Raw genomic sequence first — 144,179 nt, 5'->3', positions numbered from 1 at the left:
TCTCCACTTCATTTAGTTGTTTTTCTGGGGTTTTATCTTGTTCCTTCATCTGGTACATAGCCCTCTGCCTTTTCATCTTGTCTATCTTTCTGTGAATGTGGTTGTTTTTCCACAGGCTGCAGGATTGTAGTTCTTCTTGCTTCTGCTGTCTGCCCTCTGGTGGATGAGGCTATCTAAGAGGCTTGATGGGAGGGACTGGTCTCTATCTACTTCTTAACCACAGCTGGGAAACTGACTCCTTGTAGGTATCTGAAGCATATTACTGGTTAATATATATGCCTTTCTCTTGTTGTCATAAAGTTGAATCATATAAAAATATTTTTGCCAACACAAAGGGATCAAATTTTGGGAGTTTCATGTGGGTCAACCTATTATATTTGTTTTTAGTTCCTCGTCTTGTTTTGTGAAAGACATGGTCCTTCCTGACAGTACAAAGGGTTTTAGACAGTATCTGTATGTGTAATCAGTATCCTAATATCTATGAGAATTTTAAAATTATTTTTACCTGGTTTCCAGAAAAGTTTACTATATAAAGAGGGGTTTATGTCAATGATATGGGGAGAGATTGTATTTCTGCTACCTTCTAGTGCTTTGAATATATGAAATATTCTGGGTTGAATATATCTGAAGCACTTTCTATTTCCAAGACACAATATAATACTCAATAATTAACATTAGTGAAACCTTTGTTTTAGGATTTTATGTAATACACTGTTCAATGTACAGCCTATTTATTGTGCACATACCATTTGATTCTATTTGCTTTTTTGACTGAAAGACTATCAAATACAGGAAAACTACTTCTCTAGCAGTTTTTTAAGAGAAATATAAATTTATGTGCAACAGTGACTACCCAATTAAATACTGACTTTAATAAGCTCTAAGTACATTTTCCTAATATTCTCCCTAAGGAATGTTTCATTACAAGGTTTGATTCTTTTATATGTCCATTTTGGCCACAGGTCATTAATTGCTGATAGTTATTATTGTATTTTACAATTTTGTGGTAACGTTTCATTTCCTAAGAATACTCTTCTTTCTAAAACAATGTGATATCCTTGACAAACTGAAGTATTTCTGTGTATATCATGAAAAAATATATAAATGCTGAAGTATGCTTTAATGCAGCTGCATGTAATGAAAACTGAAATTAAACTTTAACTTAATAAAGTAGATGGTTTTTTAATTGAATGTCTTTCCCCCTCAATTGGGAGTATTCCAATTTTAATTTTATTTCATTAAAAAGAAAGAAAATAAAAATCTATTTTCTGACAGCTAATAGAAAACAATATTTCCCACAAAATGTTTATAGAATTTTCTGATAAAATCAATTAGAATAATTTGAAATTGACCAATTTTAATTTAAAGTTTATAATTTATAAATTGACTTCTGTGCCAGACCATGAGACATAAACATAATTTTAGTATGACTAAAAGTTTGTTGAGAAGCTCTTAGGATATTTGGATTGAATATGGATGGGGAAAAAAAGGGGAAAATGTAAATGTTTTCTGAATTGATATTGCTTTATATTTTTACAACACATTAACTTATTGAATGAAAAAAATAGTATATCAAATTTTAAAATGAATTTTATAAGTAATATTTACTATTGCTAATGAGTTTCAGAGAAGATAAAAGATGAAGGAAATAAAATCAGACAAGTGTAACTGATGGTCTGGTTCAGGAATAATATTTTTCTGGCTTTGCATCAGCAAATTTAGGATACTACATACCTAATCTAAGACATGTTGTGCTTGAGGTAGGTAGGCTTCTAGACATCCAAGTGGAGATCTAGAATAAGCAGTTGGCTATAGTAACATAATGTCATAATAATAGTAATGACAACAATAACAACCACCACATTTATTTAGTACTCCCCCTCAACTGTGTGTCTTAAAGTTTTATTTGCATTATCTCAACTGTACCTATGAGGTAGGTACTATTATTATCCCCGTTTTACAGATGAAAAGACTGAGACACAGATAAGCAGTTTTCTTCATGGTCACACTGAGCTGAGATTTGAACCAAGTCAATTGGACTCCACAGCCTACACTTTTACACGATATGCAGCTAATTCTTGTAGGGGGAGGAGATTTCAGTGGAGATATTTTTGAATAGACATTGATTGATTTACTATTGTACCCATGTACCTTCCTTTTTTTCCTGTTGAAATTAGTGAAACTCTCTGTGTGCCCGTGGAAGAAAATTTTTTCCACTTGATCAACTTGGTCATTAGATTCTTTGCTTGTGACCTACTCAAGGATTTTGCTTCTGTAGTTATAGCTTATTTCTTTTCACAATCAATTTAATCTCTTTTATCTGAAAATTCCCATCAAAATAAAAAATCATAGTATCTCCCTCTTAAAAAATTCTAGTCCTCACAATATTCCTCTAACTCCTACCCCATTTCTCTGCTCTTTTTCACACACATATTCTAGACACACTATTTCTACTATTCTCTTTCCTCCTTCGCTTTTCAATCCACTTCAGTTAAACTTTTTGCCCATGATCTACTGAAATTGCTTTTGTCAAAGTCACCAATGTCTTCCATCTTGATAAGTCCAGTGGTCAATCCTTATTTCTCAATTTAGAAATTCTCAGCAGTATTTTCATGTCCACACCCTCTCCTTATACAATCTGATGTAGTCCTGTGATTTTTAATACTGTCTTATGTTCATGACTATCAAGTTTATATATCCAGCCCCAATCTCTGAGCTTAAGAATGATATACCTATTTTACCTTTTCAAAAGCTCCACATAGATGTATAGTAGGTATTCTAAATTTCATTTGTTTCGAAGAGAACTGTCACTTTTGGCTCCATCCCTTACTTCCCGTCATCCTGGTCCTGTTTCAGCCTTCTACATCTCAGTTAGTGATGCTGCCTATATATAAAAGGTATATATAGGAGTGGCAATTGTCTTCCTTTTTCTGTATATCTAATACATCAGCAATTCCTGTCAACCTTACTTTCAATATATTTCCCAAGCATCACTACTTTTCACCTTTTTCATGATTACTACTTCCATCATTATTAGCCTTCTAAATGATCTGTTTGTCTCTAATCTTACCTATTAATTATTTTGAAATATGTAGCTCTACTGCTTAAAATCTTCTAAGTGTTTTCCATCATGCTAAAAGATATCCAAATTACCTCCGATAGCCTATGCACTCATAAATTATCTGGCCCTTGCCTATTCTCATACCTCTTCTCATACTGTGCTCTATCCTGTTTCCTCTTCCTTGTCCACTTTAGTTTTCTCATTTTCCACCAACAATATAAGCTTATTATCAGCTTAGACATTTACATTTGTTCTTATCTCTCGACCTCTGTTTTCATTGGATCCCAAGGCTGGATTAGTTTCATCTTTCAACTTCCAGTTGAAATGATACTTCCTTCATAGGGCCTACATTGACTAAAGTAACCTACCCAGCCTAAGTAACTTTCTGTTTCCTACATCTTCCTGTTTATTTCTTTTTTGGCCTGTAATAATTGTCCTGTGTTTTTATTGACTGATCAATTCATTCATTCAATTATCACTTGTTTTCTTGCAACTAGACTTCCTGCTAACTTTCCTGCTTGTTTTCCTGCAATTCTTAGCTCTAAGAATATAGGTGCTTGGTCAGGGACATAGAATATGCTCAATAAACATTTGCAGAAGGAATTAATTATACTTTAGAATTGACAGAGGATTTTATGTATAGAAACTCGTTATCTGATTAACTATTATCAGCAAGGAATGCAGTATATTTCCTCCCATCTTAGAGGTCTGACATAAACATGGCTTAAAAGATCACCTATTCCGATTCTGTTCCTCTGCTACCATGATGAAAACCTCTTTTTAGAGAGATTTAATTGACTTGTATAAATTATAAGAAAGGATTGAGATGGTTTACCCCTAAACAACCTAATGTCAAATTATTCAATGCCTGCCTTATACCCCTCTTTTGACAGTTTAGTGTTTGACATATTTTAGAAAATAGACTGATAGCATCTACAAATTAACCTTTTTAAGTAAATCTAAATATACTCTATATTAAACTTGACAAGATTAACATCTGAAGAAGTCACCTTCTTGAAGAAATAATAGATAAATGTATGACTTTTTAGAATAGGGTGTTTCTCAGTCTCTATCTCTGAGATTTAAAAAAAGGTAAACAAATTAATCCAGTGGTACCAGTATATCTTCCACCAGTTATCAAGGTGATGAGAATGTATCTATATTCAGATTTAACCAATAAGTACTGAATAAATATTATGCATTAGGTATTGTGCTGATTACTTTTGCCTGTGTTATCTCATTTAATTCGCACAATCATTTGGTAATTATTTTCATAATTTTTTTTTAAAGAATTCCTTTTTTATTTTTATTTTATTTTTATTTATTTATTTATTTTTGGCTGTGTTGGGTCTTCGTTTCTGTGTGAGGGCTTTCTCTAGTTGCAGCAAGTGAGGGCCACTCTTCATCGCGATGCGCGGGCCTCTCACTGTCGCGGCCTCTCCCGTTGCGGAGCACAGGCTCTAGACGCGCAGGCTTAGTAATTGTGGCTCACGGGCCTAGTTGCTCCAGGGCATGTGGGGTCTTCCCAGACCAGGGCTCGAACCCGTGTCCCCTGCATTGGCAGGCAGATTCTCAACCACTGTGCCACCAGGAAGCCCTTTCATAATTTTTAGTTTGAGAGAAAGCCTTGTACAGCAAGTAAGCTACCAAAGTCCTCTGACTCATAATTAATTGCTCCTTACATTGTATTTTACTGTCTCTACACTGTTAGAAAAATATCTGTGCAATATAATTAGTGGGAAAAATTTGGCATCTTGACAACGGTATTGTAATGTACCACGTTATACCAGTGCTCATCTTCTCAAGCCCCAAACCCTGGATTTTCCTTTATTTCTCCCTTTCCTTCATGCCCATCCCTATTTAATTCATCAATGGATCATGATTGTTCTGTCTCTAATTTGTGTCTTGAATTGGTTCACTTCTTTCCATCTCCACTGCCATTGTGCTGGTCCAAATCTATGTCATCTTTAAACTGTAATAACTGATATTTCTATTCCTGTTGTTGTTGCTTACAAACCATTCTTCATAGGCTACAACTAAAATTGTCTTTTAAAAACTGAAATCAGGTCATTGCTTTCTGTTAAACAAAACATAAATATCAGCCAAAAATAAAACAACAACAACAGCAACAATAACAACTCTGTAATGGCTTATTATCGTATTTATGATCAAAACCAAACTCTTACCTTGGTCTACAAGATCACATGCTCAGAGTCACATGGTCTGACTCTCACCTACTCCATCTTCTACTAGTCACTTCTTCTTTTTCTAGGTTCCAGCTACAGGGGCTTTCTTTCTCTTACTCAAACATGCCAAGGTCTTTTTTGTCTTGTGGCCTTCGCATTTGTTATACCCTTTTCCTTCAATGATTCACAATCATTTTTTTCATAGCTGGTTCATTTTCATAATTTTGGTCTTGCAAATATTTTTTAAGGAGAACTTTGGTGATCATTTCATTTTATACAGTGTGCCCCTTCCCCCTTGTACCTACTTAGTCACACTTAACTATACCACATTGTTATTTAAAAAAAATTACTGATCACATTTTAGTATTGTCTTTATTTCTTTACTTGTCTATTTTTCGAGTTTCCTCACAGAAGAACATAAGCTCTTTGAATCAGGATCTTCCCTGAATTATTTACCATTGTGTTGTCATGCTCCAGGATAGTGCTGAATACCTGTTTCTGGAATGAATTAATGAAGATGAGAAGGATACAAGTAGAATTAAGAAAAAATGACAGAATCTTTAATCTTCACTTCATTTCAACTCAATGCATAAGACTGAGTCTTTATTATACGATAGACAATGAAGAGAAAACCAAAATGATTCCTAAGGAGTAATTTTGGTATTTACAAGAGAACTATGCGTTAATTGGAAAATAGCAATCATCCACTTAGCAATGCTTGTAGAAACGTTTCTAAAGACTTTCTTTGTATTAATTCAATAATAATGTGATTGATCTTCCATATAATAATGGGGTAAATTCCATTATTGTGAAAATGACTCATATTGGTAATCTAGCCAGATATATCTCTCACGGTATATAACTAAATTGACAATCTAATTTCAAATCACTTTAAATCCAATTGTATGGAATTTAAAATATATAATTTTTTTCATGAAGATATAGTAGCAAAGATAAGCTAAAACCAGAGCTGATGATTTGAAAATATTATTAAACTACCCTCTTGTAAGAATGATTAAAAAGAAAGAATAATCAAGATTTCAAAAAGTATCTGCACCCTCGTGTGCATTGCAACATTACCTACAATAGCCAAGATATGGAAACAACCCAGATGTCCATCAACAGATGAATGGATAAAGAAAATGTGATATACATATACAATGGAATATTATTCAGCCTTAAAAAGCAGAAGGGAATCCTACATTTGTGACAACATGGATGAACCTGGAGGATATTATGCTAAGTAAAATAAGCCAGTCACAGAAGGACAAATACTGTATGATTCCACTTACAAAAGGTATCTAAAATAACCAGACTTATAGAAGCAGAGAATAGAATGATGATTTTCTGGGAAAAGGGAAGGGGAGATATAGGAAGTTATTGCTTAATGGATATATGTTTCAGTTATACAAGATGAATAAATTCTAGAGATATGCTGTATAACATAGTGCCTATAGTTAATAATACAGTATTGTGTGCTTCAGAATTTGTTAAGAGAATACATCTCATGTTAAGTGTCCTTAACACACACACACACACAATCACACAAGGAAATTTTTGGAGGTGATGGATATGTTTAGCATCTTGATTGTAGTGATATGCATATGTCCAATCTCATCACAATGTTAAATCTGTGCAATGTTTTTGGATATCAGTTATATCTCAATAGAGCTTAAAAAAAGAAAGAAGATGCAAAAGGCAGTATTAGTTATAAAAATTGGATACAGATTATATTACATTATACAACAATACATATCAACAAAATGAACATATTAATAAAGTTGAAAAATTAGATGAAATAGATAATTTTCTGAAAAACACTTAAAGTATTAAAATGGCCTCAAGAAGTAAAAATCTTAAGAGACCTATAACTACTAAAGAAATTGAAACAGTGTTCTGTTTTCTGCTCCCCCCTCTCAAAGTCCTAAATTTAGAAGAATTTACAGGGTCATTTCACAAAACCTTAAAGAAAAGATAATGTCATTGTAGTATACTACTGTAAAGACTACAGAGCAATAGGTCTTCCAAATCATTCTGAAAAACTATCTCAAAACCACACAAGAACAGTAAGAAAAAGAAAAATTATAGATCAATATTTACGAACATAGAGGCAAAATTCTAAAAACAAGTAGCAAAATATATAAAGTAACACATAGATAAAATACAGCAGAGTCAAGTAGAATTTAATCCCCAAATGCAAGGCTTGTTGAATAGTTGAAAAAATATTTTAATGGTACAAATGCCCAAACAAATGATAATTAAGACATAAGTACTAGAAACATTCAATTTAAGGTGAAGAATAATCAAGGATTCCAGCTATAATGGCTTCTATCTAATGGCTTCACTTATGGGGCTCAATAAGGTAAGATTTTTTTTTTTTAAAGGGAAAATTATAGCAAAGGAAAAATAAAACTTCACTGTTTGCTGATAAAATGATTGCTGATGTGAAAAAATTTAAAAACATCAGCATAAAAAGTAGTACAAAGAACAATTTTCTATGCACCAACTCGTTAAAAATATTTTTCACAATAGCAACTAACCCCATAAGGCATTTAGAAATAGAGGCTATACACCAAGTGTAAGATCTGTATAGGAAAAGAAATGTGTGTGTTTCTATATATATATATATGTACATATGTATATAATCACTAAAGGACATAAAGAAATGTAAAATAAGTGAAAACGTATCTCATCCTTGTGTATGGGGGATGAAATATTGCAAAAATGCCATTTTTCTAATAATAATTTATATATTCAAAGCAATTTCGTCAAAAATTTCAACAGGATCACTTCTGGTAATTTATAATCGGAAGACTAAAGTGGTTTAAAAGAGCCAAGAAAAAAATTTTAAATAGTTTTTAAAAATCAAAATATAATATAGAAATATGTACAGATTATTAAATCTTAATGCATTGTCACTAAATGAACTAACTCATGAAATTACTACACAGATTAAGAGACAAAACATAATTTGCACATCATTAGCCATCTTCACATTCTCCTCCTCCATTAGCGACATCTCCCAAAGGTAACCACTTTCTAACTTCTAACACCACATTTTAGTTTTGACTGCTTTTTTTGAACTATATTTAAAAGGTATAATAAACAATGTATTATTCTATATTTGGCTTCTTTTCCTCAACATTGTGCCTGTGAAATTCATCCATTTCTTTAGGTATGACAGTATTTCATTTATTTTCAATGCTATAGAGTATATAGTTTCCTCTCATTTGTCTACTATTTTGTTAGTATGCCACAATTTATCCATTTTACTACTAATGGATGTAAGTCTTGTTTCATGTTTGGGGTTATTACAGACAACATTACTAAATGATTTTGTGCTTGTCTTTGGCACACACACGCACATATGCATATCCCACACCCTTCTTTTGTGTACATATCCAAGGATGGGATGGGGTTTTAGCGTCATAAGATGTGTGTACGTTCAGCTTCAGTAGGTACTGCCAAACACATAGCCAAAGTAGTTACCCAAATTATATTCCCAGTTGCAGCATTTCCATTGTTCACAACCTCCTCAACACTTGATATTGTCAATCCCTTTAATGATAGCCATTCTGGAGGGGCTGTAATGGTAGATCATTATGGTTTACTTTGCATTTCCTGATGACTAGTAGAGTTGCTAACTTTTTATTTATTGACTACTTAGATATGCTATTTTATGGAGTTCCTCTCCAAGTCTTTTTGTCCATTTTCTATTAGGTTGCCTGTTTTTATATCTTAGTGATTTATATATTTTTTCCTGGACACAAATCTTTCTACGTGTTGTAAATATCTTCTTTAATTCCTAGCCTTCTTTTGCATTTTTCTTAATGTCTTTTGATGAATATACATTCTTAATTTTAATAAAGTCTAGGGCTTCCCTGGTGGCGCAGTGGTTGAGAATCTGCCTGCCAATGCAGGGGACACGGGTTCGAGGCCTGGTCTGGGAAGATCCCACATGTCACGGAGCAACTAGGCCCGTGAGCCACAATTGCTGAGCCTGTGCGTCTGGAGCCTGTGCTCCGCAGCCAGAGAGGCGCGATAGTGAGAGGCCTGCGCACCGCGATGAGGAGTGGCCCCCACTTGCCGCAACTAGAGAAAGCCCTCGCACAGAAACAAAGACCCAACACAGCCATAAATAAATAAATAAAATTAAAAAAATAAATAAATAAATAAAGTCTAATTTATCAAATTTTCCTTTATGATTAGTACTTTTTTTCATGACCAGTTTGGGCAATCTTTGTCTGTCCTATGCGTATTTACTTCCTGTAGCTGTTGTAACAAATTGCCAACAACTTGGTGGCTTAAAAGAACAATTTATTCTCTCATAGTTGTGGAACCAGAAGTCCAAAATTAGTATCACTGGGCTGAAATCAAGGTGTTGGTACGGCTGTGATCCCTCTGGAGGCATTATGAGAAAATCCCTTTTATGCCTCTTCCAGCTTTTGGTGGCTGCCGACAATCTTTGGTTTGTGGCTGAATGACTGCAGCCTCTGCTTCCTTACATTGCCTTCGCCTCTTCTGTATGGTCACATCTCCCTCTGCCTTCCTTTTAGAAGGATACATGTGATTGTATTTCAGGTATCCTGGATAATTTCCCCAACTAAAGATTCTTAATCACACCTGAAAAGTTGCTTTTTCCAAATAAGATGACATTTACAGGATTCAGAGATTAGGAGGCCATTAACTCAGCCTAGTACACCAAGCTAAGGAAGATCTTCTCCTATTATACTTTCCAGATGCTTTGTTCTTCACATTTCCATTTGCAGCCTATCTGGAATTGATGTGTATGTGTGTGAGGGTGGAAGGTGCAGGAAGGATACAAGGTTTTTCCACATTAATACTTTTTGAAATATAATATCAGTACCATCTCTGTCATAAGTTAAATGGTCATACATGTATGGTTCTGTTTCTGAAATTTCCATGGCTTCCATTGGCTTTTTGTTTTCCTTTACATCAATAGAATTCTGTCTTAATAATTGTAAGGCTAACATAAGCCTTTATATCTGGTATACGTCCTCTATGTTATTCCTCCTCAACACTGTCTTTTGTCTTTGATATTTTTGGCACAATCAGTTTATCAGTATCCCTCCCTGGAACTTCCCCCTCCCCCCAAAACACCTTGCTGAGCTTTAGATTGGGATTGTATTGTACTGAATCTGAAGAAGAATTTTGGGAGGAATTTTCCATTTTATGATACCAAATCTTCAAATTCTTGAATGTCATTTCTTCCATTTATTTTGCCCTTTGATTTCTTTCAATATTTCATAGTTTCTGTGAAGAGGACTTAAAAATCTTTTATTAGATTTTACCAGAGCACTTAATGTTTTTTTATATATCATAAAAGGTATGAATGAATTTTATATTTCATTTTCTAATTTTCAGGTTTTTTTATATTTAAATACAATTGATTTTTACATGTTGATCTTGTGTCTATAGACCTTGTTAAATAATAGTAAGTTGTAGATATTTTTGATTTTCTATGAACACAAACATGTCATTTGTGAATAATAATATATTTAGTTCTTCCTTGGAACTTTCTTAAACTGTTCCCATGTATTGTTCTGGATAGGAACTCTAGTATAGAATTAAAAGAAGTTAGACATGCACTGCTGTCATAGGTGGTCTATCTTGTTTCAAATCTGCATGCACCTGAGTCAAATAGGCCCCATGGGTCCTCACCACAAGCTCACAAGCAGGAGCATTATGATCAGCTTCAGAATGTCATCTCCATAAAAAGCACTGACATTATCACTTTTAAGAGCCATGAGCATGTATATTCAAAGCAAAAATGCAGTGTACCATCAACTACTTATTAAAGTCCTTGTGCATTCCAGTAAAATTAAATTATGGCTAGTTTCTGACAAAAGGCTTTTAAACCTGACTGGTTTAAAAATATTTCACCTGAAATCTGATTTTATTGCCCATTACTCTGCCTTGTAATTTAACTGCACATTCATGCCCTTTTCCAATTTTTCTATTCATGTATTTTTTTTTTTCATTTTGGAATTTAAGCACTAAATTTGCACTATTTTAAACCTTTACATTATGAAAAATTTTAAACATAGAATACAGAACAGTATAAAAACCCATATGCCCATCAACCAACTTAAATATGACCCATCTTGTATCATCTATATCTCCCTACACATACACCCATCAAAACTACTCTCTCCACCCCCTTAGAGTTAATTTAAAGCAAATCAAAGGAATCATATTACTTTATTTACAAACACTTCAGAACATATATCTAAAAAGCTACTTTTAATACAACCACAGTGTTATCATCTTCAAAAATGAGTTGAATTTGTTCTTCTTTTTCTAACTTCTTGAGATGGGTTTTATCAGACTTCTTGAGAAGTTTTATCAGACTTCTTTTCTGATATTTACATTTAACACTGAACATTTACCAACAAGAATGGTTTTAGCTGCATCTTTCTAGCTGGGAAATGTCATATTTTCACTATATTCAGTTCAAAATGTGATTAATTTCCACTTTATATCTAACCCATTCTTTGACACTTGAGTTATTTAGATGTATATGCTTAATAGCCTAACATATGGGGATTTTTTTTTGTGGTTATAGTTTTGTTTTTAATTTCTAGCTTATTCCACTGTGGTCAGAGAACATATTCTATAAGTTTGGTCCTTTGAACTTTGTAGAAATGTGCTTCATTGTGTGCAAGTATTTAAATGATAGAGTTAAATCAATATGGGTAAATGTTCTGAAAGCCCTTAAAAAAAATGTTCTGCAGTCGTTAGGTGCAGTGATCTACTAATACCAATTAAAAGTCAATAGTGTTACTACTATACATAAAATAAACAACAAGGACCTACTGTATAGCACAGGGAACTGTAATAACTGAATCACTTTGCTGTACACCCGAAACTAACACAACTTTGTAAATCAACTATACTCCTATAAAAAAATGTCAATAGTGTTAATCATGTTGTTCCAGTCATTTATGTACTACTGATTTTGGTTTTTGCTGGTTTCATCCGTCTTTGAGATATATATATATGTTAAAATCTTCCATTGTGGTAGATGCTGTAATATGCCACTCAAATTTTCCTCAGAAATGAGGATTTAGTACCACATCTGCAGAGAGGGCTATAGGCAGACAGCTTTTACCAGACAGCACCCTTCAGAGACCTTTCTGGAGTTTCCTATACCCAATAACTGATCCATGCAGGGATATAAAAGCCTGGCTTCCTTATCCCAATTTGGAAAAAATTCAAAGGATCATCTCATCTTCAGAAATCCCCTAAGGGTAGGCTAAAACTTTCACAGAGACAGCATTAGATCTCAACATTTCTTTCTGACCAGTTTTGCCTTTTTCTCTTTCTTCTATAGCTGCTGATCCCAGGAGTACTCCTCAACAAATCTGCAACATGGTAATCTCCAGCTCCATATCTGCTTCCAGAGAACCCAACCTGTAACAGTTGATGGAAGGAATGGCCCAAGAAATTAGCCATGGGGATGGAATTTTGGAGCTGGATCATTTGCCACCCAGCTAACAGTGAGGACTGCCATCCTTGGTGTAGGAGGTAGGTGAAGACCAGATACTTCTACAAGGTAGGTGTCCAACTGTTAGACTTCCACAGGTATTAGACTGCAATGATATTCTTGTATAAGGGAATGATTTTGCTGACAACATAGATCGGACCTCTGAGAAATATGGAGAAAAATTTAACTATAAGGGCAATGAAATTGGGAAGTAACTGTTCAACTCAGTTGATATTTAGAAAAAATTATTTTTCTAGGAAGCTGGGAGTAATTCATCATTTATAAGCTAAGTTGAGAAAGCAAAGAGGACTCCTTGGTTGCATACCGAGAGCGCTCATCTCCTGCAGTTTGGAGAGCAGAGAAAGCTGAGGATGAGGCTCAGGACTTAATTGTAAAAGTAGCCACGATCTAAATATTAAATTCACAGCCAAGACAAGTCTTCTATGTCAAGGTTGGGAGCCTGACTGGAAAAGAATAGGAAGCCCCAAATCATGAATCCTTGGATTGCCTCAAACTTTCTGAGCCTTCACAAGTAGAAAATTCAGAGGCATGTCCACTCAGGATCTGCCTGCACTGCCCCTCTGGTCTACTAGGATAGTAACTAGGCTTAAGTCATAACTCAGCTGGGGACACCTGGGTCTGATAAAAGAGGAAAGGGCCTATGCTCAAAAGAGTGTACAGCAAGAGTTAGCCTGTGTGTTCTGGCAGGAGCTGAGAGATTAAGCATGGGAGTAGATTTCTGAGAATTCTTGATCAAGGGGCTGAAACACAAAATTGGATAAGGGAGAGATTATTCATTTGGGAGTACTCTCATAGGACCCAGGATTCAACACCTTGACAAGGACCCCAGAAGATGTTACAAACATGCTACTAAGATGACTTCTAGAAGCATGGAAAAAGCAATCACTAACATTTAGTGTGGTAGAATTGCCAGAATGCCATGACAGATAGTGAAGGAAGGGATTAAAAGGCTTGGATAAGTAGGGATGCTGGAGTGAATATACAGTGTAAGGCAAAAACCTCCATCAAATGATTATGTTCCATGAACAGCCCAGAGGATACATTATTTACTAATGCAAAAATGAGTGCGTTAGTGAGAAGGTGGTTAGGGTCACTAAGAAATTCAGTGGTGGGTCTCTTTTGTATGCAAAGGCTTATGATGGGAGATGACATTGCAGATATGGGCTCACTGATGGCAACTGGGCAGGTAGGAGAGATTATTAATCATCAGAAGCTAGATGGACAAAATTACCACAATGAGTGGCAAGGTCAAAGGATTCTTTCTCTGCTCTTTTCTGGGACACCAATTACATGTAAATTAGTCTTGTCACTGTGTCACCTTTCTTACATTAGTTTTTAAAATTTCCATTCTTTTTAAAACACTGTATTTCCTTCTGTATATTTTTTTCTGACCTATATTCTGGTTAGCAATTCACTGATTAACATTGCCTAATATGCTATTAAACCCATCTTCAGAGATCTTAATTTGGTTATTTTATTTTTTTCTATTCATTTATATATTCTACTTTTAAAGTTCTAGGTTTTGTCTTTTATATTCTTTAACTTATTTAACAGTTATTTTAAAGCCTGCATCTGATAATTCTATTATCCAGTTCCTCTGTGCATCTATTTCTATTGTGTATTTTTCAATTTGTTGTATTTATGTTCTTTTATTTCCTCATTGTCCTGATATTTTTTATTGGGTGATATTTGCTGCTTATTATTTTTTTTTTTTTTTTTTTTAAAAGTATGTGATTTTTTTTTTTTTTTTTTTTTTAATTTTATAGCTACTTTATTTATTTATTTATTTATTTTTGGCTGTGTTGGGTCTTCGGTTCGTGCGAGGGCTTTCTCCAGTTGCGGCAAGCGGGGGCCACTCTTCATCGTGGTGCGGGGACCGCACTTCATCGCGGTGCGCGGGCCTTTCACTATCGCGGCCCCTCCCGTTGCGGGGCACAGGCTCCAGACGCGCAGGCTCAGTAGTTGTGGCTCACGGGCCCAGCTACTCCGTGGCATGTGGGATCTTCCCAGACCAGGGCTCGAACCCGTGTCCCCTGCACTAGCAGGCAGATTCTCAACCACTGCGCCACCAGGGAAGCCCCTGCTTATTATTTTTTAATCATATGATGCCTAGGATAATATTATGTTCATTCAGAGAGGATTTGCATATGCTTCTGGCAGAACACTAGGACACTAGCAATCTTGGATTACTTGTAAACAATTCTAAGGAACTAATAGTATTTGAACCTTAACTTCAGTCCCCTTGAGAATGAGACTATTCCCTGGGCACACTTACTCCTTGGATGTGGTCCCTAAAGCACGAAGGATTTATCAGGACTTGGCTTGTTAGCAGGTCTGAACTGCAACTTTCATTCCTCTAGTAACGTGACACTTGTCATGAAGTCTAACACTGACATTACATTATCATCAAGGCACAGTTTCTCAGGCTAAGTGACCTTTTCCAGAATCTGCAATAGTCCCCAGAGAAATAGCTGCTCCATGAGTGAGGCTCATGTCTCTGAGTTTCCTTCTTCTGAATTTGGTTTTGCAGATATTCACTACCTTGATAGCTGCCTTATATCAAGTGTGTGTGTGTGTATGTGTGTGTACAGGTTTTCTACTTTTCTTTAGTGGGAGTGTAGTTAACATTATCTAGTTTGTGACATTTAATATTCTAGGAATGTTTCCTTTATTATTTCTTCGTATTTTTTGTGTCAAGGCATGTTTTATTATTTCAGATAAACATTAAAGTCAATTAGGAAAGCTACCCAAAAAAGTTGCAGTGGGATTTTTTTTATTGAGGTATAACTGACATATAACATTATATTAGTTTTAAGTATACAACATAATGATCTGATATTTGTATATATTATGAAATGATCACCACAATAAATCTAGTTAACATCCATTGATATATAACGTTACTACATGATGAGAACTTTTAAGATCTACTATTTAACAACTTTCAAATATATAATAAATATACAATACAGTTTTATTAACTATAGTCACCATGCTGTACATTATATCCCCATGACTTATTTATTTTATAACTGGAAATTTGTATCTTTTGATACCATTCATTCATTTTCCTCACCTCTTACCCTCCCTCTGCCAGCTACCAATCTGTTCTCTGTATCTATGAACATTTAAAAAATTCCACCTATAAGTGAGATCATCCAGTATTTGTCTTTCTCTGTCTGACTTCTTTTACTTAGCATAATGACCTCAAGGTAAATCCATGTTGTCCCAAATGGCAAGATTTCCATCTTATTTATGGCTGAATAATGTTCCATTGTGTGTATGTATCACATATTATTTATCCACTGATCCATCAATGGACACTTAGGTTATTTCCAATCCTGGCTAGTGTAAACAATGCTGCAATGAATATGGGGGTGCAGATATCTTTTCAAGTTATTGATTTCGGTTTCTTCAGATAAATACCCAGAAGTGGAACTGCTGGATCATGTGGTAGTTCTGTTCTTAATTTTTTTGAGAAAACTCCCTACTGTTTTCCATAGTGACTATAGCAGTTTATATTCCCAACAACAGTGCAAAAGTGTTTTCTTTTCTCTACATTCTCATCAACACTTGTTATTTCTTATCTTTGATTATACCCCATTCTAACAGGTGTGAGGTGATATTTCTTTCTAGTTTTGATTTGCATTTCCCTGATGATTAGTGATGATTGAGTGCCTTTTCTTATACCTGTTGGTCATCTGTATGTCTTCTTTGGAAAATGCCTATTCAGATCCTCTGCCCAATTTTAATCAAATTGTTTATTTATTAATTTACTTTTTGTTGTTGAGTTGAATTAGTTCTTTATATATTTTGATATTAACCCTTTATCAGATATATGATTTGCAAATAATTTTTCCCATCTGGTAGGTTGCCTTTTTATTTTATAGATGGTTTCCTATGCTGTGCAGAAGCTTTTTAGTTTGAAGTAGTGTCACTAGTTTATTTTTGATTTTGTTACCTTTGCTTTTGGTGTCTAGTCCAAAAAAATCATCATCAAAACCAATATCCAGGTTACACTGGTTACAACCTATGTTTTCTTCTAGGAGTTTTATGATTACAGGTTTTATATTGAAGTCTGTGATCCATTTTGAGTTAATTTGTATATGGTGTAAGAAACAGGTGTAGTTTCATTCTTTTGCATGTGGCTGTCCATTTTTCCCAGCAACAGTTATTGAACAGACTGCTCTTGTATTTTCTTGGCTTCTTTGTCATAAATTAATTGACCATATATGTGTGGGTTTACTTATTGCCTCTGTTCTATTCCATTGATCTATGTGTCTGTTTTTATGCCTATAATACCATATTGTTTTGATTACTATGGCTTTGTAATATAGTTTGAAATCGGGGAGTGTGATGCCTCCAGCTTTGCTCTTCTCTCTCAAGATTGCTTTGGCTATTAAGGGTCGTTTGTGGTTCTAACTAATTTTAGGATTGTTTGTTCTCTTTCTGTGAAAAATGCCATTGGAATTTTGATAGTGATTGCATTGAATCTATAGATTGCTTTGGGTAGGATGGACATTTTAAAAATATTAATCCAGAAAATGATCATGGAATATCTTTTCACTTATTTGTATCTTCTTCAATTTCTTTCATTGATATCTTAAAGTTTTCAGTGTACAGGTCTTTCACCTCATTGGTTAAATTTATTCCTAGGTATTTTATTCTTTTTGATGAAAATAAAAATGGGATTGTTTTCTTAATTTCTTTTTCTGATAGTTTATTATGAATACATAGAAATGTGACTGATTTTTGTATACAGATTTTGTATTCTGCAACTTAACTGATTTTGTTTATTGGTTCTACAAGTTTTTTGGTGGAGTATTTAGAGTTTTTCGGTGTAATATCATGTCATCTGCAAATGGCTACTCTTGTACTACTTCTTCTCTGATTTGGATGCCTTTTATTTCTTTTCCTTGCCTAACTGCTCTGGCTGGGACTTCCAGTACAATGTTAAATAAATATTCAACAAGGCAAGAGTAAGCATCCTTGTCTTGTTCCTGATCTTTAGAGGAAAAACTTTCAGCTTTACACCATGAGTATCATGTCAGCTGTGAGCTTTTCATATATGGCCTTTATTATTTTGAGGTATGTTCCTTATATACACACTTTGTTGAGAGTTGTTAATCATAAATTGATGTTAAATTTTGTCAGATATTTTCCTGCATCTATTAGATGATCACGATTTTTATCCTTCATTTTGTTAACATGGTGTATCCCATTGATTGATTTGCAGATACTGAACCATCCTTACATCCTGGGAATAAATACCACTTGATCGTGGTGTATGATCCTTTTAATGTATTCTTGAATGTTGTTTGTTACCATTTTGCTAGGGATTTTTTCACCTATGTCCTTCAGGGATATTGGCTGTAATTTTCTTTTCTTGTGGTGGTCCTTGTCTGGTTTTGGGTATCAGGGTAATGCTAGCCTCATAAAATGAGTTTGAAAGTATTCCCTCCTCTTCAAATTTTTGGAAGAATTTCGGAAGGATTGGTATTCATTCTTCTTTAAGTGTTTGATAGAATTCATCAGTGAAGCCATCTGGTTCTGGACTTTTTTTGTTGGCAAATTTTTGATTACTGATTCAGTCTCTTAACTAGTAATAGTTCTGTCCATATTTTATTTCTTCATGATTTAGTCTTGGTAGGTTGTATTTGCCTGGAAATTTATCCATTTCTCCTAGGTTGTCCAAATTGTTGGTGTATATTTATTCATAGTAGCCTTTTACAATCCTTTGTATATCTCTGATATGTATTGAATACTTTATCAAGTAAATCACTTATCTCTATTTTGTTAAGATATGTTTTTAAGGTTTTATCTTGTTCTTTTGTTTGGAACATATTTCTCTGTTACTTCATTTTCCTTGACTCTCTGTGTTGGTTTCTATGCTTTAAATAAACAGCTACCTCTCCCATTCTTGAAAAAGTAGACTTGTGTAAGAGATGAACCTTATCATTAATCCTTGCACTAGCTCTTGTTTGTCTCTCAAACCTTTGTGATTATACAAGCAGCCTACTTTTAGTGGATCCTAGTGGTTGACCATGTGCCAAGACTTGTCAGTGTCCCAAAAGAGAGGATCTCAGTCAGCATCTAGATTCAGGTTGATTGAAAGCCAGACACTCAGGAAGTAGCTTTGAAAAAAAAAATACACACACACACACATATATATACAGTCCTATGGGCCCATAAGGATAAGTCTCCCTGGCTATCAAAGACAGGCGATCAACTGGCATCCCTGGGTGGCAGCCACAAGAACTGGGGCAGCAGATACAAAATCCCATCCAGGTGATACTGATACCCTGGAAGGAGGCGGTGGGAAAGTACAGAGTTAGCACCCACCCTCTGAGGTCTCTGGAGAAGATTATAGGTGGCCCTAAGAAGTATGTTTAATTAGAAGCCTGCCTCTCAGGCCATAGCTATGAAGATGAACTAATAGACCTCTTTTACAGAAAGACTAGGCACCTCATTCTGTTGCTTCTTGATGTGCCCTAGGAATGGTAGCTGGTTAAGAATGTCTCCATTGATTACAGTCCCCCTGGACCCATAAGTGTAAGTCCCACTGGCCACCAGAGCCAGGTGAGCTAGAGGTGTCCCTTGGGAGGCAGCTGAAAAAATCAGGTGCCAGACAGGGGTATAAGCTCTTTTCCAAGAGATGCTAGTGACTTCCAGTGAGGCAGAGGGAGAATGCATAGATACCATTTACTGACCTCCATCCCTGGAGTCCCTAGAGAGCATCTCAGTAGGATCCTACATGTGTGCCAGACCAGAAGCTGGTCCCTCAGGCTCCAGAACAAGCAAATAGACCTCTTTCACAGAAAGACTGAGGATGTGCTTTAGTCTATTGTCTGTGCTGTGTCCTGGGAGTGGTAATTGGCCAAGGACTGTTCCATGGGACACAGGAATGCAAGCCCTGCTGGCCACCAGAACCAGGTGGTCAAGGGACATCCTCTGGGTGGCAGCCACAAAAACTGGGGTGCTAGATGAGGATACAAACTCCTTTCTGGGAGATACTGGTGAGCTGGAGCAAGGCAGAGGGAGGGAACAAAGATGGCAGCCACCAGTCTCCATCCCTGGAGAGTATTTCAGGAGACCCATAGATGTGTGTTAAATTATATGCCTGCCCCTTTAAAGGTCATTGCTTTAAAATAAGCAAATAAGACTCTTTCATGGAAAGTCTGGGCTCTTTGCAGTTGGTTGATGCTGTGCTGGGCTCTGGGGTGTGTGGGTTTATGTGCATGAGCCCTTTAAGAAATGTTTCTCAGTTTGCTGTAGCTTTGTTGGTATCCTGAACACATGTCCCATTGGCTTTCAACGCTAGATGTTTTGGGGGCTTGTGTCTCAGGTGCAGGTCTTAAAAGTTGGGTAGCTCAAGGAGAAACTTGGGGTTTTGAGTTTCCTCCAAGGTGTGGGTTCCTGTGCTGGAGTTAGGATTTATGGTGAAGTGGTATCTGATCCTTGTCTATGTACTTCAATATGGATTTTTTTCCCCACATTCACTTGATGTGTATGAGTCACTCAAATAATACTGGGTTTGCTTCAAAGGAAATTGTTCCATATGTAGCTGTAAATTGGGCGTGTCTGTGGCAGGAGAGGGGTTCAGGATTTTCCTCCATCACCATCTTTAACTGGAGGTGCAGTGGGATTTTGATTGGAATGTAATTAAATTGAAAATTTATTTTTCAGTAATAGACATCTTAATATTTCATATTGACAGAATACTTTATGTCAAAATATGATAAAACATCCCATGCATCCACAGTGTCTCTTTTATCCCTAAAGTAGATTTATATTTTTAACTGTAAAGGCCAGGAAGGTTTATTTTTTTCAATGGTATTTTTTTTTAACATCTTTATTGGAGTATAATTGATTTACAATGGTGTGTTAGTTTCTGCTTTATAACAAAGTGAATCAGCTATACATATACATAAATCCCAATATCTCCTCCCTCTTGCATATCCCTCCCAGCCTCTCTATCCCACCCCTCCAGATGGTCAAAAAGCACGGAGCTGATCTCCCTGTGCTATGTGGCTGCTTCCCACTAGCTATCTATTTTACATTTGGTAGTGTAAATATGTCCATGCCACTCTCACTTCGTCCCAGCTTACCCTTCCCCCTCCCCGTGACCTCAAGTCCATTCTCTACATCTGCATCTTTATATTCCTGTCCTGCACCTAGGTTCTTCAGAACATTTTTTTTTTTAGATTCCATATGTATGGGTTAGCATACGGTATTTGTTTTTTCCTTTCTGATTGACTTCACTCAGTATGACAGACTTTAGGTCCATCCACCTCACTACAAATAACTCAATTTCGTTTCTTTTTATGGCTGAGTAATATTCCATAGTATATATGTGCTACATCTTCTTCATCCATTCATCTGTTGATGGACACTTAGGTCGCTTCTATGTCCTGGCTATTGTAAATAGAGCTGCAATGAACATTGTGCTACATGGCTTTTTTTGAATTATGGTTTTCTCAGGGTATATGCCCAGTGGTGGGATTGCTGGGTCATATGGTAGTTCTATTTTTAGTTTTTTAAGGAACCTCCATATTGTTCTCCATAGTGGCTGTATCAATTTACATTCCCACCAACAGTGAAAGAGGGTTCCCTTTCCTCCACACCTTCTCCAGCATTTATTGTTTGTAGATTTTTTGATGATGGCCATTCTGACTCATGTGAGGTGATACCTCCTTGTAGTTTTGAGTTGCATTTCTCTAATGATTAGTGATGTTGAGCATTCTTTCATGTGTTTGTTGACAATCTGTATATCTTCTTTGGAGAAATGTCTATTTAGGTCTTCTGCCCATTTTTGGATTGGGTTGTTCGTTTTTTTGATATTGAGCTGCATGAGCTGCTTGTAAATTTTGAAGCTTAATCCTTTGTCAGTTGCTTCATTTGCAAATATTTTCTCTCATTCTGAGGGTTGTCTTTTCGTTTTGTTTATGGTTTCCTTTGCTGTGCAGAAGCTTTTAAGTTTCAGTAGGAACGTTTTGTTTTTGTTTTTATTTCCATTTCTCTAGGAGGTGGTTAAAAAGGATCTTGCTGTGATTTATGTCATAAAGAGTGGTCTGCCTATATTTTCCTCTAAGAGTTTTAAAGTGTCTGGCCTTACATTTAGGTCTTTGATCCATTTTGAGTTTATTTTTGTGTATGGAGTTAGGGAGTGTTCTAATTTCATTCTTTTACATGTAGCTGTCCAGTTTTCCCAGCACCATTTATTGAAGAGGCTGTCTTTGCTCCATTGTATATTCTTGCCCGCTTTATCAAAAATAAGGTGACCATATGCGCATGGGTTTATCTCTGGGCTTTCTATCCTGTTCCATTGATCTGTATTTCAGTTTTCATGCCAGTACCATACTGTCTTGATTACTGTAGCTTTGTAGTATAGTCTGAAGTCCAGAAGCCTGATTGCTCCAGCTCCATTTTTTTTCCTCTACATTGCTTTGGCTATTCGGGGTATTTTGTGTTTCTGTACAAACTGTGAAATTTTTTGTTCTAGTTCTTTGAAAAATGCCATTGGTAGTTTGATAGGGATTGCATTGAATCTGTAGATTGCTTTGGGTAGTATAGTCATTTTCACAATGTTGATTCTTCCAATCCAAGAACATGGTATATCTCTCCATCTGTGTGTACCATCTTTAATTTCTTTCATCAGTGTCTTACAGTTTTCTGCCTATAGGTCTTTTGTCTCCTTAGGTAGGTTTATTCCTAGGTATTTTATTCTTTCGGTTGCGATGGCAAATGGGAGTGTTTCCTTAATTTCTCCTTCTGATTTTTCATCATTAGTGTAAAGGAATGCAAGAGATTTCTGTGGTTTAATTTTGTATCCTGCTACTTTACCAAATTAATTGATTAGCTCTAGTAGGTTTCTGGTAACATCTCTAGGATTCTCTAAGTATAGTATCATGTCATCTGTAAACAGTGACAGCTTTACTTCTTCTTTTCTGATTTGGATTCCTTTTATTTCTTTTTCTTCTCTGATTGCTGTGGCTAAAACTTCCAAAACTATGTTGAATAATAGTGGTGAGAGTGGACAACATTGTCTTGCTCCTGATCTTAGTGGAAATGGTTTCAGCTTTTCACCATTGAGAACGATGTTGGCTATGGGTTTGTCATATGTGGGCTTTATTATGTTGAGGTAAGTTCCCTCTATGCCTACTTTCTGGAGGGTTTTTATCATAAATGGGTGTCAAGTTTTGTCAAAAGATTTTTCTGCATCTATTGAGATGATCATATGGTTTTTTCTCCTTCAATTTGTTAATATGGTGTATCACATTGATTGATTTGCATATATTGAAGAATCCTTGCATTCCTGGGGTAAACACCACTTGATCTTAGTGTGTGATCCTTTTAATGTGCTGTTGGATTCTGTTTGCTAGTATTTTGTTGAGGATTTTTGCATCTATGTTCATCAGTGATATTGGCCTGTAGTTTTCTTTCTTTGTGACATTTTTGTCTGGTTTTGGTATCAGGGTGATGGTGGCCTTGTAGAATGAGTTTGGGACTGTTCCTCCCTCTGGTATATTTTGGAAGAGTTTGAGAAGGATAGATGTTAGCTCTTCTCTAAAAATTTGATAGAATTCACTTGTGAAGCCATCTGGTCCTGGGTTTTTGTTTGTTGGAAGATTTTTAATCACAGTTTCAATTTCAGTGCTTGTGATTGGTCTGTTCATATTTTCTATTTCTTCCTGGTTCCGTCTCAGAAGTTTGTGCTTTTCTATGAATTTGTCCATTTCTTCTAGGTTGTCTATTTTATTGACATATAGTTGCTTGTAGTAATCGCTCATGGTCCTTTGATCAGTGTCAGTTGTTACTTCTCCTTTTTCATTTCTATTTATTTGAGTGTTCTCCCTTTTTTTCTTGATGAGTCTGGCTAATGGTTTATCAATTTTGTTTATTTTCTCAAAGAACCAGGTTTTAGTTTTATTAATCTTTGCTATTGTTTCCTTCATTTCTTTTTCATTATTTCTGATCTTTATGATTTCTTTCCTTTTGCTAACTTTGGGTTTTTTTGGTTCTTCTTTATCTAATTGCTTTATGTATAAGGTTAGGTTGCTTATTTGAGTTGTTTCTTGTTTCTTGAGGTAGGATTGTATTGCTATAAACTTCCCTCTTAGAACTGCTTTTGCTGCATCCCATACGTTTTGGGTTGTCATGTTTTCATTGTCATTTGTTTCTAGGTGTTTTTTTAAATTTCCTTTTTGATTTCTTCAGTGATCTCTTAGTTATTAAGTAGTGTATTGTTTAGCCTCCATGTGTTTGTATTTTTTACAGACTTTTTCCTGTAATTGATATCTAGTTTCATACTGTTGTGGTCTGAAAAGATACTTGATATGATTTCAGTTTCCTTAAATTTACAAAGGCTTGATTTATGACCAAAGATATGATCTATGCTGGAGAATGTTGCATGAGCACTTGCGAAGAAAGTGTATTCTGTTGTTTTTGGATGGAATGTCCTATAAATATCAATTAAGTCCGTCTTGTTTAATGTATCATCTAAAGCTTCTGTTTCCTTATTTATTTTCATTTCGGATGATCTGTCCATTGGTGAAAGTGGGGTGTTAAAGTCCCCTGCTATGATTGTGTTACTGTCAATTTCCCCTTTATGGCTGTTAGCATTTGCCTTATGTATTGAGGTGCTCCTATGTTGGGTGCATAAATATTTACAATTGTTATATCTTCTTGGATTGATCCCTTGATCATTATGTAGTGTCCTTCATTGTCTCTTATAATAGTCTTTATTTTGGAGTCTATTTTTTCTGATATGAGAATTGCTACTCCAGCTTTCTTCTGATTTCCATTTGCATGGAATATCTTTTTCCATCCCCTCACTTTCAGTCTGTATGTGTCCCTAGGTCGGAAGTGGGTCTCTTGTAGACAGCCTATATATGGGTCTGGTTTTTGTGTCCATTCAGGCAGTCTATGTCTTTTGGTTGGAGCATTTAATCCTTTGACATTTAAGGTAATTATCGATATGTATGTTCCTATTACCATTTTCTGAATTGTTTTGGGTGTGTTATTGTAGGTCTTTTCCTTCTCTTGTGTTTCCTGCCTAGAGAAGTTCCTTTAGCATTTGTTGTAAAGCGGGTTTGCTGGTGCTGAACTCTCTTAGATTTTGCTTGTCTGTAAGAGTTTTAATTTCTCCATTGAATCTGAATGAGATCCTTGCTGCGTAGTGTAATATTGGTTGTAGGTTTTTACCTTTCATCACTTTAAATATGTCCTGCCACTCCCTTCTGGCTTCAGAGTTTCTGCTGAAAGATTAGCTGTTAAGCTTATGAGGCTTCCCTTGTATGTTATTTGTTGTTTTTCCCTTGTTGCTTTTAATATTCTTTCTTTGTATTTAATTTTTGATAGTTTGATTAATATGTGTCTTGGCGTTTCTCCTTGGATTTATCCTGTATTGGACTATCTGTGCTTCCTGGACTTGGTTAACTATATCCTTTCCCATATTAATGAAGTTTTCAACTATAATCTCTTCAAATATTTTCTCATTCCCTTTCTTTTTTTCTTCTGGGACCCCTATAATTAGAATGTTGTGCTCTTAATGTTGTCCCAGAGGTGTCTGAGACTGTCCTCAATTCTTTTCATTCTTTTTTCTTTATTCTTCTCTGCAGTAGTTATTTCCACTGTTTTATCTTCCAGGTCACTTATCCGTTCTTCTGCCTCATTTATTCTGCTATTGATTCCTTCTAGAGAATTTTAAATTTCATTTTTTTGTGTTGTTCATCATTGTTTGTTTGCTCTTTAGTTCTTCTAGCTCCTTGTTAAACATTTCTTGTATGTTCTCCAATCTATTTCCAAGATTTTGGATCATCTTTACTATCATTATTCTGAATTCTTTTTCAGGTAGACTGTCTATTTCCTCTTCATTTGTTTGATCTGGTGGGGTTTTACCTTGCTCCTTCATCTGCTGTGTGTTTCTGTGTCTGCTTATTTTGCTTAACTTACTGTGTTTGGGGTCTCCTTTTCGCAGCTGCACGTTCGTAGTTCCCATTGTTTTTGGTGTCTGCCCCCAGTTGGTAAGGTTCGTTCAGTGGATTGTGTAAGCTTCCTGATGGAGGGGACCCATGCCTGTGTTCTGGTGGATGAGGCTGTATATTGTCTTTCTGGTGGGCAGGTTTGCATCCAATGGTGGGTTTTGTGGTGTCTGTGACCTTTTTATGATTTTACGCAGCCTCTCTGCTCATGGGTGGGGTTGTGTCCCTGTCTTGCTAGTTGTTTGGCATAGGGTGTCCATCACTGTAGCTTGCTGGTCGTTGAGTGAAGCTGGGTCTTGGCATCGAGATGGAGATCTCTGGGAGATTTTCGCAGTTTGACATTATGTGGCGATGGGAGTCCTCTGGTGGACCAATATCCTGAACTCATCTCTCCCACCTCAGAGGCACAGGCCTGTCGCCTGGCCAAAGCACCAAGACCCTGTCATCCACACGGCACAAAATTAAAGGGAGAAAAAAAGAAAAAAAAAAGAAAAAAGAAAATAAAATAAAGTTATTAAAATAAAAACTAAAAAATAAATATTAAAAAATTTTAAAGTAATAATAAAAAAAAAAGAAGAAAGACAGAAAGAAAGAAGAGCGCAACCAAACCAAAAATCAAATCCACCAATGATAACAAGCACTATAAACTATACTAAAAAAAACAAAAACAAAAAACAAAAAAATGGACAGACAGAACCCTAGGACAAATGGTAAAAGCAAAGCTATACAGACAATATCACACAACGAAGCATATACATACAAACTCACAAAAAGAGAAAAAGGAAAAAAATATATATATCATTGCTCCCAAAGTCCACCACCTCAATTTTGGGATGATTTGTTGTCTATTCGGGTATTTCACTGATGCAGGGTACATCAGGTTGATTGTGGAGATTTAATCCGTTGCTCCTGAGGCTGCTGGGAGACATTCCCCTTTCTCATCTTTGTTCGCACATCTCCTGTGTTTCAGCTTTGGATTTGGCCCTGCCTGTGCGTGTAGGTCGCCTGAGAGCGTCTGTTCCTGCCCAGACAGGACAGGGTTAAAGTAGCAGCTGATTAGGGGGCTCTGGCTCACTCAGGCCAGGGGGAGGGAGGGGCATGGATGCGGGGCGAGCCTGCAGCGGCAGAGGCTGGCATGAAGTTGCAACAGCCTGAGGCGCGCCCTGTGTTCTCCTGGGGAAGTTGTCCCTGAATCATGGGACCCTGGCAGTGGCGGGCTGCACAGGCTCCTGGGAGGGGAGGTGTGGAGAGTGACCTGTGCTTTCACACAGGCTTCTTGGTGACTGCAGCAGCAGTCTTAGCGTTTCATGCCTGTCTCTGGGGTCCACGCTGATAGCCGCGGCATGCGCCCGTCTCTGGAGCTCGTTTAGGCAGTGCTCTGAATCCCCTTTCCTCGCGCACCATGAAACAAGAGGCAAGAAAAAGTCTTTTGTCTCTTCGGCAGCTCCAGACATTTTCCCGGACTCCCTCCCAGCTAGCTGTGGTGCGCTAACCCCTTCAGGCTGTGTTCACACCGCCAACCCCAGTCCTCTCCCTGCAATCCGACCGAAGCCCGAGCCTCAGCTCCCAGCCCCCGCCCGCCCCGGCGGGTGAGCAGACAAGCCTCTCGGGCTGGTGAGTGCTGCTCGGCACCGATCCTCTGTGCGGGAATCTCTCCACTTTGCCCTCCACACCCCTGTTGCTGCGCTCTCCTCCGTGGCTCCGAAGCTTCCCCCCTCCTCCACCCACAGTCTCCGCCAGTGAAGGGGCTTCCTAGTGTGTGGAAACCTTTCCTCCTTCACAGCTCCCTCCCACTGGTGCAGGTCCCATCCCTATTCTTTTGTCTCTGTTTTTTATTTTTCTTTTGCCCTATCCAGGTACGTGGGGAGTTTCTTGCCTTTTGGGAGGTCTGAGGTCTTCTGCCAGCGTTCAGTACGTGTTCTGTAGCAGTTGTTCCACATGTAGATGTATTTCTGATGTATTTGTGGGGAGGAAGGTGATCTCCACTTCTTACTCTTCCACCATCTTGAAGCTCCTCTGAAAAGAGAAAATCTTAAAAGTATCCAGAGAAAAAGCACATGTTATAATACATTTAGAGAATAACAGTAAGAATAATGGCTGACCTTGAATAAAGACGAAACCAGAAAATAATAAAATGACATTTCTGAAGAGAAGCAAGTAAAAAATAACAGAACTAGAATTTTGTATCCTGCAAATGTATCTTCCAAAAACACTGACAAGTAAAGCTATTTTCAGACAAAAAAAAAAAAAGAAAGCAATTTGTCATGAGGAGATTCACACTACAAAATACTATAGAAAGTCAAAGATCCCTAAATAGCACTCTGAACTGTAGGAATGAACAAATAGTACTGAAAAGTATGACAGAAATATAAAAGACTGATTTTTAAATTTTTAAAAGAATACTGCCTTTATATAACAATATTTTGTTATCACCATCACTTGATATCCAGGTCCCAGATCATGATTCTCTCATGATGAGATTCTGCTTGTTCTTCTCAATGTCGCTCTTTATGTGGGGATGATGATAAACTACAGCTTCTTGGGAATAAGCAGGGGAACCATAAGAGAACTCATGAACTCAGGTTTCTTTGTGAACTCAATGATGTGGTCCACAAGGACAATAAACGGGGGAGCTCTCTACTGCTGCATGCTTGTAACTAATCTCACAGGCACCAACTTCTGCCAGAATGAACTACAGCTTCTTATGGAAACAGTTGTTGGTGTTCTTGATTTTGCCACTGCCCCCAGGCAGCATTTGGCTGGCCATGTGATTGTGGTACACATCTCTGGAGATGAGTGGCAAGAATGCGTCCAGGTATAAGGTGAAGATGCTCTCCTGGATGGATTGCCCTGATTCCCAGTTCACCTTTGTCTTTGATAAAGGTGCTGTATGCCTTGGCCCAGGAGTTGCAGTGATTAGAGGTGAGGAAGCTATGGGCTCTTTGTTCATTTGCAGTGATGAGTTACACATCTCTAGTTGCACAAAGATCTGATCTTAGGTGAGGGGTGTGATATACACCCAACTCAAAAAATTGGTAGTTGTGCACCATGGTGATATGTATGGGCAGCTTCTCCATTTTGCTGAGACTGATGACGATATATTATGAGGTTTATAACATATGGAGAAGCTAAATATCTGACAATAATAGTACAAAGGGCAGTGGGTGAAAAAATGGGAATATACAGTTGTATATTGGCTATAAACAATTTTAATTGGTAAAATATTAACTTAAGTTGGACTACAATAAATTAAGGATACATGATGAAATCTCTAGAGTAACCAGTTAATAATTATTTTTAAAGTAAGGCTATAAAGCCAATATAAAAGATAAAGTGGAATAATAGAAACGATAGAATGGATAATAAATAATACTTGAGAAAGGCAGACTAGAGGAAAAACAAGTGAAAACGAACAGAGGGCACAAATAGAAAACAAATAGCAAAGTGGTGAACTTTAAACCAACTATATCAGTAATTAATTAGAGAAGTAATTAATTTTCAACCACCTATTAATTCATAACCACCAAAATTAATAAAGTTAATCATTGAATTTAATTAATGTTTGAATCATAAGTTATGATGTGTTTACCCAGTGCAGTACTGAGATATTTCAATGTGTAGAAGGACAACATGATATAGTGATTCTATTCTCAGGCCTTCCTTATAGGAGAAAAAAAGACTTGAAATATTACTAAATATTAGATTATCCTCAAAGTTCTTGTATGTAAAGTAAAATATTAGCCTGAAGTAGTTCTACTAAAAATTTAAAAACTCTGAGGTCATAAACTTATACTATAAAAGTTATGCAACATTATAAATAAATATTTGTACTCTAATCATGCACTCTGTACATTATATTACAGAATCTGTTGGATGCAATAATGTTGTGTGAAAAATTTTTGCCCATTCAAACTTTGTTGAAAATTACAAATAATTAAATTTACACATGCAAATTCAGAACTAAGTGTTTTTTAAAGAAAAATCACACAAGACAAAAGTGACTTTTTATTTTTGAAATATATTTGACATAAAACATTGTGTAAATTTAAGGTGTACAACATGTTATTTGACACATTTATATATTGTAATATGCTTGCCATTGTAGAGATCATTAGCACCTCTATCACTTTATATAATTATCCTTTCATTTTAGTGGTTGGAATCATTATGATCTAGTCTCTTAGCAGGTTTGATGACTAAATACAATATTGTCTATATCCATTATACTCTGCATTAGATCTCTAGGTTTTGTTTAATTTTTTTTTTTTTTGGCTACTTTGGGTCTTCGTTGCTGCACATGGGCTTTCTCTAGTCGTGGAGAGCAGGGGCTACTCTTCATTGTGGTGTGCGGGCTTCTCATTGTGGTGGCTTCTCTTGTTGCAGAGCATGGGCTCTAGGGATGCGGGCTTCAGTAGTTGTGGCTCGCAGGCTCTAGAGTGCAGACTCAGTACCTGTGGCACACGGGCTTAGTTGCTCCACGGCATGTGGGATCTTCCTGGACCAAGGCTCGAATCCGTGTCCCCTGCGTTGGCAGGTGGATTCTTAACCATTGCGCCACCAGGGAAGCCCCTCTAGGTCTTATTTTACTACTCAGTGCAAGTTTGTACACTTAAACAACATGTGTCCTATCTTTCCACCCCTTTCCCGTGGTAACAATCATTTTACTTTGTTTTTATGAGTATGGCTTTTTTAGATTCCACATATAAGTGATGTCATATGGTTCCTTCCCTTCTGTGTCTATCTGTCTTAGCATAAAATGCTCAAGATCCATCAATGTTGTCACAAATGGAAGGATGTCCTTCTTTCTTGTGGCTGAATAATATTCCATGGTATAAATGTACCATATCTTCTTTATTCATTCATCCATTGATGAGCACTTAGGATGGTTCTGGATCTTGGCTATCGTGAATAATGCTGCAATAAACATGTGAGTGCATATATCTGTTTTCATTTCCTTTGGGTATATACCCAGAAATGGAATTGCTTGATCATATGGTAGATTGATTTTTAATTTTTTAAAGACTCTCCATGTTGTTTTCCATAGTAGTTAAACCAATTTACATTTCCACCAACAGTGTACAAGGGTGCCCTATTCTCCACATTCTCGCCAACACTTCTTAACTCTTGTCTTCTTGACAATAGCCATACTAATAGGTATGGGGTGATATCTCATTGTGGTTTTGATTTGCATTTTCCTGATGATTAGTGATGTTGAACATCTTTTCATGTACCTGTTGGCCATTTGGATGTCTTCTTTGGAATAATGTCTATTTAATTCCTCTGCCCATTTTTAAATTGGTTTGTTTGTGGTTATTTTTTTTTATTGAATTGTGTAAGTTCATAATGTATTTTGAATATTAACTCTTTATCTGATACATGGTTTGCAAAAATTTTTCCCATTCTGTAGGTTGACATTTCATTTTGTGAAGTGTTTCTTTTGCTGTGCAGAAGCTTTCAAATTTGATGTAGTCATATTTGTTTATTTTTGCTTTTGTTATTTGTGCTTTTGGCATCATATCCAGAAAAACATTGCCAAGATCAACGTCGAGGAGCTTCTTTCTTACATTTTCTTCTAGGACTTATAGTATTAGGTCTTATGTTTTAAGTCTTTGATCCATTCAACTTAGTTTTTGTGAGGGATGGAATATAGGGGTCCAATTTCATTTGTCTACATATGTTTATCTAGTTTTCCCAATACCATTTATTGAAGAGATGAAACTGTCCTTTCCACATCAGGTGTTCTTGGCTCCCTTGTTGAATGTTACTTGACTGTATATGCAGGGTTTATTTCTGGCCTCTCTATTCTGTTACATTATTCTATGTGTTTATTTTTATGCCAGTACTACACTATTTTTATTGCTATGGGTTTGTAGTATAGTTGAAATCAGGAATTGTGATACCTCCAGCTTTGTTCTTTTTCCTCAGGATTGGTTTGGCTATTTGGGGTCTTTTGTAATTTCATAAGAATTGTATGATTTTTTTTTCTATTTCTGTGAAGAATGTCCTTGGTATTTTGATGGGGATTGCATTGAATTTAAGAAGGCTTTGGGTAGAATGGACAGTTTAATAATATTGTTTTGATACATGAACATGGGATGTCTTTCCACTTGTTTGTTTTTTAATTTCAGCAAAGTCTCATAGTTCTCATTGTACAGATCTTTCATTTCATTGGTTCATTTTATTCCTAGATATTTTACTGGTTTTGATACTGTTGTAAATGGGATTGTTTTATTTATTTTTTTCAGATATTTCATTATTATTGTATACAAATTCAACTGATTTCTGTATATTGATTTTATATCTTGCAACTTCATTGAAATAGTTTCTTTGTCCAACAGTTTCTTGGTTAAGTCTTTGGATTTTCTATATGCAAAATCATATTATCTGCATATAGCGACAATTTTCTTCCTTTCTGATTTAGATGCATGTTTTTTCTTTGCCTTGCCTAACTGCCCTTGCTAGGACTTCCAATACTATGTTAAATAGAAATGATGAGAGTGGGCATCCTTGTCTTATTCCTGATTTTAGAGGAAAAGCTTTCAATTTTTCTCTATTGTGTATTATGTTAACTGTGGGTTTGTCATATATAGCCTTTATTATGTCGAGGCATGTCCCTTCTATACCCAATCTGTTGAGGGTTTTTATAATGAAATAATGTGGCATTTTGTCAAATGCTTTATCTGCATCTATTGAGATGACCATGTGATTTTAATCTTTCATTCTATGAATGGGATGTATTACATTTATTGATTTTCATATGTTAAGCTAGCATTGAAATCTAAGGATACATTCCATTTGGTCATTGTATAGAATGTGTCCTTGAATTTCATTTGGTTTGCTAATATCTTGTTGAGAATTTTTGCATCTATATTCATCAGGGTTATTGGTGTATAGTTTTCTGTTATGTCCTTACCTGGCTTTGGTATCAGGGTGATGCTGGCCTTGTAGAATGAGTTGAAAATGTTTCCTCCTCTTCTATTTTTTGGAGGAGTCTGTAAAGGATTGGCATTAATTATTCATTAAATGTTTACTAAAATTTGCCAATGAAGTTATCTGGTCCCAGGGTTTTCTGTGTTGGGGGGGTTTTTGATTACTGATTCAATCTCTTTATAGGTTTGGTATTCTCAGGTTTTCTATTTTTTTCCTGATTCAGTCTTGGTAAGTTGTGAGTTTTTGAAATTTATCCATTTCTTCTAGGTTATCTAATTTGTTGTCATATGATTGCTCATAGTAATCTCTTATGACGCTATGTATTTCTGCAGTGTTAGTTGTAATGTCATTTATTTTGAGTCTTCTCCCTTTATTCTTATTCTAGCTAAAGATCCATAAATTTTGTTTTGTTTTGTTTCTTTAAAAAACAGCTCTTAGTTTTGTTGATCTTATCTATTGTTTTTCTGGTCTCTATTTCATTTATTTCTGCTCAGATCATTACTTTTTTCTTCCTTTTGCTAAATTTGAACTTATTTTGTTCTTTTTCAAGTCTTTGAAGTGTAAAGTTAGTTTACTTGAGATCTTTCCACTTTCTTATATATACATTTATTGCTATAAACTTTCCTGTCAGAACTGCTTTTGATGCATGCCATAGGATTTGATGTGTTTATTTCCATTTTCATTTGTTGTTTTTTATGGAATTTTATTTAATTAATTTTTTAATATAGCAGGTTCTTATTAGTTATCCATTTTATACATATTAGTGTATACATGTCAATCCCAATTCATTACTCCACCACTGCCCCCCCCCCCACTTTCTCCCATTGGTGTCCATACATTTTTTCTTTACATCTGTGTCTCTATTTCTGCCATTTTCATTTGTTTTAAGATATTTATTTATTTCCCTTTTGATTTCTTCTTTGACCCATTGGTTGTTCAGAATTGTATTGTTTGGTGTACATATATTTGTAGATATTCCAGCTTTCCTCTTTTTGTTGATTTCTAGTTTCACACCACTGTGGCCAGAAAATATAGTTAGTATGATTTCAATCTTCTTAAGTTTGCTAAGATTTGTTTTGTGTCCTATCATATTATCTATCCTAGAGAATTTTCCATATGCACTTGAGTAAAATGTGTACTCTGCTGGTGTTAGATGACACGTCTTATATGTGTCTGCTAAGTTCATTTGGTCTGAAATATGGTTCACAGTCAGCATTTCTTTGTTAATTTACAATATTATATTAGTTTCAGGAGTATGACATAGTGACTCAGTATTTTTGTAGATTATATTCCATTTAAAGTTATTATAAAATATTGGCTATATTCCCTGTGCTGTACAATATTTCCTTGTAGTTTACTTATTTTATACAGAATAATTTGTACCTATTAACCCCCTATTCCTGTCTATCCCCTCCCACCTTCCCTCATTTTTATATATTGTTGAATTCAGTTTGATAATATTTTGTTGAGGATTTTTGCATCTATATTCATCATGGATGTTGATCTATAGTTTTCTGTTGTGTACTTCCTTACCTGACTTGTATCAGGGTAATGGTGGCCTTTTAGAATGAATTTGGGAACTTTCCCTCTTCTTTAATTGTTTGGAAGAGTTTGAAAAGGATTGATGTTAATTTTTTTTTTAACGTTTAGTAAAATTTGCCAGTGAAGCCACCTGGTCCTTGGGTTTTCTGTGTTCGGAGTTTTTTGATCACTGATTCAGTCTCTTTTCAGGTTTTCTATTTCTTCCTGATCCAGTCTTGGAAGACTGTTTCTAGAAATTTATCCATTTCTTCTAGGATGTCCAGTTTGTTGGCATATTACTGTTCAGAATAGTCTCTCATGGTGTTATGTATTTCTGTAGTGTTAGTTGTAGTTTCTCCTCTTTCACTTCTTATTTTATTTGGGTCCTCTCATGATTTTTTGATTAGCCTGGCTAAAGTCATATCAACTATATTTATCTTTTCAAAAAATCAACTCATGGTTTTACTGATCTTTTCTATTTTTTTTTTTTTTTGGTCTCTATTTCCTCTCTGAATGTTAGTATACTTGTTGTCTCAGAGGTCCCATAAACTGTTCTCATTTTCTTGTTTTTTTTTCTTTTTGCTGTTCTGATTGGGTGATTTCTGTTATTCTATCTTCCAGATCATTTATGCATTCTTCTGTAAGACCTAGTTTGATGTTAATTCCTCCTAGTGTGTTTTTCATTTCAATTATTGTATTCTTCTGTTATGACTGGTTCCTTTTTATATTTTCTATCTTAATTTTTTTATAATTCTCACTGCGTTCATCTATTCTTTTCCCCACTTTAATTAGTATTACTAATACTAATTTAATTCTTATTACTAATGCTTTGAACTCTTTATCTGGTAAATTATTTGTTCCATTAGTTGTTTTTTCAGGGGTGGCTTTTTTTTCTTCTTTCATTGAACAAATTCTTCTGTCTTCTCATTTTGCTTAACTTTCTCTGTCTCTATGAAATCAGGTGAAACAGTTGCCTATCCGTGTCTTGAAGGGGCATCATTATATGGGAGCATCCCTATTATAGTCTGCGTGTCCCCAGTGGCTTTAGTTGGGGAGCTGGACCTGAAGTGAGCATGAGTCATGTTTTTCTCTCAGAGTGTGCTGGCTACTATCACATTAGTGGGAGGTGTGGCTTGAGATGGAGGGGCTAGAGTCAGACCTAGGTGTGAACCATTGCTTCTCCTCTGCTCAATGGCCACCACCACCTTTGGGGGGGGGTAGAGTCACATCCTGAATTGCTGGAACAGAAGCCCTGAGGGTCTGGTCTAAGCTGGCTCCATTCCCTCTAAGTGTGTGCTATCCCCCCTCCTAGCAGTGGCATCTTGGTCCCAGAAGGAAGCAGTGCTAGAGCAAGAGGGGCCATGGTGGGTGCCTTGTGTGGTCTGGGGCACATGCTGGTGCAGTCCCAGCACACCAGAGCTCCAAACCACTCCCAGCTTGCCATCCCCATGATTGCCAGTAATGGCTGCCTTCATCCCATTCAGTTGCTAATACAGGGTCCAAGCTGGCTCCATTCCCCACAACCGCACACTCTCCTTGGCAGGGACCTTCACCCTAGTGTGGAGCTGTGCTGCAGAACAAGAGGGGCCAGAGCATGTGCTTAGTATGGGCCAGTACATGCACAAGAGCGGTCATAGGGACCCAGTCACAGGAACCCAGCCAGGCTCCTGGGCAGCTTCAGTCTGCTTCTTCTGCCTTGTTTTGGAAGTAAGCAAGCATGTGTGTGCTCTTCACAAGCAGAGTCAAGGTTTCTTACAGCCCTACTGTTAGTCTCACTGGTTTTCAAACCAGCAAAGGGGACTCAACTTCCTGGTGTCAGACCCTAAGGCTAGGGTGCCAAATTATGTGGTTCAAACCACTCACTCCCCAGGGAGGATCTCTGAGCATGTGTAATTCTCCTCCTCTTCTGTGCCCTGTCCTAGGGGTGCAGGTCTTGACCCTATCACTTCTCTTTCCTTTTTACCTGACTCAGTGTGGATCATTTTTACAGCCTTGGTTGTGTAAGAGTCTTTCTGCTAGTCTTCAGTTTGTTTTCAGTGAGAATTACTCCACTTGTAGATGTATTTTTGATGTGCTCATGGGGGAAGATGAGCTCTGAGTCTTCCACTCTGCCATCTTGATCTTCTCCCTCCTTGTTGATTTTCTGTCTGGATGATCTATCCATTGCTGACAGTAGGGTATGGAAGTTCCCTACCATTATTTTATTGTTTTCTATTTCTCCCTTCAGTTATGTTAGTATTTGCTTAATATATTTAGGTGCTCTGAGGCTGGGTGTGCATATATTTATGATTGTACTATCTTCTTGATGTATTGACCCCTTTATCATTATGTAAGTATATTCTCTGTCTCTTGTTACCATTTTTGTCTTGAAGACTAGTTTGTCTGTTATAAGTATGGCTACCTGCTTTCTTTTGGTTTCCACTTGCATGGACTATGTTCTTCCCCCTCTTAACTTTGAGCCTATGTGTGTCTATATGGCTGAAATGAGTTCCTTGTAGGTAGCATAGTTGGGTTTTGTTTTTGTTATCCAGACAGCCACACTGTCCCTTTAGATTGGTAAACTCAATCCATTTATATTTAGAGTGATTATTGATATGTAAGGACTTAACTGCTGCCATCTTATTTACCTTCTGTTTTGTATCTCCATTCTTTCTTTTTCCTTCTGTTTCTGTCTGTCTACCTTTGTTGGTTAGTGGTTTTCTATTGTGATATGCTCAGTCTCCCCTTTTTATATGTTTCTGAATCTACTCTAGATTTTTTTTTTTTTGCCTTGTGGTTAACATGAGGCTTACATAAAACATCTCATAGGTAAAAGTCCATTTTATGCTGATAGCAACTTATTTTCATTCTTCAATAAAGATTCCACCCCCTTACTCCTCCCCTTTTATATTTTTAATGTCACAATTCTTTTTACATTGTGAATTCATTTAAAAAATTATAGTAGCTGTAGTTATTTTTAATGCTCTTTTCCTTAAGCTTTATACTATAGTAAATGGGTTAATACCCTATTCTGAATGTTTATTTTTCACCTTTACCTTTGTTGTGTTCTTTTATATGTTTTTATGTCCCTGATTAGCTTCTTTTCAGTTCACCTTGCAGAACTCCTTTCAGCAGTTCTTGCAAGAAAGGTCTAGTAGTAGTGATTTCTCTCAGCTTTTGTTTATTTTTCCCTCATATCTGAAGGATAACTCTGCAGGATAAAGTATTTTTGGCTGGCACTCTGAATATGTCATTCCATTCTCTTTTGGCCTGTAGAGTTTCTGCTTGGAAATCTGATGCTAGCCTAATGGGGGTTTTTCTGTAGACGACTTTATTTCTTTTCCCCAACTACTTTTAAGATTCTTGATCATTGATTTTTGACAATTTCATTATAAGGTGTCTTGGAGAAGATCTTTTTGCATTGAGATAATAGTGTTCTATCAGCTTTATGAACTTGAATGTCCAATTCCTTCCCATGGTTTGGGAAGTTCTCAGCTATTATTTCTTTAAATACACTCTCTGTCCCTTTCTCCCTCTTTTCTTTTTCTGGTGTAGCAATTATTCTTATATTTGCCTTTGTGGTCAAATCTGATAGCTCTTATAGGGTTTGCTCACTTTAAAAAAAATCTAAGTTCACCTTTTGTAACTGAATTATTTCTATATTTCTGTCCTCCAAGTCATTATTCTTTCCTCCATCTGGTCTGCCCTGTTACCTATGGTCCCAGTGTACCCTTCATTTATTGAATTCCTTAGCTCCAGAATGTCTGTTTGCTTCTTTTTGATAATTTTAATCTCTTTGGTAAATAACTCCTTCTGCTCATTAATGTTATTCCTGAGTTTTCTTGTAGCTCACTGAATTTCTTCATAACAGCTATTTCAAATTTTTTTTTATCAATTAGATTACAATATTCCATGCCTTTGAGTTTGGTTACTGGAGAATTTTTTTCTCTGTGATACCATAGTTCCCTGATTTTTCAATGGTGTTTGACGGTATATGCTTCTGTTTTCTCACATAAAGTAGCAGACTACTTTCTTAGTTAAGATCTTATGTTTACTTTGTTTTGTTTCTTACAATTCAACAGGCTGGTAATTAGAATCTTTTCTTTTGTGTTCTAGAAGGTGGCGCTACAGCTCAAGTTTGTGTTTTCTCCTACCAGAGCTAGAGCTCTCTGAGCACACAGAACTGACAGCAGAGTGAGGGGAGGTATGGGCTCAGCACATGAGGCTTTGGGGATTGCCCATGAGTCTAGTAGAGGGATCTTCCAGCAGGACACTCCCAGAGGTCCATGGGCAGACCTCCTGCTGAAACCTCAAAGGAGAGAATGCATTCCTTCAGTGCCCTTTGACAGTCTTGTCTGACTCTCTCTATTTCTCACCAGCCCCCCCACCAGTCACTGAGTGCTCTCCTGGTGAAGAGAAATAGGTCCCTCCACCTGCATCCAGAACAACTGGGGCAGCTGGATGGTCTCTCAACACTTTCACTTTCTACCTCCACTGCCAAAGAGGTGGCCTCTAATGTCACCTGGGGGAGAGGTGCTGACTTAGTTCCTCTGTGTCCTCTGCCTCAAAACTTGTCTTTATTCTTCAACAGCATGCCAGAGTCCCCTATCAGGCAGGCTGGGCCTCCACCAATTGTCTGTCATCTGTGGATATCCACCCAGTTTTGCTCTCTCCCAGTTCCCTTTTTCCTGATGGACATGAGTGGAGCTAGGGCAGGCTCACTGACTCCCAGGATCCATCATCCCCACTGAGGTCTTATCTGCCCAGCTTTGGAGGCACAGGTGGGTAGAAAATCCTGGCTGTCCTGTTATAAAAGGCAGAGGCACTTGGGTTTGGTTATGTATGTCCAATTAGCTGCAAGTCAAGAAGAGAAAAAAAGGCAAATGATGCAGGCTGCCATCATGCTGCAGGAAAAAGTGACTTGTCTTTGAATTTTAAGACACAATATTTTCTTCACTTTGTATAATGGAAAAACATGAGAGAAAAAACTAAATTAATTTTCTTATTATATAAAACAAGAGGACTTCAAAGGTAAAGGCAGCAGGTGACAAGTTTGCTCTATAATATAAATGAATCTCCCTCAAGTTTTTTAACACTTGATGGAAAAGTATGTGCCAGCAAAATCCTTCTTTAAAACATCCCTTGCCTTGAGTGATCAGAAATTGGATTTGAATGAGATCCAGCCAGAATGAACTAGCTAAGTTCAGAATGGTAAGGAGACAGAGGTCGTGAGAGGTCTGAAAGCAAGGAAAGTAACACCTGGCTGCCACCGTGTAGAATGGAACAAGAGCAGCCCCACAGCAAGACAGCACCATGTTTACTGAATGGTGAACTCAATAACTTCTCCAAGAAAACCACTTCTGTGATCGGGAGTGACTCCTTTGTTAAGTACCCTGTGGGTTTCCCCCTTTGCTGCTGAGTTCAGATGCCCTGAATAGATTATAGGAAAATAAAAACTGTTTCTAAAACTAACATTGTCCCTATGCTGAGAATAGACAAGCTGATAGAGTTTTGGGGCTATATACGTATTTTTCTTATTAATTTATGAAAGTGGTGCTGAAATTAATAAAATAACTGGAGAACAAAAAATAAATTAACTTAGAGGACCCAACGTATTGCTAACAAGGCCACACTAGTCTATAGTGAAGTGAAATAAATGATAAACCTCTGAAGTCTCACAACTATTAAGACTTGCCACAGCCATTTTGATGGGATGTTTTCTCTAGATATTTATGTTTACCTGATATTTTATGTCATTTTCCAATAATGAAGTGCTCTATAAACTGGTAATGAATTATAAGCTTATGATAATTTTTTATAAATGGCACTTGACGTTAATACCAGAACAATGGTTGGAGCTCACCAGGCCTGTGTGACATGGACATGTTGCATTTGATGCTCAAGTGTTTCCAACAATAGTTCTCTTAATGACAAAGACATTTTCTAGTTCTTTCATTTGATAAATGTTTTTGAGCAGTTACCATGTCTGGGGTATGGTGTTACACTCTGTCTTCACTGCAGTTGGTTAATGGTCATGGCTAGAGGAAATGACTTTAAACTCCTCCTGTAAACCTTTCATTGCATAGTTGAATTCCAAAGGTAGTGAGTTGACAGCTTCGTATTGTCTTTCACTAGGATGAAGACTTTGAATATTTATTCTGACCGTTACTGACTAATTGCTCCTTAATACTTTTGTAAATTCCCACTTCTGGATTTGACAAGCGGCTTCTCTAAGAAGCTATGATACATGATTATTACAATTATGAAAAATCAATGTTGTTCTCATCCACTTGTAATCGTGATAATGTTCTAAACTACACCAAAGTGCTTTTCTCCTTTGGCATTTTATGTGATTAAACTTTTCTTTATTTGACCTAGAATTTTTATCTGCCTTGGGGTTGGTTGGTTGTTAAAGGTTGAGGTGAAAAATGCAGTTGTTATGGGAAAATGCAAAAATAAAGAGAAAATAAATATCAAGTTTTGTTATTTAAAGCAGGATTTTGCAGAATTTGTGAAGAAAGACAGGCTTTCCTAAATTCTCTTAGATTTCTTTTAATATCTCATGAATCGAGATTAAAAGAAACTGTACTTTGAATTCTTCAAAATGTTGAGAGGATATCTCTCTGTTCATGAAAACTAAATTTGTTGTACTAGATAAAATAAGGTAATAATGCTGAGGATGTAAGAAACCTGAAGCTTGACACTTCAGTTTCTAGTGGCTTGTAGGAAAAAGTAAACAGGAGAGGAAAGAGGAAGGAGATCAAATGGGTAAGGCACCAGTCTCTCTAGGAACTGAACCTCAAGTTGGTGGGGACACTTCAACGATATCCAGATTATCCAGATTAGTATGGGGATGAGGAGTGAGAATATCTGCCCTCTGGCATGCTTGAGTCTAGGAGATGCCCTATCCATAGGCCGATTGGCAGTATGGCCTGCAATAATAGCCAACACCTATCCAAAGGAGCCAGAATCACCATTTGTCCCTGGGGCCTCTACCCCATAGGTAAGCAAGCCACAGGTCTCCACATGCCCCATGTAGAGACTCAGAGTATCTGAGAGGGCTGGTGGCCTAGGTGGAGGTGAGGCAGAAAACTTGAGATTGTAGGAAATGACTGGAGACATGGACTTCAGTGATGAGCCCCAACCCGGCTATAGCTAACACTCAGGCGGGACCAGTTGCATCCCAGCGCTCAGATGAGACCAGTTGCATTTCAACATTTGCACATCTACCACTAACACTCAGGTGGAACCGAATACATCTCAGCAGTCACCAATCCAACTACTAATTCAAAATAGAGATGAGAGAAACTACAGGAGAGCAGTAAATAGATCCAAGTACATCTTCTCTCAAGCAATGAGGCTCCGTGAAACAAAATCCTATTCCAAATACTCAAGTCAATTTTGGAGAAGTGAAAGGAATTGGCCTAGAAATCTAAAGATTGAACATTTCTGCTAAAGAAACCCAATTAAGATTACAATTTTGGACTCTATTTTTGTCCTCTCTGTCTTCAACTCCATCCTGAAGATTGAAGACTCATACAATAGTTTAGAAGCAATACAGAACCAGATAATTATAATTTTGTTGCCCATTTGAGAAAATTTATAACTTTTCTATAAGCATTTATAAAAATCTCTGTGAAAAATATCCTATAATTAATTTATAGTGATATATTTTACATATAAACTACATATAGTATATATACATACTATAAATACATTTATATTTAATATATTTATATGTTATAAATACATTTATATTTTATATTTACATATTATAAATGCATTTATATTTTAATATTTACATAATTTACATTAATTTATATTTTATATATTTACCAAGATTTTATATATATTATATATATTATATAAATATATGAGTTCCAGAAAATGTCTAACATCAAACATTAAAATAATATCTGGAACATTTTTTAAAGTTCCTTTTGTTTCAAAGAATAGACTAAATGAAATTACTTTCCAAATGGAACTGAAGGTAGATTTCAAAATGAATGCCTAATATTGCCCAGTTTTGGTATGGATTATGGGGTCTGTGGGGTGGGGAGTTAGAAACAGTGATATATTTTTCTCTGTCACCAGGTGACATTGTATGAAGGTGGCAAAATGAGTCATGGAAGAAACTAGATGCATAATTGTTAAATCTTAAAGAACTACTGCATACAACTATAGGATGTCAAAGGAGCAAATGACTAAAAGTAATAGAAACATGAGTTGACAAAAGTGATAATAATATTTCATTTGTATTCCAATGAAAACCAGAAGTAACTATTCCTATTTAATTTATATTTTCTTCTAACTTGTGGCTTCCCTTATCAACGTTTTACTCACCAACTAAGCCATAACCTCAGGGAAATCTTCCCACTAACTTTTCAGTTATGGGGGAGAAATCAGAAATCTGTATCTTCTGCTTATCTAGGACAAGATGAAGTATCTCTTTAAGGAGAGTTTGTATGTTTCTAAAATAATGCTTATATAAAATAAGTCTGTGTACAGTAAATATACAAATCATTATGCTACAATTTCTTATACTAGGTTAGATATTCAATAAATATTTGTTGATAATAAGAAAATTCAAGGTTACTTGATTCTCAGCCACATAAATTTTATGGTATTTAATGTCTAGATAACACAGAATTCTGACTGTACTTGAGAATGAATAGTCACTGAATTTTCTTACATAGATGTTAGTAATCTATCTCTTATTATAGGATTTGCAAGGTTATCATTTTGTACATAAAGAGGCTTAAAAATAATGACAATGAAAATTTAAATTAAACGCCCAAAAGAGATGGCTTTTGGTAATCTGTGTGGGTGTAAAATCCACTATAAAAATATTCTCTATTTAATTTCATTTACAGAAGTGAGATTTCATTTTTCTCTTGTCTCTTGTGTTTTATAAGCAATTTGCATTGTTTTAAAGACAAAAAGAGAAGATTAGGAATTGTTTTTTTTTTTTTTGAGATTCAAGACAGGTATATAACTTATCTATAATGAAAACATTTAGCATTTACTGTAAGTTCATTCCACTTATAATATTTTAAACAAAACCTTTTGCTTTTTCATACATGAAACCAGCTTAAGTAGGAGGCAAATCAATGCAATATATTATATATTCTGAATGTACCAACATTCTAGAAATAACAGCTGCAATGAGAGATAGAAAGAAAAGATGCAGCATTCATATTTTGTGACAGGCATATCTCTGTTAGCTTATAAGGCCTAAAGTGAACAACTACTGCAAAAGAGATTTGGACTGATGAATCTAAATCTGCGAGTACTTGACATGCCTGGGGAAGGCAGCCATGTGAAAGATTAAAATAGCCCGCTCTGATTTCAGATCCATTGAAGAGTAGCAGAATCAGTCATGGAGGATCATCCAGAGGTGCATTTATTTCACTGCAATATTATTGCCACACAGGTTCCATTTATTTACTAATAAAATTATTCCTAAATTTATAATTTCACTCTTGTAATACTTGCATTATGCTTTTTTTATGATCTGTCTGTAAATAATGTAGTCTAATTGAGGTAAAGAGTTCTGTGCATTGGGTTCCACCCAGTGCTATGATGAAAAGGTTTATATTGGGGAATTCTTTTGAGTTTTTCTTAGTTTGGTTTTTACTTCCTATAAGTTTGGTTTACCCCTATCACTCAAACATGCGAGACTGGTGTTTACTGACCCTTCACGCTAAGAATGGATTGCCAGGCAAAACTTTTAACATACAGTACAATGTTCACAAAGGGAGAAAAAAATCATTAGCAAACTCAAAGAAGACACAGAATACAGGAAATGAGATACTGTCCAGGTGGAGGGTTGCAGGACAAAACAATGGGCATGTGTTTTGATTTTTAGGGTAGAAGATAATACATAATTGCTGGTAAAGTTGCTTTTAAATATTTCATTTATTAGATATCAAATTATGTTTTAGATATCTAATGGTTGAAAATACTTTGAATTCCTGTAGCGCTGTACCAGAGAAGTAAAAATTGAGACTATCCTAATAAAAATTTTCCTTTTATTTTCACTAACCAGATCAATATTTGAAAGCACAAATTTTGGTGCGACTGTAAGGAAACAAGCACTCTCTTACATTGCTGGTGAAGATTCAAATTTGTACAATCTCTAGGGAGGGAAATTTGGCAATATCTAACTTAACTATATATGTGTTTACCCTCTTTATACAGCAACCCCATTTCTAGAAATTTGCCTTAAGGATATGCCCAACAATATAAAAATTTATGCACATTTATTCATTGCAGCACTATTTGTAATTGTTTGCAATCTCCTATATTACCTCATATTGGAGAGAGGTTGAAAAGCTGGTTCAGCCACACAGTGGAGAACTACATTTCTGTTTAAGAAAAAGAAGAATGAGAAAGATTCTATAAACCAATATAGAGTGATGTCTAGGATATACTAAGTATTACGTGAAAAAGCAAAGTAAGAAAGAGTATCTTTAGTATTGTGTGCAGTTCTGACTTTTTTGTTGGTTCACCACCCCAGGAGCTTCCAGGGTGAAATCTGAAACAGTCTCCCATATGGGGAGGGCAGGGAGAGACCAAAGAAAGAGGCCAATCACTCCAGATTGGTAGGTGGAAGGTTTAATAAGCAAGGCGACTTATGAGGCTTGTCTTGGGCAGCTACAAAATGAATAGATCTCTGCATCCACCTGCCAGAATCTTAAAAGTTTACAGAGAGGCCTTAACTGGGTTCAGTCATGTGTACCGTCCAGATGGTCTCAACAACACCTTACTATCTCAAGGCTGTATCTTCCTTAGGCAGCTTCTAGCATGGGGAAGTCAAGCAGAATACACACTCCTAGGACAGGGGAAGGGGTGAGGAGCCTCCCATTGCCCAGGTCCATTTCAGGGTCAGCCAGTGGTCATGTCTTCTCATGACCTCCTCCAACACTTTTAGAATCATGTTAGTGTTTTCATACACTCAAAAATAATTTTTTAAAAATCAAATAGTTTGGGTAAATACCCTAAAAACACAAAAACAAATGAATTAAACATTAACTATGAATCCTCACTGAAGGGGAGAGAAAAAGAAACCAAGTTTTTTTGGTTTTTATTTTTAAATTTAATTATAGTTGATTACAATGTTTCAGGCATACAGCAAAGTGATTCAGTTATACAAATATATATATACTTTTTCCATTATAGGTTATTACAAGATATTGAATATAGTTCCCTGTGCTATAAGTAGGTCCTTGTTGTTTATCTATTTTATATATAGTGTCTATATCTCTTATCCCAAATTCCAAATTTACACCTACCCCCCCTTTCCCCTTTGGTAACCATGAGTTTGTTTTCTATGTCTGTGAGTATAATTCTGTTCTGTAAATAAGTTCATTTGTATCTTTTTTTTTAGATTCCATGTGTAAGTGATATCATATTATACTTGTCTTTCTCTGTCTGACCTGACTTAGTGTGATATCTCTAGGTCCATCCATGTTGCTGCAAATAGCATTATTTCAATTTTTTTATGGCTGAGTAATATTCCATTGTATATATGTACCACATCTTCTTTATCCATTCATTTGTCGATGGACACTTAGGTTGTTTCCATGTCTTGGCTATTATAAATAGTGCTGTTATGAACATTGGGGTACATGTATCTTTTCGAATTAGAGTTTTCATCTTTTCTGGATAGGATATATGCTCAGGAATGGGATTGCTGGATCATAGGGTAGTTCTATTTTTAGTTTTTTAAGGAACCTCCATACTATTCTCCCCAAGTGACTGTACCAATTTACATTCCCACCAGTAGTGTAGGAGGGTTCTCTTTTCTCCACACCCTCTCCAGCATTTATTATTTGTAGACTTGTTGATGATGAACATTCTGACTTGTGTGAGGTGATACTTCATTGTATTATAGTTTTTGATTTGCATTTCTCTAATAATTAGCTGTTGAGCATCTTTTCATGCGCCTGTTGGCCATTTGTATGTCTTCTTTGGAGAAATGTTTATTTCAGTCTGCTGCCCATTTTTGATTGGGTTGTTTGTTTCTTTGATATTAAGCTGTATGAGCTGTTTGTATATTTGGAAATTACGCCCTTGTCAGTTGCACCATTTGCAAATATTTTCTCCCATTCCGTAGGTTGTCTTTTCATTTTGTTTATGGTTTCCCTTGCTGTGCAAAAGCTTTTAAGTTTAATTAGGTCCCATTTGTTTATTTTTGTTTCCGTTACTCTAGGAGACAGATCCAAAAAATTATGTCTGCGATTTATGTCAAAGAGTGTCCTGCCTATGTTTTCCTCTAGGAGTTTTACAGTATCTAATCTTACATTTAGGTATTTAGTCCATCTGGAGTTGATTTTTGTATATGGCATTAGAATTAGATTAGAATGTTCTAATTTCATTCTTTTGCATGCAGCTATCCAGTTTTCCCAGCACCATATGTTGAAAAGACTGTCTTTTCTTGTATATCCTTGCCTCCTTTGTTGTAGATTCATTAACCATAAGTGCGTGATTTATTTATGGGCTTTCTATCCTGTTCCATTGATCTGTGTGTGTGTTTTTTGTACCAGTACCATATTGTTTGATTACTGTAGCTTTGTAGTATAGTCTGAAGGTAGGGAGCATTATTCCTCCAGCTCCATTTTTCTTAAGATTGATTTGGCTATTCAGGGCCATTTGTGTTTCAACACAAATGCAAAAATTTTTTGTTCCAGTTCTGAGAAAAATACTGTTGGTAATTTTATAGGGATTGCATTGAATCTGTAGATTGCCTTGAGTAGTATGGTCATTCTAATAATATTAATTCTTCTAATCCAAGAACATGGTATATCTTTCCATCTGTTGGTGTGGTCTTCAATTTCTTTCATCACAGTCTTATAGTTTTTGGAGCACAGATATTTTGTTTACTTAGGTAGGTTTATTCCTAAGTATATATATATATTTTTTGATGGATGGTAAATGGGATTGTTTCCTTAACTTCTCTTTCTGATAGTTTGTTCTTAGTGTAGAGAAATGCAACAGATTTGTGTGTATTAATTTTGTATCCTGCAACTTTACCAAATTCAATGATGAGCTCTAGTAGTTTTCTGGTAGCACCTTTAAGATTTACATGTATAGTATCATGTCATCTGCAACAGTGACAGTTTTTTACTTCTTCCTTTCCAATTTGGATTCCTTTTATCTCTTTTTCTTCTCTGATTGCTGTGGCTAGGACTTCCAAAGCTATGTTGAATAAAAGTGGTGAGAGTGGACATCCTTGTCTTGCTCCTGATCTTAGAGGAAATACTTTCAGCTTTTCACTGTTGAGTATGATAGCTGTGGGTTTGTCATATATGGCCTTTATTATGTTGAGGTATGTTGCCTCTTTGCCCACTTTCTGGAGAGTTTTATTTTTTTATCATAAATGGATATTGAATTTTATCAAAAGCTTTTTCTGCATCTATTGAAATTACACCATGGTTTTTGTTATTCAATTTGTTAATGTGGTGTATCACACTGATTGATTTGTGGATATTGAAAAATCTGTGCATCCTGGGATAAATCTCACTTGATCATGGTGTCTGATCCTTTTAATGTAGTGTTGGTATTTTGTTGAGGATTTTTACATCTATGTTCATCAGTGATATTGGCCTGTAATTTTCTTTTTTGTGGTATCTTTGTTTGCTTTTGGTACTAGGGGGATGGTGGCCTCATAGAATGGGTTTGGAAGTGTTCTTTCCTCTGCAACTTTTTGGAATCGTTTCAGAAACATAGGTGTTAACCTCGTCTCTAAATGTTTGGTAGAATTCAACTTTGAAGCATCTGGTCCTGGACTTTGTTGGAAGTTTTTAAATTACTGATTCAATTTCAGTACTGGTAATTGATATGTTCATATTTTTATTTCTTCCTGGTTCAGTCTTGGGAGATTGTACCTTTCTAAAAAATTGTCCATTTCTTCTAGGTTGTCCATTTTATTGGTGTATAGTTATTTGCAGGAATCTCTTATGATCTTTTGTATTTCTGTGGTGTCAATTGTAACTTCTCCTTTTTCATTTCTGATTTTATTGATTTGGACCCTTTTCCTTTTTTCTTAATGACTCTTGCTAAAGGTTTATCAATTTTATCTTTTCAAAGAACCAGCTTTTAGTTTCATTGATCTTTTCTATTGCTTTTTTAGTCTCTGTGTCATTTATTTCTGCCCTGATCTTTATGATTTATTTCCTTCTACTAACTTTGGGTTTTGTTAGTTCTTCTTTCTCTAGTTGCTTTATGTGTAAAGTTAGGTTGTTTATTTGAGATTTTTCTTGTTTCCTGAGGTTAGCTTGCATTGCTATAAACTTCCCCTTTAGAACTGCCTTTGCTGTGTCCCATAGGTTTTGGATAATTGTGCTTTCATTTTCATTTGTCTATAGGTATTTTTTGATTTCCTCATTGATTTCTTTAGTGATCCATTGGTTGTTTAGTATAGCCTATTTTTCCCCCTCCATGTGTTTGTGTTTTTTTGCAGTTTTTTCTTGTAGTTGATTTCTGTTCTCATAACATTGTGCTTGGAAAAGATGCTTGATATGATTTCAATTTTGTTAAATTTACCAAACCTTTTTTTGTGGCCTACCATGTGATATATCCTGGAGAATGGTCCATGTGCTCTTGAAAAGAATGTGTATTCTGCAGCTTTCAGATGGAATGTTCTATAAATATCAATAAAGTCCATTTGGTCTAATGTGTTGTTTAAGGCCTGTGTTTCCTTATTGATTTTCTGTCTGGATGATCTGTCCATTGATGTAAGTGGTGTGGCAAAGACTCCCACTATTATTGTTTTACTGTTAATTTCTCCTTTCATGGTTGTTAGCATTTGTCTTATATATTGAGTTGCTCCTATGTTGGGTGCATATATATTTACAATTGTTATATCTTCTTCTTGGATTGATCTCTTGATCATTATGTAGTGTCCTTCTTTGTCTCTTGTAACAGTCTTTATTTTAAAGTTTATTTTTTTCTGATATGAGTATTGCTATTCTGGCTTTCTTTTGGTTTCCATTTTGGTAGTATACTTTTTTCCATTCCCTCACTTTCAGTCTGTGTATATCTCTAGATCTGAAATAAATCTCTTGTAGGCAGCAAATATATGGGTCTTGTTTTTGTATCCATTCAGCCAGTCTGTGTCTTTTGGTTGGAGCATTTAGTCTGTTTACCTTTAAGGTAATTATTGATATGTATGTTCTTATTGTCATTTCATTAATTATTTTGGCTTTGTTTTTTTAGGTCTTTTTTTACCCTTTTGTCTTTGTTCTCCTATGTTTTGATGACTAATGATATTTTTGGATTCCTTTTTCCTTTTTGTGTGTATATCTATTCCAGATTTTTGGTGTGCAGTTACCTTGATGTTTTTGTGTAGCAGTCTATATATATATACATGATTATTCTAAGTTGCTGATCTCTTAATTTCAAATGCATTTTAAATACCCTGCATTTGTACTCTCCTCTCCTCATGATTACTGTTTTTGATATCATATTTTACATCTAATTGTTTTGTGTATCCCTTAACTGCTTATTGTGGCTACAGATGATTTTACTACTTTTGCCTTTTAATATCCCTACTAGCTTTGTGTGTGGACAATTTCCTACCTTTACTGTATGTTTGCCTTTACCAGTGAGCTTTTTCATTTCATATTTTTCTTGTTTCTAGTGTGGACTTTTCTTTTTCACCTAGAGAAGTTCCTTTAACATTTGTTTTAAAACTTATCTGATGGTGCTGAATTTTTAGCTTTTGCTTGTTTGTAAAGCTTTTGATTTCTCCATCAAATTTGAATGAGAGCCTTGCTGAGTAGAGTATTATTGGTTGTAGGTTTTTTCTCTTTCATCACTTTAAATATATCTTGCAACTCCCTCTGGCCTATAGAGTTTCTGCTGAAAAAATCAGGTGATAGTCTTATGGGAGTTGCCTTGTATATTATTTGTTGCTTTTTTTTTAACATCTTTATTGGAGTATAATTGCTTTACAATGGTGTGTTAGTTTCTGTTGTATAACAAAGTGAATCAGCTATACATATACATATATCCCCATATCTCCTCCCTCTTGCATCTCCCTCCCACCCTCCCTATCCTACCCTTCTAGGTGGTCACAAAGTGCTGAGCTGATCTCCCTGTGCTATGCAGCTGCTTTTTGTATTCTTTCTTTATCTTTAATTTTTGTCATTTTGATTACAATGTGTCTTGGTGTGTTCCTCTTTGGACTCTCTGCACTTCCTGGACTTAGGGGACTATTTTCTTTCCTCGGTTAGGGAAGTTTTCAGCTGTTATGTCTTCAAATATTTTCTCGGACCCTTTCTCTCTCTCTTGTTCTTCTAGGACCTGTATAATGCAAATACTAGTGTGCTTTATGTTGTTCCAGAAGTCTCTTAAACTGTCTTTATTTCTTTTCATTTTTTTCTGTTCAGTGGCAGTGATTGCCATTGCTCTGTCTTCCAGCTCACTGATCTGTTCTTCTGAATCATTTAGTCTACTATTGATTCCTTCCATTGTATTTTTCATTGCAGTCATTGTATTCTTCATCTGTGTTTGGTTGTTCTTTATATTTTCTAGCTATTTCTTAAAAACTTCTAACTTCTTGTTCTGTGCATCCATTCTTCTCTCGAGTTCTTTGATCATCTTTACTATCATTGCTCTGAACTCTTTCTCAGGTAGATTGCCTATCTCCACTTCCCTTAGTTCTTCTTCTTGGGTTTTATCTTGTTCCTTTTTCTGGAACATGTTCCTCTGCTGTATCATTTTGGCTAAATTGCTATTTGTATTTCTATGTATGTAGTAGGTTATTTATGTCTCCTGACCTTGGAGAAGTGGCCCTCTGTAGGAGGCATCCTATGCATCCCAAGAGTGCACTCCCTCTTGTCACCCAAGCTATATGCTTTAGGGTTTCACCCTAAGGGGGCTACGTTGGTCTTTTTGTGGTGGGATGGTCTAATAGGCCCCTAGTTGTTTAATTGCCAGGCCCTGCCTTGTGTGGCTGCTCCTGGCTGCTATTTAGTGGGGCCTGGTCACCAGGTTGCTGGTTGTGGAGCCCTAGGGGGCTCTCAGGTCTAGTGCTGGCTCTCTGGTGGGCAGATTCAGGGTCCCAAAGACTCTGGAGCTGTTGCCCACCCACTGGCAGGCAAAGCCAAATCCCGTGGTTAGTGCCAATCTACTGGCAGACAGAGCTGATTACTGGAGTCTGGCTGCAGGGCCCAGGGTTCCCAGAGCTTGTTTTAGATGCCCACCCACTGGCAGGCAAAGCCAAATCCCGTGGTTAGTGCCAATCTACTGGCAGACAGAGCTGATTACTGGAGTCTGGCTGCAGGGCCCAGGGTTCCCAGAGCTTGTTTTAGATCATTGGGGTGTGTGTGTCAGTTCCTGACACAGTTGGGTATGGGGTCTTGGGTGTCCCGAAGATTGTGTTGATCTGCTCTTGGGCCAGGCTAGGGCCCTGCTGGTCCCAAGGAAAGGTTTGGGCTGCACTGCGGGATCATAGTTTTCTTGCTACTGGTGTCTGCCCCTGGTGGATGAGGTTAGTCTAGAGGTTTGGTCTGGCTTCCTGGTGGGAGGGGCTGGTGCCTGTCTACTGGTGGGTGGAGCTGGGTCTTGGAGCAAGCCCAGAGGCAGCTGTGGGCTTTTTAGCCTTTAGGCAGCCTGTCTACTGATGGGTAGGGCTCTGTCCCCACCTAGTTAGTTGTTTGGCCTGAGGCATACCAGCATTGTCACCTGCAGACTGTTGGGTGGGGCCAGATCTTGGAGATACTGAGCCAAGATGTCAGCTGCCAACAATGTTCCCCAATATGTCTACCCCTGGTGTCTATGTCCCCAGGTGAGCTGCAGCCACACACAGCCCCCACCCGCCACCATCTTTCCAGTGGATTCTCCAAGAGCAGCAGCTCCTATCAAATTACTTCTCTTGCCCTGTGTCCTGGTGCACTTGAGATTTTTCTGGGCACCTTTTAAGAGTGATGTCTCTATTTTCCCCAGGCCTGTGGGGTTCCTGCAATTAGGCCCCACTGGCCTTCAAAGCCAAATGCTCTGAGAGTTCATCTTCCTGGGCTGGGGAGCCTGACTTGGAGGTCAGAACTCTTGCTCCTGTGGGAGAACCTCTGCAATATAATTGTTCTCAGTCTTGTTGTGTTTCCTTCTTTATGTCTTTAGCTGTAGAAGATCTTTTATTGTAGATTCCAGTCATTTTTATCGATGGTTGTTTTTCAGATAGTTGTAATTTTGGTGTGCTCATGAGAAGAGTTGAGCTCAGAGTCTTTTTACTCTGTCATCTTTTATAGATCAAGGAACATTTTTGTTTTAGAAATTAACCTTTGGATATAATATTTATACAATCATAAACAAATACTGAACTTTAGTTGTAGTAGGTATGCTTTTTCAGTGGTATAGTTTAGCAATTCTCAAACTACTTTCTATATATTCTAGGATTAAGCTAGTTAGTAACTATATTATAGATGTCTGAATTTACTATTAAAGGGTTCAAAATAAAGATTATAAGTGTACCTGTGTTTTAAGGGTAAATACAAATTAAAAATAAGAGATTTAAATTTCCCTGTGGAAAATAAGGGAAGAAACTTCCCTTCTCGCTTTTCTTAGAGCATGTCCTTTAGACAACTTGTATTATAAGCACATTCTCAATGTCTTTAAAATGTGTGTAAACCTTTTTAGAAGCTAAATAAGCCTCTTGTTAGCTTTAAGACCCAGGAACCATCTCTTTATAATGTGGTCACCTAGGAAGATAGTGCCCAGTTTCCAATTCTCTGTGCAAGGGTAGGAACCTAATTTGGGTGAGTCCCTCATTCCAGGTTGCAAATGGATTGTATCTGCTAGGTTATACAAAAGGGTGGTTTTTTTTTCCCCCTCTAGGCAGTCTCTTAGCAGATTGCCTGTAAAGAGCATCGAATTCTGGATTAATGCTTATTCAGTAATACAGCTTTCTTTCCCTTACACCTTTGTGAAGAGGTTTTCTGGGTTGAAAGAAGATTTTATTTGTAATTATATTTCCTCAACAGTAGAGAAAGGAAGAGAGCATAAGGAAGAGAGCGGGAAAGAGAAAGAGAAGGAAAAGCAAATGTGACAATGTTAATATTTGGGGAATTTGGATAAAGATTATAGGGAATTCTTTGTACTGTTCTTTCACCACTTCAATAAGTCTGAAATTATGTCAAAATAAAAAGGTAAAAGAAAAGAATGAATAAAACAGAGTAAATAGTAGGAGGGCACAGAAAAAATGCTGAGCATTAAACTCACCAACCTCTGGTTAGTTTTATTCAGGAAATCCAGGGCCTTGGCACCTCTTTCAGAATCTTGTTCCACTAGTCACCACTAATGAGATCTCAAGACTGACCTGTAGCAAATTTACGCACCTCACCAATTTATCACTTAGGAACTTTTCAGAACTATGTAACTCTTAGCTCCTAGCACTATAATAGGAAACATTTTCTCAATTTTGTGACAGATCAAGATGCAACTAAATTTCTAAAAATGACTGAGAAGTTATCATATTTTATTTGCAAATGTGGAAATGCATTATGCAATAAATATTTAGCAAATTCAACAAATCTGTTATTTCTAAAGGCAAAAAATATTTGTAAGTCACTCAATATAATAAACAACAAAAATTATAATATACACAAGGAGAAATCAACCATGCCTAAAAATTAGAGAAGCTCTTCATAGCTTATAATCAGCCTTTTGATGTTAAAAACAACTATAGTGAGCTTCAATGGAAGAGAAGCAGCTGTATTGTTTCTGTGAACTATCAGAAAGGGAAATGCCTCAGTAAATTATAAAAAAAATTAAAAGCAACTACTTATATCTACATTTATTTTCTACATTTAGAAATAAACTACATTTATTTTCATATCTTTCTATATGTCATTTCTGTAAATTCTCTATTCCAAGTTTATGTGCCCATTGGTATTATGGAATGGATAATCTCTTAAATGTTGTGTATTCCTCACCACTATAATGGTGTTACAGATTTCTTTTTGTCTAAATAGTTTATCTTGTAATTCAAAGTGTCTCTACTTACTAAAATGATAGGAAAAGCAAAATATTGAGTGTCAAAAAAACCAAAAGCTACAACTTGTACTATTTTCCATTTCTTATAATCCTATTATCCTTTTGCCAAATTTTCTTTCAGTACTGTAATACTAGCTTCATTAATTGCATTGGCCAAATTCTAAAAGTATACAAATAATAGTTATAAAATAGTAATAGCTAATGTGTCATAAGAACTTGCTACATATCATGCACCATGTTATGCACTTAGACATTTATTTCTTACAACAATTCCAAGAGTCTTATTATTTCCAGCTTATAAATGAGCTAACTGAAGCTCAGAAAGATTAAGTAACTTTTCCAAGGACACAAAGCTAGTAAATGTGTAGATCAGCTTAAATATAAGACTGTCTGATTTCAAAAGTCTAGAAAAAGCATCTGTAACAACAGTATTTCTCAACCTGGATTCATCATCTGAACTACAGAATACAAGAAAAAAATTATTTGAATGACGATTTCCTCAATTTTCCCAAGAGAAGTTAATTCACTAGCCTCTATTCATTAGTGATTGGTATGTTCTGGATAACGTGCCATGCACTGTACATTGATTCACTTAATACTCAAAGCCACCTGAGGGAAACATGGCATTATCTCAAGTTTCCATGCTGGGAACTTTATACTTAGAATGGAGAGTGAATTGACTGAGTTCATGTAGACATTAAGTGGTGATAAGAGAACAAATAACAAGCATGTTATTTTAGTTGATCCTGATGCACTACTTAGAACTTACTGACAAGTGGAACTCCAGTTAATGAATGGGTTATTTACATCATTTGTTTTCAGATTTGACTGTACAATGTGCCTGAATTCCACCCCAAGAAATTCTAATATGATTGAGCTGGGGTAGTCCCAGGGCATCAAGATTTTGAAAGCTCCTCAGATGACTCTAAGGTACAGTCAAGTTTTACACAGTCTCAAAAATCAAGTCCTCTTCCTCCTCTTCTTCTCCTTCTTGTCCTCCACCTCCTCCTTATTCTTTATCATCATTTCCCCTCTCAATAAACTGACCAATTTCCTTAGGTACTACAAAGATATACCAGGCTATATTTCAAAGAGAAGCAAAAAGGTTACCTGATTGATTTCACATGATGCTATCTCTAAATCAGCCAAGCCAGGAAAAAGTATAAACTTTTACCACAAAGAACTATTTCCTACCTACTTTTCATATAATAGCATATGATCTCCATCAGGAAGTCTGTCTTCAGAAGGAAATTCAGTTGTTGTAATGTAGGTTATCTAGTAATTTGCTGTATTGATCGTTATCATCATCATTACTTTATGAACAGAAGGCTTATCTGTGCTTTGCAAAATCTGAGAGGTAAGAGGCAGACCAAGCACCATATTGAAATTACCTGAAAAGTCCTGACACAGGGAACTGTGGGAAATAGTTTGGACTAAAAGAATCAAGAAACTGAAAGATCACTCATCTTACAGATAAACTACAGAAAAATGCAGTGAATGGGCCATGACTTCATAAATGAAGATTGATGTTCCGCCAGTAATGGAAGCACCACCACTATAGAAAAAAAACAGTTTTTGTTTGTGTGGCTCTCTATGGTTGGATCTATTTTTCACCTTTGTTCTTCTTGCCTCCCTCACCCAAAGCTCATACAGAAGAAAGCAGATGGACAAATAAGGCACTCTCAAAGAAAAATAACTTAAAAGGAGAAACGAGAAAGTCATTGGTATCAAGGATACCATACGTATTCTTACTCCTACACTTATTAGTTATGTGACATTTGGCAGGTAAACAATCTTGAGCAAGAACAAAGCTGGAGGTATCACACTTCCTGATTTCAAACTAAATCACAAAGCTACAGTGATCAAAACAGTGTGGTATTGACATAAAAACAAACACATAGATTAATGGAACAGAATAGAGTGTCCAGAAATAACCCACTCATAAATGGTCAGTTGATTTTTGTCAAAGGAGCCAAGAATATACAGTGGAGAAAGGATAGTCTTTCCCATAAATGGTGTTGGGAAAGCTGGACAGCCACATGCAAAAGAAAGAAATTGGACCCCTATCTTACACAATAGACAAAAATCAACTCACAATGGATTAAAGACTTGAATGTAAGACCTGAAATTGTAAAACTCCTAGAAGGAAACATAAGCGATAGGCTCCTTGACATTGATTTTGGCAATGATTTTTTAAATTTGGTAACAAAAGCAAAAATAAAGAAGCAGGACACCATCAAACTAAAAAGCTTATGCTCAGCAAAGGAAGTTATTAACTAAATGAGAAGGCAAACTATGGAATGAGAGGGAATATTTTCAAACCACATATCTGGTAAGGTGTTAATAGCTAAAATATATAAGGAACCCATACAACTTAATAGTAAAAAACCAAAATAACTTAATTGAAAAATGGGCTAAGGATCTGAATAGACATTTTTCCAAAGAAGACATACAAATGGCCAATAGGTACATGAAAATTGCTCAACATCATTAATCATCAGGGAAATGCAAATCAAAATCACAATCAGATAGCACCTTACACCTGTTGGGACAGTGCTTATCAAAAAGACGAGATAAATGCTGGTGAGGATATGGAGAAAAGGGAACCCTTGTGCACAGTTGACTGGAATGTAATCTGGTGCAGCCACTGTAGAAAACAGTATGTAGGTTCCTCAAGAAATTAAAAATAGAACTACCATATTATCCAGCAATCCCATTCTGGGTATATATCAAAGGAAACAAAACCATTATATCAAAGAGATATTTGTACTCCCATGTTGCTTGAAGCATTATTCACAGTAGCCACCATCTGAAAATAACCTAAGTGTCTATCAGTGGATGAATGTATTAAGAAACTGTGATACAACACACACACACACACACAAATGGAATATAATTTAACCTCAAAACAGAAGGAAATCCTGTCATTTGTGGTAAACATGGATACCCTGGAGGGCATTATGCTAAGTGCAATAACTTAGAAAGAAAAATATTGTATGGTATCACTTATACATGAAATATTTTTTAAAAAGTCAAATTTATAGAAGTTGAAAGTAGAAAAATAGGGAGAAGTTAGTAAAGGGTGCAAGGTTTGTTATGGGTTGAGTAAGGACCACTGTGCTGTAGAATTGAAATTTGCCTAAGAAGGTAGAACATAAATGTTCTCACCAAGTGAGGGGAAGTATATATGTGAGGTGATGATGTGTTAACATGATGGGGGAAACCTTTTCCACAAGGTGTACACATATCAAATCATCACTTTTTATTTCTTTAAATATATACAACTTTGTTAATTATACCTTGATTAAAGCTGGAAAAAAAGGTTGTATGAAGACGGGAATTCTGTTTTATTTGCTACTTTAGACCTACTTTTTATAATACGGCCTGGAACATGGTAGAAATTAGTATTCTTTTTCCATTTCTCCAGTTGTAGTTTGTCATCATCTCTAGGTGCCCTGCACTTAATTTGCTCTTACTCTGCTTTCATTTTTGACCAACTATCTTTCTTTTTGAGATTTCTGTTCTGTTTTGTTTACTACTTTCTGGCTTGGGGTAATTTGCTAAAATTAAATCCCTTCTGAGTTTTTATCTGCTTTATGTCTTCATTCACTGACATTGTCTTGCATTTTTAATTTGAATACTATGGGTTACTTCAGAATGTTCATTTTACATTACTTTTCCTAGTTAAAAAATATTAAGCAGCACATTTTCAATACTAAGTATATCCTTGTTGTTTTTATATACTGTAGAGGATACAAAAACATTTTAAGAAAAAGTAGCTTTCTTCATTGAGCTAAAAATATAGTTGGGCAGAAAAAATTCCAGAAAAAATACAAAAATATATACCTCAAAGTGGTAGTTCTGTTATTACACACAACATAGGTTGAGAAGAGAAAGCTTGGTGTAGGCTGATTTAGTTTCTCTGTGCCTTAGAGGTAAAGACATACTTTTCTCCTTACTCTGCCTTCTCTTTTATACAAAAGATAATTTTGCTGCCATTTTTTTTGTTTTAAATTATTATTATAGAAAATTGAAATATTTACAAAAGAAGAAAAATACTATAGTGAACCTCAAGGACCCATCACCTAATTTTTGGTTTTCTTTTTTAACATTTTTATTGGAGTAAATTGCTTTACAATGGTGTGTTAGTTTATGCTGTATAACAAAGTGAATCAGCTATACATATACATATATCCCCATATCTCCTCCCTCTTGCATCCCCCTCCCACCCTCCCTATCCCACCCCTCTAGGTGGACACAAAGCACTGAGTTGATATCCCTGTGCTATGCGGCTGCTTCCCACTAGCTATTTATTTTACATTTGGTAGTGTATATATGTCCATGCCACTCTCTCCCTTTGTCCCAGCTTACCCTTCCCCCTCCCCATGTCCTCAAGTCCATTCTCTAGTAGGTCTGCATCTTTATTCCTGTCAGGACCCTAGGTTCTTCAGAACCATTTTTTTTTTTTAGATTCCATATATATGTGTTAGCATACAGTATTTGTTTTTCTCTTTCTGACTTACTTCACTCTATTTGACAGTCTCTAGGTCCATCCACCTCACTACGAATAACTCAATTTTATTTCTTTTTATGGCTGAGTAATATTCCATTGTATATATATATGCCACATCTTCTTTATCCATTCATCTGTCAATGGACACTTAGGTTGCTTCCATGTCCTAGCTATTGTAAATAGAGCTACAATGAACATTGTGGTGCATGACTTTTTGAATTATGGTTTTCTCAGTGTATATACCCAGCAGTGGGATTGCTGGGTCATATGGTAGTTCTATTTTTAATGTTTTAAGGAACCTCCATACTGTTCTCCATAGTGGCTGTATCAATTTACATTCCCACCAACAGTGCAAGAGGGTTCCCTTTTCTCCCCACCCTCTCCAGCATTTATTGTTTGTAGATTTTTTTGATGATGGCCATTCTGACAGTGTGAGGTGATACCTCATTGTAGTTTTGATTTGCATTTCTCTAATGATTAATGATGCTGAGCATCCTTTCATGTGTTTGTTGGCAATCTGTATAACTTCTTTGAAGAAATGTCTATTTAGGTCTCTGGCCTATTTTTTGATTGTGTTGTTTGTTTTTTTTTGATATTGAGCTGCATGAGCTGCTTGTATATTTTGGAGATTAATCCTTGTCAGTTTCTTCGTTTGCAAATATTTTCTCCCATTCTGAGGGTTGTCTTTTTGTCTTGGTTATGGTTTCCTTTGCTGTGCAAAAGCTGTTAAGTTTCATTAATTCCATTTGTTATTTTTGTTTTTATTTCCATTACTCTCGGAGGTGGATCAAACAGGATCTTGCTGTGATTTATGTCACAGAGTGTTCTGCGTATGTTTTCCTCTAAGCGTTTACAGTGTCTGGCCTTACCTTTAGGTCTTTAATCCATTTTGAGTTTATTTTGTGTATGGTGTTAGGGAGTGTTCTAATTTCATTCTTTTACATGTAGCTGTCCAGTTTTCCCAGCACCACTTATTGAAGAGGCTGTCCTTTCTCCATTGTATATTCTTGCCTTCTTTGTCAAAGATAAGGTGACCATATGTGCATGGGTTTATCTCTGGGCTTCTATCTTGTTCCATTGATCTATATTTCTTTTTTCATGCCAGTACCATACTGTCTTGATTACTGTAGCTTTGTAGTATAGTCCGAAGTCAGGGAGCCTGATTCCTCCAGCTCCATTTCTCTTTCTCAAGATTGCTTTGGCTATTCAGGGTCTTTTGTTTTTCCATAGAAATTGTGAAATTTTTTGTTGTAGTTCTGTGAAAAATGCCATTGGTAGTTTGATAGGGATTGCATTGAATCTGTAGATTGCTTTGGGTAGTATAGTCATTTTCACAATGTTGATTCTTCCAGTCCAAGAACATGGTATATATCTCCATCTGTTTGTACCATCTTTAATTTCTTTCATCAGTGTCTTATAGTTTTCTCCCTACAGGTCTTTTGTCTCCTTAGGTTTATTCCTAGGTATTTTATTCTTTTTGTTGCAATGGTAAATGGGAGTGTTTCCTTAATTTCACTTTCAGATTTTTCATGATTAGTGTATAGGAATGCAAGAGATTTCTGTGCATTAATTTTGTATCCTGCTACTTTACCAAATTCATTGATTAGCTCTAGTAGGTTTCTGGCAGCATCTTTCAGATTCTCTATGTATAGTATCATGCCATCTGTAAACAGTGACAGTTTTTTTACTTCTCTTTTCCAATTTGGATTCCTTTTATTTCTTTTTCTTTTCTGATTGCTGTGGCTAAAAATTCCAAAACTATGTTGAATAATTAGTGGTGAGAGTGGGCAACCTTGTCTTGTTCCTGATCTTAGTGGAAATGGTTTCAGTTTTTCACCGTCCATCACCTAGTTTTAACAATTATTGCCTGACACACCAATCTTTTTTCATTTATATCTGCTCTTAACTCCTCCCATCCCTTACTTTACCATTATGAAGCCAATCCCAAATGATTTTATTTGTAAATATGTCAGTGTGAATCACTAAACAGATGGACCATTCTAAAACAACATTGCAACAGTGTTATTATCGCACTTACATAACAGAAACAATAATTTCTTATTATCATCAGAATTTACTCAGTATTCGTATTGTCCCAGTTGTCTTTTCTTTTTTTTTTAGTATTTTTTTACTTGAATCAATCAATCAAAATATAAAAAAGTTCCGTATATTTGCCAATAATATCTCTTTAAGAGTATTCTTTGTTGACACATGTTGAGTTTCTAAAGCTAGAAATTTATTCCTTTAATTGTAAAATCTTTTGTCTAAGCTTAGCTGGAGAAAATTTATTTGATGTCAGCTATAACACTAGGAAGGAAGTTGAGATATCAGAGGAGTAATTTCTATGAGAAATTATTCCTGCTTCACTGGCTTGAGGATGAGAGCTTGAACTAAGCAGCCTAGAACTTCCTACTAATCAATCACTGTCTCATACATTGTAGTGGTCACCCTGATTGTGTTACCTCTAAGCGCGCATAGCCCCCTACCTAAAGTAATAATGAGTGATTCTCATGTCATAGGAATTCTTGGGCCGCCTTTTTATCAGCATGGACTGTTTTTCAATAGGAAGTTATTCTATGTAAATGTTAATATTTATTCAATTTCTGTTGCCATAGCCTTATGTGATTTTTTTTCTGTAATGAAAAGAAGTGTAGCACACTGTAACAGCAATGATTGGAAATAACTCTTGAAATGTCAAGGACTTTTTCTTTAAACAATAATTAGCAGATTAAATGCCAACAAGTACATTTAATAACCATGATATTTTGCATTTGGACCACAGCCAACATCATCAGTAAACGTAGTCCCTTAAGGATCACATAGCATTCTGATCTTGAATTGAAATGTTATTTATTAAGGTATATTTTCATTATTCAACAGTAACCTTGACTATATAAGGTATGTATAGCGAGTCTGAAATGTTACACTGTACACAGTTTACTAAATTACAGGAAAGTATTTGAGAGTAAATTCCATGTCATTTTAGCTTTTCCCTTAAATTTTTTGATATAATTTTAAAGCCCTACCATAAATATTCAAGTTTTTTGAATTCATATACAATGGTTTAGAAAATATGAACACTAAATTAGTTAATCCAATGAATATTTATTTAATGCCTATTTATATGCCAGATACTATTCTAAGGAGTAGGTATAAAGCAGAGATTAAAACAAAAAAAATCCCTGCCTTCATGGAGCTTCCTTTAAATAACCCTCATAAAAGGAAATAGGAAGAGTTCTCATTGATATTTCTGGAAAACAAGTATGAGTGAGTGTATTTATTAAATATCCAACATGTTCCAGGCACTGTGCTAAGTAGCAGGGACAACAAAAGGAGTTGGAAACATTCCTTCCCTCCAGAGTGGTGTGAGAAGGTAATAGAGCATAGTCAGTCATAAGTAGCAGACTAGGCAAAATAAAATCACGTGAAGACTAAAAGCAACACTGGTAGATGAGAATATTAGTGGGAGATGATAATGAAAGAGAAGGAAATAGAACATGAGAGGATATGGAATTTTCCCACCTTATTTTGATGGTAGATTCTTGGACAAAGAGATAAAATTGATTTAGATTTTAGTTTGCCATAGATTGAACTATACGACAAGCTGTTAAGAGTAACAACTTCAGATTGCTGAGTGTGGGAGCTGAAATGCACTTTAATAACTAGGTAAGTCAAAGCAACAAAATATGTTGAAATAAAAAAAGTTTACTCACTCAAGTTGATTCATCATTTGAACTAAATCAGAATTTACAAGGCTTTTAGGGATGGATATCTGATCCTATAATTGAAAGTTTATGAAAATAAACAAGCTTCTTCCTCTCATAATTTTTTTTCTATTAAAAAAATTGGTATTGAAATCAGAAAAAAAGTTTTCTTTGGGTACCTTTTGAATTTTGTCATCTTATTTTTTTGTCTCTCATAAGGGGCCACTTCTCTTCAATAGAATTACTGCTAACATAGGATTGCTGAAAATGAAAGGTCTCTCTGTTCACTATTTTCTAATCGATACTTCTCTAGAAACCAGTACTCCAAATTGTTTGTATGCTTTTATATATAGAAAGGCAAGTGCACAAAATCTCTAAAGAAACCAATCAGAAAACCATCAGTGTCCTAAAAAATCATCAGTAGAAGAATGGTTTAAGTAGAAGAATGGTTTAGAGTAGATAATCCTCCACAATATAAAGTCATTTAAAAATACAACAATAATGAAAAGGTCTAAAGAGTGAGTCAAAATAAAGACGATGTTACCCCTTACTGGACTCATAATAGGCCTCATAGTCCCAGTGATAAAGGTACTTAAATTTCAAAGATTTTAGCACTGGTAAGTAGTTTAAAAACTTGACAGACTTGCTCAGTTAGATTCTGTGCTTAGATTTGTACTTATTTGGAAAGCATGTTGAGATGCTGATGCTCTGTTCCAGGTGCAGCATGAAGCAGTTGGGCTCTGACAAAGAGCCTTTTGGAAGCAAAGATAAATACACAATGGACAATGAACACCTTCTCAATGGGTCTTTATGCATTCGCCTGTAAGTGTGTTTTTTTAATCATCTGTCTTCACTGACCTTGTCAGTTGGACTATGAGGAGATTAAGAGCCATAAAGCACAAATTTTAGAAACTTTAAAGGACAAACAAAAGTAAAAGTGAACACCAGAGAAGTAAAGGAGGAAGGAAAAACCTTGCCTTCTGAGGGACATGTGATTTAAGCCAGGTCCTGGCAGAACAAATCACCAGACAAAGGATCATCTGCACACATATTCCTGCTTAAATATTGCTTTTCCTTTTTAAAGAAATATTTTCTGTTTTATGACCCTTGCAGAAATTTTGCCACTCTAGTATGATTGTTGTTTTTCTGTTTGTACAGGTACATTAAAAAGTAGGCAATGGGGAGCTAAGACTTTCAAGTAAAGATCAAACTTGTATACAGTAAAACAATAAATAAGAACCAAAGGATATAAGTTTTAAAAAGCTAAGATGCAAAAGTAAATCAGATTCTATTCCCAGTTCAGGAAAAATTGAGGATTACATCTTGCAAATATCTGTCAGTTAAATGTAGCTGTGCTTAAAAGGTATTTCTCTACACAATTAAATGATATGAGGGCAGATGCTGAGATGCAGTTTTCAAGCCAATAATCCAAGTTCTAAGAGTACTTAGTATAAAAGCATAGATGAATAAATGCAATGAAAAATAATCTTCTGCACCTACCCCCCCATAGAATATAGTAGTAAGAAATACACTTTTAAAAGTTATTGTTATTACCAGGGCACATGAACAATATATTGTAGTACACACATGGATGAAGACGAATACAAAAGATTCATTTCACTGATAAATAATTATACTAAGATTATTGCAATTAGTCCACATAGGTTTCCAACCTCCAAGAAATATTGGAATCAGTGTCTCCTACAGGGACGTTGCTAACTCATCGTCTCCTCTGTGAGAATTGGGGGGGAAAAAAAGACTTTCCTTCCTTGGGGCAGGCTTAGCCCAGGACCAGGGTCATGGTTCTGCAACACTCACCCAAGGTTAGGCTAGCACCCTTATGCAAGACAGCCTTATATCTGGCTCCTGGTCATGATGAAGTATTTCCAATGCTGCCTTCAGGTATAATGTAGACAAAGCTTTCATTGGACCTGACAAAGGTCCTGTACCTATAAAGGAATTTAATTTCTTATATTTAAGATGGTCTAACTGTGAATGCTATTTGAGAAACTTGCAAATACATTCCAGGTAAATGGACCAACTAAAATCAGTTTATTATTGTTATTATTATTATTATTATCAGCATTGAAATGACGACGAAAACGTGAGATGTACTGTTTAGTTAATTAATAAGGCCAGAATATACTTCTATGGTCAAGAAATGATTTGTCATCTAAGACACATTTGACAAGGGACTAAAAAATTAACTACATTTGTGAGAGTTTTTTTAGTTAATAGAAAAGTAAAAACGACAAGTATACATCACCTTAAACACACATTTCTAGTTATCTTCAATAAGTATCTTCTCCACACACAAGGGCATTATTTACACACTTATCTAGTCATGAAATGAAAACATATATAGACAATAGAAATTCTGTTGATCAACCCATTTGAAACCCAGGCAAAGCAGAGAATCATAAAAATGTATAGGTACATAATGTAAACATTTAATTTTAACCTAAAACCTAATGTATATTAATTTATCATATATATATTTTATATATGGTATATAATCAATAAAATTTGGTTTGCATTAATTATATTAAGTTTTATTCTCTTTTATAAATATAGAAAATATACTTACTTACTTTAAAAACTGTGGGCAGAATCCTTGTAGAAGTTAACCAGTATTTGCAGTCAGTATAATTAGTTTCAGCCACTCATTGGTATAATTTTCCACTATGGAATGAATGTTTATATCCCCCGAATTCCATATGTTTAAATCTTAATGCTCAATGTGATTGTATTAGGAGGTGGAGCCTTTGGGAGATAATTAGGTCATGAGGGTAGAGCCCTCACGAATGGGATAGAACACTAGCTATTCCCTATCTCTATCTCTGTCTATATCTCTATCCCTTCCCCACACCCCTTCCCACTCTCATGTGAAGGTACAGGGAGAAGATGGCTGTCTGCAAACCAGGAAGAGTATATTCACTAGATACCAGATCTGCCAGAGCCTTGATCTTCAACTTCCCAGCCTACAGAACAGTGAGAAATAAATTTCTTTTAAGTCACCCAGCCTATATAATTCGTTATAGCCACCTGAACTGAGTAAGACAATTACCTATATCAGGGTTTTTCTTTTCCATAACACTCAACTAGCCTTTATTAACATAAATGTTTACAAACATATTTCATATGATAATGCTTAAATGCTTAATTAAATTTCATAACTAGATTTCAAAATGCTGTTGGCATAATCTATTTAAGAAACACACAGATGAGTCTTTTTGATTTTGTCATTCAGGTAGTGGAGTAAAACTAACTACAGGAATGCAAAACAAATAGACAACAGCAACAGACAAAATAACAATGACAAAAAGTAGCATCTTCCAGCTACCTCACTCTAATGGCAGACTCTTATATTTAATGTGTGAAGTTTAAGTAGGGAGACTATTAATACTTCCAACATACTACTTTTTTTTTCCATTTTAAGTATTTCTTCTCTAAGAACCAAGTTACTTTGTTGCAGAAAAATGTAGACCAGCACTCATGAAAAGCCTAAAAATATGGTTATCCTATCCTTCATGCTTAGTAAGTCACGTACAATTTGTGCAAAGTGTAGAACTACTGTTGTCTTGTATCTGTTGCTGTTCTGTTTTTTTTTCTTTTAAGAGTTATCTAATATGTCATTGGAAATATTACTTGGCAGATTGGGTATTCACAGTCTGAAAAACACCTTGGTTCTAGCCTTATTTATCTGTCCAATGTCACTAAAAAATGTATACCTTTCTTAACTCACTTGACTTGTATAGCAAACCCTTGAAGCTATGATTTGAGTCCCATGATTTGGGAGAAAATTTTCCATTTCTTTATAATTTTTTAGGATGAAAGTGGGTAGGAAAACAAGGAGTTGGTTAAATATAGTATAAATGTAAAGCATCAGACATACTCATTGAAATTAACATTAAAATACTGAGTTTATGGCATTTGCAATTTCTCACTTCAATAAAGGACTTTTATCCATATGCCAATAGTGTAAATTTGCATCAGTCTCAAAATTATATGCTTAGAATACAACATTATGTATTTTGGTGAAGGAGTATTTGAATCTAATTGCACTCTAAAATTTTATAATTAATTTATTCTATATGAGGGCTATCAATTGCATATATTTATAGATAATCATAGCCATAAATTGACTCTTCTATGCTTTTCATAGTTGACAGAGATTTTTAATGAAAGGCAAAAATCAAGTATGCAATTGGTTGCTCTGTTTATGCCCCATTAAATGACTAGGGTTCTCATTTTCCATTGGCTAATACTTGTGAGAAGGTAGAGTCTTTCCACATAAAATTCCTACATTAAGAAAAATGAAAGGAAAGAAAAGAAAACATAAGGCACTCAGTATCTAGCTGTCTATAGGAACATGTCAAGTCTGTTAAAAAGATTAAGTGGTATTCTATATGATCAACTGTTCTTTTTTTCTTCTAAGAGATAAAAATGTGCTTTATTAATTTTTAAATTCTAAATATATATTTTTTCTTCTTGACCCTTTAGAATTCCACAATGTTTTCTTTTATTGTTTTTTTCTGTGTGTATTTTGGGGAAATATAATGGGTTTCTGGAACCTCTAAGAGACCCTTTCTCCAATGGGATCTGGATAAAACAAGACCCAAGTACATGCTGCCTACAAAGGATTCACCTCAGCTTTGAGGATACACAGATACTGAAAGTAAAAGATGGAAAAAAAGACATTCCATGCAAATGAAAACCAAAAGAAAGCTAGGGTTGCTATACTTATATCAGACAAAAACTTTAAGGACTGTAATAAGAGAAAAAGAAGGTCATTGTATAATGATAAAGGGGTCAATCCACAAAGAGGATATAATATTTGTATATATTTATGCACCCAACATATAAACACCTAATATATAAAGCAAATATTAACATACATAAAGAAAACAGTGATACAAAAATAGTAGGGGACTTCAATACCACACTTTCATCAATGAATAGATCATCCAGCAGAAAATGAATAAGTAAGCATGAAAGTTAAATGACAGGTTAAACCATATGGACTTGAAGAACATTTGCTGACAGTTCCATCAAGAAGCAATAGAATACAAATCCTTCTCAAGCACACATGGAGCATTCTCTAGGACAGATCATATGTTAGTTTTAGGACACAAAACAAGTCTCAATAAACTTAAGAAGACTGAAATCATATCAAGCATCTTTTACAACCACAGTGGTGTGAAAATAGAAATCAATTACAAGAAGAAAACTGGAAAATTCACAAATATTTGGAGATTAAACCACATGCTACTGAACCAAATGGGTCAAAGAAAAAAATCAAAAGTGAAATCAAAAAATATCTTGAGACAAATGAATGGGAAATGCAACATACCATAACCTATGGGATGCAGCAAAACAGTTCTAAGAGGGCATTTCCTAGCCATAAATGCCTATATAAAAACAAGAACAATCTCAAATAAACAATCTAACTTTTCACCTCAAGAAACTAGGCAAAAATAACAAACTAAGCCCAAAGTTAGTAGAAGAAAAAAAATTACAGATTAGAGCAGAAGTAAATGAAATAGAAACAAAAGACAATAGAAAAAGATCAATGAAACTGAGCTGTTCTTTTTCAAAAGATAAATTTGAAAAATGTTTAGCAAGACTTATAAAGAAAACAGAGAACTCAAAATCAGAAAAGAAAGAGGAGACTTAACAATTGATAGCCTAGGTTTACAAAGGATCATCAGATAATACTATGAACAATTTTATGCCAACAGAATGGACAGCCTATAAGAAATGAATATCTTCCTAGAAACATACAACCTACAAAGAATATATCATGAATAAATAGAAAATCTAAATAGAACAGTTACTAGGAAGCAGATTGAATCAGTAATCAAAACACTGTCAACAAATAAAAGTCAAGGACCAGATGGCTTCACCAGTGATTTCTATTAAACATTTAAAGAAAAATTAATACCAATCCTCTCAAACTCTTCCAAAAACTAGGAGAGGAGGGAACACTTTCAAACTCATTTTATGAATCTAACATTTAACCTGGTACCAAAGCCAAACAATGACACTACAAGAAAAGAAAATTACAGGTCAATATCCCTGATGAACACAGATGCAAAAGTTTTCAACAAAATATTGGCAAACCAAATTCAACAGTATGTTAAAAAGATCATACACCATGATCAAGTGGTATGTATTTCAGTAATGCAAAGACAGTTTGACACCTGCAAATCAATATGATGATATATCACATTATAAGATTAAGGATAAAAATTATACACAACCATACAAAATCTATGGGATGCAATAAAAGCTGTTCTTAGAGGGAAGTTCATACTGATACAGGCCTTCCTCAAAAAAAAGAAGAAAAATCTCAAACAACCTAACCTACCACTTAAAACAATTAGAAAAAGAAGAACAAATAAAACCTAAAGTCAGCCGAAGGAAGGAAATAATAAAGATCAGAGAGGAAATAAATAAAACAGAGATTAAAAAACAATAGAAAAAAATCAATAAAACCAAGAGCTGGTTCTTTGAAAGGGTAAAGAAGATTTATAATCCTCTGGCCAGGTTCACCAAGAAGAAAAGAGAGAGAACCCTAATAAAATAAGAAATGAAAAAGGAGACATAACAACCGATACCACAGAAATACAAAAAACCATAAAGGAATACTATGAACAATTATATGCCAACAAATTTGACAACATAGAAGAAATGGACAAGTTTCTAGAAATATACAGCCCACCAAAAATGAATCAAGAAGAAATAGATAATTTGAACAGACCAATTACTAGAGGTGAAATAGAATCTATGATTTAAAAACTCCCTACAAACAAAAGTCCAGGACCAGATGGCTTCATAGATGAATTCTCCTAAACATACAAAGAAGAACTTTTATACCAATCCTTCTCAAACTCTTCCAAAAAATTGAAGAGGAGGGAATACTCCCAAAGACATTCTATGAAGCCGCCATCACCCTGATACCAAAAACAGACAAAGACACTACTAAAAAAGATTAGAGGTCGATATTTTTGATGAATATAGATGCAAAAATTCTCAACAAAATGTTAGCAAACCAAATCCAATAACATAAAAAAGATCATACACCATGACCAAGTGGGATTCATTCCAAGTTCACAAGGATGTTTCAACATACCAAATCAATCAATGTGATACACCACATTAAAAAAAAAAAACACAAATGATCATCTCAATAGATGCAGAAAAAGCATTTGACAAAATTAAACATCCATTCATAATAAAAACTCTTAGCAAAGTGGGTATAGAGGGAACATATCTCAACATAATAAAAGCCATTTATGACAAACCCACAGCCAATATAATACTCAATGGTGAAAAGCTAAAAGCCTTTCCACTAAAATCTGGAACAAGATAAGGATGCCCACTCTCACCTCTTCTATTCAACATAGTATTGGAAGTCCTGGCCACAGCAATCACAGAAGAAAAAGAAATAAAATGTAGGGAAGGGAAGAGGTAAAACTGTCATTATATTCAGAAGACATGATTCTGTATATAGAAAACCTGAAAGACTCCACACTAAAACTACTGGAATGAATTCAGCAAGTTAGCAGGATACAAGATTAACATATAGAAATTGGTTGCATTTGATTATACTAACAATGAAATATCAGGGAATGTAAAAAAATAATACCCTTCAAAATCACACCCCCAAAAGTAAAATACTTAAGAAAGACTTATACACTGAGAACTATAAAACATTAATAAAGGAAATTGAAGATGATTCAAAGAAATGGAAAGATATCCCACACTCTTGGATTAGAAGAATTAATATTGTTAAAATGGCCATAGTATGTAAAGCAATCTACTGATTTAATACAATACCTATCAAAGTACCTATGACATTTTTCACAGAACTAGAACAAATAATCCTAAAATTTATATGGAACAATAAAAGACACAGGATTGCCAAAGCAATCCTGAAGAAAAAGAACAAAGCAGGAGGCATAACCCTCCTGGACATCAGGCAATACTACAAACCTACAGCAAACAAAACAGTGTGATGTTGGCACAAAAATAGACATGTGGATCAATGGAACAGAATAGAAAGCCCAGAAATAAACTCACCCAGCTACGGTCAATTAATCTTCAACAAAGGAGGCAAGAATATACAACAGGAAGAAGACAGTCCCTTCAGCAAGTGGTGTTGGGAAAGCTAGACAGCCACATTTAAATTATGAAGTTAGAACACACCCTCTCAGCATACACAAAAATAAACTCAAAATGGGTTAAAGACTTAAACATAAGACATGACACCATAAAACTCCTAGAAGAGATCATAGGCAAAACACTCTCTGACATAAATCGTAACAATGATTTCTTAGGTCAGTCTCCCCAGGCAATAGAAATAAAAGCAAAATAAACAAATGGGACCTAATCAAACTTACAAGCTTTTGCACAACAAAGGAAACCATAAACAAAATGAAAAGACAACCTACAGAATGGGAGAAAATATTTGCAAACAATGTGACCGACAAGGGCTTAATTTCCAAAATATACAAACAGCTCATACAACTCAACAACAAACAACCCAATCTAAAAACAGGCAGAAGACCTAAACAGACATTTCTCCAAAAAAGAAATACAAATGGCCAAGAGGCACATGAAAAGATGCTCAACATCACTAATTATTAGAGAAAAGCAAATCAAAACTACAGTGAGGTACCACCTCACGCTGGTCAGAATGACCATCATTAAAAAGTCTACAAATAACAAATGGTGGAGAGGATTTGGAGAAAAGGGAACCCTCCTACACTGTTCATGGGAAGGTAAGTTGGTATAGCCACTATGGAAAACAGTATGGAGGTTCCTTAAAAAGCTAAAAGTAGAATTACCATATGATCCAGCAATCTCACTCCTGGGCATATATCCAGACAAAAAGATACAGGCACCCCTATGTTCATAGCAGCACTATTCACAATAACCAAGATATGGAAACAACCTAAATGATCATCGACAGATGAATGGATAAAGAAGATGTGGTACATATATACAATGGAATACTACTTAGCCATAGAAAAGAATGAAATAATGCCATTTTCAGCAACATGGATGCAACTAGAGAATATCATACTAAGTGAAGTAAGTCAGAAAGAGGAAGACAAATACCATATATCACTTATATGTGGAATCTAATATATGACACAAACGAACCTATCTACAAAACAGAAAGAGACTCACAGAGATAGAGAACAAACTTGTGGTTGCCAAGGGGTGGGGTTTGGGGGAGGGATGGAGTGGGAAGTTGGAGTTAGCTGATGTAAGCTATTATATATGGAATGGATAAACAAGAAGGTCATAATATATAGCACAGAGAGCTATATGGGAAAGAACATAAAAAAAGAATGTATATATATATATATGTATTACTGAATCACTTTGCTGTACAGGAGAAATTAACACAACATTGTAAATTAACTATACTTCAATAAAAAAATTTTTTTAATTATATGAATGCCTCAACAGATGTAGAAAAAGCATTTGACAGCATTCAACATCCTTTCATGATAAAATCAACAATCTGGGTATAGAGGGAATATACCTCAACATAATAAAGGCCATATATGACAAGCTCAAAGCTAATATCATACTCAATCGTGAAAAATGGAAAGCTTTTCCTATAATATCAGAAGGAAGACAAGGATGCCCATTCTCACCATTTTTATTCGTCATAGTACTGAAAGTCCTAGCCAGAGAGAGTAGACAAGAAAATGAAATAAAAGGCACCTGAATCCAAAAGGAAGAAGTAACGCTATCTCTATTTGCAGATGACATAATATTATATATATAGAAAGCCCTAAAAACCTGACCAAAAAACCTGTTAGTACTAATCAATGAATTCAATAAAATTGCAGGATACCAAAGCAATATACAAAAATCTGTTTCAGTCCTATACATTAATAACAAACTGTCAGAGAATTTAAGAACACATTCTATTTACAATTGTGTTAAAAAATACTTAGAAACAAATTTAGCCAAGGAGGTGAAAGACCTGTATACTGAAAGCTATAAGACATTGATGAAAAAATTGAAGAAGATACAAATAAATGGAAAGATATTCCATGCTCACTGACTGGAAGAATTAAAATGTTTAAATGCCCATACTACTTAGAGCAATCTACAGATTCAATGCAATTCCTATCAAAATTCCAATGACTTTTTTCTTTTTTATATAACAAACAATCCTAAAACCACTAAAGACTTCAAATATCCAAAACAATCTTGAGTAAGAATAAAGCTGCAGGCATCACATTTCCTGATTTCAAACTATATTACAAATCTATAGTAATTATAGTATGGAATGGGTATTAAAATACACACATAGATCAGTGGAGAAGAATAGAAAGCCCAGAAATACACCCACCATATATGGTCAATTAATTTATGACAAAGGGGCCAAGAATACACAATGGGGAAAGGGTAATAAATGGTGTTGGTAAAACTGACCCCTATCTTACACCATACACAAAAACTAACTCAAAATGAATTAAAGACTTGATGCAAGGCCTGAAATCATAAAACTACTAGAGGAGAAGATAGGAAGTGAGCTCTTTGGCATTGGCCTTGACAAAGATTTTTTTGGATTTGACACCAAAAGCAATGGCAACAAAAGCAAAAATAAACTAGTGTGAAGATATCAAAATAAAAAGCTTCTGCTCTGCACGGGAAGTCAACAAAATGAAAAGACAATGTACTGAGTGAGAGAAAATATTTGCAAATCATAAATCTGATAAGCAGTTAATATCTAAAATATATAAAGAACTCACATAAGTCAATAGCAAAAAAAAAAAGAATCTGATTTAAGAATGGACAGAGGATATGAATAGACATTTTTCCAATGAAAACATACAAATGGCTATCAGGTACATGAAAAGTTGCTGAACATCACTCATTGTCAGAGAAATGCAAATCAAAACCATGAGATATTACCTCACACCTGTTAGAATAGCTATTATAAGAGTCACAGATGTATTAATAGAAAACAAACTTATGGTTACCAAGGGGAAAAGGGGGGAGGAATAAATTTGGAGATTGGGATTGACATATACACACTACTATATATACAATAGGTAACTAATAAGAACCTACTGTATAGCACAGGGAACTCTACTCAATACTCTGTAATGATCTATATGGGAATAGAATCTTAAAAAGAGTGGATATATGTATATGTATAACTGATTCACTTTGTTGTACACCTGAAACTAACACAACATTGTAAATCAATTATACTCCAATAAAAATTAATTTAAATGAAAGAAAAAACAAGGAATAATAAGTGTTGCAGAAATAACAAGATGTGGAGAAAAGGGAACCCTTTTGTACTTTTGGTGGGAATGTAAATTGGTACAGCCACTATTGAAAACAGTATAGAGATTCTTCAAAACTTAAAAATAGAACAATCATATAATCTAGTAATTCCACTTCTGTTTTTTTTTTTTCTTTTTCACTTTCTTCTTTTTAGGGGAGGCAGAGGGCACACAGGGTGGGAAGTAGCCCAATGCCTCCCCGTGAGACCCAGGACAATGGTAGCCTGAGTCAGGGACACCACTGTGGCCAGGCTTAAGCCCAACATCACAGAGGTGGGAGAGGAGGTCAACACTTCCACACCATGGTCACTAAGTGTTTCCCACAAAGATCAGTGGTCCCGCTGTAACATCCAGAGGAAATGAAAACACTAACTCAAAAAGATAGCTGTACTCGCAAATTCATTGCAGCATTATTTACAGTAGCCAGACACAGAAACAACCTAAGTGTCCATCAGAAGATCAATGGATAAAGAAAATGTGGCATGGTATATATATATATATATATATATACAATGTAATATTATTTAGCCATAAAAAGGAGGAACTCCTGCCTTTTGTGACAACACGTACAGACCTTGAGGGCATTATACCAAGTTAAATAAGTCAGGCAGAGAAAGACAAATATCATATGATATCGCTAATATGTGGAATCTAAAAAATGGTACAAATGAGCTTATTTACAAAACAAATAGAATCAAAGTTGTAAAAAACAAACTTATGGTTACCGGGGGGAAAGGGGCGGTGAGGGATAAATTGGGATACTGGGATTGACATATACACACTACTATATATAAAATAGATAATCAATAAGGACCTACTGTATAGCAGAGCACTCTACTCAATACTCTGTAATGACCTATGTGGGAAAATAATCTAATAATGAGTGGATATGTGTATAAGTGATTCATTTTGCTGTACAGCAGAAACTAACACAACATTGTAAATCAACTACACTCCAATAAAAATTAGAGAAAAAAGAATCTATGTCATTTAAAAGGGAAAATTATGGAGGTTATACAATCTACCCAATGTCTTCAGTACCTTAGGGACAAGTCCACTTATCTTGGTGGTATAGAGACATTTTGAGCCTTAGAACACTGCCTGGCATTTTGTATGAGTCAAAACATGTTTGCTCAACATAAAAACAAAAAATAACTTTTAGTTTCAGCAGTCTAGCATATTTTTATTATTCTAACTGAATATCTCCCAGGATATTTGTTAAGAAACAACATTTATATGTTACATATAAACATCACTAGAGTCTTGAAAAGCAACTTGATTGTAAACCCTTCTATAGATAATCTGTGGGTCAAAAGAAGACAGGAAATTATAAATTTTTAAATGTCATTAAATAGATATTTTAAAAAACAAGAATAAATATCACAAATGGCATCTCCTTACACAATTAACTGAATATGTGATGTGTAGCCATTACAAATCCTGCTTTGAGAGGTAACTCTAATAGGTACAAATTAAAAGGCAGGCTCTCTCACTTACGATAATTCCCATATTGATGATTCACACTCCTCCATCCCTTTGAAGAACCAATTTTCCTCTCCATTGACCTTCCTCCTCAAGGAGATCTAAAGGGGTTTGTTGCATGATGCTTTTTCTCTAGTACAGTGATTGGTCTTAAAGTAGATTCATGACCCACTGGGCCAGTAATATACATCATATCCTGGCCTCTATGATTGCTCTAGGACAGTGTTTACCAAACTTTCCTGATGCTGAGAAATCACGTGCTAAAGATACTGCTTTCCAGGCCTTTCTCCTGGAGATTCAGATCCAGTTAGTCTGGGATGGGGACTGAGAATTGGTATTTTAACAAGTCTTCTGATCAGGAAGTTTTGAAATGTTTTACTCTAAAGCAGTGCTTCTCAAACTTTGCCCTGGGGGATTAAAATTCCAAATATTGAGATCCCACTTCATAACAATTAAATCAGAATCTCTGGCAGTAGGAAAGAGGCATCAGTGTTTTTTTTGAAATTCTGAGGATTATCAGCATCAGACTCATTTGAGAGCTCGTTAGAAATGTAGACTCTCAGACTCTACTCCAGGCATACCTATTGTTTATAATCAGAATTTTCATTTTAGCAAAATTCTCAGGTGGTTGAAAGGCACATTAAAGTTTAAGAAGCACTACTGGGTAGCGTTCTGATCAAAGTGAGGAAAGGGCTTTTCTAAATTGAGCTGGGCAAGTGCTTCCTCTTTAGTGAAGGTGGAAGAACTTGAGGCCAGCAACAGTAATTTCTACCCTTCCCATGACTGAATCATGTGAGTTGGTGAGTTAAGTCTTTTTCTTGCAAGCAAAAAAGTTCTAATTCAGTAAGCTTCTTCTAAAACCAACTTCATTCAATTAAAAAATATTAATCTTTCATAGTGAACTGCTGAGGCCCCTTCTACTTTAAGATTTGTTGTTTTAAGTTTTTAAAATTCCCTATTTGTTTAAAATTTAATTGACTTCCTTGCCCTTGCATGTGTTTTTCAATTTCCTATCCTTGCAAAATGAACATGTAACTGTGTGACCTTTTCCTATATTATCAAGATGCTAAAAGTATATTTTTCCTGGTCTTGCTCTAATACTCATTGAGAGATTACTTCTCTCTCTACCACTCTCATATCCCAGTACAATGGGAGGTGGGATAATGATTATTAGAGTATCCTTTTGTTCTGTGGCATAAATGGATTTGTAAGTATATAAAGAGATTGAATATTTTAAAAATTGAGGGGGAATTAGAAACTCTAATTGTTACAAAAGCAAAATCACAGATGATGAAGTAATTTAAGTGTGTGTTTCCATTACTGTAACATAAAATGAATCCTTGAGATAGTGACTTGTTATCATTGGTAAGCTATTTCAAATGATTTAATTCAAGTAACAGAAATGTTATTTGAAGGAAAGAGGTGCTGCATTTCTTTGTTGGGTGGCTTCTATGAGCCAAATGTATGTTAGGACCTAGAAGAAGTTGTGACAAAGTGGTCAACAAGCCATCTGGCCTCTGGGCCAGCAACCACAACGTTGCCCATAAGCCTGACTAAAGATTGCACTCTACCAGAGTGCTGAAGAAAAGAAAATCTCTTGAGGTCTTACTGAGAAGTGGGATACTGAAGCAATGTAGTTTTCACATTTTTCCTTGTTCTAAATTCCCTGATGGCCTCTCAGTTCTAGAGGCAGCGACATAAGCAAAGACTACTGGTCCGTCCCAATGACCTTCACAAAGCCCCAGACAACCATTTTTTGGGGGTAGATTTCCCACCCAACTTCTCACACATCATGAGTGAGGACTTATTAGATTCACAATAACAATTTGTCAAAATACTATGCAAAGCAATCTACAGATTCAATGCAATCCCTTTTAAAATCCCAGTGGCAGTTTTATAGAAATAGAAGAAAATATTAAATTAAAAAAAAAGTTCTTCCTTCAGAAATAACTTACTGTCTTGATCTTCCAAATATTTTTTTGTATTTTGTGTCTAAAAGACCAAGACTTGTGTGAATTAAAGTAGGTCACATCAGGTCATCACATAAGGTCCTTTGAGGCATTTTTCTACAGAAACACAGAGAAGTGTTTTTGTTTTCCTTGGAGAGATAAAAAGAATGAAGGTGATATCAGCCTTCATACAAGCGGTTCTGCTTATATAGGAAACCCCAAGAGCCAATGCTCAAACTTGGCAGACAATAATATCCCATCATACATTTTTTTGCTTTGTTTATTTCCTTTATTTTTTAGATTATTGCTTAACTTTAAATAACTTTGTAAAACTGCTTACTTTAAATCAGTTAAATCCCCGCCATAACAAATTCTAGTCTCCTACTTCATCTTCAAGTAATTGACCCTTCTAAATAATTATAAATATGCTCTGTTAATAGCCATTTTTAATCAGGAATTCTGTCCTTCAGTGAAATGTTTTCCAACATTTTACCATATTTTGAAATATCATGGGGAGTAATGTCAGTAAGATGATAGAGTAGGAAGGACCAGACCCCCTTTTCCCCCGACAATCACACTGATTTAGCAACAATTCAAAACAAATTCCTTTCCTGATAAATCAGAAAATAATTGAAAGGCTCCAAACCCTGGGAGAATGCAAAACTAGACTCACTGAAGCTGGTAAAGGGATTTGGGACACCTTCTTGACAGTGACCCTTCCCCTGGCACAGTGCCATATAATCAAGGGGAGACCCCCTAGCTCCCAACCTCACCTAGGGGAGGGAGGGATTAGATCAAATGTTTAGTTACCTAAACATGTCTGAGGGGGCTCTTCAGAGGTCTGGCTTCTGAGTTGCCAGTTTTGGAGTTCTGACAGATCCAGCACATCCTAGCTGCCCAGGGGAAAGGCAGAAGCTTAGGCTGGAAGATGCCATTGATCCTGTCCCTGGCTCAGCACACAATGAGTGGACAATACAACAGTTGCCTACTTCTCCATGGTGAGGGAAAGAGTAGAGGCCCTCAGAATCTCAGGCTGCAATGATTGGTAAGGATCTTCCCCTGTATGAGGCTGGCCCATGAAGACATAGAGTGGCTGAATGGATTAAAGAAATCAAATAAACAAACAAACAAAAAAGAGACCCAACTATATGCCCTCTGCAAGAAACTTACCTTAGGTTTAAGAACACACATAGACTGAAAGTGAAGAGATGGAAAAAGTTATCCTTGCAAATGGTAACCAAAAGAAACAGTGGTGGCTATACTTATATCATACAAAATAGACTTTAGAGTTCAAAACTGAAACAGGAGAAAAAGAAAGACATTATGTAAAGATAAAGGAGTTAATTCCCAGGAAGATGTAACAATTATAATTATATATGAACCCAATGTAATAAGCACCTAAATATATAAGGCAAGCAAAAACAGATATGAAGGAAGAAATATACAGCAATAAAATAATAATAGGAGACTTCAATACCCCTTTCAATAATGAAAAGAACATCCAGACAGAATATCAATAAAGAAACAAAGAACTTGAATAACACTACAGACCAGTGGACCTATAAGACATATATAGAACATTCCACTCAACAGCAGCAGAATGCACAACTCTACTTAAGCACACACATCTCTCTCTAGAACAGATCACAAGTTAGATCACAAAACAAGTTTTAAAAATTTAAGAAAATTGAAATTATACCAGTTATTTTTTCTGACCACAGTGGAATGAAACTTAGAAATCAAGTCAAAATGGAAAATTCACAAATGCTTGGAAATTAAGCAGTATGCTCTTAAACAACCATTGGGTTAAAGAAGAAATTAAAAACTAGAAATACCTTGAGACACACAAGAACAACAAAAAGATATACCAAAAGTTATGGTATGCAGCAAAGCAGCACTAAGAAGAAAGTTCATAGTGATAAACATCTACACTAAAAAAGAAGAAAGATCTCAAATCAACAACATAACATTATATCAGGAACTAGAGGAAAAGAATGAACTAAATGCCAAATTAGCAGAAGGGAGGAAATAAAGATTAGAGCAGAAATAAATAAAAATAAACTAAAAAAAGAGAAAAATGAATGAGTTGTGGTTTTTAAAAAAAAAACAAAACAAAAACTGGCCAACCCTCAGATAGACTAACACAAAGAGAGAAGACTTAATAATCAGAAGTAAAAGCAGACTAATACTACAAAAATAAGAGTCATAAGAGACTGCTATGAGCAATTATATGCTAACAAACTGAATAACCTAGGTGAAATGGATACATTCCTAGAAACATAAAACCTACTAAATCTAAATTGGGAAGAAATAGAAAGTCTGAAAAAACCCATAACTAGTATGGAGATTAAATAAGTTACCAAAACTACTCAAAGAAAAGCTGAGACCTGGATCGTTTCATTGGTGAATTCTATCAAATATTTAAAGAATAACGAACACCAATCCTTCTGAAACTCTTCTGAAGAAATTAAAGAGGAGAGAACACTTCCAAACTTATTTTATGAGGCAAACATTATCCTGATACTGAGCTAGACAAAACACCACAAGAAAAGAAAACTATAGACTATATCCCTGATGAATACAGATGAAAAATCTTCAAAAAAATATCAGGAACCAGAATCCAACAGCATAATAAAAAGATCATACACCATAACCAAGTGGACATTGCTGGGAGGCAAGAACAGCTAAATATATGAATATCTAGTAATATGATACACTACATTAATAGCATATAGGATAAGAATCACATGATTATTACAATAATGTCAAAAAAACCTATCTGACAAAATTCAACACCCTTTCATGATAAAAACTCAACAACCAGGAATAGAAAGCTATTTCCCCAATCTAATAAAGACTATATTTGAAGAACTTACAGATAACATCATACTCAACAGAAAATAACTGAAAGCTTTTCCTCTAAGACCAGGAGAAAGGCAAGGATGTACACCATCACTACTTCTATTTAATGTAGTACTGGAAGCCCTCATCAGAGCAATTAGGCAAGATAAAGAAATAAAAGGCATTCAATTAGAAAGGTAGTAGTAAATTTTAGATGTCACTGTTTTTAGATGATATGATCTTATATATAGGAAACTCTAAAGACTCCATAAAAACTGCTAGAACTAATAAGTAAATTCAGTGTAGTTTCAGGATATAAATCAACATACAAAAATCAGTTGCTTTTCTATACACTAAAAATGAACTATACAAAAAGAAATTAGGAAAACAATTTCATTTACAACAGCACCAAAATGAATAAAATACTTAGGAATAAACTTAACTAAGGAGGTGAAAGACTTGAATACTAAAAACTACAAATATTGGTGAAAGAAATTAACTAGACACAAAACAAATGGAAAGATGTCTCATGTTCATGGATTGGAAGACCTGATATTCTTAAGATGTCCATACTATCCAAGCATCTACAGATTCAATGCAATCCCTATCAAAATCCAGTGGTAGTTTTATAGAAATAGAAGAAATATTAAAATTAGAAAGAAGTTACAATAACCAGAATAGTATGGCACTGGCACACAAACAAACTTATAGACCAATAGAACAGAATAGAGAACCCAGAAATAAAACCCATCAATCCCATGCATAAAAAGTCAATGATATTTCACAAAACACACAATGGGGAAAGGACAGTCTTCAGCAAATGGGCGCTGGGAAAACTGAATAACCACATGCAAAAAAAAGAAAGAAAAAAAAGAAAGAAATTGGACCTTTATCTTAATAACCTTACACAAAAATAAAATCAAAGTGGGATTAAAGACTTAAAATATAAGACCTAGAACTTTAGCCCTCATAGAAGAAAAACATAGGAAAAAACTTTCATGATATAAGTCTTGGCAAAGATTTGATGGATATGACACCAAAAGCACAGGCAATAAAAATAAAAATAAACAAGTGGAACTACATCAAACTAAAGAGCTTCTGCACAGTGAAGGAAATAAGCAACAAAGCAAAAAGGCAACCCACAGAATGGGAGAAACTATTTGCAAACCATGTATATGATGAGGGGGTAATATCCAAAATATATAAGGAATTCCTATAACTTAATAGTTAAAAAAAACCCTGATAACCCAATTTAAAAATAGGCTAAGGACATATATAAATTTTCTGCAAAGAAAACTTAAAACTGGCCTACCTATATTAAAAAAAATGCTCAATGTCACTAATAATCAGGGAAATGTAAATCACAACCATAATGAGCTGTCACCTCACACCTGTCAGTATGATTATTATCAAAAAGTAAAAGACAAAAGAAAAACAAACTGAAACCAAAGTTAGCAGAAGGAAGGAAATAATACAGATTAGAGCAGAAATAAATGAAATAGAGATCAGGAAAACAATAGAAAAGGTTAAACTGTTTGTTCTCTGAAAAGATAAAATTGAAAAATCATTAGCTAAACTAACCAGGGAGAAAAGAGGGAGGACCCAAATGAACAAAACAATAAATGAAAAAAGAGACAAGTGATACCACAGAAATACAAAGGATCATAAGAGGCTACTCTGAACAACTATATGCCAACAAACTGGACAACCTAGAAAACGGAAAATTTCTTAGAAACATATAAACTACCAAGACTAAATCAGGAATAAATAGAAAATCTGATTAGCCAATTACTAGAAAAGAGATTGAATCAGTAATCAAAAATTTCCCAAAACAGAGAAGCCCGGAATCAAATGGCTTCATTGGTGAATTTTACCAAACATTTAAAGGGGAATTAATGCCAATCTTTCTCAAATACATAAAGAATTCATACAACTTAATAGGAAAAACCCAAATATCCAGGTAAAAATGGCAAGACAGGAATAAAGACGCAGAAGTAGAGAATGGACTTGAAGACATGGTGGGGGAAGGGAGGGGAAGCTGGGACGAAGTGAGAGAGTAGCACTGACATATATACACTACCAAAGGTAAAACTGATAGCTAGTGGGAAGCAGCTGCATAGCACAGGGAGATCAGCTAGGTGCTTTGTGACCACCTAGAGGGGTGGGATAGGGAGGGTGGAAGAGAGGCTCAAGAGGGAGGGGGTATGGGGATATATGTATACGTGTAGCTGATTCACTTTGTTATACAGCAGAAAGTAACACAACATTGTAAAGCAATTATATTCCAATAAAGATGTTAAAAAAAAAATGGACAAAGGACCTGAATAGACATTTTTCCAAAAAAGAGGTATACAAATGACCAATAGGTACTTGAAAGATGCTCAACATCACTAGTCATTAGAGAAATGCAAATAAAAACCAAAACGAGATATCACTTCACACCTGTTACAAAGGCCATAATCAAAAAGACAATAGATAGCAAATGCCGGTGAGGATTTGGAGAAAAGGAAACCTTTTGCATTGTTGGTGAGATTATAAACTGGTACAGCCACTATGGAAAACAGTATGGAGCCTCCTCAAAAAATTAAAAATAGAACTACCATATGACTCAGCATTTCTACTCCTGGGTACGTATCAGAAGAAATGAAAATACTAATTTAAAAACATACAGGCACCCCTATGTTCATTGCAGCATAATTTACATTAGCCAATATATGGAAGCAATCTGTGCCCACCAACAGATGAATGAATAAAGAAGACACACACACACACACACACAAACACACACACACACACACACACTAGAATATTATTTAGCCTTAAAAATGAGGAAATCCTGCCGTTTGTGACAATATAGATGGACCTTGAGAGCATTATACTAAGTGAAACAAGTCAGACAGAGAAAGACACATACAGTATGATCTCAGTTATATGTGGAATCTTAAAAAAGGAAGACCAGACTTGTGGTTACCAGAGGATGGGGATGGGAGTGGAAGAAAGTAATCAAAAGTTACAACCCTCCAGTTTTAAAATATATAAGTACTAGGTATGTAATGTACAACATGATGACTATAGTTCACACTGCTGTATGATACATATGAAAGTTGTTAAGAGAGTAAATCTGAAGAGTTCTCATCACAAGGAGACATTTTTTTTCTTTTTATTGTATCTATATGAGAGGATGGATATTAACTAAACTTATAGTTATCCTTTCCCAATGTATATAACTCAAATCATTATGATGTACATTTTAAAGTTATACAGTGATGTATAACAATTATATGTCAATAAAAGTGGAAAAATCCCCAAAGACAACAAATATTTAAGGATGTGCAGAAATTAGAACCCTGGTACACTCTTGGTGGGAATGCAAAATGGTGTAGCCACTATGGAAAACAGTATGGAGGCTTCTCAAGAAATTACAAATAGAACTACCATATGATCCAGCAATCCCATGCTAGGGCATACATCCACACAAAATTCTAATCCAAAAAGATACATGCACCCCTATGTTCATAGCAGCACTATTCACAATAACCACGATAAGGAAACAACCTAAATATCCATCGACAGATGAATGGATAAAGAAGACGCAGTACATATATACAATGGAATACTACTTAGCCATAGAAAAGAATGAAATAATGCCATTTTCAGCAACATGGATGCAACTAGAGATTATCACACTAAGTGAAGTAAGTCAGAAAGAGAAAGACAAATACCATATATCACTTATATGTGGAATCTAATGTATGACACAAACGAACCTATCTACAAAACAGAAAGAGACTCACAGAGATAGAGAACAAACTTGTGGTTGCCAAGGGGAGGGGTTTAGGGGAGGGATGGAGTGGGAAGTTGGAATTAGCTGATGTAAGCTATTATATACGGAATGCATAAACAACAAGGTCATAATATATAGCACAGAGAGCTATATTCACTATCCTAAGATAAACCATAATGGGAAAGAACATAAAAAATGTATATATATATATATATATATATATATATATATATATACATATATGTATTACTGAATCACTTTGCTGTACAGGATAAATTAATACAACATTGTAAATTAACTATACTTCAATAAAATTTTTTTAAAAAATTATATGAATGCCTCAACAGATGTAGAAGAAGCATTTGACAGCATTCAACATCCTTTCATGATAAAAACTCTCAACAATCTGGGTATTGCGGGAATATACCTCAACATAATTGAAATTGGAATCAGGAACTCAAAGAAATATCTGTACTCCCATGTTTACTGCAACACAGTTTACAATAGCCAATACATAGAAACAACCTAAATGTCCATTGAAGGATGAATGGATGAAGAAACTGTCGCCTATACGGTTGACCAGGGTTGAACTGTACGGGTCTATTTATACAATAATTATTTTTTCAATAGATACCTACTGCAGTACTAAATGATTGGTGATTGGTTGAACCCTCAGCTGCAGAACTGCACTGCTGATACAGAGGGCTAATTGTAAAGCTATACTCAGATTTTCAACTGCATATGTGGTCAGTGCCCCTAACCCCCTAAGTTGCTCAAGGGTCAACTGTACAAACAATGAAATAATATTCAGCCTTTAAAAAAAAAGGAAATTCTGCAAAATTCAACTGCATGTGTGAAACCTGAAGGCATTATGCTAAGAGAAATAAGCCAATCGCAGAAATACAAATACTGCGTGATTCCACTTTCATGAGGTATCTAAAAGAGTCAAATTTATAGAATCAAAGAGTGGGATGGTGGTTGCCAGTGACTGGGGATTGAGGAGAAACAGGGAGTTACCAATCAAGGTGCATGAAGTTTCAGTCAAGCAAGATGAACAAGCTCTAGGGATCTGCTATAAAACATGGTACCTATAGTCTGCAATAACATATTGTACATTTAAATATTTTTAAGAGGGTAGATTTCATGTTATATTCTTCCAAAATAAAACAAAATAATATAGGACAATCCCTGTTTCTTCTTTTGGTATCCATAAAGCAAAGATGCATTTCCTTACTTCTTTACCTAAAAAAAGGGAGGAGCACTTGGATCTCTCTTGATACCTGTCAGGAGTCCCTCAAAAGATGGGTAAGATACATTTAAAGGCTGAATGATATAGTTTACACTATGCAAAGGCCTCAATTCATTCTATACTCCTTGGCTTAAAATCCAAATTGTTAATTCTGATTAAGATTGTCCCCAGAATTAAATCAAATCATTAATTTAAGAGGAAAATACAAAAAAAGAGTCAGAAATAGTTTGCCATCTTTTTTTTATTACTCAAAAATATAGTTGAATCACTGAAGCTCCAAGAAATCCTAACTTTTAAAATGTATGATCTTATCATAAGAGCAATGGAGAATTAACTTTGCCTGGTTTAACTTCTGATGTTAATAAATGTGTTTTGAGATTTTTGAAGTTTTGCTGGAAGACATTTTCCAATCCCTTGACAACTTTATAGTCTTCCTGTTTGAGACAAATAACATAATATTTTAAAGTTTATGGTTCCCAATAATGACAATGAAGAATATAATTTAATATAAAAAGTATCCATTGTCCACAGTGCCCAACACATTGTTATACATACAGGGGGCTATTTTTTTTTTTTTTGGTTTTGTTGATTTCTTTAGTAGTGGCACCTTTGAATAGCAGATGATCAGAGGGAGACTGCCCCCCTGGCCCCCCAAAAAAATCAAAGGTAAACCAGATTTACTATTAGCACTAAAGTATTCTCACATGCTTTTTTACTTTCAAAGATCTAGGACTTGAGTGTGTTACTGTCTTTGAAGTCTTAACAGAAACATAACAGGTAAATTGCATATTTAGAATCACAGAATATCAAATATAGAATTGAACTCAGAAGTCACATAGGTTAAAAATTATATAGATAAACTGGAATCTAGCAAAGAGAGCAGATGGTCTCAGGTCATAGAGTTACATTCTTGACAGAAGGAGGAATAGATTAAGGACTCCTGACTTCCAGGTCAGAGCCTTCACCTGAATATCACTTGTGTCAAGATTTCCCAAGGTGACCCTCAGTTTCAGTTATTCACTAGAAAGACCTGCACAACTCAGAAATTCAGTTACCATTTATTACAGTGAAAGGATTAGAGATTAAAACCAGCAAAGGAAAAAGGTAAATAGGGCATAGTCCAGAAGAGACCAGCCATAAGCTTCCAGTTGTCCTCTCCCAGTGGAGTCGTACGGACAGTGCTTAATTCTCCCAACAATGACATGTGACAGCATGCATGAAGTACTGCCCACAAGGGAAGCTCACCTGAGCTGTGGTGTACAGAGATTTTTCACATGGGTGGGAAGGGTTAGTCGCGTAGGCATGGAGGACCAGCATGCCTCATCTGAATTACTCAATCTCTAACCCCTCCAGAGATCAAACTAATACATCTTGGCCCAAGGCCCCCATCACAAAGCACATTGTTAATATAAACTCTCCAGCATGGCACATGGCTCCACTGTACAAAGATACTCTCATCATGCAGGATATTCCAAGGGTTGAGATAATCTCCCAGAACCTGGTCAAGAGCCAATCCTTTCTTTAGAATGTATGAGGTTTGAGCTGCCTAATTCCATTGAGTTAACCCTCTACTGCACAGTGGGCACCCACACCCTGCTGGGTTAACTCTTTCCTGCATACCTCCTAACATAATTGTTGGTATTAAGAGACAGCATTCACAAGGGTCCAGGAGCCCTTGGTTTAGATGGTATGCTTTAGTAGAGATTTAATTTTCTTAAGATTCTCACCCAATCATCTAAAAAGGTTATGAGGCAATTACAGGGAGAAATGGGCTTCTACTATTAAGAGTTTTGATCCTTGTAGGCCTAAATGGATACTAGTTCTTCAGACTTACTACCTCTGGTATCCAGAGCATCTTGGGATTAGGTAAGGAAAGCTAGAAATGTTAAAGTGATGGCAGGTTGGAAGTAGGACTCGGGAAGGTCATCATCCACAGTTTTTAAACACAGAAAAAGAGCAGAAGTAGGATCTCTGGAATCTCACCAAGCACAATGTGCTTGCTTTAAATTGTGCCTTTAAAAGTTGTACACTCCAATCTTCACTTCTTAGGATATTGCCAGTGGTATGCTAGTAAATTTAATAAGCAGCTCTCCAGGGGAGAGAAGGCTCTGATTTGAGGTATTTGCTGATTTCTGAGGTGCAAATATTCCCACCATGGCTGATTTCAAGCAACTAACATAAGGTCACTGAATGTGGAATTGGAAAGAAATGTGCATAATAGGTTCTTGTAAACCCATAGGAATCTCCTCCAGCATACCCCTGGATATTATCGAGTAAGTTAGGCATAGCTGTGTCTACAGTTCCGGTGTTTAATTATCCGACGTAGACTAAATATTTCCTATAGCAAGTCTAGCTACTTCTTGACCTGCATTTATGACAAAAAAATGTATCCTCAACTATCATTAAAATTCTTATTATATTTTGGACTTTTATTCTCACCTGCACAATAAAATGTGCTTTGGCTCAGATATGTTCCAATTGTTCTTCCTTTAAAATTTAATTTTCTTTTTATTAATGCTATATTTTAAAAGGACAAGTAGATTTAAAAAATTATAAAAAACAATCCAAGTTCAAATTTGACCTTTGGAATGTGGTTTATCTGTGGGTCATTGTTGTCATCATGTCTAAAAGTAGTTAGAATAAATGTCACAGGCAAAGAAAAAGTTTGCTTCCAAAGACATTAAAGGATGAGAGTAATAGAAATACAATTTTAGAGCAGTATATTCAAAAGACCATTTGTACTATCAAATTAGTTAAGTAAATGGAACTAGTCTCTGAGGGAATCTTTGTATCCAGCACAGAAATTTAATTCCCTAGAAAAGAAGGTAACTAAACATAAAAGGACAAATGTGAAACCCAGAAAACTATAAAAAGAAGAGCTATTTGGGACCAAGGCTAGGACTCATATCTTTCATTTGCTGATATCTCTAATGAGTTTTCCAATTCTTTAATAAGGAAAGATCGGTGATTAAACAAAGGCTTCACATAATTGCAAACATTATAATCAGTTTTACATCTACCAAATAGTACAATACATTCATAAGTACTATAACTATTATACTTGCTTTTTTTCTTATTTAGTTCCTTTCTTTCTACTTTTCTGATAGAATTCCATCCAGGTGTTAATTTGAAATCACCTAAAGTGAAAATAGCAACTGCTGCTTGGGTGCCAATAAAAGACTCCCCAAAACACTATAGGCATACCTTGGAGATATTGCATGTTCAATTCCAGGCCACAAGAATAAAGCAGCTACCGCAATAAAGCGAGTCACATACATTTTTTAGTTTCCCAGTGTGTGTAAAGGTTATGTTTATACTATACTGTAGTCTCTTAAGTATGCAATAGCATTATGTCTAAAAAAAACAATGTATGCACCTTAGTTAAAAAATACTTTATTGTTAAAAAATGCTAACCATCTGAGCCTTCGACAAGTCCTAGTCTTTTTGCTGGTGGAGGGTGTTGCATCGATGTTGATGGTTGCTGACTGACCAGGGGTGGTGTTAGCTAAAGGTTAGGGTGGCTGCGGCAGTTTCTAAAATAAGACAACAATGAAGTTTACCTCATCAACTGACTCTTCCTTTCATGAACGATTCCTCTGTAGCATGTGATGCCGTTTGATAGTGTTTACCCACAGTAGAATTTCTTTCAAAATTGGAGTCAATTTTCTGAAATCCTGTCACTCCTTTATCAACTAAGTTTATGTAATATTCTAAATCTTTTGTTGTCATTTCAGCAATCTTCACAGCGTTTCATCAGGAGTAGATTTGACCTCAAGAAACCACTTTCTTTGACCATTCGTAAGAAGCAACTCATCATCTGCTAAAGTTTTATCATGAGATTGCAGCAATTCAGTCACATCTTCAGATTCCACTTCTAATTCTAGTTCTCATGCTATTTCCACCACATCTAGTTACTTCCTCTGCTGAAGTCTTGAACCTCTCCAAGTCATCCATGAGGGTTGGAATCAACTTCTTCCAAATTCCTGTTGATCTTTTGACCTATTTCCATGAATTACAAATGTTTTTAATGGCATATAGAATGGTAAGTCTTTTCCAGAAGTCTTCAATTTACTTTGCCCAGATCCATCAGAGGAATGATTGTCTATGGCAGCTATAGCCTTACAAATGTATTTCTTAAATAATAGGACTTGAAAGTCGCAATCACTCCTTGATCCATGGGCTGAAGGAGGATATTGTGTTAGCAGGCATGAAGAAAACATGAATCTCATTGTACATCTATCTCCATCAGAGCTTTTGGGTGACAAGGTGAATTGTCAATGATTGGTAATACTTTGAAAGGAATCATTTTTTCTGAGCAGTAGGTCTCAACAGGGCTTAAAATATTCAGTAAACCATGCTGTAGACAGAAGTGCTGTCCTCCAGGCTTTGTTTTTCCGTTTACAGAACACAAGCAGAGTAGATTTAGCATAATTCTAAAAGGCCCTAGATTTTTGGAATGATAAATAATCATTAGTCTCAACTTAAAGTCACCAGCTGCATTTGTTCCTAACAAGAGAGTCAGTAGATCCTTTGACGATTTGAAGCCAGGCACTAACTTCTCCTCTCTAGCTATGAAAGTCCTAGATGACACCTTCTTCCAGCATAAGGCTGTCCTGTCTACACTGAAAACCTATTGTTTAGTGTAGCCACCTTTATTAATGATCTTAGCTAGATTTTCTGTATAACTTGTTGCAGCTTCTATTAGCAGCACTTGTTGCTTCACCTTGCACTTTTACATTATAGAGACAGCTTCTTTCCTTAAACCTCATGAAACAACCTGTGCTAGTTTCCTACTTTTCTTCTGCAGCTTCCTCATCTCTTTCAGCCTTCACAGAACTGAAGAGACTTAGGGCCTTGCTCTGGATTAGGCTTAGGTTTAAGGGAATGCTGGGGCTGGTTTGATCTTGTATCCAGATCACTAAAACTTTCTCCTTATCAGCAGTAAGACTGTTTTGCTTTCACAATGTTCCTATGTTCACGGGAGTAGCACTTTTAATTTCCTTCAGAAGTTTTCCTTTGCATTCAAAGCTTGGCTGTTTGCTGCAAAAGGCCTAGTTTTTGGTCTGTCTCAATTTTCAACATGTCTTCCTCACTAAGCTTAATCATTTCTAGCTTTTCATTTAGAGAGAGAGAATTGCATATCTTCCTGTCACTTGAACACTTAAGGCCACTATAGGCTTATTAATTGGCCTAACTTCAATATTGTTGTGCCTCAGGGAATAGGGAGGCCTAAAGAGAGGGGGTGAGGTGGGGGGAATGGCTGGGTGGTGGAACAGTCAGAACACACACAACATTTATCAATTAAGTTTGCCATCTTGGGGGTGGTTCATGGCACACCTTAACAATTACAATAGTAACATCAAAGATCACTGATCATAGATTGCCAAAACAAATATAATAATAATGAAAAAGTTTAAAATATTGTGAGAGTTACCAAAATGTGACAAACTTAATATTAAATTGCATATTTAATAGCTCACAAGCAATGAACATTTCTGTAGTTAAGAATAATGGTGGTTAAATGAGACTGAAACTTAATACTTTATGTGATATGTGATTAAATTTTATTCATGTTGTGCTAATGAGATATTTTCAAATAATTCTGTGCTTTAAAGTCCAAAATAAAAAGTGCCAATCCACCACTCTCCTGGATATTCTGGAAATTTTTAATATAAAATATTGTTATCTCTATATTCCATTTAAAGGTCTCCTAGTTATGAAGAATTTCACAAATGTATTAAGCAACAAAATTTGCTTCATCTATTTTTTCCACACTCAAGAAGAGAGCTATACACCATGATTTCTTCTGTGTGATTATTATACTACAAAGGTATTATCAAATATTTTCTGATGAAACACTATTCTAAATAACAGGTGATAAAGTACACAAAATATTACTTGTGTCAGGTGATGTACAATTTTAATGTATTCTATATACTTAGGTCATTAAGTCAACATAAAATAACTTGTTTTGACAAAGTAGAATCTAATTCTGATAACAGTAGAAGTTGTGTAGAAGTAATAAATTCTGCTACTAGAAACGTGAATTAAAGCTCTCTCCTCAATCAGTCATAAAAAGTAGGGTATTTGAGTTTTTAGTATTTAGAACAAAGTAGTTCTAATGGGGGCAAAATGCATGGTACTCAGCCTTTCAATAGTACCTTCAGCTGGAAAGTTAAAATACTCCACCGTCCCACATAGTTGTATTTATCGCCAAAAAAAAAAAAAAAAAAAAAGGATCTTTGAGTGAATTAAGTTCAATGTATCTCACATTTTTATTAAGGAGTATTATGGCTGGAGTTAGCTGGAGAGTAGCAGTTGTTCCAAAGCAAATACAATGTTACGATTACTGTAGGACTCTAATGAAGTGACTTTCTCAATCATCTAGTTATTTCACAAATGACAGAAGCAATGGCAGCTGCTCTTCTTAGGGAATATTTACCATATTTCAGGAAATATGCTAAGTACTTACAATGTATTGCAAGCTAATTGTATTGCTCAGCTATGTATTGCTCAATGTATTGCTCAGCTAATCTCCACCTAGGTAGAAGGCTCCACAAGGGCAGGTGTTTGATCCTCCTGATTGTGAAGGTGTCTCTAACACCTAAAACAGTGTCATGAATATAGTAGGATCTCAATAAATATTTCTAAATAAGCAAATGAATGAATCCATATAACAAAATTACCAGAGTACTACTAATATAATTCTCATTTCATAGACACAGCCAGTGAATGTGAAAGTTGGAATCCAAAATTAGGGTTGCCTTCCCTCAAAGCTAACCACTAGGCTATACATATATCTATATAAAACCTCATGGTGTATTTTACTGTGTTTTGAATTTTCGTGCAGTAGTATATGGAAGACTGATTTTACACTCAGACCAGGCACTTGATTTTTGCATAGAACTTTCTATTTGAGGAAAAAACAGGGAATTTTTAATCAAATCTTTTTCTGAAGTTCATAGTATTTGATTAACATCTTATTAAATGAGAAGATAAATGATACAATCTGGAATTCTTATATTTCCATTGATGTTTAAACAGGGATGTAATTCACCCCTCAATTTCAATTGACAATATTTTCCATTTATAATAAAATAAAAATAAGAGAAATTCAGAGAGGGTAGGGGGAAAAAAGACATATTCCTTTGATATTCTGCAGCAGAGTCAAGAGTTTGGGGTTTCTGGTCTACTACAATTGATATGTCCCGGTTTCACCAATTCAGGTACAAGTAAAGTCACACTTACTTTGATAAGCCAAGTTATCTCACTCGGAGCCCTTACCTGCCAATGAAGAAAGGTCCACTCAGCCCCTAATATCCTTCTCTTCAGTGTGTGCAGCTTCCAGACACCTGCCTGAGATTCTGACCTGCCTGTACTGCCTGTTTGCAGGTGAAGCAGGACTGGATCTGTTCCTCTCAGTCAAGAGTTCTCAAATGTTCTTTTCAGGACCACTCTGGAAGAGGGCTGCTGTCCACTGCCTTCTCTAATAGCATTTACGAATTTTGGGGCTACCTTTCTTGATCCAGTGCCCCGCTTACTGTCTCCTGGACTCCAGAGACTCTGTGCTGCTCTTGCTGAAGCCCAGGAATCTGATGAAATGTGGCCTTTGTTGTGCCACTTGCTCTAGCTCTTCCCAGCACCCTTGTTTATACAGCCACCAGTTCAGGCTCTGGTTAACTGTCCCAGAAAACTGTGTTTCCTCAGGAACTAGTAGAAAACATTCCTTTCTTCAGTATTCCTTTTAGCGTAGGATACTCCATGACTAAACGTCCATGTGCAGGATTCCCACATGTGGCCAACCCTTAAGACCACCATATATTCATTCTCTTCTTCTTTCATAACAGAAAGCTACTTTTTAATCACTTTATACATTGGCACCAGTTAGAATACTATACTTCTCTGACTTCCTTCTAAGCGTGACCATGTGATTAAGTTCTTATCAATGAGATATATGCAGAGGAATTTGTAAATAGTCTCCCTAAAAGGGAGAGGACGTACACTTTCCTCCCCTTCCTCCTTCATACTGAGCAGAACGAAGACATGAAGTGTGGAGTTCAAGCAACCATCTTAAGCCTTTAAATGAAGGTCACATGTTAAGAGGAGCACAGCACCAAAAAAAGAAGAGAAAGAAAAAAACCATTTTCCTGGATCTCTGAGGAAAGTGGACCTTCAGCTGTTACATGGACCTAGAACCAGAACCAAATGTTTATGCCCTTTTAAAAAATTATTATTGGGGGCTTCCCTGGTGGCGCAGTGGTTGAGAGTCTGCTCTGCCAATGTAGGGGACACAAGTTCGAGCCCTGGTCTGGGAAGATCCCACATGCCGTGGAGCAGCTAGGCCCGTGAGTCACAACTACTGAGCCTGCGCGTCTGGAGCCTGTGCTCCGCAACAAGAGAGGCCGCGATAGTGAGAGGCCCGCGCACCGCGATGAAGAGTGGCCCCCGCTCGCCGCAACTAGAGAAAGCCCGCGCACAGAAACGAAGACCCAACACAGCCAAAATAAATAAATAAATAAAAATTAAAAAAAAAATTATTATCAGTGTTACTCTTGTCATCCTACCAACAACAACAAAATTAAATGCCTTATAGTATTTTCTTTATATTACAATTGTGAAATATGTATAGTCACCCCTCTTTTTCTTCCAGTTTTACTAGGATATAATTCACATACACCACTGTATAAATTGAAGGTGTACAGCATAACGATGCGACTTACATACATCATGAAATGATTATGGCAATAAGCATAATGAGCATTCATCATCTCATATAGATACAAAGTTAAAGAAATAGAAAAAATGTTTTTCTTGTGTTGAGAACTCAGGATTTACTACTCTCTTACCAGCTTTCATGTATAACATACACCAGTGTTAATTTTATTTATTATTTTGTACATTACATCCCTAGTACTTACTTATAAACTGAAAGTTTATACCTTTTGACTGCCTTCATTCAGTTCCCCCTCCCCCTACCCCACCGGTAACCACAAATCTCATCTGTTTTTCTATGAGTATGTTTGTTTGTTTTCAAAGTATAATTGACCTACAACCTTATGTTAGTTCCTGTCACACAACATAGCTATTTGGTATTTCTATACATTTCAAAATGATCACCACGATGAGCCTAGTTATGATATGTCACCATACAAAGGCACTACATAGTTACTGACTGTATTCCCCACACTGTATGTTTCATACCCGTGACTCACTCATTTTGCAATTGGAAGTTTGTACCTCTTAATATCTCTCACCTATTTGTATAGTCCCCTTAAACAATCAACTCAGTTTTTAGAACATGGTAAAGTCATGAATATATGTATTTGAATAATGCATACATACTGACATGTAAATAATTGTGATTGCATTTGTTATCTCCACTAGATTATGAGTTTATTTGGAGCAAGGATTATGTCATATTCTCTCTAATATAATATAGTGCTTAGGGACACGATAAATTAAACTGAAAAACCAGGAACAATAAAAAGGATAACAAAATGTCCTTGAAAATTGAAAATTGGGGGATATAAACACGTGATTCAGTAAGCAAATGCTATTCTCATTGAGCGGCACAGGCATACAACTCTCAAAGCAGCTATTACCTATAAATGTCTGTCCTATCTTGCCTGGTCCCTGAAAGCTGATCTTTTTCTTTCACTAAATTATTTTATAAAACAAGTCATCATGTTTCTTTTTATTTATATAAATACAGATACAGAAGTAGAATGAGATCAAGGACAGTTGGCCATGTCAAGCATTTAGAAGACAACCAATGAATATTTGTTTTGTGTAGAAATGGATTTCAGTCTTCAAGAAAGTATTACTGAAGAGGTGAATTAAGCCCCGTAGTACGCTGGTAAATGTTTAAGAGCAACTTTCTAGACACAAAGAAAGCAAAATGAAACAACACTTTACTCCCACAACAGAAAGAAAGAGAGAGAGAGAGAGAGAGAGAGGCCCTGATTGGTAGTTTTCCAGATTCTGTGGTGTAGTTACAGACTTCGTGGCAAATTTCAAGATACAAACTACCTTACCACTGGCTCATAAAATTCCTGAAAAATTAACAACCTCCTCTTACCAGCAGGAAGAGGAGTTAAAGCACACTTCCTTTCTATAAGGAGGACTGTGGCTTGTGCCTCCTATAAATTTCTCTGGTGAAAATAAACCTGCTTTTAAAGGCTTTAATTTAATTTCTAAAAAATTTCTTAAAATAATATTTGCTGTGCTCCTTCATATCTGGAAATAGTCCCCATGTTGCATGACTTAGTTGTCAATGTTTACAGAACTATTCTTTGTTTTGAGTTGAAGAATACAGCCTCAAACCCAGATTTGATCAATTCACCCCATGAACCCGCAGCAAAAGCTAAGAAGCAAACCTCCATCTGTATGTGATATTCTCTCAGAGACCTTGCTATTTCAGAGACAGAAGAACTCGAGTATTCTTAAAACCAGCAAAAGTTCTGTTTAAGCAGGAGAGTTCCCATTTATTTAAATCACCAGACAGGTATTCTGAAGAGATTTAACAAGCCTTTACAGTCTGCACATCATTTATAGCACTCAAGTTCCTAGGTCATTTTTACATCGAAACCAGCCTTAGTTATGTGTTTGCTTCATACACAGGCAGCTTTCCTGATGCTCCAGATAACATATGTCAATCAGATTCTGAGTCAAAACCTAGCAACTCTATTTTCATACCTTAATACAAATGATTACTAGTTGCTAGTTATTAGTGATTACTGAATACAAGTTTCCAAGGAAACTAATAAAGGAAGACAGTAATCCTAAAGGAGAGTGTTAAGTGTAGCAAAATACTATAATGAGTCTTCATTGTTTTTAATATCAACTTGAAGGGTGTTTTATACATCATAAATACAATCTATGCTATAAAGAAATAATCACAACAAAATAATTACACTGAAGAAGAGTACAGTACTTGCCAGTTTTCAAGGCACTAGCACAAAGATTTTCTCATTTTGATTGTCACAATAACCCCTGTAAGATGGATAGGGAAGAAGTAATATTTCCATGTAAAGAATGTTATAATATATACTTAAGTTGCAAATTATGTGATTGTTCCAATTCTGTTTAGAAGGAAGTTCACAAGTCATACATTTCTTCTTTCTATATCAGGGCATGATAGGGTTTATTAGGCAGTGTTCTTTGTATAGTTGAATTGCTTACTTCTCAGAAGCTTTGTTTGAAATTCACTCATATACTGACTGTCAAAAAGTATCTTCCATAAAATTTGGAAGATTTAGTACAGACTCATTGATTTTTTATAATTTACAGAGAGGAGAGGAAGTTTTACATTAAATGTTTTAATAAGAGAGCTCTGTACATGATTGATAGTAATAAAATAAGTTCAATATATTTATATAGTGCTATGGACCTTGGCTACTCTGATGGCTTTATTTCTCTTTTTTCTGTACCATGTGTCTTTATCTTCTTTTCCATATTTACCAACAAGTCAAGATTTTTTTTTAAAGGATCATAGCAGATTTCTGGGATAAATGTACAGCTCAACAGCTATTACAAAAGCTCTACTATTCATAATTAAACACAGTCATTTGGTTCACAGTTTTCTATTAATATTACAATGTTTTAAAACTAATATAAATATTAGTATTAAAATGTTTGTTATAAATATAAGGCATTTATTTCTCTCATGAAATAATTTTGGGAAAAACCCAACCCTGATTATTTGACAATTTCAAATGCCTTTTGAGTTTTCCGAAGAAATGTAAAATCCAACTGGAAGGAAGCATTCTTCTAGAAAATAAACTTAATGTGTACACTTTAAACAATAGTACACATGTGAATGTTTCTTCAAAAGCATCCATTATCCTCCTCTAGAATATATATGAAAAAAATCAAAGCCATTCTAGACGTTTACAATTTTCAAATGTCAGGCATATGTCAAGAAAAGTGAAAATATTCCTGTTTGCATCCATGGAATATGTATGGATGCTCTACTAGCAGTACAATCCGTGATTAATAGTACAAATGTAAAAGGATATAAGGTTTTGCACAATAACAATGAGTAGTTTGATGCAGATGATTAATGAGGTGTTTTTCCTCTCATCTTCAAAGACAAGTTTGCTTTAAAAGGAATATTTTGTTGCATTACCTATTTAGTTGTATTAATTTTGAGGTATGTTGATAAGTGCATATCATCCAAATATGAAGTGTCTAGCATTATGCTCTAATTGGTGTCTTAGTCTTTGATATCTTTTAGGCCTTTACAATGCCACATTAAATGGCAGATAACAATATAAAAAAATCATTTCTGTCATACCTAATATCACAAAGCACAAAAAAGAAGAGCTTCAGAGCCAAAAGGCCAGTTTCTGCTTTGAATACATTACAAATTAATCAGCGTTATGAATAAAGAGTAAAGGGACCCCTGGAATTTGGCCAGTGTATTTCCTTCATCAGAGTGACCATTCTTTCTGAAATCACTGCATCAGAACCATGAAGGTGGCAAAATGCATGAAGAGTCTTCATTAAATTGTCAAGAATCTCAGCGCTTGAGTCTTTCAATGTTTTATGGTTAAAATTCCTTTTCTACTTGCAGCTGGAGGAAAGTGACTTATAACCAAGGAGTGAGGGAGAAATGATGAATCACGTTTGCTAGAGCTATTAGTTTTGAATGCTTTCCACTGCTGCTCCAAAAATAAAAAAAATGCAGTCAAAGATAAGAAATTTCAGATATTAGTCTTTGATTCTACGCAAGAGTTTTCCTGGCTTGAATTAAAGGATCTTGTCTGCAAGCCAAATACCACATTTCAGAATATCAAATGGCCCAAACCTAATTATCACCTTTTTAATTATGTGTGAAATATTTTATGGATTCCTACCAGTTAATTCAAGAAGAGAGTTCACCATACAGTTAAAGATTTAAATATTTTACTTTCATTATAGCGTATACATTGGTCTGACAGGAAACTTTGCAAAAGCATTTCTGGTGTCCAAACACTAGACATGCATAAGAAGTAACATTTTGCAGAGGCTGCATGAGCCTGTGAGCTTTGGTCTTTCCCTAGGCCTCACTTCATTCTTTATGGGAAAGAGAATGGAATAACGGAAGTTGAAAATCTATAATTCTATAGAATGGAAAACTATATGATACCACACCCACCCCACCCCCCCCCCACACCACACAAATTAGCCCTCTTTTATCCTTTGGGAATTTTAGGATTTCTTTTTAATTTTTCATTTTGAATCTCATTTGTTGGCCATTTTCTCCCATCACCATTGTAAAAAGAACATTTAGATTGCCTTGTGACCTATTTCTACTCACTGTGTAATTTAGAAAAACATGTCCACCCTTCTGGAACATTGCTTGGTAAGAAGAATGCAGTTTGAATTTCAGTCTTCAGCTACTCCCTTGGTTAGGGTCTCTTTGAGGCAGAGCACAAACTGCTACAACTGTGTATGGCAACCTGGTTATCAGTGAGGTGGTCACAAGGAAGTAGACATAGATTGAGAGAGAAAAGAATTTAATAGAAGAATTGGAGCATGAGGCAATAAGGTGAGTTTTACTGCATTACTAAGACTTCATCTACTTGAACAGAGGCTAATTCTGAGTGCTATTTGGAGAAAAGGGCAGCAATAAATAGAAATGGTATTAAAAGTACATTCTCAGAGATGAACTAAGATATCAGCCCTTAGCCTCACAGGACACATGGTAATGCTTTTTCCTTGTGGTCACCTTAGACTTAGGTGAAAGAATCCTGGGCAGTATGATGGGAGGTGTTCAGAAATGCTATCTCAAGATTTTCTAGAATAAAAAACTTTAATTACTCTCTATTTGGATTTAGAATCCCAACTGTACATAAAAAAGATGTAGCTTCTGGCAGTTTTGAGACATTGTCCTCTCTGAAAACTTTGGAATGTGTATTCCATAGGAAATATTGCTGTCAACCACCAACAAAAGTCCTTTGTGTAGTCACATATTCTCTGTCCTCCCAGGTGCATATTGATTTAACCTGGAGGCTGAAGAAACAGAGACAAAGAAGGTTATGTAACCTTGCCCAAGATCACGCAGATAGAAATATTGAAGCTCAAATTTTAATCAGGAAATCTGTATCTACCATGTTTGAGAGATACTTCCATGATTTCACTGAGGCTCTTCTCCCAAAATGCCAGCTCCAATATAGACATGTGCCCCTGGACAGCTCAAATGGCACTGGGAGTCTGAGATCCAACACAGGCACAGATTGTCACAAGAGACAATAGGGGACTGTTAACACACCGTCATCACATGGACTCAAATCCAAAAGCTCGGGAGCCTGCCTTCATCCGTCCATTGCCACACACCCCCACACATATAGACTGTTGTTTGTTTAATTTAGAAATGTACACACTTACGTGCACACACACAGCCTAGAAGATTGCCTGCAGGAAAAAGTATGAGGAATATACAGAAGACATTATAGAGTTCTTGAACTAAAATCATGGTATATTTTGGGAAATGTCAAGCATTTACATTATATGCCAGAAAACTGTAAAATGTTTATTTGATTTATAAAATGGGGGCTTTAACTACTCCAGCTTAGATGATGAGGGTCTTTCTCTTTATATGGCAAAACCTTAGTAATCTGTAGGGAGTTCCAAACTCCTTGGAAAGGCAATATAAGTTATAGGCTTCTTCACAAAGCTGTGCCAGCATGGAGCTGCTTAGGTTTGACTCAGGATAGAAAACAAATGAAACATTGCTGTTTTACTCTTGTTGCCTGTTACTCAAAACATACAGTTGTGAATTACTGAGCTTCTAACAAGGCTTAGGGAAAGAGATGCATTAGCAGTGAATCACCTGCTATTGGTTTTTACCTATAGGAAGTAGAAAATATGCTTGTTTTCTTTTTTTATGGGTACCAGTGTCTCTTTAATCACTATGTGGTGTAACTCAACAACCTCATGCCTACTGTTTTCATTATTGCCAAATAAATAAACTCTGGTGCAGTATATTAATCCAATCCCAGACTTATTTCTCTGTAGTTGAAGAATGCTATAGCCGTTGAATGTAGTGTTTCAATTACATGAGAGAGTTATAAAGACTAAGTAAAAATCAAAATAACATATCAAAATATTTTAAAGCTATTATTTAATTATTTAATTTTCATTCCAGAATTTTCAATCTATTTCTAGTTTTTCAGATACACTACCATATACTTAAAAGATCATGCATGTAAAGAAAGAAAAAAAACGTTTAGAGAGAAAAGAAAGGTCTGGATGTAATCTGGTGAACCATTTCATTACACAAGGTAAAGCAAACTAACTTTTGCAAAATATTGTTGTTCTAATAAATTTATTATCAATCATAAAAGCATGTTGTTTTTTGGCTATATCTTGATCTGATTTCTTCTTTCATTCTATGCCCTATTCTATACTTCTCATGTATAATGTCCCTCAAAGTCATCTTATTAGCTAAATGTAGCTGATACTTAATTCGTTCAGGAGTTCTGTACTTGAAGACTGACAATTTGTGCTTTCTCCATCACTAAGTACTAGATCTACATTGAAAAAAATATACTCTAAAGGTATATTGAACATTGACAGATTGACTATTTTTTATAAAACAGCTTATTATGTCTGAAGTTAAAATGTTTTTGACAATTGCTGATTATAATTTTGTATGCCATATGGTTAAATCTTTGCTCTAAACATAAGAAATTATCAACGGATTCATGAACTGGTAAAGTGAATTAAGGCAAGTATCTATGTTGTTCTGGCACAAATACGATTTTAGATAAAAGGTAATATACAGTAGAAAGAGCAAAAGACTAAGAATTAGAAGTGTTGGTTCTAGACATCTATTATTAGTTGGGTGACTTTGGCCAGGCATTCAACTACTCACAGATCTCATTTTCCTTATCTACAAGGTAACAAGTTACATATCCATAATAGGCCTTCGGATTCCAAAATTTACTGATTTATGAATTATATGTCTGTCACATATTTCCAAATTTGTTTCACTTAGGTAGATGAAGCTTTAGTCCACTGTTTAACTGCATACTTTATAACACACTCTTTTACTATGTGATTGATTGAGTAGTGGTTATATGGAAGCAAAATGTTGGATCGTATTAAGACTTGTAGGAAAGCATTAACTTTTTAAATTAATTTTCCATAAAAGCTAAATAGATAAACTCAATTATCAATATACTTGTAGCTAGTATGTTGAGCATATTTATACAGGCAAGGCTTCTCATTCTATTAACCCAGGTTGACTTGAAATTAAAGAAATAATACTATTATACTATTTAGCAGGGTAATGATTTAGAAACTGATAATATGAGTATATTTTGAGCTCATAGAATCAGAATCCCAGCAAACTAACTATTTGGAATAATTTTAGGAATCCATAACAAATAAAAAACTAATAAGGAAAAAGGTTTTAACAGAGACCATTCATCATTTTGCTTGAGATAATAGCTGTGTCAACCAAAGGCCAGAACTTATTGACTCAGTCATATACATTATTCATGAATCTTTTCATGCATTTAATATTTTTATTAACTGCTAATTACTATACTAGTTTACTGAGATTCAATACATAAACTCAGTCTTCATTGAGATTATATTTTAGAAGGAGAGAAAAAACACTATCTGACAAATTTTAAATTAAATTTAACTTTTGTTAAAATGTTAACAAAACTTTTTCAGTTTTGTTTTGTTTTTAGATTACACATATAAATGAGATTGTCTCATTTTTTATTGTCTTTTTCTCTCTGATTTATTTCACTTAGCATGATGCCCTCAAGGTCCACCCATGTTATCGCTAACAGCAAGATTTCCTTCTTTTTTTAATGGCTGAAGGAAACTGTTGATTTAAAGGAGGAAAATATTCTTAATCTTTTTGTTAAAAGAGAGCATACAGCATACTCATAATTCACATGTTATGCACTTATGGCTAAAAGGAAAAAGTGAGATTTTAACTTTTTTGAAAAAAAATTACAAAAGCTTATACTTTTAGAAAAACACAGATGTTAATGTAAGTGTTATTTCTTGGCCAAGATCTTAACAAGTAAAGCGACTAATGAGGAAAAACATATTTTTAAGAGTTACTGTTATATTGTATAGGACAAAGAAATTATTTCTGGTGTCCAGGTATCTAAAAAGATCTTCTTTTAACCAATAAAACTTTCAAGGGCAAAATTAACAGAAAACAGAGTACAGGTACACATTTTGCACACATGCTGCCCTGAATAGAACATGTAGATTAATCCGTTGATCTCAATTTATGACTTTATAATAACTAGTTTGGTGACACAGAATGGGGTCTGTTTTTTTTCCCTAGTGGTAAGGAAAAGAAATATTTTTGACTTGTCTTTCTGAGACTTTTGTTGACAGCTGCTTAAGAAAAGAAAACAAGTAATAAGGACTGATGAAAACTGTTACGAATGTAATATGAAGTATATATTATCCTGCTTCTACTATGTACAGGTCTGTAGCTCAAAGGAGAGGACTTATCTGGAGACTTGCACTGAAAGTCATTTGTAGAAATGGTCCAGATGCCGAAGCAATAAGTGGCATCTTTCTGGGAAAACAGATAGTGTGAAAAAAGAGAGGAGCCTAAGACAAAGAACTTCCCAATTCTCTATCCAATTGTTGGGAGAGTGACAGTGCAAATTGTGCCCTCTTGGGCTCTCTTGTGGGCTGGGTTCCTGATGGACTCAGCAAAAACAGCGGCTTCCACAAGAGATTTGAGGGCAGTAAGAGAGAAAATCCTGGGCATTTCTTTTGTAAAAATTAATACACAGAAACCTCAATTAAATAGCGTCTGGAGACGGAAGGGGGTGCTCTCAGGCCCTGCAATGATAGCAGAGCCCAAGAGGAAGAAGAAAGACTCCTCTTCTTCCTGGCAACAACTCAGCCAATGAAAAGTCATGGACTCTTTGTTCATTATAGCCTTCCCAATTTCCTTCCCCCCCCCCCCCCATAAAGAGTTCTCCTTCCCTTGCTGTGGTGGGACTTGCACATGACTCATCATGGTTGCAAACCTTGAACTGCAACTGTATGTTAATCCTGAATAAAGCCATTTATGCTGGAGATATAACTGGCAGTCTATTTTAGGTTACATTTTGGTGGCTTGTACAGAGATCCAGAAAAGACCCCCTACGACTCAGGGGCTGGTGAAGAAACAGGTGCGTATCCACACTGAGTCCATTGTCACTGCTTTTCTTGATGACCCTGGAGTTGGAAGGTACATCTTTCTCCTGGGTCCGAGATAATGCTCTTTTTACATTTTGAAGCTCTGTAGGCTTTATTCAGGGTCTATCCCATGGTTTTGTCTTCCTAGTTTAGGCCTTGTTCTGTATGCAAGTACTCATTAGGCCCTTTGTCTGATTTGAAATCACTCTGTTCAACTGGACTGGCTCTGCCTTTGGCCCATTCCTTTGGGAACACGGACTGTTTTATTGGAACTCAGCCGGCTCAGCCTTTGGCCCATCCCTGTAGAATAGGGGCTGTTCTATGGCGACTGAGCTGAGAAGCCTACAGCCTAGTTCTTTTGGGACCAAGCTGCTCCCTTAGAACTGGCTAGTATTAAGCCTGCAGGTTGTTTGAGTTATTTGATGTGTTTTAATTGCAAGTTGCTTGAGCTATCTGAGGTGTTTAAACTGTTTTAACCTTAAGCTGTTTAGGCTCTTTGAAAATTATTCTTTTACTCTAGAGAAAAACCTTTGAGAAATGGGATCCCAGTTGTCTAAATATTTTGATAGTGCCCCCCTCCCCTGACAGGAACTCTGGTTGATTTTTATGTTTAAAATCCATGGTCCTTCCTTATGTGCATTTCTACCTAAAATGGACCGACCTAACCATAGGCAATTTAGAATATCAATGACTATTATGGATCTTTTGAAATCCCCAAACTTACTTTTCTTAAAATGAATTGGACTATCATAGCTCTAACATTTCCTGAACTGAATGGAATACCTATTTTGATTGGTATTTCGAGGCTTCAAAATGTTATCAGGGGTCTAAAATTGCCTCTCTGCAAAATAAAATTTTAAGATGAACTGAGGTAAACAATTAAAAAAAGATGAAATGGCTTCCAAAGCCTCATGTTCCTCTTCCTTGTCTTCTTGTCTCAGGCTACACCTCCCTGCCATCTTGTCTCTCTCCCTTTGTTCCTCCTGCTCTAGCCCTGCCTCTGGCACCACCTTCTTCCTTCCCGTCTATACCAACTATACCTCCTCTATACTCTCAGTTCCCCCATACCAATGCTCCAGCAGACTTCCCTTTTCCTCTGAACTTGCCAGAACCTATTCCTTTAAAATTAAGTGTTCTGAGGATCCAGAGCCTAAATCCTTAATTTCTTATATTCCCTGGACTAAATCTGAACTGGGAGCCATAGTCAAAGTTTTCCCCAAAGTAACCAAAGATCCTCACAGATCAACCTGGTTTCTCTTACTTACATTAGCTGGTTCATATGCTTGTTGGGGAAGGCCAGGCCCAGCACTGGATAAAAACCACTTAATGGGAAAATCCTGAAAGGTCTCTAGTATAACAACTGGAGGACCAGCCTGCTAACTTACTGTATGGATCAGGCTTGAGCAATTGCTAGGTGACTTCACTGGGCAATTCCTAGGGCTTTTTCTAAAGCCTGTTCATTGGAACAAAATTCAGGCTTGCATACACAAAAGTCTGATAAATCTGTTCATGACTGTTACAGTTGACTTCAGATTGTTTTTAAAGAAAATTCTGATCTTCATTCAGATATCAATTCCACTTGGGTGGCTTTTAACGCTATGTTTATTAATGGGATGAACTGGGACCTTTCCCACCTAGTAGAAAGAACCAGGATGGAATGGGAAACTATGTCCACTGCAGATTTAGTCCATCTGGTTAACTAGCTTTCTTGCACTCTAGATGAGTCACCTGTAAGGAGACCACTAAAATTCTTAATCTTCAACTCCAGTTAGTGAAACCAAAACTCTCCTAGTTTCTGCTACTATTGCAAAGAGCTAGGACAAAGAGGTCATTATAAACATAAGTGTTTTAGGCACCTTTAGCTCTCTAACCAGCCTTTCCAACAACCTCCCAATTATCGATGATGGAGCTCCAAGGAACTACAGGGGCTCTTCCCAATTTTCCCTCTTAATTGGCTTGGAGAAACATTTCTCCAGATTGGGGATGAGTCACTTTAGTCCCAATCGACACTGGTCTCACATTCTGGGTGCTCAATCCCACTACTATAAAGCAGCTCGCACTTGAGTACTAAAATAGTTCAAATAGTGGGGATCTCTAATGAACCTCAAAAGGTTCCTGTCTCTGAACCTATTCCCTTTTGTTTAGGCCCTTTGAGAAATACACACCCTTTTCTTCTTATTTCCTTTGCCTCCACCATTTATTAGTCCAAGACTTCTTAGAGAAGTATCATGCTGGAATTTCTTTTTCCCGAAACGGGGATGTGATTCTAGAATTTGATGGTAATCAAAGTAACCAAACAGGTGAATTAAATGACCCTTTGATATCTTTTATTTGCTCCATCTATGACGGCACTAGAGCTGATTCTGGAAACTTAGATCATTTGTCCCGCTTGAGTCAGCTCATATGGGCAACAACACATATGGGCAAAATCTCCACCTGATATTGGCAAAATTCACAGAGCACCCCCTATCAAAATTCAAATAGATCCCTCAAAACCCCTTTCCAGAATTAATCCCTACACTATTAGTAAAGAAGCCCTTCAAGGCGTAAAGGCATAAAGACCATAATAGAATTATAGGGCTCAAGGTCTCTCTGTCTCTTATACTAGTCCCTGTAAATCTTTCATTTTACTGGCAAGAAAACCTAAGGGCTGAGGGTGGAGGTTTGTTCACGACCTCTGACACTCTGTTATTATTATTCATTTATTATTATTAACGCCCCTTGATATTCTGTTGTTCCTGACCCTCATACATTACTAACATCCATTTCCACTGGAAGCAAATTCTTTATAATCGATTTATGCTGTGCATTCTTTAGTATTCCAGCTGATGCAGCTAGTCAATACCATTTGTCCACCGCTTGGGAAGAAAAACAATTTACCTGATCAGTAATGCCTCAGGATTTTATTGAGAGTCCTTATTTTTCACAAATACTGGAGGTTGATTGGGATGATATAAAGTTTCCTAGGGCTTCTATTTTGTTGCAACATGTGGATGATTTCCTTCTTTGTTTTCTTTTTCAAGTTTCCTCATAGGAAGACAGCATCCACTTGGTAAAGCTTTTAGCCTTAAAGAAACATTTGGTCGCCAAAGAAAAACTGCAGTTTGCCCAAACCCAGGTTCAATATTTTGGGCATCAGATATCAGAACAAGGGCTACATCTAGTCTCAGGTAGATTTCATGGCGTCCTAAGTTTCCTAAAGCCCAAACCTAAGCATCAACTGTAAAGTTATCTTTCATCAGTTATTGCTGAAACTGGATTCCAAATTTCTCTCTTCTGGCCAAAGCTCTGTATGTTTTACTAAACAATAACAACCCCAACCCAATTTTATGTGAAGACCCACTTTAAGGCATTAAAGGAGAGTTTGATGAACCCACCTGCCCTTGGGCATCCCAATTATCAGATACCCTTTTCCCTTTTTGTATATGAAAAGGAATGGGATGCCCCTGGGGAAACTCAGTCCAAAACATGGGGACTATCATTGACCCATAGGGTATTATAGACAGCAACTGGACCCTGTGGCATAGGGATACCCCCTTGTCTTAGAATCGTTTCAACCACTGCCCTTTTGGTTAAAGCCACTGAGAAAATTGTTGTGGGATCCTATTTAACCATTTTTGTACCTCATGCAGTAGAAGCCCTCCTGAACTCTCATCACACTCAACATTTCTCAGTCGGCTGTCTCACCTCCTATGAAGACCTTTTGTTAACTGCTTCTCACATAACTCTTTTACACTGCAATAACCTTAGCCCTGCTACTCTTCTCCCCTCTGTCACCAACAAAGTCCTTCACAAATGCTTACTACTGACAGATGGCTCCTGAATCCTCATGATGGTCTGCAGGATTCTTTGAGTAACACTGACTTCTCATGGTTCACTGATGGTTCTTATTTAAAATGTGACAATGGCAAATATTGTGCTGAAGATATTATAACAACTTTTGATGTTGAGGCATCACCTTCACCTATGGTTACTTCAGCCCAACAGGTTACATTATAAGATTTTACACGGGTTTGTGTTTTAGCCAAAGACAAAACTGCCAATATTTATACTGACAGTAGATATGCTTTCAGAGTAGCTCATGATTTTGGAATGTTGTGGAAGCAACATGGCTACCTTATTTCCAGTGGAAGCAGAATAGAAATGGCCCCTATGCTTAGGAATGATTAGATCCAATACTTTTACCTGCTGCTTTAGGTATTAAGATTCTGCAGCATTCTAAACTTGACTCTGTGGAAACTAAGGGGAATCACCTTGCTGACATTTCCACAAAGAATGCTGCCCTTAAAGGAATCAAAATCAGTCAAACCTCTGTCACCTTAGAAAAACTGGCTAAAAAATCCCAACAATTGGCCTCAGAAAAGGAAAAACAAGATTGGAAAAACAAGATTGGAAAAACAATTGTTGGTTGGATAAAAAGAGAGAGCTCTGGTTGCAACCAAATAACAACACAGTCCTGAAGACTTTAAAATTCCCACTACTTACTACTGTACATGCATTAAACCACTGGTCTACCGACAAAATGATAGCCTTCATGAATCAATATTGGTGGGGAAACATTAACAAGGTCGCAAAAAGTGCCTACCTCACTCATCCCATTTATCTGAAATACAAACCAGGGAAGCATGTCCATTCTGTTCCTGGACATTTTAAACTGCCTAATGGACCATTCAAGGTCTGGCAAATGGACTTCATACAACTTCCTCTGTCTCATGGGTATAAATATGTTTTAGTCATGGTCTGTATGTTTTCACAGTGCACTGAAGCCTTCCCTTGCAGTCAGGCTACTGCATCTTCTGTGACTAAAGTCCTTTTGGAAAAGATTATCCCTGCTTGGGGAACTCCTCTTGAGCTTCTTAGTAATTGAGGAGCCCACTTTACTGGTCAGGTACTTCGACAAGTGTGTGCTGTTTGGCTGGTTTTACAAGTTTCACTGCAACTTTGAATGCACTAATGGCATTATTAAGACTCAGTTGGCAAGAGTTTAGAGGCCCTCCAAATACTTTGGCAAAAAGCATATCCATTGGTCCTTCTGAATCTCAGATCCACCTTTTTTGGAATGCATACCCTTGGAGATAGTCACTAGATACTCAATGCACTTGGCTCCTGCCTCTTTTGACCTACAAATGATAAAAGGAGAAATACTCCAATATTGTGAAGGCCTAGTTGGTAAAAGATGCTTAGTAGAGCAATCTTTTCACAGTGTGCTCTCACGAGACAAAGAACTTAAGCATCATACCTTGTAACCTAGAGATTTCGTCTATTAGATAAAAAGCCTCCAGAAGGACGCTCTTCATCCACTGGAGAGGTACCCTGTCAATAAATCCTTGTGCTGCCAAACTCCAGGGAGTAGATTTTTGGATTCCTGTGACACACCTAAAGATAGCACTGAACGCTGACTGGACCTGCACATCATCTGGTGACCTGAAAGTAAAGATTTCCCAGAACTGAAGCAGCCAACATTTGATGAGATAGCTTTCCCAAGATATCCACACCAGGCTTGTTGGAAGTTTTTTGCCAAACCTTTGATGGTAACATAACGCTTCAGATGATCACTAATGTTAAGATCTTGATAACATACAAACTTGAGATTCAATGTGTTTGAGAGTTCTCCTTCCTACCCCTCCCTGTTACTCAAATGTGACCTCAGTAGGTTTTCAGTGCACTTCCCTATGACTTGAAACACTGCACCCAGGAAAGATTCTTTCTGGCATTGAGGGACAAAAAGCCACTGAAATGAGAAAACCTGAGTCTTATCTGCGATGCTTTCAGAGGAAGATATTTATCAAAGGGGAAATATAAAAAATAATAAACAGCAACCTCAATTAACTAGAGTCAGGGCACCAGTAGGGGGCGCTCTCATGCCCTGCAGCAATAGCAGAGCCCAACAAAAAGAAGAAGGACCTCTTCTTTCCTGGCAACAACTCAGCCGATAAAAGCCATGGACTCTCTGTTTACTATAGCCCCCTCAACTTCCTTTTCCTCTCTGTAAAAGAGTTCTCCTTCCCTTCCTGTGCAGGGACTTGCATATAGCTCGCCATTGTTGCAGACCCTGAACTGCAATTCTTTGCTAATCCCAAGTAAACCCTTCCTGATTGGATGCTATCTCACTTCCCGCCACTCAGCACCACACATTCAAGAGTTTAAGCACACTGAATTTTATATAGAACTTCTCTATTTTTCATTGTGCTTGCAAATATGTTTCTTCTATATAAGACTGCCTACTTTTCCTTTTTATCAAATTCCTACTGATTTCTGGATGTAGCTCAAATCCCTTTCCCAGTGAACTCACCACAGATAGAGTTAGCTTATTTATCCCACAGTGCTTTATCTTTGAATGGGCAAAATAGTTCTCAAAGAAGTTGAGTCTAGCAGATAATCTAAAAGTGACTGTTTCATAGTCACTGGCCCACAAACTCCTGCTATTCCCAAGGTACTGGTTAGCTAGATGTCTTGCTCCTATTCCTTGGAGTTCTACTCTTTCCTTCTGACTGTATTTAGAATACACTGTCAGGGGAGCAAAATTTGCCACTCCAGAATGTCTCTTTGGCATGCAGATTATTTCAAGCTGAAGACAATCAAGTTTCAAAAGACTCAGGAAGAAACATTGACCTTCCCCTAAATGTCTAAAGAATGCAGATAGAGGACCTGTTCCAGGAATGGAGCTATCACCATAGATAACAATAGTATGAACTAGGTACGGCAGACAGGGAGGAACCTAGCAAAGTCTGTTAAAATCCTCTCTGTGTCCCCTTGTGTTTGCACAGCCCAGCAAACATTTCTTTACCCAACATTTTCTTTCCCATTTCCATGTCAATTGCCTTCTTCTCCTCTGAAGTCCCAAGCCACTATCCTAACATTCTCTTTTGTTTTTAGCTGAAGATGGTATTTAAGGTGAAGGTTTCAACCATTTTGGTGAATTGCTTAGTTTTCCTCGGTCTCTCCCATGTATACATGTTATAAATTTTGTTTGATTTTTCTCTTGTTAATCTGACTCATGTCAATGTAATTCTTAGACCAGCCAGAAGAACCTAGAAGGGTAGAGGAAAATTTCTTCCTCCAGGACAACACAATAGCATATAGTTTTCTAAAAGAAAGAGAGAAAGAGAGAGAGGGAGAAGGAGGGAGGGAGGGAGGGAGGGAAGGAGGGTGAGCACTTATTCTCTTTGTCTCTATTTGTAGATATGTCCAAATACTTTGGGTGTTTTACTTTCCAGAACCATCTTCTTATAAATTTTCCATATAAGCTAAAGTGATGAAAGGCACTTTGTAGGAGTTTGGAGGCAGTAATGATAAAGCATCCAGTGTGCAGCTTTTCATTCTGATGATGACTCGTTTAGCTACAAATGGATTTGGATAATAAGAAGCTGGGGCAGACATATTTTTTACATTGGCTATGAGCAGAACTTCACAGGAATATAGCTCAGGGCTTCAGTCAATGAACTTCTTAACTTTTGTTGAGAACAAAATTAAAGCTCAGTCTATTTTCTATAAAAGTATATTTGTTTCTCTTTATTAGGTCATATCAGATGTTAACCTCTGATAATGATATTATTTGTTAGTTGATATCTAATCGCACTGTTTGCAAAAAAGTTTCATTACCAAGGGCTTTTCATAACTTTATGGAATCCATGCATTTACTACAACCTTACTGGAAGCACACTTTTTTTTTCTGACACTCTCATACATGAGTTTACCAAGAACAGAGAAAAGGGACAGATAAGAATATGCAATAAGAATGATATTTAAAACAGTTTTAAGCATGGGAAATATTTTCCTAATTTAAAACTACTAAAAGTTCTTCCTTTGACAGCATTTTTTATGTAGTCCATGTTGTGTTAAACTGTGCAGAAATTAGTACTGATTTATTCATTTGGTCTGTCAAAAGAACCTGTTTGCTTTTCCTCTCAAAGTTGCAGCCAAAGGACAAACAATCTGGTAAATGTACTTCTTTTCTCCATATTGAGCCACGTGCAAAGTACTGAAAGAGCTTCCTGCTTCTCAGAAGGTCAGGCTTTTCATTGGATACAATTATCTATCTGTTTCCCTTAAAGGAAAATTTGATCAGTTATCATGTATTATAAAATACAGAGTTATCAAATATTATATAAATACCTAAGTGAATTCTAAATCATTTGTCTCTTTAGGAATACAAACATGATATAATTAAAAGAGGTAAAAATTCTTCACCAAATCAATATTGGTATTTTCACTACAGTGTCATGCTTAAAGAAACACATATTTGGGGAGAAGGAGTAGGCTAATTTTACTAATATTTCATATCTGTACACATACATTCAGAACACATTATTCAAAATACTTTGCTGAAATCAACTCATTAATGTATGTAAATTCTCATTCAGGTATTAAAAATATATATATTGTATGTTAAACTTAGAAAGAGGATCACAGGGCAGTCAATTGGCTGGCACAGTTGCTGAAAAGGAAGCCAGTCCTAAAACTGAAAAATATTGATCCATGAAGATCAGGGTTGGAAAAGGACCTAAAATTCCCTCTTCTATTTCCATCATCTTTTAGTGTTCATTTTCCTTTTTAAACAGCAACACAAATAACCAAACATATTTTATACCTGTATATCTCATTGAAAGTCACATCTATTTTTAAAATTTCTATTTATTTAAACTTAAAACAAAAACAGTTCATCCATTTCTCCTACTCCTCACCCTCCTCTGGCAACCTCCAACCTGTCCTCTGTAGCTCTTTGTATATATGAGCTGGTTTGTTTGTTTTATATTCTGCATATGAAAGAGATCAGTATTTGTCTTTATTTCTTTTTATTCTATCCATTTTTAAAAATCTATAATCTTTGTAATAGTAATTTAATCACCCTCTTACATAAGTCTATTTAGTTCCTTTGTTAGGAGCAACTTTAATATTACTTGTTTGGAAAGGAAGATTTTCCTTTAAGTGAACATCTTAAGGTTTTCTCTTCCTCATGTGAAAAGACCTGAACTAAGTAATTTTTAGCTTTTTTTGTTGCTAAGATTCTTCAAGTTCTACTTCCACTTTGGCCAGGATGGGTAAGTGGGTGGGATATTGGATTCAGGAAGGGTAAAGAAGGAAATAGCTATTAATCTGAGCCTTAAAGGATGGGCAGATTTTTAACAGGTGAATTTAGAAATCAAGCCCATTCTAGGTGGAAAGGACAGCAGAAGTAAATGGCATTGAGGGGAAACAGTAGATAGCTTTATAAATAAGAATCGTCCCAGTTAGAGTGAAGCCTTGAAAATCAATCTTCTCCCAACCCCCCATCTCTCTCTCTCTGTCTTAACAAGCACTCTAGGTGAGTCTGTGGTCTACAAACCACAATGAGTGATATCGAGCAGTATGCAGAAGTAGGGAGTGAAGTAGGTCAATACCAAATTCAGTACATTAGGGGAGCTCAGTAATTCACAACAGCAATAATCTCACCTCCTCTGAGAATCTCCTTTTCTTCTCCCTAGTCTTTCCCCATGATTTAAGCACTGGCTTATTATTTTAGCCTTGTTATTCTAAGTGGTTTATTATTCTTGATGAATAGTGAATTATTCTAATGGTGCTTATTATTCTATTCATTACAACTTGAGGCTGATTAGGAGTGAATAGCTGCTAAGGAGGTGTTCCAATAGCCAAATTAGATTTCTACATTTTTATGGTGCTTATTTTTCAGTATCGGTAATTGTCCTGGTAGTTTCCATCGCTTAACCATCTCTTCTCTGCTTTAAACTACAGAGATAATAGTCCAGTGATTCCAAAATAAAGAAATCTCTTTATGGAGTAAAAAGAATCATATTTTAAAATTACTTTATATTCAACTGAGTGTTTCACTTTCAAAAACTGTCTCACAACCATGCTTCTTTTCTAATCAATATGACAGAGGAGGACAAATATGTCCTCCTTCTTGCCTGCCTTTCCCCATGGACTTCTGGCTTGCTTAGCCAGTTCCTTAACATATTATACATAATATGTGCATTATGTATGCATATACCCACACTCACGTGTGTGTATGTGTCCTACTGCTTCTCTGGCTGAGTCCTGGTTAACATCATCTTTATCCCCATGTTATTACTATTATATTATAACATTTGCATTTTATTCTATAATAATAATAGACTTCCTAGTTTTCTCTACAAATTCACTCAAAATTTAAAACATTGCTACTACATATGATCTCTTGTGGAATTAAGTACTGGGATTTGACACCTAAAATGGAAGATATTATTTTATGGCATTAATTATATGCTGCTCAAAGAGATCATTACTAGAAAATGTAAGGAGAAAATGGTACGAAGGGCAATATATGATAATTATTATTATTTTAATTTGCCAATTATTTTCAAGGGAGAAAGTATTCCATGCCACTGATAATGCCACATGACTGATTTTTCTGGTTTTTCAGTCCGAAACTTGTTTTCTCTTAATCACAATGGAAGGAAAGTACTTGCTTTACTCTACCCCTCTTTGTAGAGAACCTCAACACTAATATAATGCAGGGTTTTGAGGACACCAGTCTTTTTCTTCCTTAAGACATTTTTATGGAGTCCTTCTGACTTCCTTACATAATTTGGACTAATTTTATTCTAGCCTGTAGCATGTCTGTCACCATAGGATTTGATCTTACTGCTGATCTGAGTCATTCTTAGATGTTCTACCCTCCTCTTTTTTGGAACACCTTTTCTTGTTGTTTTGCTCAACTAAAAACAGTAATTTCTTTTCCAGAGGACTGTGCATACTAGGTTTTCTGAATCCTTGTATATTTAAAAAATATCTTTTAGTTGATGGTTACAATTTTTAATTGGCCATATGGCTAAATATAATAAAGTTTTATGTTTAAATAATTTTGACTCAATATTAAAGGAGTTATTTCAAATTATTCTAGTATTTTCTTGTCAGAAGTCTAACGTCATTCTCACTATTTTTCCCTTTGAAGACAATTTCATCCTTCTCTTTAGAAGTTTTGCATTCACACCAAAAATATGTGAGAGTTCCAGTTGCTTCATATTCTAACCAAAACTTAGTATTGCTATTCTAAGAATTTTTAGTTTTTTTTAGTGAGTAGGTAGAGACATATAATTTTGGTTTATATTTACATTTATCTAATGATAATGATTTGAAGCATCTTTTTGTATGTGTTTTTGCCATGCATATCTTTGGTAAAATGTCTATTCAGACCTTTTGCTCTTTTAAAAATCAGGTTTGTTGCTGGGTTCTTGTTATTGAGTTGTAAGCATTCTTTATACTATACTGTATTAGTCCTCTCAAATTTAACAGGTCCATAATTGAACTCTTCATTATCTGCATTTTTCTCCACCAAACCTGTTCATCTTCAAATTATTTACATTTCAGTAAATAATCCAATTAACCACAATGGCTTAAACATTTCTTGTTCCTAATTTTTTTTCTCTCTTTTTTTTTTTAATATTTATTTATTTATTTATTTATTTATGGCTGTGTTGGGTCTTAGTTCCTGTGCGAGGGCTTTCTCCAGTTGCAGCAAGTGGGGGCCACTTTTCATCGCGGTGCGTGGGCCTCTCACTATCGCAGCCTCTCTTGTTGCGGAGCACAGGCTCCAGACACGCAGGCTCAGTAGTTGTGGCGCATGGGCTTAGTTGCTCCGTGGCATGTGGGATCTTCCCAGACCAGGGTTCGAACCCGTGCCCCCTGCATTGGCAGGCAGATTCTCAACCACTGCACCACCAGGGAAGACCTTTTTTTCTTTTTTTACCCAACATCGAATTCATCCTACAATCTTTTTGGGAGAAATAATTTTTTAATCATCATCACTGAATACAACTCAGTCCAAGTCAAAATCATTTCTCAATTACCATACTGTAATTTCCTCCAAAGTGGTCTCTCTTCTTCCAGTCTTCCCTTTCTACAGAAACCAGAGTGTTTTTTTTTAGTCACACAATGTTTTTGCAGTAACCCCTACTCAAAGATTTTGCATTTAAATTAGACTAAATTTCAACATTAATGCCACCAACTAAATAATCACTCCTAGAATTGTACATATACTAGCGCTAATTCAAATTTCAGGATGCATAAAAATTACCTGGAACCAGCCCTACAGATTCTAATTTGGTAGGTCTGGAGTGGGGACCAAGAATAAGCTCTCAGACAATGCTGGTGACAACAACCATGGACCATATACCTGTATCTACATGACACGTGTCTTTCCAAGCTCTCCAGACCCAACCAACTATACTTCAGCCATATGAGCCTTTTTTTCTCATGAGTCTTGAATGTAGCAACATCATTTCAATCTCAGGACTTTTTTTCTGCTTTCATTCTCTTTCCATAGATTCTCATCAAACACCCCAAGACTGCCTCTTTTTCATTATTCAGGTTTTATTCATAGGTCATCTCCTTGAAAGACCCAAATCCTGGGGTCCATTCTTCAATTCAGTAACTCATTAATTATCCTTTACTTATTTTCTGATTAGTATTCATCACTATCTGAAATTATCTTATTTGGTCATTTATATGTTAATCTGTATCTTGACCCACCACCCCCTGCCCCCCACACACACTAGAAAATAAATGTCATTAGGACAGGGACTTTGCTTTGTTCAATACTGTATCCTGCATACATGGTTTTGTATATGGTCATATATATTTGTTGAATAAGTGAGTAAATGGGAAACTTTAGGATGTCCAAGGAATAGTGTCAGGAGACAATTTCCATTAGCTAGGCAGAGATTAGTTCATTAGGGCTTTGAATCAAATACTAAGACTCATCTAATAAAGTATAATGAGGAGAAATGTCACTTCTAGATCTATTTCCATTTCTCTTCCTGGATCTTGGCTATCTCTTTCATTTGGCATTGTTTATCATCTATTGTTTAGCAGATTGTATGAGCTTGATAAGCACTAACTATTTGGAAAAGATCCGGATGAATTTTAGTTAAGAAAAGAAGGTGGAGAAATATGAATACAAGAGATATTTCTTTGCCGTATCTCCAGTTGTAGACACAGAAGTGTTATGCAGGTTCCCACCATAAACCACTCTTCTATGCTTCTCTGTAACTTCCAAATCCTAGAACTACAGACTTACAATATGTTCCTCAACCTTCCTGAAAGTCTAATAATTTGGGGTTGGGTTAGCACCATGAAGCATAATGGGAGGTCATATCGTCATCAAATCCCTACTAGTCGAATAGCCAAAGGAATCCTAGACATCAAGTTTGCTGAAACTATATGACTATGGATTTTCCCTCTGTTAACACCAGCTCACTTATACTGTTCAAAATATCCTCTTGGGAAATTATAATTACTAAGAATTTTTGAGACCTAACATTTGGAACTTCAACAATAAGTTAGTATTTGCTTGTTTGTTTGTTTTAAGCCGACAGGCAATAGGAGTCATAATTACTTTAAATCAAGTTCAGAATGGTTCCAAATGTGGATAGAAAATTTAACTGGCTAAAACTTATGTTATAATTTTGCATTAATCTGATTCAATTATTTTTTAAAATTTTTATTGGAGTTCAGTTGATTTACAATGCTGTGTTAGTTTCAGGTGTACAGCAAAGTGAATAAGTTATACATATACATATATCCACTCTTTTCTTTTTAGATTCTTTTCCCATATAGGCCATTACAGAGTACTGAGTAGAGTTCCTTGTGCTATACAGCAGGTTCTTATTAGATATCTATCTTATATATAGTAATGTGAATATGTCAATCCCAATCTCACAATTTATCCCTCCCCCTCCCCCGACTCAATTATTTTGGCCTGCTTTCCTTGGTCTCATGTCAAAGAAAATGTCACTTTTATTTATGACTGAATGACTGCTATGTTTTCAGAGTATAACAAATGTAGGCTATCAGTAAATATAGTAATTGGGCTACTGTTTTTTCGGAGAAATTAGTGCAAGACAAAACCCAATGTTGCTATGGAAACGTTTTTTCTTTCTTAAAACTTCTGGGAAGCATCAAACTAGTAATTCCCCTAGTCTTGTGAAATGAGGCAAAGAAGAACCATGGATAAATCTACAATTTTATGTTTCACAGAAATGATTTAAAGTAGGGTGTATAATCAAAGACCCAGGTCTTGAGATTATTATCTCTAGTGCTCTCACTTTCATGTTAGTCATCTGAAAATTTCATACTTATAGTTTACTTCTCCCATTATCCAGTATTCCACAGGCTATTAAAAATGTCTAAGCGGATCCTCTTATAACAAACGTTGATAAGATTCCATTTCAAAAATACAGGTACATATAAAAGAGAAGACAGGGTTAAATACCCAGAACTAATCTTGATAGAAATTATTTGCAATTGCATTCTCTGATTTCAACCTATGTCAACATCAGCAATCACATTCTCCCACAGTCTCCTAATTTCTTTCTCTTCTCCTTGTCATAATCACACAGTCCCTTAATTTTTCTTTCAATGTATCTTGGCCCTTGTACTCTTTCCAATGACTTCCTCATAAAAATACAAAATTCCAGCATCAAAAATATCAAAGCTGTATTAAAGTGTTAAACATTTTCTTTTAGTAAGGAAAGCAAATTTGGTACTTTCCTAAAGCATTGTACTCTTTCAGAGGAATTTTGAATAAATTCATCATGCTCCAAAAGCATCCATTGAGAGTTTGACTAGAATTACCTATATAATGTGAATTCAGTTTAGGGAAATTAATAGTTTTATAGTGTTAGGTGTCTTCCCAGAATATTATGTTTTTCCAATCATTCAGGCCTTATTTGATGGGATTTTAGTTCTCCGACCAGAGATTGAACCCAAGCCCTCGTCAATGAATGCAGAATCCTAACCACTGGATCTGGACCGCCAGGCAATTCGCTAAATATAACAGTTTTCTTTATTTGGATGTTGCACACTTATGGTTAAGTTTATTTTCAGTGATTAAGCATGAAGTAACCTTTGGTAACACATTAATTTCTGCTAGTATAAAGATATACAAATTATTGTATTTACTATATATTTATAGTTTTTTTCTGAGGAGCCCAGTTTTAGGACACAAATCTTATGTGTGATCTTTAAGTCCTGGTCATAAGCAATTAAAAGGTTCTTCCTGGCATGTTTCTTGGGGGGTTGCTGCCCTCCCCACACCAGACATGATACACAGCCAGTGCATGACAGTTTTCTGGAGGAAGTTCAGTCAAGGGCTGAGACCCCCCTCTCCAGTCCAACCATGCTCATACATATAGCTGCATTCTGAGCCAAGGCACTTCTATTCAAGGTCTTCCTTATTTGGGTTTTGGCTGAGGCACTTCCCAGGTGTCCCCTCTTTACTGCAGACCTCAGCTGAGGCATTTTTCTCCACTTTGACTCAGTACTTTCCCACTTTTATTCCTTTTCTCTCTTCCTTCTCCCTTGGTCCATGAGTCCATAATAGGCAGGGGTCTTTTGTTAGGGGTCCTTGGCAGGGGGACCGTTCTTCCTAGCTGAGCTGTATCTTTCAGACTCTTGCCCAGTGTCATTCTGTGAAGGAAAATGGAACACTGAGGAGCCAGTGCCTCTTTTGGCCTCTTGTCTGCATTGTCACACTACGTGAATAAAGGCCTGATTGTTACTTTCAGTTGGACTCGTTTTCCTAACTGACCATCTCAACATTGCTCAACAGTATCCAGCAATTTGATTGCACTTATTTATTTTTCATTCTAATATTTTAATAGTTTTCTGGTTTATGTTCTTGGACATGTTTTATAGAAAGATATTTCTATTGCCCAGAGAGAATGATAATATGTCTCTTCCATTCTAGTATGTATACCTCATTTTTTTTTTCCTGTGTGTCCAAATGCTTTCACACATTTTGTACAATGATGAATAACAGTGTGGTGGTGGATATTCCTTTGTAAGTCATGACTTTGAAGGAAATACTAGAATTTGTTCCCATTTAATATTTCATTTCTATTTCTTACAGATGCAATTTAAAAAGATTATAGGTCTTGTACATATCAATTTCCTACTATTTGCAGCTTATAAATAACTTTTACATATATCAACTCATATCCATGTGTAACACTCTCTTCATCCACTATTAGAAAAACAAATTCACTGCAGTATTTGATCAACAAATCAATCATATGTGATTTCAGAAATTGAAGTTTAAACATGTTAGTTTATAAAGCAGTTTTGAGTAGAAAATTAAAATTCTATCAAGTAAAAATCATAGATTAAATGACTACACGCTAAGTGAAAAACTACTGATATAAAAGAGAATCATTAGATTTTTAAATTCCACAAAGCAGTTAAGTACTATACTATCTAATAAAAAGGATTGTAACTTAATATGATTTGAAATCAGTAGGCAGGTACATAACTATTATGATAAATAATATAAATACTACATTAATGCTACCATATATACACATACATGTGTTGAGGCACACATTACTTAGACTATATGTATATATTTATTTTAAAAAATGAGTAAGTCTGCTAGAATGGAGAGCCAAATCCTCTTTATTTTTCTCTCACTGTATAGAGAGCATATAATTTAGGAATTCTGTATTTCTTTTAAACTCATTAGAATAAAATTTAAACCTTCTGAAAAATAATGAAAAAGAAGAAAAATTAAATTGAATATGGAATTTAAAAAATATATTTGCTCTACAGATTGCTGGTTTTTTTAATTAAAACTTTTGTTTGTATATTCTTGGGTTTAACCAATCTGCAAATCATTTCACAGTTGCAGACTTTTCAGCAAACTAGCCCTGACATACTGTGAGACTCATCAAAAGAAGTTCCTTTAGCTCAAGATTCTCAGAATTGGAAGGGACCTCGGAAATTGACTGATTCTTCTCACTCCAATTCTTCTCACTCTACAACACATTCATGATTCCCTCTATGACATCTATGTTAATGATCATTTAGCATCCAGTTGAATGCCACTCATGATGAAAAACTCACTAGCTGCTAAGTTATTGCATCCCATATTTGAATTATTGTGAATAATTTGTTCATCAACTTGTTAAAGACAAATATGATTCTTTATAATTTTATCAAATGAAGATTAAAAAAAAATAATACATTCCACATATCTGAAAAAAACTTCAAAAGTGTGAAGATATTTCTTCAGATTAAACATCTCAACTACTCCTCAATGGAATCCTTTTTAATTCTGTTCACCACTTATAGTATATTTTTCTGGGCACTATTTATTCCATTTTCATTAATAACATAAATTTGCACATAGAGTTAATTACCCACAGCTGGAGTTAGTCTATTTATAATATCTTATAGTATTTAACATAAATGAAAGCTTCCTCTGTTATATACTATACTTAACTGCACACTGAATTTCTATTAAGGCAATATTAATTTATTTTTTTTATTCTTTGGAAAACCATTCCATATTACTAAGTCTCACTGAGATTCTAGTAACCTAAAACTTTGAAATAGCTTTTCTGTACTATTAGGAAAGCACCACTCTTCATTTACTGCTTCAGCAGATGCTTCTCATTAAAAAAAATAGTGAGCTTAATGTGACCTTATTGTTAATACTGTTAAAGTTAATATTTTAGTAGAAAGTTAATAAAGTCCCCTGAAACATTCATGAATCCTTATTCTATCAATAAAATAATCCCCATCCCTTCTGTATTGTAAATACTGCCAATGTTATCTTAATAAAAATGTTGACCAATTGAAGATAAAGAATAGTGCCTTGTGGCATGTCCTACTAAAACTCCCTCTGTAAACTGTCTTATTTACTACTGTTTCTCTAGCACCTAGAAGAGTGCCTGACATATATAGGCATTCAATAAATATTTTTTTAGAGGATGGCTTTAGAAATCACTCATACTGGGTTTACATAGATCATATCAACACTCGTGAGATACTATCATTTACCAGCTACTCATTCATCAGTTTTTCTAGGGTATTCCTCATATACCTAGTAGGTACCCCTAACTTCACAACAATCCATGCTAACCCTTATCCAGTCAACCAAAAGCAGAACTTAATTTTACATTTTGATTTCTCCATATTCATATCCTTAATATACTTTCACACACATATGCATAACATGCAAATATTTTATCTTACAACAATGGGATCATATTAAATACCTTGTAGAAATTCTTCCAAGTCAAATAATAAAGTATTCCTTTAATAACTGCATAATATTTTATTGTGTGAGTGTTCTGTAATCAGACTGCTTGTTATTAATGGGTATTTTTTTTTTTTTTTCAGAACAATACTACAGTAATTGTCCTTGGACAAAAAAATAGCAAACTGATGTGGTTTTATTTCCATGCGGTAGATTCCTTGAGAGATTACTTGACAAAGAGTATGTGTATTCTTCAATTAAATCAGTGTTGATAGACTGTTTTTCACAATGGCTTTACTAATTCACATTTTTACCAGGAATTAAAAATTAACCATTGACACGTTTCAAGATGGTGGTGTAGGAAGATCCTTAACTCACCTCCACCCACAGATAAAACAAATCTATAACTACATATGGAATAATTCCCTCAAAAAGGGAGCTGCAAACTGGATAAACAGAGCCTCCACAACAAAGGGTAAAAGGACAGCACTGAGACAGGTAGAAGAGGCAGAGATATGGTCTCAACAAGGAAATATCCACACCCCAGCCACAGCAAACCACAATTGGGAGGGGTCACAAAGGTAAGGATCTTTTCCCTGAGGTATGAGGGATTTAGCTCCACATTAGGCACTCCAACCCTTAGATCCTGCACAGGAGAGATGAGCCCCCAAAACACCTGTCTGTGAAAACCAATGAGGAATGTGCCCAGGAAAACTACAGAACTTCAGAGAACAGAAAACCTGCTCTTAAAGGGCTGGTGTGCAGACCCACCTGACTTGAAAACCAGCATAAAAACACCGTATTGAAAAGTGCATGGACCAGATGTGAAAGGGATCCACTTAATAATCTTAAAGCCTCTGCCAGAGAGGCAGAAAATAGTTGGGATGCTGTTTGGGGACTGAAACACTGGTGGGAGCCATTTTTGTGGTCTCAGCCTGCTTGAATGTCAACACTGGTGTATGACATTTTGGAATTCTCCATCTAACCTCATTAGCACCAGTTGGTGCACCCTGCAGAGAACCCCACCTACCTCTGAGCCTTGGCCAAGTCTCACAGCTGGTCAAGAAATAGCCCTGCCCACCAGCATGCCACAGCAGCTGCTGCTGGGCTCCACAGCTCATCCAGGGACCAACCCTGCCCATCAGGACTGTGCAGCTGTGCTACTGCCACAACAGAAGGGAGAAGGCAGCCCACATAGGAGCCACCCTGTGAGTGCCTGGCTCTGGTGGCCAGGTAGGATTGTGCTTCTGAGCTCCACAGGACATCTCCTAAATAAGGTCACTCCTTCAAGACTAGAAGTGATAACTGATTTACCTAATACATGGTAACAACACAAAGAATGGTAAACAAACACAAAGAATTGGACAAAATGAGAAAACAGAGAAATATGTTCCAATGAAAAGAACAAGAGAAAACCTCAGAAAAGAACAAAACAGATAAGTAATCTACTTGATAGAGAGTTTAAAATAACAATCATAAAGATGTTCTGTGAACTCAGGGGAAAAAATGGATGAACACAATGAAAACTTAAACAGATAAAAAATGTAAGGAAGTACAAAACAGAATGTATACTAAACTGAAAAATATACTAAAGGGGTTCAGCAGCAGACTAGATAAGGGAGAAGAATGAATAAGTGAGCTGGAAGACAAAACAATGGAACTAACTCAGAGCAGCAAAATACAAGAAGAATTTTAAAAAGTAAAGATACCTTAACATCAAGCAGAATAGCATCTTCATTATAGGGGTCCCAGAAGGAGAAGAAAGAGAGAAAAGTCCAGAAAACTTATTTGAATAAATAGTGGCTAAAAACTTCCCTACTATGGAGAAGGAAAGAGACATCCATGTCCAGGAATCCCAGAGAGTTCCAAATAAGATGAACCCAAAGAGACACACACCAAGACACATTATAATTAAAATGGAAAATGTTACGGATAAAGAGAGAATCTTAAAAGCAGCAAGAGAAAAACAATCTGTTATGTTACAAAGGAAACCCCATAATGCTACCAGCAGATTTTTCAGCAGAAACTTTCAAGCCAGAAGAAAGTGTCTTAACATATTCAAAGAGCTGAGGAGAAAAAAACCCAAAAAATCCAACCAAGAATTCTCTACCTAACAAGGCTACCATTCAAAATTGGAGAAGGGATCAAGATTTTCCTATATAAGCAAAAGCTAAAGGGGTCCATCACTACTAAGTCCTACAAGAAATATTAAAGTGACTTCTTTAAGCTGAAAAGAAATGCCACAAATTAACAAGAAAACATAAAGAAGTAAAAATCTCATTGAAAAAGGTAAATATATCATAAAGGTAGTCGATCAATCATTTATAAAGGAAGCACAAAGATTAAAAGACAAAAGTAGTAAAAAGTAGCTAAATGAACTAAAATTACAATTATTAGTTAAAGGACGCACAAAATAAATAGATGAAAAATGTGTCATCAAAAGTATAAAATGTGTGGGGAGGAGTAAAAAGATAAAGACTCAGAATGTGTTCAAATTTAAGTCACTACCCACTCAAAACTGGCTACTACTTACATAGCATATTATATGTGAACCTCACAGTAACTGCAAGGAAAAAACTTATGGTAGATACATAAAAGAAAATGAGAAAGAATCTAAATATAACATTAAAGAAAACCACCAACACAGGACAAGAAAAAAAAAAAAGGAACAGAGAGGAACCACAAAAACATTGAGAAAAACAATTATCAAAATGGCAATAAGTACATATCTACTAATAATTATATACCTATTAATGATTATATTTACTTTAAATGTAAATGGGAAAATTTGCTAATCAAAAGACATAGAGTGGCTGAATGGATAAAAAACAAGACCCATCTATATACTATCTATAAGCGACTCAGTTTAGAAGAAAGGACAGAAAATGACAAGGTGAAGGGATGGAAAAAGATAATCCATGCAAATAGAAATGAAAAGAAGCTGTAATAGCTATATTCATTATCAGACAAAATAGACTTAAAACAATGACTGTATTAAAACACAGGGAAGGGCATTACATAATTATGAAGGGGTTAATCCTGCAAGAAGATGTAGTATTTATAAATGTATATGCACCTAACAGAGGAGCACCAAGATATATAAAACTAATATTAACAGACTTAAAGAAAAAAAAAGAAAGCAATGCAATTATACTAAGGAATTTTAACACCCCTCTACAACAGTGAATAGGTCAACCAGACAGAAAATCAACAACAACAACAACAACAAAAATGGACTTAAACAACACATTAGACCCATGGATTTAATAGATATATATAGGACATTCCACCCCAAAGCAGCAGAATGCACATTCTTCTCAAGTGCACATAAAATATTCTCCATAAAAGATCACATGTTAGGTCACAAAACAAGTCTCAATAAGTTCAAGAAGCTTGAAATCATGTCAATCGTCTTCTCCAACCACAATTCTATGAAACTAGAAATCAATCACAAAAAAGGGAAAAATCACAGTTATGTGGAGATTAAACCACAAGCTCCTGAACAACCAATGGATCATCAAAGGACCTAGAAACAAATGAAAACAGAAATATAACATACCAAAATCTATGCGATGCAGCAAAAGCAGTTCTATGAGGGGAGTTCATAGAAATACAAGGCCTACCTCAAGAAACAAGAAAAATCTCAAATATGCAATTTGATTTTATACCTAAGGGAATAAAAAAAAAAAAAAAAAAAGAACAAACAAAGCCCAAAATTAGTAGAAGGGAGGAAATAACAAAGATCAGAAAAGAAATAAATGAGATAAAGACTAAAACATATAGGAAAGACCAATGAAACTAAGAGCTGATTCTTTGGAAAGAAAAACACGATCAACAAAAACTTAGCTAGAATAACCAAGAAAAAATGAAAGAGGACTCAATAAATAAAATCAGAGATAAAAGATAAGTTACAACTAATACCAAAGAAATGCAAAAGATCAAGAGAGACTACTACTAACAATTATATGACAACAAATGGGACAACATACAAGAAATGGATAAATGCCTAGAAACATACAATCGTCTTAGAATGAATCACGAAGAAATATAAAATGTGAATCGACCAATTACTAGTAAGGAGATTGAAATAGTAAACAAAAATCACCCAACAAACAAAACCCTAGGACCAGAAGGCTTCACTGGTAAATTTTACAAAATATTCAAGAAGATTTAATACCTATCCTACTCAAATTCTTCCCAAAAAGAGAAAAAACTGAATACTTTCAAACACATTTTATGAGGCCAGCATTACCCTGATACCAAAACTAGATAAGGACAGGACACTACAAAAAAAAAAGAGAGAGAGAGAGAGAAGAAAAGAAAGAAAGAAAGAATATTACATGTTAATATCCTTGATGAGCCTAGATGTAAACATCCTCAACAAAATATTAGCAAATCAATCCAACAATATACTAAAAGGATCATACAGCACAATCAAGTAGGATTTATTCCAGGGATACAAGGATGGCTCAACATCTGCAAATCAATCAATGTGATACATCATATTAACAAAATAAATTATAAAAAACATATGATCATCTCAATACATGCAGATAAAGTTTTTTTTTTTTTGCTGTTTTTCTCTGTCTTTTAGTCTTTTACAGTTTTCCTAAATAAACCAAAGAAGTAAAGGAGATACATGTACATATATATAGATATATAGATATCATACATATATTATCTCAACCCATCATGGATTGCTTTGTATTTCTGTGTTTTACTACTAACTATATTTTCCTAAATCTTTCAGTAAAATTGATTCTCTAGGTAGATATACAAATTTCATCCTGGAGTTTCTATAATTCCTTGGCACATTATTATGGATCCAATAAAGTATAAGAACTCCAAGTAGATATGGTATTGCATATCCATCCCTGTGTCTTGAATCCAAGTTCCTAATGTACCTCACTTTTTTCATTTAGAGTTTTTGTAGTTAATGAATGCTGAACCACTTTAAATAGTTTCTGGCTGAGTTTACTATGCTCTTCTCCTTTAACTGTCATTTGTGGGACTGGTAGAAATGTACATGAGTAATTGAACCCATAATTACCAAAATCCACACATAGTTGGGCATTCAAAAGGAATCTGAAAGCTTTTTATCTTTTACACCACTTGCTTTTTCAACCTTTAATTTATCCTGTATTATGCATGTAAACTTAGAAAATACTTTTTAAAAAAACAACAAAAAAAGACTAATTCAGGGTTAATGACTTTCCAATTAAGATAGAGAGCAAGACAGTAGGAGAGATCTTTTTTATTCTTCTAGTTAATCTTTATTCAGCCTTCAAAACTCAGTTAATGTTATCTTAGCAAATAAAAGCTTTCCAGGATATCGCCCTATGTGCTACTCCCTGTCTAGACTAGGTACTACTTTAAGCTCTCAGTATACTTTCTACTTATTTCTATCATAACATTTATCACATGTTTATAAGGTAAATCTCTCGTTGCAGATCTACTCCCTAGAGAGTGAGCTTTCTTAGTTCTGGACCATGTCTATCACTTCTGAATCTCTAATGTCCTACCCTGTGTTTAACATATGTTTGGTAAATAATAATTAAGGACTTGATACATTTAAAACCATCAATTCTCTGTCCTTCATTCCATTTTTATTCCTTTTGATCATTTTAAATGGATTTGGACCAGAACCCCATTTCAAAGTACTGTTTTTATTCTCAGCGAGGGTTCTCATTTGGCCTTTACTGGTGGGTTTTACTAGATTTCCACTCATCTCCCAGGTTAAGGATATTCTCCACAGACAAACTTGTCTTTAGATTCAGAGCAATATCTCTGTTTATGATGCAGTGATCCATTCAAACTGTAATTCAGGAAGAGAGGCTACATCTTGCATAGGATGAAGTTCATCTCTGATAGATGACTTTAGGCAGCTTAGGAAGGATCCCTATCAGAATCTGCTTCCTGTGAGTCCAACACTGGCCAGTCCATTTTTTGGTTTTACACATTGAACTTGAGAAATCTAACCCATTGTCAGCTATTAGTAATGGAATCTTGGTGTGAATTTATTTTACTGCTTTTTTCTAACATCTAGCTGAAATCAACTATCTTAAAGAGTAAGGTTTTACTAGAACAGAAATAAAGGATAAAGGGTTCATTCAGGAGCCTGTGACACACTTCCTGGGAGAGAAGACCAGGGACAGTACCTCATTAGCAGTCTGTACAAGGCCAGAGAGTAAAAGATGCCACTGGATCTGAGAGGTAACAATGGAAATACCTATTGCTTGTAGGCAACTGCACTGAGGCATTAAGGGAACATGGAGCGGGTGCAGGGACAGAAGACAAATTTCATCAACTCTAAAATGTGTGTGGCCTGTGCGATACCTCTTTTTAAAGAAAGTGACAGAGGAGAGAGAAACCAGTGGCTAATTTCACTCTCCCGACTCTAACCCTATTCTTCTCTGGATTCTGTAAGTACTTCTGCAATACAGTATTTTGGCAACATGTCTTCACATAGAGTAGATGTGCAATCACTCGAGGAATGAATGCAATCATTTTCATTTGATTGGATTGGATTCATGCAAAGTGAAAGGAAATTTTGCATTACAGAAATAATCCTTCATATAGAATATCCTCATAAGGATGCTTCAGACTTAAAGTTCACCCTCTCACTCTACCAGAGTCTACCAAATACTAAATAGTGTCAGTATATCCTTTCAGCTAGAATCACTTATACAAATACCTAACTGGCATTCTGCTGCTGATACTATTATTTCACTTTAAACTGACAATAAAAATACTGCTGGACAGTTTACGATATGCAATCAAATCAATGTCACCAGAAGGATGAGGAACACTGTGTAACTCAGATTCTAGGAAAGTCATGGGCTTTTTCTGGGTTACAGAGGGCTCTAAAGGAAACGCTGTTGATATTAAAGATACAAAGAAGGACTACCAGTTAACTAATACAAAATCCCTTCCTTCTAGACTCTACCATAAACAAAAACATTTCACAACTTAATTACTTATTTGGGTCTCACAACTACCTTGAAAAGTAATCTTAATTGTATTTATCTTAATTGCACAGGGCTGAGACAAATGTTGCATAACTAGTTATTAGGAATTAATTATAAATTAATTATATAAAATTACAAAAAACATATGATCATCTCAATACATGCAGATAAAGTTTTTGACAAAAGTTAACATCCATTTATGATAAAAACTCTCAAGAAAATGGATATAGAGGGAACATACCTCAACATAATAAAGGACATATATGAAAAACCCACAGCTAATATCACACTCAACAGTAAAAAGCTGAATGCTTTTCCTCTAAGATCAGGAATGAGACAAGGATGCCCTCTCTTGCCACATTTATTCAACATAGTTTTGGAAGTTGAAGCCACAGTAATTAGGCAAGAAAAAAATAAAAGACATACAAATCAGAAAGGAAGAAGTAAATCTGTCACTATTTGCCAATGACAAGATTTTAATACTATATATATAAAACCCCAAAGTCTTCATCAAATGACTTAGAACTAGTAAATGAAATCAGTGAAGTCGCAGGATACAAAATCAGTATACAGAAATCTGTAGTGTTTCTATACACTAATAACAAGCTATCAGAAAGAGAAATTAAGAAAACAATCCCATTTACAATTGCATAAAAAATAATAAAACACCTAGGAATAAGTTTAACCAAGGAGGTGAAAGACCTGTACACTGAAAACTATGGCACTAATTAAAGAAACTGAAGAAGATACAAATACATAGAAAGATATTTAATGCTCATGGATTGGAAGAATTGACATTGTTTAAATGTCCATCTTACCCAAAGCAATCTACAGATTTAATGCAATCCCTATCAAAATTCCAATGGCATATTTTACAGAACTAGAAGAAATCTAAAATTTGTAGGTAACTACAAAAAATCCTGAATAAGAAACAGTTTTGAGAAAGAAGTACAAAGCTGGTGGTATCATGTGCCCTGATTTCAAACTATACTACAAAGCTATCATAATCAGAATAGTATGGTATCGGCACAGCAGTAGACACATGGATCAATGGAACAGAATTGAGAGCCCAGAAATAAACCTATGCATATATAGACAATTTCTGACTAGGAGCAGAGAACATACAATGGAGAAAGGTAAATCTCTCCAATAAATGGTGATGGAAAAACTAGACAGCCCATGAAAAGGAATGACACTAGACCACTATCTTAAACCATACACAAAAATTAACTCAAAATGGATTAAAGACTTGAATGTAAGACCTGAAACCATAAAATTCTCAGAGAAAACACAGGTGGCAACTTCACTGATATCAGGTTAGCAATGTTTTTGTGGCTCTGATTCCAAAGGCAAGGGAATCAAAAGCAATAAGTGGGAGAAGATATTTGCAAACCATGTATCTGATAATGGGTTAACATCCAAAATATGTAAAGAACTGATACAACTCAACAACAGAAAACAAACAACCTGATTAAAAAATGGGCAGATAATATGAATAGACATTTTCTCCAAAGAAGAAATATAAATGGTCAATAGGCATATTAAAAGATACTCAGCATCACTAATTATTAGGGAAATGCAAATCAAAACCCCAATAAGATATCACCTCACTCCTGTTGAGAGTGGCTATTATTGAAAAGACAAGAAATAATAAGTGTTGGAGAGGATGTGGAGAAAAGGAGCCCTTGTAAACTGCTGGTGGGACTGTAAATTGGTGCAGCTATTATGGAAAACAGTATGTGGATTCCTCAAAAAATTAAGAATTGAACTACCATATGACCCAGGAATTCCACTTCTGGGCATTTTTCCAAAGTAAACAAAAACACTACTTCAGAAAGACATATGCACCCCTATGTTCATTGCAGCATTATTTACAATAGCCAAGATATGGAAACAACTTAAGTGTCCATCAATGAATGAATGGATAAAAAAGATGTGAGTTCACACACACACACACACTCACACACACACACTAGAATACTAGTCAGCTTTAAAAAAGTATGAAATCCTGCCATTTCTGACAACATGGATGGACCTTAAAGGTATACTTAGTGAAATAAGTCAGACAGAGAAAGAAAATACTGCATCATTTCACTCCTATGTAGAATCTTAAAAAATAAAACAAGCAAAACAAAAACAAACCCTATATAAAGAGAAGAGATTAGTGGTGACCAGAGGGAAAAGAATTGAAGGGTGGGTAAAATGGATGTCAACTATACAGTGAAGGATGATAATTAGACTTGTAGTGGTGATCACTTTTATTATACATAGACGTTGAATTATAATGTTGTACACCTGAAACATAATGAAAAGTGTAAACCTGTTAATAAATCATGTAATATGCAACAAAAGAATTAACATTGATACATTTCTAGAAACATACATTCCCAGGAAGACTGAATCATGAAGAAACAGAAATCTGAAAGGGCCAAGTTAATGAAAAGGATGTTGAATCAATAACCCAAAATTGTCCACTTAAAAAGTCCAGAACCAAAATGGCTTCACTGGTGAATTCTACTAAACATTTAAAAAATAATTAAAACCAATTTTCCTGAAACTCCTCTGAAATATTGAAGAGGAGAAACACTTGCAAGTTATTTATGAGGCCAGCATTAACTTGATACCAAAGTGAGACAACGACACTACAAGAAAATAAAAAAACAGGCCAATATCCTTGATAAACCTAGGTGCAAAAATCTTCAAATGTTAGCAAAGCAAATTCAGCAGCACATTAAAAGGATCATACACCATGATAATGTGGAATTTATCTCTGGGATGCAAAGATGGCTCAACATACACGAATCAATAACTGTGATACACCACATTAAAAGAAAGAAGGATAAGAATCATATCATTTCAATATATGTAGAAAAAATATTTGACAAAATTCAACATCCTTTCATGATAAAAATCTCAAAAATTAGGTATAAAATGAGTGTGTCTCAGCAGAATAAAGGCCATATATGACAAGTCCACAGCCAAAATCATACTCAGCAGTGTAAAGCTGACAACATTTCCTCTAAAATCATGTACAAGCCATGAACGCACATTCTTGCCACTTCTATTTAACACAGTACTGAAGGTTCTAACTAGAGTAATCAGGCAAGAAAAAGAAATAAAAACATCCAAATCAGAAAGGAAAAAGTAAAATTGCCTCTGTTTGCATATGACACAACATTATATATAGAAAACCCTAAAGACGCTACCAAAAAAACTGTTAAAGCTGATAAACAAAATCAGTAAAATTGCAGGATGTAAAATCAACATACAAAAATCAGTTGCATTCCTATATAGTAACAATAAATTATCCAAAAAAAAAAATTAAAGAAAAAAAATCTCACTTACAATATCATCAAAAAGAATAAAATAATTAGGAATAAATTTAACCAATGAGGGGCTTCCCTGGTGGCACAGTGGTTGAGAATCTGCCTGCCAATGCAGGGGACACGGGTTCGAGCCCTGGTCTGGGAAGATCCTACATGCCACGGAGCAAATGGGCCCGTGAGCCACAATTACTGAGCCTGCGCGTCCGGAGCCTGTGCTCCGCAACAAGGGAGGCCGCGATAGTGAGAGGCCCGCACACCACGATGAGGAGTGGCCCCCGCTTGCCGCAACTAGAGAAAGCCCTCACACAGAAACGAAGACCCAACACAGCCATAAATAAACAAAATTAAAAAAATAATATCTAGCATATATATTAAAAAAAATAATAATTTAACCAATGAGGTAAAACATCATACACTGAAAGCTATAAAACAATGAAGAAAATGGAAGAAGGACACAAAATAATAGAAAGATATCCTGTGTTCATGGATCAGAAAAATTAATATTAAAATTAATATTAAATTAATATTGTTCAAATGTCCATACTACCCAAAGAAATCTACAGATTCAATGCAATACCTATCAAAATTCCAATGGAATTTTCCATAAAAATAGAAACAGGAATTCTGAAATTCATATGGAAGCTCAAAAGACCCTTCATAGCTTAAAGTAATCTTGAGCAAAAATAGCAAAGCTGGAGGCATCACACTTCAAAACTAATCAGAACAATATTGCCATAAAACAGACAGAAAGATCAATGAACAGAAAAGAGAGCCCGGAAATCAACCCAGGCATATATGGTCAACTAATTTTCTACAAAAATACCAAGACTACACAACAGGGAAAGGATAGTCTTTTCAATAAATGGTGATGGGAACACTGGATATCCACATACAAAAGAATGAAATTGGACCTTTATCCTACACCATACACAAAAAAATCCCCAACTTAAATTTAAGACATAAAACCATAAAACTCCTAGAAGAAAACACAGGGAAAAGCTCCTTGACATTGGTCTTGATGATGATTTTTTGGATTAATTGCCAAAAGCACAGGCAACAAAAGCAAAATAAAAAAAATAAGTGGGACTACATAAAATTTAAAATGTTTCTTCATAGGAAAAAACTGATCAACAAGATGAAAAGGCAACCTATGGAATGGGAGAAAATATTTGCTAACCATATATCTGATAAAGGGTTAATATCAAAAATATATAAGGAATTTTTACAAGTCAGTAGCAAAATAACCCAAATAAACTGATGCAAAAAAGGATAAAGGACCTAAATAGACATTTTTCCAAAGAAAGCTGACAAATGACCAACAGATACATGAAAAGAAACTCAACATCACTAACCGTCAGAGAAATGCAAATCAAAATCGCAATGAGATATCACCTCTCATCTCTTAGAATTTCTATAATCGAATAGATAACAGCAAATGTTGGTGAGGATGTGGAGAAAGTGGATCCCTTGTGCACTGTTGGTGGGAGTGTAAATTGTTATAGTCATATGGAAAACAGCATGGGTGTTCCTTTAAAAACTAAATATAGAACTACCATATGATCCAGCAATCCCACTCCTGGATCACTGGAGTGGGAAATGAAATCACCATCTTGAAGAGATATCTGTACTCCTGATTTTATTGTAGTTTTATTCACAATAGCTAAGATATGGAAACAACCTAAGCGTCTGTTGAAGAATAATTGGATAAAAAATAATACAACACACACACACACACACACACACACACACACACACAGAGGAATATTATTAGGCCATAATAAAGAAGGAAATCTTGCCGTCTGTTATAACATAGAGGAACTTGCAGGGCATTATGCTAAGTAAAATAAGCGAGACAGAGAAAATAAATACTGTTTGTGTCACCTATATGTGGACTCTTAAAAAAAAAAAAAAAAAGTCAGACTCAGAAACAGAGAATAGAGTGGTGGTTGCCAGAGGCTGAGGGATTGGGAGATATTGGTCAAAAGGTACAAACTCTCAGTTACAAGGTGAATAAATTCTGAGGATCTAATGTACAGCATGGTGATATAGTTAATAATAATGTACTGTATACTTGAAATTTGCTGAGTAGATCTTAAGCCTCTCACCAAAAAATAAATAAATAAATGAAAAAAAGGTAGTTGTGAGGTGATGGATGTGTTTATTAACTTAATTAATGTTAACTTAATTAATGGATGTGTTAATTAACTTTGTAAAGACAATGAAATTAATAAACCTTTGGCCAGACTGATTGGGAAAAAGATAATGAGGAAGACAAAAATTATCAATATAAGAAATGAGAGAGGTACATCACTACAGATCCTATAGACACATATACTTGGCTAATATTGTGAGCAATTTTGTACCAATAGGCACAACAACTTAGATTAAATGAACAAACATCTTTAATGATATATGACACTAAAGCGTACTTAAGAAGAAGTAGATATCATAAATAATCTATATGGGTTAAACATATATAATTTGTAGTTAAAACATACCCACTGAGAAAATTCTGGGCCCAGATGACTTCACTGCTCCATTTGCCACAAACTCTGATAATAGAAAAGGAGAGACCACTTCTCCATGCATTTTATGAGTCCAGCAGTACCCTGATATCAAAATCAGAGACACTAAAATAATTGGATTCCTGTGTCTCTCATGAACATAGATACAAGAGCCTTTAACAAAATTTTAGCAAAATGAATCGTCATACATAAAAATATTAATATTTCAGGATCATATGTGATTTATATCAGGGATGCAAGATACAAGGTTGGATTAATATTAAAAAAACAAACAACATAATTTGTCATATCGACAGACTAAAAAGAAAGGCCAGTGATCATCCATAAATTCAGAAAAATCTTTTGATAAATTTCAAGGATCACATTGTAAAAAAAACTCTCAGCAAACTAGGAATATAAGGAAACCATTAACAAATAACATCTATAAAACCCCTACAGCTAAAATGATGAAATACTGAATATTTTTCCAGGACAAGAGTGTCTGCTTCACCACATATTACTAGAGTTTCCTGGTCAGTAGCCAAAAACATAAATATAAAATGCAAAGAAAAGAAAGCAAGAAGGAAAGGAAAAGAAATATGGATTTGAAAGGAAGAAACAAAACTGTATTTATTATCAAATGATATAATTTTCTACATAGATAAAACTACCAAATATACCAAAAACTATAATAACTAGTAAGTTAATTTGGTAGAATCACAGGATACAAGGACTATGCAAAATACCATTCCATTTCTGTATATTAGCAACAGACAATTAACAACTGAAATTTAAAACATAAAATTTACGTTAGCAGCAAGAAATAGGAAACATTCAGGGATAAATTTAAAAACATATATACAAGATATTTACACTGAAAATATAATCTATTGCTAAAAGGAATTAATTAAGTTCTAAAGGAGAGAGATACCAATAATTTTTAAAATGGTAAATTTTAAAATGGTAACAATAATTTTAAAAATGTCAGCAACTTACTGACATCCAAAAACATCCTCAGAAAAGTAGGCATGCATACTTGCTTGAGCAAAAAACTAGTAGAACAGGTATTATCATGAATTGTAAAATTATTATAAGTGAAACAATCCAGACACAAACATTACATAACTATTATAATACTTTGATGTGAAATTCTAGAAAAATTATAATGGTAGAAAGCAGCTCAGTAGTTGCCAGGGTTCAGGGAAAAGGAAAGCAGATCAAACACAAAGTGGCATGAGGCAACTTTTTAGGGTGACAGAAATTTTTGATATCATTTGGTGATGGTTATGTGACTGCAAATTTGTCTCATTACATCAGATTGTACACTTAAAATTGGTTAATTGTGTTGTGCATAAATTAAACCTCAATAAAACGACTACAAACACAAGTTTTGCCCTGCCCCTAACCCTGAGTTTGCTGTTTCTGTATCATAGTCTTCTAGAATTTCAATACTTAGTAACTTTGGTCTATGTTTAGTGGAAACCATTAAAAGAAGTGTTATACAGAAACAGAGTTAAGATTTTCATTTATTAGCTGATTCTAAAACTTTATCTTTTCTGTGCTGCTGTTTATTTGTGCCAAGCGAAATATGCCAACTCAAGCTTTTGTCTTAATTTAATGATAAAATATCCATCAGGCCTAAAATACTCTACAGATACAGATGCTCTGTACTGTTTAACAGTTTCAATAATGAAATGATAAAAACAAAAAAATGCAAAATTTAATCATGTTCAGTTGTGGTCCACATTCATCTTTTAAAAGGATCCCTTACTTCCCACTGACAGGAGAATGAATTAAAAATTTTTCCAGTCCTTTTTTATAAGTAAAGAAATGTCCACTGGTCAAATGTACAAACTAACTTATTTCCCTTTTTAATGAACCTCATTTTTTAGTTTTTTTTAAAATACAGGTTTCAAGGACAAATTTTCATATCCCAATTTTTAAGTGAATGCATGATTCAGATAATACTGTATTTTAAAATATTTTGTTAAAGAAAGTATCTTTCTGGCCCTCTTGGGATAATATGTAGGAAGTGGACAATAAGTTTCATATAAGAAACTTATTACAATTTTCTTATCTCCTAAGTATATTGATTCCTTCCTTTACAGGTTACCTAGAAATTTCTGCCATTCCAATTTCACTTAGCATACTAGCTCTGAGTTCATTCCAACTTCACTTAGCATACTAGCTCTGAGTTCGTGTTTCAGCAAACTAGCCAAGCAAAAAACTGGGGCTATTCTCATCTTCTTGAGCTAAAAGTGAAGTCCAGGTCTTCCTCTGAGTCTAGCCTCACCAATGAGTTTCACTCAGCTTAAAAATATGTCCCTTCCACCGTGTTGCAGCAAACTAGGAATCAATTCCTACATATATTCCCAAGTATTTACAATAAAAAGTCTTGCTAATCTTTTGTTCCCTACATGATGCTTTCTCCTTGTTTTCCCAGGATGGTATAGGTCTAGTTATAGGTAATATGGTAAAAAAGCAAGCAGGGGATATACTGTCACATCACCTTGCAAAGTGTACCTCAGGTAAGATAATTATAGGGCTTTACAGAAGGTTAAGACCAGCCTCATCCTCATAAGAAAGCAAAGGAGAATCAACTCCTGTAGCAAGATATTCTCAATGTGAGCTTTTCAGTCTCTGCACAATAGAGGCACTCTGGTACATAGGTAAAAATGGAGCTGAATTGAAATCCACTGTATTCAGCAGTGACAACAAATTTAAGGATCTCTTTTACCTCTATGAATTATTTTCACCTGTGATGTTTTACCCATAATGCAACCAACATGGATTATTTTAAAGTCTCCAACAATCTATTACATTATCTAACATGTTCTTCCTTTCTGGTACTCCATTCTAGGCAGAAATAGAAGGGGTATCACCTTACTTTAAGTTCCCTTATGCCTCATCTTTACATATTCTGAATAACTCTAAGCTTAACATATTACAAAAGTAACATTTTTTTGCAATATAAATGACTTGAAATTTTAAATGATACCTCATTTAACATCAGATCACTATATTCCTTTAAACCAACTAGATAATACTATCCATAAGGCAAAAATGGGTCATTTTTAAATGTTAATTTTAATTTTATATACCTTTTTTTTCCTTCTCAAATTGGTTGCTTGTCACTGCTTAAACCTAGAGAATGTGGAGAGTTTTGACTTCTATCAGGCAAGTGCTATCTATACACTTTTAGGACATATCAAATGTAAAATATGAATGTTTAAATAGTTTGAAGGAATACACATAATGGCAACAGATAGAATTAAATTACTCTGTTCTCCATTAAAAAAATCTGTTTATGCATTGGGCCTTTTTATTTTAACAGTCTATCAAGTTCATTATGCTAAGCAAGATTTTTCTTTTAAAGAACCAAATATTTTGAGTTGATAAAAAAGCTTTTATCAGTCTGTCCAAGGACTAACAATGAAAAGAAATATCATTCTGACCTAGCTGCTAACAGTATCACACTCAGCCTTTATTGTGTATTTATTTGGTAAGATTTTATTTATTCAACATTGAAAAAAGAGGTGTAAAAGCCAATGTTTCACCTAAACAGTCTGCTAATCTAACAAGCAAACTAGAAGCTCAAGATCTTGATAGCTCCCTAACCACACTATATTGAGCTCGATGTATTCCAGTAAAGACTAAGGATTTCTCTCCCATCTGAATTGTTATAAAGGACACCACCTTTGCTCTGAGGAATAAATAAAAATATAGTTTAGAAATCAATTGATAGAAATTTGTAGAAATGTACTGGTAAGAAGAAGGAGAGTGATGGGTCCTCGAAATGTTGCAAGGAATATCAAAATAGATAAAAGTTTTATAGAATAGACCCTGGTTGCCACATCCATCATGCTCCCAGCTAAATGCCACAATGCTAACTGTTACAAGTAAAGGCATTTCTACCTTAGAAACATTCCCAGTTTTTGTGCTAGCCTGGGTGTTTCATAGAGATCCCTGCTGAGCAAGACCCATAATCCATGGGTCAGGTTGTATACTTTGAATTCATGCCAATCTCGGATGCCCTCCCCCCTTCCCCACCCCACCCCCCAGTGTAAATTCAGGCAAAGACATTTTTACAGATTAAACTTATTCTTTTTTCCTGCATGCCTTAATTTTTAAAAGGGACAAAAATTTTTTCATCACCAACCTTAATTTTGAGTTTTGCTTTTTCATGAATATGTATGGTCTCCAAAGCTGTCCCCAGGATCTCCCTGCTCACTGGTCTCTGACTGTACCTCGGAATTCCTTGCTTCATGAAAGTAGTAGTGGTAGTAGTTATAGTAATGGGCAGTTTAATATGTGACAAGCACTGTTGTAAGATTTTTTCGCTTATTACTAATTTAATTCTTTCAACTTTCCCATTTTATAGATGAAAAAACTGAGGCAAAAAGAGTTTAAGTAACTTGTTCAAGATGACAGTACTAGTATGTGGCTGAGTTGGAATTTCAATCTAAACAGTATAACTCAAAAGTCTTGGATTTTAGCATTACAATATTTCAGCAGAAAAATAGAAAAGAAAGCAGTTTTCCCAGCCTCTCACGTCATGCTTCATGCCCCAGACGTTAGACTTGACTAGTTCTTGTCAGTTCTGTGGCATTAAACTACATGTGCCACATTCCTCTTTCGAAGTTACATGAAATATTAACCCATCAAAAAGTAAGATGCGATTTGCTGGGGAGTTTTTAGTGACAAATAAAGTGGAAATTTTCTTTTCTTTTCTTTTTTTATAATATGTTTTAGAGAAATAAAACACCATTATTATATTTAGTTTAACAACCATTGTTTTTGGAGGAGGTAGAAAATTTTCCATTGTAATATTCCTCTTCTCATTAAGGTAATGTATTCACTCATAACCTGGTGAAGCAAGTGATGAAAGTCAAGGCAAAGAGAGAGAGAAGTTGAATAGAAGCAAGTGTTCTTCCATTACGTCCTTTTATTGATTGCTGTAATTAACCACAGTCTTCTCAGATTTAAAAGTGTTCAGGTTCCAGTGAAGTTAAATCATAGCACCATTCTACTTAAAAAAACCCTACATTCTGATTTTTCTCTCTTGCATCTATGAAATAGAAGAAACAGTGAATTTCAAGTGGATAAACTTTATAAGTCACTGAGCTCAAGTTACACTTAAAAATTGTACTTATGAAACCTTGGTATGAACCACTTCTGTTTCAAAATAATAGCAATGCTTTCAATCATTAGTTAAAAACCCTAAGAAGTGGCCCATACCTAGAGCTTCTCATCAGCATGTGTTCCATTTCTATCTAACCACATAACCTACAAGTAAAGCTTTATTTTTTGGCCTAGCTACACATCTTCTGAGAAGGCGGGTGATCCTGTTAACATTGCCAACTTCCAGCATCACTAAAAAAATCCTTTAACTCGGGATGAGATGCCACAAGCTACTTCTCAGTGATCCCTTAATGTTTTGTCCTTGTTTACATTTTCTCAGTACATAGAAAATGCAACATAAGAAATAGGTCAAGATGTAGAAACTGGAATGAAATAAAAACAAGTTAAACCAGTAGTAGACAGAATTGGTATGCTCTTCTCCACAGGCAGACTTCAAATTATTCCTGTTTCAGCCAGCAGGTGTCTACAGGTGTAGGCCTGCAGGTACCATCAGCTGGCAAGGCATGAAGAGTCAGGGATATCAGAGTAATTGCCATGGAAGGATAAATTAGCCTAAGTGCTACTTGCCAGGAGAAGTCTGTTGGAAATCTCTCCTCCACCCATTCTGGATCTAATATACCAATTAAGTTTAGTTCTTCCTATGAAGAAAAACTTTAAAGTAACAGTAAAGCTCTATTTGCAAGTAAGGAGAGAGGGAAAAAACCCTTTCTCTCTGAAGAGTTATACCTGTTGTAATTCCTATCGTCATTTCAGCTCTTATGTTTCTAGAGTCATCTTATTTATAAATTAACAATATTTTTAAGGGGACAATTTTTTATGCTTAGAATAAATTTTTATGAATTGAGCACTTATGCTAAAAGTTATGGAAATAACTTTTCTAGCCTATATTGCAATAAGTAGTAAGCTTCATAAAGAAAATCAATGTTGATGAGGTATTACATACACACACACACACACACATTACCTAATGTGCCATAACTAAAAACTTAGAGAAAGTAATTATTTTACAGTAGAAATATATACAATACTTAAGATTTCCCCCAAATTGTTAATTAATATGTTACTAGGTCATTGCATATTGCAACATTTGGGCAAGGTCTCACTCAGTGGAAAAACGGAGTCATATTTGAATACACTCTTCTGATTCTAAAGATCATGCCTTTCTATTCATGTTTATACATTCTTTAGATTCTGATATTTTCTTGATTTCAAGTAACTTTATTATTTCAAGAAAGGTACTTCATTAAATATGGACATAAATGTGTTTTGTTATAATATATTGGAAAATTTCAGGGAATATAGTCTATAGTAAAAATTCTATATTACAAAGCTATGGTAATCAAAACAGTATGGTACTGGCACAGAAATAGACACATAGATCAATGGAACAGGAGAGAAAACCCAGAAATAAACCCATGCACTTATGGACAAAGGAGGCAAGAATATACAATGAAGAAAAGATAGTCTCTTCAATAAGTGGTGCTGGGAAGATTGGACAGCAACATGTAAAATAATGAAATTAGAATATTCTCTAACACCATATACAAAGATAAACTCAAAATGGATAAAACACCAAAATGTAAGACTGGATACTCTAGAAATCCTAGAGGAAAACATAGGCAGAACACTCTGACATAAATTACAGCAATATCTTTTTGGATCCGTCTCCTAGAGTAATGGAAATAAAAACAAAAATAAACAAATGAGACCTAACTAAACTCAAAAGCTTTTCCACAGCAAAGGAAACCATCAGCAAAATGAAAAGACAACCTATGGAATGGGAGAAAATATGTACAACAATGCAACCAACAAGGATTAATTTCCAAAATATACAATCAGCTCATACAGCTTAATATCAAAAACAAAAAACAATCCAATCAAAAATGAGCAGAAGACCTAAATAGACATTTCTCCGAAGAAGACATACAGATGGCCAACAGGCACATGAAAATGTTCTCAATATCACTAATTATTAAAGAAATACAAATCAAAACTACAATGAGTTCTCACCTCTTACCAGACAGAATGGCCATCACCAAAATGTCTACAAATAATAAATGCTGGAGAGGGTGTGGAGAAAAAGGAACCCTCCTACACTGTTGGTGGGAATGTAAATTGGTACAGCCACTACAGAGAACAGTATGGAGATTCCTTAAAAAACTAAAACTAGTTACCATATGATCCTACAATCCCACTCCTGGCATATATCCAAAAAAACCTCTAACTCGAAAAGATAACTGCACCCCAATATTCATAGCAGCACTATTTACTATAGTGAAGACATGGAAGTAACCTAAAAGTCCATCAGCAGATGAATGAATAAAGAAGATGCAGTGTATATATATTATATGCATATATATAATATATATATACTATGGAATATGATATATATATGGAATATTACATATATGTGGAATATTACTAAGCCATAAAAAAGAATGACATAATGTCATTTGCAGCAATATGGATGGACCTAGAGATTACTATATTAAGTGAAATAAGTCAGAAAGAGAAAGACAAATATCATATAATATCACTTATATGTGGAATCTAAAAAAATGATACAAATGAACTTATTTACAAAACAGCAACAGACTCACAGACAGAGAAAACAAACTTATGGTTACCAAAGGCAGAAGGGAGGGAGGGATAAATTAGGAGTTTGGGACTAACAAATACACATTACTATATATAAAATAGATAAACAACAAGGACCTATTGTATAGCACAGGGAACTGGACACAATATCTTATAATAAACTATAATGGAAAAGAATCTGAAAAAGAACATATATAGATATAATCGAATCACTTTTCTGTAAACTTGAAACTAGTACAACATTGTAAATTAACTCTACTTCAATTAAAAGAAAAAAGAAAAATAATCCATTGTAATAATGTGTGTCTTGATGTTAATGGAAAGTAAGATATTTTTAGTTACATACTTTGACTTTGTAATGAAAGAAGGTAATATTTTTTAGGTAAAAACTATTTAACAAGCACTGTACACAAATTCTCTCATTAATCCTAAAAACAACCCAGTGAATCAGATCCAATATCAACCCAACTTAAGATAAAAATCATAGGGATTTTCAAAGCTATATAATCACTATCCAACTATGTGGTAAATAGTAGATCTGGGAATTGAGTCCAAGTCTACTGAGCTCCAATGGTTTTGTGCTTTCCACTATACCATGCTGCCTGAAAAGGTATGTTCCCCCTACCTTAAATTTTCTGCCAAACATTTCTGATCTTCACCATAATATCGTTATAACTATAATGAATGCAAAACTCCTATCCAGTATTAATTTTCAAATTTGCATTTTTCTTACTTTTTAGTTCTGTATTTGATGCTTTATTAACCATTTTAAAACTGGATATATTTATTAATATATAATCTCTCCAGTTTCACTCCCATATTGGGATATTAAAAGTAAATTTTCTAAGCAAATGATGTGAAAAATAAAGATATATATCATTAATTAAGATGTTATGACTTTTTGAATCACAAAGGGAATAAAGCAAATTCTTGGCTTGAAAATTTAAAGTGGTGTTTTCTATTAAGAACAAGTTAAAAGTTATTTGCACTTTACTCAGATGGAAATTTTTACTCCTAGACCTAAATAATTCCTACTTTGAGTCTCCTTTATTGGAAAATATGACTATTTTCCACTGAAGTCATTTTACCTATTTCTACTTTTCCTTTCACCAAACCAAATAATGGTGTGCTTGAAAGTATGAGGATTCTGAGATAAAACAAGATAGTAAACACAAACAAAATGATGATCTATTTATTCTCTTTCAAGAAAACATTAACCAATTTTTGACAATATTAAGAGTTAAACCATAATTCTTTAATTAACACATCAGAGGTAAATCATGTGGCAGGAACAGCCTGCACCTGTATTCCAAAACCAGCTGTTCCTGCTAAAATTAATGTCTGTAGAATCCTGGCTGACAGTAGACGATTGAGCCATTAATCAAAAATGTACAAGTTTACTGGGGTTTCAAGGTTTGGCACAATTGTAATTTACTCATCACCAGTTTCCTAAGAAATATAGATAGAAGAAAAGAATTAGGTAAAATTCTTGATTAAACAACGTCATATTTTTCTAATACTAACTTGATTCATTGGATCCTTCTTTAGTTATAGAAAGAATCTCTCTCTTTGTCATGCATGCAATGTTTCCCACTTGTTTACCATACACTAGTGGAAGGAAGGAAGGAAGGAAGCAAGAAAGAAAGGAAGGAAGGAAGCAAGGAAGGAAGGAAGGAAGGAAGGAAGGAAGGAATGAAGGAAGGAAGGAAGGAAGGAAGACTGACTCAGGAATATAAAATGAAATCAAAAGAATCTGAAGCAAACATATAGACACCACTCCTTGATCTATGATCTTAAAATATATCCCTCACTTCATGTAAGTTTAAATTGATCTACTATTCATTTACAAAATACAATTTAAAATTTTACACTTTGTTCTACTTCCAGCCAAGATGTAAAATCAGGGACCAGATTTCCCTTTTGCTGGAAAAAATTTTTTAAAACTGGAAAAATATATGAAACAACAGTTTTCAAAATTTTGGACGTCAGTCATTCCTGAAAGATAGAAACAAAGAAGGTGAGCACTATGATTGTTCCACCTTACAGTTTAGAGACAGTTTCCAAGCTTAGGACAAGGAGAGAGTACCAAAGTAGAGTTTGGCAGTCTCTCTATTGAGGAGAATGAGCTGAGAGCATGAGGAGTCAAAGGAGGATAAAGCGTGCCAAACAGAGTCCCTGAGAGAAGAGAACTGTGCAGAGTTACCATCAGGTTTTCAATGAAGTCCTAATGAGCACAGGCACACAAGGAAACTATTGCAGTCTAAAAAAGAAGCAATGAGAGTATAGTGCACAGTCTCTGAAGCTCACACAAGGCTGAAAATATTTACTATTTCTAATAGGCAGAGTAGAAAAACCACATAATTCAGAGCAATGGGTAAAGTGTTCCGAAGGGTATTCCCTCAGAAGTGGAGTAATATTAACCCTAAATTGATTCTGT

This window comes from Balaenoptera musculus, chromosome 2 (assembly GCF_009873245.2).
Source record: "Balaenoptera musculus isolate JJ_BM4_2016_0621 chromosome 2, mBalMus1.pri.v3, whole genome shotgun sequence".
Taxonomy (NCBI): domain Eukaryota; kingdom Metazoa; phylum Chordata; class Mammalia; order Artiodactyla; family Balaenopteridae; genus Balaenoptera; species Balaenoptera musculus.
The sequence above is the reverse complement of the archived record's forward strand: the minus strand, read 5'-3'. Positions refer to the sequence as shown.